General features: G+C 42.9%; 1 protein-coding gene across 2 annotated transcripts; it reads right to left on the reverse strand.

Annotated features, from left to right (window-relative positions):
* Window positions 1–61,174: 61,174 nt before the first annotated feature.
* Window positions 61,175–121,316, reverse strand: ELAVL1 (ELAV like RNA binding protein 1). Of its 2 annotated transcripts, XM_040417794.1 has the most exons (7): window positions 121,166–121,316; window positions 100,737–100,918; window positions 97,733–97,780; window positions 95,766–95,869; window positions 73,678–73,831; window positions 71,977–72,202; window positions 61,175–62,032 (listed from the first exon to the last, which is right to left on the reverse strand). In XM_040417794.1, exons 2-7 carry the CDS (start codon window positions 100,906–100,908, stop codon window positions 61,708–61,710), a joined length of 1,029 nt encoding a protein of 342 aa, XP_040273728.1. In that variant the 5' UTR covers window positions 100,909–100,918; window positions 121,166–121,316; the 3' UTR covers window positions 61,175–61,707. The 2 variants fall into 2 exon arrangements, with proteins under 2 accessions (XP_040273728.1, XP_040273729.1); XM_040417795.1 differs by lacking the exon at window positions 97,733–97,780.
* Between the last annotated feature and the right edge of the window lie 6,462 nt (window positions 121,317–127,778).

The raw sequence follows: 127,778 nt of genomic DNA on the forward strand, positions 1-127,778 counted from the left end.
GAAGGCTCTGCCTTTTAGTAGAGGATGTGGTTTCTTGCGCAGGGGGCATTGTTTGGTAAGCTCTTTGGGTTTGTTCTCTACTTGAGAAGACTTAAACGGCCTGTAAGGAGAACCTGTGGAGGAAACATTCATTTTGTGGACTGCCACTGGTGTTTTATGACGTTTGACACCAGGGATAGTGGGATATGACAGAGTAAAGTCAAAACTGGGATCATTTCTGATCCTTGCCTGTTACATAGTTGATACGGTTGAAAAAAGACATAAGTCCATCAAGTTCAACTGGACGCGAATTCCAGAAGGAAGTGAGACTCAGATTTCTATACGTTTTGTAAGAAGGTACCTGGAATCATCGTGGATGGAAAGCATGTGTCAACAAGGTTCCTAGCCTCGGTGAAGTATGAGCCTGTATTTTATGTGTCAGCAGCAGCTATGGCTAATTGACACCTTGAGAGTTAGCCTGGCTGTCATAGCTGATCCGGGACAGCTCTTACTGGGAGTAGTCAAGGTGCTGGGTGGGTGACTACTCTCCATGTTCCAGGCCGGGTTTTGCCAGGCATAAAAACCAGCCAGCACTGCCAGGTGTGTGGATTTACCTCAGGAGTCTGTGTGCTATGAACTGAGGGCTGTGCTGGGATTTGAGCCAGGCTGGAGGACTCAGGCCCCTCTGAAGGTGAATAGGCCGCCTATGTACTTGATGAGGCTGAACTGCTAGCATGGTGTGAATTAACACCCAGGAGAAAAGGTGACTTTTATTGTTTATGGACTTTGCTTGTGTGTGAACAAACACCAAGCCACCTGCGTTTTGTGATACAGCTTATCTGCATTTGGTTATACACCAATGTGTGAATAAACACCGCTGTTTGATTCAAGAACTGTGCACTTCACCTCTATACTGCATCCGCTAGTCCTAACTACCAGAGCGAATCCGCACAGTTTTCATAAGCATTAATGTTGTTTACTTTCAAGAAATCATCTAAAACCTTTTAAAACTGTCCACTGTTCCTGCTGTGACCACGTCCTGAGGAAGTCTATTACACAGATTCACAGTTCTTATACTAAAGAAGCTTTGACGCTTCTGGAGACTGTTGAGCAACAAAGTCTAAAAACACCACAAAGGGGGGGAATGGTACATTATGAACCTGTTTGTAACGGGAACCATGCCTGATCCACTTCTCCTGCAGGTTATAAGGGAGTTTTTGGATGATCGGATTGACACCTCTGGAATAGAGTTGAGCGAACACCTGGATGTTCGGGTTCGAGAAGTTCGGCCGAACTTCCCGGAAATGTTCGGGTTCGGGATCCGAACCCGACCCGAACTTCGTCCCGAACCCGAACCCCATTGAAGTCAATGGGGACCCGAACTTTTCGGCACTAAAAAGGCTGTAAAACAGCCCAGGAAACAGCTAGAGGGCTGCAAAAGGCAGCAACATGTAGGTAAATCCCCTGCAAACAAATGTGGATAGGGAAATGAATTAAAATAAAAATAAAATATATAAAAATAAACCAATATCAATTGGAGAGAGGTCCCATAGCAGAGAATCTGGCTTCACGTCAGCAGAGAATCAGTCTTCATGCCATAGCAGAGAATCTGGCTTCACGTCACCCACCACTGGAACAGTCCATTGTCATATATTTAGGCCCCGGCACCGAGGCAGAGGAGAGAGGTCCCGTAACAGAGAATCTGGCTTCATGTCAGCAGAGAATCAGTCTGCATGTCATAGCAGAGAATCAGGCTTTACGTCACCCAACACTGGAACAGTCCATTGTCAGATATTTAGGCCCAGGCACCCAGGCAGAGGAGAGAGGTCCTGTAACAGAGAATCTGGCTTCATGTCAGCAGAGAATCAGTCTGCATGTCATAGCAGAGAATCAGGCTTCACGTCACCCACCACTGGAACAGGCCACTGTCACATATTTAGGCCCAGGCACCCAGACAGAGGAGAGAGGTCCCGTAACAGAGAATCTGGCTTCATGTCAGCACAGAATCAGTCTTCATGTCATAGCAGAGAATCAGGCTTCACGTCACCCACCACTGGAACAGGCCACTGTCACACATTTAGGCCCTGGCACCCAGACAGAGGAGAGAGGTCCCGTAACAGAGAATCTGGCTGCATGTCAGCACAGAATCAGTCTTCATGTCATAGCAGAGAATCAGGCTTCACGTCACCCACCACTGGAACAGGCCACTGTCACATATTTAGGCCCCGGCACCCAGACAGAGGAGAGAGGTCCCGTAACAGAGAATCTGGCTTCATGTCAGCACAGAATCAGTCTTCATGTCATAGCAGAGAATCAGGCTTCACGTCACCCACCACTGGAACAGGCCACTGTCACATATTTAGGCCCAGGCACCCAGGCAGAGGAGAGAGGTCCCATAACAGAGATTCAGGCTTCATGTCAGCAGAGAATCAGTCTTCATGTCATAGCAGAGAATCAGGCTTCACGTCACCCACCACTGGAACAGGCCACTGTCACATATTTAGGCCCAGGCACCCAGGCAGAGGAGAGAGGTCCCATAACAGAGATTCAGGCTTCATGTCAGCAGAGAATCAGTCTTCATGTCATAGCAGAGAATCAGGCTTCACGTCACCCACCACTTGAACAGGCCACTGTCACATATTTAGGCCCAGGCAGAGGAGAGAGGTCCCATAACAGAGATTCAGGCGGCTTCATGTCAGCAGAGAATCAGTCTTCATGTCATAGCAGAGAATCAGGCTTCACGTCACCCACCACTGGAACAGGCCACTGTCACACATTTAGGCCCTGGCACCCAGACAGAGGAGAGAGGTCCCGTAACAGAGAATCAGTCTTCATGTCATAGCAGAGAATCAGGCTTCACGTCACCCACCACTGGAACAGGCCACTGTCACATATTTAGGCCCCGGCACCCAGACAGAGGAGAGAGGTCCCGTAACAGAGAATCTGGCTTCATGTCAGCACAGAATCAGTCTTCATGTCATAGCAGAGAATCAGGCTTCACGTCACCCACCACTGGAACAGGCCACTGTCACATATTTAGGCCCAGGCAGAGGAGAGAGGTCCCATAACAGAGATTCTGGCCACGTGGACAATTTGGAGACCCAGAAGTTGAATGGGGCCGAACCATCAGTCAGTACGTGGAGGGGTATGCACAGGTACTGTTCCACCATGTTAGTGAAATGTTGCCTCCTGCTAACACGTTCCGTATCAGGTGGTGGTGCAGTTAGCAGTGGCGTGGTGACAAAACTTTTCCACATCTCTGCCATGCTAACCCTGCCCTCAGAGGAGCTGGCCGTGACACAGCTGCGTTGGCGACCTCTTGCTCCTCCTCTGCCTTCACCTTGGGCTTCCACTGGTTCCCCTGTGACATTTGGGAATGCTCTCAGTAGCGCGTCTACCAACATGCGCTTGTACTCGCGCATCTTCCTATCACGCTCCAGTGTAGGAAGTAAGGTGGGCACATTGTCTTTGTACCGGGGATCCAGCAGGGTAGCAACCCGGTAGTCCGCACACGTTAAAATGTGGGCAACTCTGCTGTCGTTGCGCAGGCACTGCAGCATGTAGTCGCTCATGTGTGCCAGGCTGCCCAGAGGTAAGGACAAGCTGTCCTCTGTGGGAGGCGTATCGTCATCGTCCTGTGTTTCCCCCCAGCCACGCACCAGTGATGGGCCCGAGCTGCTTTGGGTGCCACCCCGCTGTGAACATGCTTCATCCTCATCCTCCTCCACCTCCTCCAGTAGTGGGCCCTGTCTGGCCACATTTGTACCTGGCCTCTGGTGTTGCAAAAAACCTCCCTCTGAGTCACTTCGAAGAGACTCGCCTGAAAGTGCTAAAAATGACCCCTCTTCCTCCTGGGCCACCTCCTCTTCCATCATCGCCCTAAGTGTTTTCTCAAGGAGACATAGAAGTGGTATTGTAACGCTGATAACGGCGTCATCGCCACTGGCCATGTTGGTGGAGTACTCGAAACAGCGCAACAGGGCACACAGGTCTCGCATGGAGGCCCAGTCATTGGTGGTGAAGTAGTGCTGTTCCGCAGTGCGACTGACCCGTGCGTGCTGCAGCTGAAACTCCACTATGGCCTGCTGCTGCTTGCACAGTCTGTCCAGCATGTGCAAGGTGGAGTTCCACCTGGTGGGCACATCGCATATGAGGCGGTGAGCGGGAAGGCCGAAGTTACGCTGTAGCGCAGACAGGCGTGCAGCAGCAGGGTGTGAACGCCGGAAGCGCGAACAGACGGCCCGCACTTTATGCAGCAGCTCTGACATGTCGGGGTAGTTGCGAATGAACTTCTGCACCACCAAATTCAGCACATGCGCCAGGCAAGGGATGTGCGTCAAACCGGCTAGTCCCAGAGCTGCAACGAGATTTCGCCCATTATCGCACACCACCAGGCCGGGCTTGAGGCTCACTGGCAGCAACCACTCGTCGGTCTGTTGTTCTATACCCCGCCACAACTATTGATGGTTAAATGCACTTGGTGGTAGCTTGTGCTGGCGCACCACAAGCCACAAAATGGCCGCCGATCACCCCAGAAAAAAAGTGATATAAAAACGCTCTGGGCAGCCTAAAAAAAGTGAGCAATTCAATATCAGCACTTCAATGATCCACAGCTGGAGATCGATCACTGAATTAAGTCTTTTGGAGGAGTTAATCTGCCTAATCTCGCCCTAACGTCGCAGCAGCAACCTCTCCCTATGCTTGAATCAGCAGAGTGACGTGCAGCGCTACGTGACCCAAGCTTATATAGAGGCTGGGTCACATGCTGCACTGGCCAATCACAGCCATGCCAATAGTAGGCAAGGCTGTGATGGCCTCTTGGGGCAAGTAGTATGATGCTTGTTGATTGGCTGCTTTGCAGCCTTTCAAAAAGCTCCAAGAAAGCGACGAACACCGAACCCGAACTTTTACGAAAATGTTCGGGTTCGGGTCCGTGTCACGGACACCCCAAAATTCGGTACGAACCTGAACTATACAGTTCGGGTTCGCTCATCCCTACTCTGGAAGTGTCCAGGGATGCTAGCCCTGGCAAGTTGCTGAGTTCCCTGAGCTTCTGGTAACCCCTATCCACTATTCTGGAAACATTTTCAATTCCCTTATATAAAGTATTTTCTATAGCTTTTTATTGACCCATAACACTCATCAAGTCTTTCCCACACCATGTTTAGGCCTTTACCTGGATAGTTTATGTTAATGTCTCTGATCCTTTTGGCGTGTTCAGCAGACTCACTTCCAAGCCACCTTACCAAGAGATCTAACTCCTCACTACAGGAAAGATCTTAGTCCTTTATGGCATTCTGGAAGGAGGCTCGCCATGCCCTGTAGTTTTTCGGCCCGATCAGTGTACTTTGTAAGTCCTTTGTTAACCAGCCCTTTAGCAAAGAACTAAGCGAAGTCCATGGCAGCTCGGTTGGTGCTGAAACTAGTATCTGGTGTATCACCCTACCTTTTATGGGTTTCTGGCTTAGGGCAGTCTGTATAGTACCATTCAGACATGAAGAATGTCCCTTTAACTCCTTAAGGACACAGCCATATTTCACCTTAAGGACCAGGCCATTTTTTGCAAATCTGACCAGTGTCACTTTATGTGGTGATAACTTTAAAATGCTTCGACTTATCCAGGCCATTCTGAGATTGTTTTTTCCGTCACATATTGTACTTCATGACACTGGTAAAATGGAGTTAAAAAAAATCATTTTTATTTATAAAAAAAAATACAAAATTTTCCCAAAATTTAGAAAAATGTGCAAATTTCCAAGTTTCAATTTCTCTACTTCTATAATACATAGTAATACCTACAAAAATAGTTATTACTTTACATTCCCCGTATGTCTTCTTCATGTTTGGATCATTTTGGGAATGACATTTTATTTTTTGGGGATGTTACAAGGCTTAGAAGTTTAGAAGCAAATCTTGAAATTTTTCAGAAATTTTCAAAAACCCACTTTTCAAGGACCAGTTCAGATCTGAAGTCACTTTTTGAGGCTTGCATAATAGAAACAACACAAAAATGACCCGATTCTAGAAACTACACCACTCAAGGTATTCAAAACTGATTTTGCAAACTTTGTTAACCCTTTAGGTGTTCCACAAGAATTAATGGAAAATAGAGATACAATTTCAAAATTTCACTTTTTTGGCAGATTTTCCATTTTAATAATTTTTTTCCAGTTACAAAGCAAGGGTTAACAGCCAAACAAAACTCTATATTTATTGCTCTGATTCTGTAGTTTACAGAAACACCCCATATGTGGTCGTAAACCACTGTACGGGAACACGGCAGGGCGCAGAAGGAAAGGAATGCCATACGGATTTTGGAAGGCAGATTTTGCTGGACTGTTTTTTTGACACCATGTCCCCCTGATGCACCCCTAGAAAAGAAACTCCAAAAAAGTGACCCCATTTTAGAAACTACGGGATAGGGTGGCAGTTTTGTTGGTACTATTTTAGGGTACATATGATTTTTGGTTGCTCTATATTACACTTTTTGTGAGGCAAGGTAACAAGAAATAGCTGTTTTGGCACCGTTTTTATTTTTTGTTATTTACAACATTCATCTGACAGGTTAGATCATGTGGTATTTTTATAGACCATGTTGTCACGGATGCGGCGATACCTAATATGTATACTTTTTTTTATTTATGCAAGTTTTACACAATAATATCATTTTTGAAACAAAAAAAAAAATCGTGTTTTAGTGTCTTCATATTCTGAGAGCCATAGTTTTTTCAGTTTTTGGGCGATTATCTTATGTAGGGTCTCATTTTTTGCGGGATGAGATGACGGTTTTATTGGCACTATTTTGGGGTGCATATGATTCTTTGATCACTTGCTATTACACTTTTTTTGATGTAAGGTGACAAAAAATTGTTTATTTAGCAGTTTTTATTTTTGTGGTGTTCATCTGAGCGGTTAGGTCATGTGATATTTTTATAGAGCCGGTCGATACGGACGCGGCGATACCTAATATGTATACTTTTTTTTATTTATGTAAGTTTTACATAATAACAGCTTTTTTAAAACAAAAAAGTCATAGTTTTTTAATTTTTTGGGCGATTGTCTCAGGTAGGGGATCATTTTTTGTGGGATGAGGTGACGGTTAGACTGGTACTATTTTGGTGGGCATGCGCCTTTTTGATCGCTTGCTGTTGTACTTTTTGTGATGTAAGGTGACAAATGTTTTTTTTATTTAGCACAGTTTTTATTTTTTACGGTGTTCATCTGAGGGGTTAGGTCATGTGATATGTTTATAGAGCCGGTCGATACGGACGTGGCGATACCTAATATGTCTACTCCCCCCCCCCCCCTATTTTTTTAACTTTATTTGGGGAAAATGACGTTTTTGTTTATTTTTACTTGAAATTTTTTTGGGGGGGAAACTTTATTTTTTCAACTTTTTTTTTACTTTATTTTTTGTCCCACTTTGGGACTTCAACTTTTGGGTCTCTAATCCTTTACAATGCATTCCAATACTTCTGTATTGGAATGCATTGGCTGTATGAGTAATACAGTTAGTATTACTCACACAGCTTCCGGCCTGTGAGATCCAGGGGGCTGGATCTCACAGGCTCGTCACAGGAAGGCAGCGCTGATGCCTCAGGAAGGCATTGCGCTGCCTTCCATGCTATCGGGTCCACCCTACAGCCCCACGGGGACCCGATGGCACCGCCGCCGCAACATTGAAAAGCCGCAAACCGCAGGTCTGAATTGACCTGCGGTTTCGGGGGGGTTCACGGGACCCCCCACGCATTTAGCCAGTGTGCCTGCTCAATGATTTGAGCAGGCACCGGGTTCCGATCACCGCCCCCCGCGCGGTGGTGATCGTAAATACACAGGACGTACCGGTACGCCCTGTGTCCTTAAGTACCGGGACATCAGGGCGTACCGGTACGCCTTGTGTCCGGAACAGGTTAAGTCAAAGTAAAGGTTGTAGCTTTTGTTCTGTAGGGCGGTAGTTGTGGCTGGCAACGATTTGTCGCATACCGTCCTGCTCGAGGTACTGCGGTTCAAGGTAGGATCTTTGGCACTCTGTATAAGCTGGCTGATATACTGGATCATAGTCGTCATCTGTCTTGGGATGCTGATAGACATATTCTGAGATGCGCTGTGCTAGATTTTGTTCATCTAGGTCTGGCCCAAGTACTTCGCTGTTCCAGTGATGCTTGCAGGCATGCTCTCTCTTTTTACAATGATGCTTGCAGACATGCTCTCTCTTTTTCCATTGACGCTTGCAGGCATGCTGTCTTTTCTTTAGTTGCATCTTTTGTAGCCTTAGCTCCTGCGCGGGCGAGAGCAGTCTTTTCTTTTATTGAGGACTTGCTAGAGCGGCTTGTTTGTGACCTGGTCCTGAATGATGATGCCTAGTGGACATTGTGTGCCCATTTGCTGGCTGCTTAATGTCTCTGTGCAGACAGTCTAGGTAGAAACGAACTTCAGCGTGGTCTGAATTGTGCTGCACTTGCTGGGGGCTGCACTCTCAGTTCTTGTGGCTGTATGGCAGCCACTGCAATCTTGTACGCAGGACCGCGTGTGTGATGGCGGCTCCGTATAGTTAGATCCACTATCGCTGGTGACTAACATGTGTTTTACTGTTCTGTCTTCTTACACGTTCACGCAGTGTGCTGTCTGACATTCAGCATAAACCATTCCTGTCTTCCAAATAAGAGGACTGTTCTTTGTAGTCTAACTTGTTTATTGGCGAACAGGTTGTATATATGTGATTGTATACGGTTGATTGATTGGTAAAATAGATATGCCTTTGCAAGGTTAGTGGAGTTTGAGAAGGAGACATGCATAGGGCAGCTCTGTACTGTGTCCTGGAGGCTTCTCTTTCCCAGGATGCTTTTGCAATAACCCACAATGCAATGCACTACCCACAATGCAGTAGTCTTGTAACAAGAAAACAAAGTGTAATACAATTTAACTCCACTAACCACACTAAACACTCTGAAATACCCTGACTCTGGCAGAAGTGATCTATAATCATTTTCTAACCCTGCTGGCAGGAACACAGGGTCTCTTCAAATGCACCATTCCAGCAAAATCTGCCCTCCAAAAATCATATGGAGCTCCTTGCCTTCTCAGCCCTGCCGTGTGCCCATACAGCTGTATACGACCACATATGGGGTGTTGCTGCAAACTGCATAATCATGGTAATAAATATTGAGGTTTGTTTTGTTGTTAACCCTTGATGTGTTACAGGAAAAAATTTATTAAAATATAAAATCTGCAAAAAAAAAGTGAAATTTTAAAATTTCATCCCTATTTTGCTTTAATTTCTGTGGAATACTTAACCCCTCAGTGACCACCCATATGCCTTTTTACGGCAGTCACTAAGGTGCCTTAGGCTGGTACTCCGCTTTTTTTTACGGCAGCCCAGTCTAAGCGCTGCATGGGTCCCCTGATAGCCAGGGCCCTGCTCTAACAGCCCGGACCGGTAGGAGTGTCGATCTGGTCTGTTTAACATTTTACATGCGGCAGGCAATGGCACCTGCCGCATGTAAAGTGCTGACAGAGGGAGCAGACTTCCTTTGTCTCCCATCGGCACCCCGCAAATGCGATCTCGGGGGGGGGGGGGGGGGGGAGCTGATGTAGGGTAGGTGTGTGAAGACTGCCTGGGGTCTGATGTAGGCCCCAGACCAGCCTTCAGTGGGGGGGGCTGATGTAGGGTGTGTGTGTGAAGACTGCGTGGGGTCTGATGTAGGCCCCAGACCAGCCTTCAGTGGGGGGGGGCTGATGTAGGGTGTGTGTGTGAAGACTGCGTGGGGTCTGATGTAGGCCCCAGACCAGCCTTCAGTAATTTCCAGCAGGCTGGTCAGAATAGCATTGCCATTAAAATGCAATGCACTATTGGGAAAGTGCAGTGCATTCTAAAAGCAATCAAAAAGCTGTCTTTTATAGCCCCCTTGTGGGACTATTAAGTGGTTAAAAAAAGTAAAAAAAAAATCATTTATTTGTTAATTTTATTGAAAATACGCTTTGCAATGAAAAAATTAAATAAAAAAATCTTCCCCATATGTTTGGTATTGCCGCATCCGTAAAGACCTGGACTACATAAATATCATGTAAATTATCTCCTACGGTGAACGCCGTAAAAAAAAAAATATATATTTTAAAAAGACAGAATTGCTAATTTATTCTTAGTTGCCACCAAAAAAACATAATAAGCGATCAAAAAGCGCCATTTACTCCAAAATGATACCAATGAAAAATATAACTCCATATAAAGAAAAAAAAAGTTATGGGTATTGGGAAGTGGCAATGGAAAAAATTTTTTTTAAAAAAAAAGGTGTTTTATTCCAAAAAAAGTTGTAAAACGTAAAAAAAACTATATGTATTTGGTATCACTTAACCACTTGCCATCTGGGCCATTTGCCCCCTTCCTGACCAGGCCTAATTTTGCAAAACTGACATATCTTACTTTATGTGGTAATAACTTTGGAACGCCTTTATTTATCCAAGTCATTCAGAGATTGTTTTCTCGTGACACATTGTACTTCATGATAGTCATAAATTTGAGTCAAAATATTTCACCTTTATTTATGAAAAAATGCCAAATTTACCCAAAAATTTGAAAAATTCGCAATTTTCTACATTTCAATTTCTCTGCTTTTAAAACAGAAAGTGATACCTCATAAAATATTTATTACTTAACATTCCCCATATGTCTACTTTATGTTGTCATTTTTTTAGGACGTTAGAAGGCTTAGAAGTTTAGAAGCAATTCTTCAAATTTTTAAGAAAATTGCCAAAACCCACTTTTTAAGGACCAGTTCAGGTATGAAGTCACTTTGTGGGGCCTACATAGTGGATACCCCCATAAATGACCCCATTGTAGAAACTACACCCCTCAAGGTATTCAAAACCGATTTTACAAACTTTGTTAACCCTTTAGGCGTTCCACAAGAATTAAAGGAAAATGGAGATCAAATTTTAAAATTTCACTTTTTTGCCAGATTTTCCATTTTGATCCAATTTTTTCTTTAACACATCGATGGTTAACAGCCAAACAAAACTCAATATTTATTACCCAGATTCTGCGGTTTACAGAAACACCCCACATGTGGTCATAAACTGCTGTATGGGCACACGGCAGGGCGCAGAAGAAAAGGAACTCCACATGGTTTTTAGATGCCATGTCCCATTTGAAGCCCCCTGATGCACCCTTACAGTAGAGACTCCCAAGAAGTGACCCCATTTTGGAAACTAGGGGATAAGGTGCCAGTTTTATTAGTACTATTTTTGGGTACATATGATTTTTTGATCATTCATTATAACACTTTATGGGGCAAGGTGACCAAAAAATTGGTTGTTTTAGCACAGTTTCTATTTATTTATTTTTACAGCGTTCACCTGAGGGGTTCAGTCAAGTGACTTTTTATAGAGCAGATTGTTACGGACGTGGCGATACCTAATATGTATACTTTTTCTCATTTATTAAAGTTTTACACAATAATAGCATTTTTGAAACAAAAAAATTATGTTTTAATGTGTCCATGTTCTGAGAGCTATAGTTTTTTTTATTTTTTGAGAGATTTTCTTATGTAGGGGCTCATTTTTTGCGGGATGAGATGACGGTTTTATTGGTACCATTTTTTGGGACATATGCGTTTTTGATCACTTGGTGTTGCACCTTTTGTGATGCAAGGTGACAAAAATTGCTTGTTTTGACAGGTTTTATTTATTTATTTTTTTACGGTGTTCACCTGAGGGGTTAGCTCATGTGATATTTTTATAGAGCTGGTTTTTACGGACGCGGCAATACCTAATATGTATACTTGTTTTTATTTGTTTCACTTTAACACAATAATAGCATTTTTGAAACCAAAAAAATGATGTTTTAGTGTCTCCATGTTCTAAGAGCTATAGTTTTTTTTATTTTTTCAGAGATTTTCTTATGTAGGGGCTCATTTTTTGCGGGATGAGGTGACGGTTTTATTGGTACCATTTTGTGGGACATACGCGTTTTTGATCACTTGGTGTTGCACCTTTTGTGATGCAAGGTGACAAAAATTGCTTGTTTTGACACATTTTTTTTTTTTACGATGTTCACCTGAGGGGTTAGCTCATGTGATATTTTTATAGAGCTGGTTTTTACGGACGCGGCAATACCAAATATGTCTATTTTATTTAATTTTTTCTATTTTAAAAAAAAAATTTTATTCCTTACTTGGGGACTTTTTTTTTTTTACATGTGAAACTTTTTTTTATTTTATTTTTTCAACCCTTTATTTATTTATTTTTTTTTTTTTTACACTTTTCGTCCCCCATACGGTCATACAAGACCTCTGGGGGACATTTGCTTCACTTTTTCTTTTTTTTTTCACTGTTGATTTCTCCTGTAACTGGGGCTGACATAGTAGCCCCAGTTACAGAAGAAATGCACCCCCCAGAGAGGCTGTACAGCATAATTCTGTGCTGTACAGCCTCAGAGCAGGGCTGATCGAGGTCTGTGAAAGACCTCACACAGCCCCTGCATTCTCCGGTCCCAGCGGTCACATGACCGCCGGGCCGGAACAGGAAGCGCATAGCGCTTCCTGCTCTGCATACATGGGCACTGTCCCTGCCTTCTCTCTGGGTTGCCCTGCTGTCACTGACAGCGGGCAACCCGATCAGCAGCTGCACGATTAGCGTGCAGCTGCAGTTTCTGAACGGACGTTTGAAAACGTGCGTTCAGAAATAGAGATCCACCTATAGGACGTTTATATCCTATGGGCGGACGGGAGGTGGTTAAACTTAAAAACGCAGAAAGAGTTAATAAAAGTTAATAAGAAAGTTATGTGTACCCCAAAATGGCGCCATTAAAAACTACAACTTGTCCCTCAAAAAACAAGCCCTCATAAAGCTATGTAGGCAGAAAAATAAAAAAGTTATAGCTCTTGGAACACGACGATGAAAAAAGGAAGAAAAACGCTTGGTCAGTAAGGGCCAAAACAGGCTGGTCACCAGTTTTGAATAGTTTAAGGGGTGTAGTTTCTAAAATGGGGTATTTATAGGTGGTTTCTATTATGTGAGCTCCTTAAAATGACTTCAGAACTGAACTGGTCATTAAAAAATGTATTTTGGATATTTTGTAAAAATTTTCAAAAATTGCTTCAAAAATTCTAAACCTTCTGATATCCTAAAAAAATAAAATGACATAATTACCAAAATGATGCCAACATAAAGTAGATATATGGTGAATGTTAATTAATGAGTATTTTATGAGGTATCATATGTCTTAAAAGCAGGGAGATTCAAATTTAGAAAAACTGTGAATTTTTTCAAATTTTTGTTAACTTTTGGATTTTTTTTTATAAATAAAGGTGAACTATATTAACTAAAATTTGCCACAATGTGTCACGAGAAAACAATCTCTGAATGGCTTGGATAAGTAAAAGCATTCCAAAGTTGTTACCACATAAAGTGAGATAAGTCAGATTTGCAAAATTAGACCTGGTCAGGAAGGGGGCAAATGGCCCGACCTGGAAGTGGTTAAGAAAGTAGTATAATTAAGCCAAGACATGAAGATGTAAATGCTGTGGATGGTGATAGGCATGCTAACAATACTTAAGTTCCATAGTACGCGTATTAACCCCTTAATGACCGTGCAATATAAAAAAAAAACATTTTCGCTTTTACTCCCAGCCTTCCCGAAGCCATAACTTTTTTATTTTTCAATTCACATAGCCATACGAGAGCTTGTTTTTTGTGGGGCAAGTTATACTTTCTAATGGCACCATTTATGGCTGCATACAATGTACTGGGAATTGGGCAGTGTTTCCTATGCGGTAAAACTCACCTGTTACTTTTATTCTCCAGGTCAGTACGATTACAACAATAAGGCCTCTGTCACACTTGCGTTGTCCGGATCCGTCGTGCACTCCATTTGCCGGAGGTGCCCGCCGGATCTGTAACACCGCAAGTGAACTGAAAGCATTTGAAGACGGATCCGTCTTCAAAATGCGTACAGTGTTACTATGGCACCCAGGACGCTATTAAAGTCCTGGCTGCCATAGTAGTAGTGGGGAGCGGGGGAGCAGTATACTTACCGTCCGTGCGGCTCCCGGGGCGCTCCAGAATGACGTCAGAGCGCCCCATGCGCATGGATGACGTGATCCATGCGATCACGTCATCCATGCGCGTGGGGCGCCCTGACGGTAAGTATACTGCTTCCCCGCTCCCCACTACACTTTACCATGGCAAACAGGACTTTAGCGTCCTTGCAGCCATGGTAACCATTCAGAAAAAGCTAAACGTCGGATCCGGTAATGCGCCGAAACGACGTTTAGCTTAAGGCCGGATCCGGATTAATGCCTTTCAATGGGCATTAATTCCGGATCCGGCCTTGCGGCAAGTGTTCAGGATTTTTGACCGGAGCAAAAAGCGCAGCATGCTGCAGTATTTTCTCCGCCAAAAAACGTTCCGGTCCTGAACTGAAGACATCCTGATGCATCCTGAACGGATTTCTCTCCATTCAGAATGCATTGGGATAATCCTGATCAGGATTCTTCCGGCATAGAGCCCAGACGACGGAACTCTATGCCGGAACACAACAACGCAAGTGTGAAAGAGCCTAACACAAGTTTTTTGCATTTTAATACAGAATTTTTTTTTACAAATTAAAAAAAAAATTTTTTTTCTTTGCATCACCATATTCTGACCCCCAAAGCCTTTTTACTTTTAAGTGTTGAAATGTATGAGGGCTTATTTTCTGCAGGACAATCGGTACTTTTCATTGATACCATTGTGGGGTGTGGAAGACTTTTTGAACACTTTTTATTCAATTTTTGTGGAAGGTGAAGCGAACAAAAAATTTGACCGTTTGCCTTATGGGATAAATACTTTTATATTTTAATAGTATGGGCGTTTTCGCACGTGGTGATGCCCATGATGTTTATTTTTTCAATTGTTTATGTATTTTTATTTTGGGGAAAGAGGGTGATTTAAATTTTTAAGCTTGCGCACCAGTAGATTGCTGGACATGAGTTTTTTCTTAGGGTACTTTCACAGATGCGGCAGAGGATTCCGGCAGGCAGTTCCGTCGCCAGAACTGCCTGCCAGATCTGGCAATCCGGACGCAAACGGATGCATTTGTGACACTAATCTGGATGCGATCAGTTTTTGTCTGGCATGGAGCCCCTGTGACGGAACTCAATACCGAAAAAGAAAAACCATAGTGTGAAAGTACCCTTAGCCACCTACTCTGTTATCGATGGCTAATGATGGAGTGGAAAGGAGTAGTCTGAGCAGGAGAAGCAGTAAGTGATAATGACGATGACAGGGGCACTGTACTGCAGGTGAGTGCAACCTGGCTGGTGCAAAGGAGACCTAAAAAAGAAGGACACTATTGTTGCACTATCTGGCGACCACTTCTGTATTCCCACTGTAACTGTTGATGCCGCTTCATGTGGTTCAATGGAGCTGTGGTGCCTATGTTTGTGATTAAATGCTCATGCCCTATTTTACTACTGCAGATCTTGCACTTGGCAATGCTTTTGCCTTCTGGCACTGTGGGGAAAAATGTCAGACACAAGATACACACACAGCAGCATAGCTTGGCTTAGGTCTAGCACATTTTGAGCCTGAGCCCTCAGTATCAGTGACATCACCAGTTCCCGGGCTGACCATAATAGAAGCAGATCTGACCCTTTCACTTTTTTAGGAGGTTTTTGACATACATTGCCTCGGCTCTATATTGCTGCCACTGTGACCACCCTCCTCAGCACCCTGATCTAGCTCCCAGGTCCTGTCCAACACACAATCATCGTCATAGTCCTCAGCCTCCCCAACACTTTTTATCAGACTGTGATATGACATTGTGGGTTCCTTGGCCCCTCTTGATTCCCTACTCTGCATTGGCCCTAAGTGCCAGTGTCACTACCACCCCAAACCTCCTGAAACTCCTCCTCATGGCAGTCCAAACACTGACTGTTCTCACACAACTCATCAATAGGGAGACTCTCTTCTTTAGAGTGTGGTGGGGTTTTGTTTCCTTTGTTTACCTCTCTAGAAAGGTTTCAGTATACCATTAGGGAACATAAGCATCTACAGTTTATTAGAGACTCTGCTGAATTAGGAGAAAACAGGACCTATATGTTTCTGACTAAACCCCAACAAAAAGAAACCCACACTGATATTTCATCCTCAGACGCAGAAGGCTCTGACACAGACTCAGTGCAAGAGAGGGGTAGGGATGGGGAGGGGAGGCAGAGGTCGTGGCAGGTATAATAAAGCGACAACATATAAATCAAATTCCCAACTGAATAAACACCCAGACGGGAATATTACTAAACCACCATGCCCAGGTACATCTACGGTTTCCTCCTCTCCTTTTTTATGACAATCATCAATACAAATCCCCTATCACCTAAGAAACAAGTCATAGAGAGCACAGGACTCCTAACTAGACCTCACTCAAACAACCCCCAGATTGTGAATTAATCATGCATATTAACTTATGTAGACATTCAGCTATTGGGGAAAGGTCTCACTTTTGTACCCACAGTGAGATATGATGCGTTTGAATGGTGCAAGGATATAGCAGTTTTTACACGCAAACTCCAGTGGTATAAACACTTTTGCCAGCAAGACATTGAAGCATGCAGGTAATATAATATTGAATTACAGGATCTAGAGGCGACAAGGGCCCTGTCAGACCTGCTAACTGAAGCAGAGAAAGACAAATCAACAGGTCCTTTCACTGATCTTAGACCAAAGAGCACCCGCATGCCCCCACCATTGGCGGAGTCTTATATCTCTATTTTTTTAGAAACTGATTACGAATGAACTTGAGTCTTTGGCACCCACGGTCAGAGGTCATATCTCTCCCTGAGGAAGCTAGAACAGAATAAAAATGTGGTTGTCAAGCCCTCTGATAAAGGGGGCAATGTGCTAATCCTGTCTATCCTCAATGACACAGATTTTTATCAAATACTAGCAGAAGGACCGAGCTTCGCACGGGTATACTTAATCTATCTGTCGTAAAAAGATATCAACAGTTTCCCCCCATAACAGTGAACTCTACAGTACTCGCCCCTTTAACAATGACCTCCACAGTGCCCACCCCTTTAATAGTGACCTCCATAGTGGCCGCCCCTTTAACATTGACCTCCACAATGTCTGCCCCTTTAACAGTGACCTCCACAGTGCCTGCCCCTTTAACAGTGACCTCCACAGGGCCGGCCCCTTTAACATTGACCACCCCTTTAACAGTGACTTTCACAGTGCCCGCCCCTTTAACAGTGACCTCCAAAGTGCCCGCTCCTTTAACATTGACCATGCCTTTAACAGTGACCCTCATAGTGGCTGCCTGTTTAACAGTGACCTCCACAGTACCTGCCCATTTAACAGTGACCGCCCCTTTAACAGTGACCTCCACAGTGTCCGCCCCTTTAACCACCTCAGCTCCCCTACCTTAAACACCCTTAATGACCAGGCCACTTTTTACACTTCTGACCTACACTACTTTCACCGTTTTTTGCTCGGTCATGCAACTTACCACCCAAATGAATTCTACCTCCTTTTCTTCTCACTAATAGACCTTTCATTTGGTGGTATTTCATTGCTGCTGACATTTTTACTTTTTTTGTTATTAATCGAAATTTAACGATTTTTTTTTTGCAAAAAAATGTCATTTTTCACTTTCAGTTGTAAAATTTTGCAAAAAAAAAACATCCATATATAAATTTTTCTCTAAATTTATTGTTCTACATGTCTTTGTTAAAAAAAAAATGGTTTGGGTAAAAGTTATAGCGTTTACAAACTATGGTACAAAAATGTGAATTTCCGCTTTTTGAAGCAGCTCTGACTTGAGCACCTGTCATGTTTCCTGAGGTTCTACAATGCCCAGACAGTACAAACACCCCACAAATGACCCCATTTCGGAAAGTAGACACCCTAAGGTATTTGCTGATGGGCATAGTGAGTTCATAGAACTTTTTATTTTTTGTCACAAGTTAGCGGAAAATGATGATTTTTTTTTTTTTCCTTACAAAGTCTCATATTCCACTAACTTCTGACAAAAAATAAAAGCTTCCATGAACTCACTATGCCCATCAGCGAATACCTTGGGATGTCTTCTTTCCAAAATGGGGTCACTTGTGGGGTAGTTATACTGCCCTGGCATTCTAGGGGCCCAAATGTGTGGTAAGGAGTTTGAAATCAAATTCTGTAAAAAATGGCTGGTGAAATCCGAAAGGTGCTCTTTGGAATGTGGGCCCCTTTGCCCACCTAGGCTGCAAAAAAGTGTCACACATGTGGTATCTCCGTATTCAGGAGAAGTTGGGGAATGTGTTTTGGGGTGTCATTTTACATATACCCATGCTGGGTGAGAGAAATATCTTGGCAAAAGACAACTTTGTATAAAAAAATGGTAAAAGTTGTCTTTTGCCAAGATATTTCTCTCACCCAGCATGGGTATATGTAAAATGACACCCCAAAACACATTCCCCAACTTCTCCTGAGTACGGCGATACCAGATGTGTGACACTTTTTTTGCAGCCTAGATGCGCAAAGGTGCCCAAATTCCTTTTAGGAGGGCATTTTTAGACATTTGGATACCAGACTTCTTCTCACGCTTTGGGGCCCCTAGAATGCCAGGGCAGTATAAATACCCCACATGTGACCCCATTTTGGAAAGAAGACACCCCAAGGTATTCAATGAGGGGCATGGCGAGTTCATAGAATTTTTTATTTTTTTGGCACAAGTTAGCGGAAATTGATATTTTTTATTTTTTTCTCACAAAGTCTCCCGTTCCGCTAACTTGGGACAAAAATTTCAATCTTTCATGGACTCAATATGCCCCTCACGGAATACCTGGGGGTGTCTTCTTTCCGAAATGGGGTCACATGTGGGGTATTTATACTGCCCTGGCATTCTAGGGGCCCTAAAGCGTGAGAAGAAGTCTGGAATATAAATGTCTAAAAAATTTTACGCATTTGGATTCCGTGAGGGGTATGGTGAGTTCATGTGAGATTAAATTTTTTGACACAAGTTAGTGGAATATGAGACTTTGTAAGAAAAAAAAAATAATTTCCGCTAACTTGGGCCAAAAAAATGTCTGAATGGAGCCTGACAGGGGGGTGATCAATGACAGGGGGGTGATCAGGGAGTCTATATGGGGTGATCACCCCCCTGTCATTGATCACCCCCCTATAAGGCTCCATTCAGATGTCCGTATGTGTTTTGCGGATCCGATCCATCTATCAGTGGATCCGTAAAAATCATGCGGACGTCTGAATGGAGCTTTACAGGGGTGTGATCAATGACAGGGGGGTAATCAATGACAGGGGGGTGATCAGGGAGTCTATATGGGGTGATCACCACAGTCATTGATCACGCCCCTGTAAGGCTCCATTCAGACGTCCGTGTGCGTTTTGCGGATCCGATCCATCTATCAGTGGATCCGTAAAAATCATGCGGACGTCTGAATGGAGCTTTACAGGGGTGTGATCAATGACAGCGGGGTGATGAGGGAGTCTATATGGGGTGATCACCACAGTCATTGATCACGCCCCTGTAAGGCTCCATTCAGACGTCCGTGTGCGTTTTGCGGATCCGATCCATCTATCAGTGGATCCGTAAAAATCATGCGGACGTCTGAATGGAGCTTTACAGGGGTGTGATAAATGACAGGGGGGTAATCAATGACAGGGGGGGTGATCAGGGGCTAATAAGTGACGGGGGGGGGGGGGGGTGTAGTGTAGTGGTGCTTGGTGCTACTTTACTGAGCTACCTGTGTCCTCTGGTGGTCGATCCAAACAAAGAGGACCACCAGAGGACCAGGTAGCAGGTATATTAGACGCTGTTATCAAAACAGCGTCTAATATACCTGTTAGGGGTTTAAAAAAACACATCTCCAGCCTGCCAGCGAACGATCGCCGCTGGCAGGCTGGAGATCAACTCTCTTACCTTCCGTTCCTGTGAGAGCGCGCGCCTGTGTGCGCGCGTTCACAGGAAATCTCGGCTCACGCGAGATGACGCCAATTGGCGTTAGCGTAGCCTGGGGGAGCCGCCGCGATGACGCCTTTCGGCGTTAGCGTGGCGGCAAGCGGTTAAGGACCAGGCCATTTTTTGCAAATATGACCAGTGTCACTTTGTGTGAATAACCTTAAAACGTTTTTACTTATCCAGTCCATTCTGAGATTTTTTTTTTTGTCACATATTGTACTTCATGACACTGGTAAAATGGAGTCAGAAAAATTCATTTTTATTAATAAAAAAATACCAAATTTACAAAAATTTTGAAAAATTAGCAAATTTCTCTACTTCTAGAATTACAAAAAACTAAATGGCTGAACACTATTATACATACAAACAACAGAGCTAAGTAATGGGGGTCATTCTAAATAAAAATGGTACAATACCGACTATAAATGAGTGAATGGAAGCTCTTAGCGCACATATTTGCTCAAACATGTGTCGGGCCCATCTACCAAGCGTCAATGACCCCCATTTCTTAGCTCTATTGTTTGTATGTATAATGGTGTGCAGCCATTTTGTTTTTTGTAATTATATTTGCTTCATGGATATTCACCTGTGATTCTGAAGGTTCTAGTCTAAATTCTCTTGTAGTATATATTGAGGGTAGCGCCTCTTTTAGACTGAACACGCCCATCTACCTGGGACTTCTGAGCAGAGTACGTATATAGCTGGTCTCTACACTGCCCTGAATATTGTAGGCTTAAGTAAGTCCAAAGAGAGGCAGTATATTTAGTGTTAGGGACCCATCTGCGGAAGCCACCTTGACGCCAGGTAGATGGGCCCGACACATGTTTGAGCAAATATGTGCGCTAAGAGCTTCCATTAACTCATTTATAGTCAGTATTGTACCATTTTTATTTGGCAATACGAGTACCAGCTGAAGATGGTGGGTGAAAGAAGGAGCATTTGGCATCAGATGTGTGGTATCAGGCAGGTGGCAGCATCAGAATAGTAGCTGAGGCAGGTAGCCAGAAGTAACCGGTCTCTTTTGTCAAAGTGTTAGTGTGGAACCATGGATGATCTAGTCTGATGCATCAGGCATTGGTGGGTGGAAATCCTGTCTGATCCAAGTATGCCACCACCTGCTGGTTCAGGTCCTGCTCCAGATCTAGCTGCTGCTGGTGAGTACTTTTTTCACTAGGCAGATATAGAAAGCTGCTCCTCAGCGACTCTAGACTTAAGTTGCTGCTGATGGAGATCGAACTGCTCCTACCCGCCACCGCAGAGGAACGTAATCGTAGAGGGACACCCCCCCCCCCGTCATACCGGCGAGAGGATGGACGATGTTGCAGATAGGCAGCGGCCACCTCACTACATAGGATATCTCTATAGTAGTTCAGTTTGTCCTCCATCTCAGCGGCTGTAAAAAAGGCCCCCATTTTGGACAAGCAGCGAAGGTCCAACAAGGTGGAGAGCCAGAAGTCATCCCTCTGCCGAATGATGACAATTTGGTTGTCACTACGCAAGCGAGCATGCATCGGGCCATTTGTGCAAGTGACTTGGAGGGACTCCCTGCCACGGTGTGTCTAGGTCCTCTGCCTTGTTTTCCTCATAGCCCTGTAGCTCCTCTGACTGCTCCTGCTCCTCCTCTCCGGTCACCTGTGTGTAAAAACCACAAATTTTGCTGCACATTGCTTGTGCTCCAATGTCCTCCTCCTCCTCCGATTCAGAGCTCCCACAGAGCTCATGTGGATGTGAGGTGCCACGTCTCCAGTCCCCTGACCAGCCATATTTACCAGCATCTGTTCAAGGACATGAAACAGTGGAATGACATTATTCATCCCGTAGTCCAGGCAACTGACAAATAATGTGGCCTCCTCGAAGGGCCTGAGCAAACGGCTGGTGTGACGCATGAGTTGCCACTGGCTGACATCGAAGTTACACAGAGCAGTACTCTTGTCTGCTTGGATCATCAAGAAATCTTTTATGGCCTTTCTCTGTTCGTATAGTCGGTCCAACATTTGGAGGGTGGATTTCCAACAGGTGGAAACGTTGCATATCAGATTATGTTTGGGGATGTCGTTCTGCCGCTGCAGCTCAAGTAGGGTGTGCTTTGCGGTGTACGTGTGGCTGAAGTGCATGCAAAGTTTCCTGACCTTTTTTAGGATGTCTTGCAGATGGGTGGAAGACTTCAGAAACCGCTTGACAACCAAATTGAACACGCGTGCCATGCAGAGCGCATGGCTCAGCCCTCCTTGACGCAGCACCGACACCATGTTCTTCCCGCTGTCAGTCACCATGGTTCCGATTTTCATTTGTTGCGGAGAAAGCCAGGATTCGATTTCTTGATGAAGGACGTGGAGCAGTTCCTTCCCTGTGTGACTCCGTTCGCCCAGGCAAACGAGGTGCAGAACAGCGTGACACCGCCGTGCCCTGCACATGTGGTATGCTGGAGGGGCACTGTGAATTGTCCTTGCAGTAGAGGCAGAGGAGGTAGAGGCGGACATTGTCACAGGACCAAAGGAGTGACAACCTGGAGGCGGAAGCAGCGTCACCTGGCCAAGTTGCTGGTGTGGCTCTGCAGGAACCACATTCATGCAGTGGGCCATAAAGGACACATATTGTCCCTGACCGTAGTTACAGCTCCACATGTTGGTGAGGCCATGCACATTGGTAGACACTGACAGGCTCACGGACTGGCCCACCTTCTGTTCTACATGTGTGTGCAGGGCTGGTACTGCCTTTGTGGCAAAGAAATGACGGCTTGGGACTCTCCACCTCAGCTCGGCACAAACCATCAGTTCTCTGAAAGGTGCAGAGTCTACCACTTGGAAAGGGAGGGACTGCAGCACCAGCAACTTGGACAGAAGCATGTTCAGCTTCTGTGACGTTGGATGAGTGCACGCATACTGTTGTCTCTTGGCAATCGCTTCGGTGATCGATTGCTGACGGAATGACTGACGAGGAGGAGCATCAGGACTAGCAGATGATGGAAAGGACAGACAGCTCACTTCGGCTGAGGTGGAGCCTTGACAGCCTGAAACCAGGTGCCTACCACTGGGTGATGCAGCGGTTGCTGCGGCAGGCTGGATTACCACATCGGAGCCATGGTTCTCCCAGGCCATTTTATGGTGACGCTGCATATATTGACGCAGGGCCGTGGTGTCAACATTGGCAGCCTGGCCACAGATTCTACATATGGCCATGTTCAACTCCTCCGGCGGCTTAACAAATAACTGCCACACTGTCGAGTAGGTGATTTTACTACCCCAACACTATGCACTGACTGCTACCGCCGCTGTTTCTGTGAACCTGTGCACCACTACTTTCCGTGCAGTTATGCTCCTGCGAAGCAGATGGTCTACCCCAGGCACGACCTCCCACTGCTGCCACCCTGCTGACTCTTGACCGCGCTTACATAAATAAAAAAAATAGTGTACATATTAGGTATCGTTGCGTCCGTGACAACCTGCTCTATAAAAATACCACATGATCTAACCTGTCAGATGAATATTGTAAATAACAAAAAAAAAAAAAAAAAACTGTGCCAAAACAGCTACCTTGCCTCACAAAAAGTGTAATATAGAGCAACCAAAAATCATATGTACCCTAAACTAGTACCAACAAAACTGCCACCCTATCCTGTAGTTTCTAAAATGGGGTCAGTTTTTTGGAGTTTCTACTCTAGGGGGTGCATCAGGGGGGCTTCAAATGGGACATGGTGTCAAAAAAACAGTCCAGCAAAATCTGTCTGCCAAAAAACCATATGGCATTCCTTTCCTTCTGTGCCCTGCGCCCGTACAGCAGTTTACGATCACATATGGGGTGTTTCTGTAAACTACAGAATCAGGGCCATAAATATTGAGTTTTGTTTGGCTGTTAACCCTTGCTTTGTAACTGGAAAAAAAATTATTAATATGGAAAATCTGCCAAAAAAGTGAAATTTTGAAATTGTATCTCTATTTTCCATTAATTCTTGTGGAACATCTAAAGGGTTAACAAAGTTTGTAAAAAGTTTTGAATACCTTGAGGGGTGTAGTTTCTAGAATGGGGTCATTTTTGGGTGGTTTCTATTATGTAAGCCTCATAAAGTGACTTCAGACCTGAACTGGTCCTTAAAAAGTGGGTTTTTGAAAATTTCTGAAAAATTTCAAATTTGCTTCTAAATTTCTAAGCCTTGTAACATCCCCAAAAAATAAAATGTCATTCCCAAAATGATCCAAACATAAAGTAGACATATGGGGAATGTAATAACTATTAGGTATTACTATGTATTATAGAAGTAGAGAAAGTGAAACTTAAAAATTTGCAAATTTTTCAAAATTTGGGGTAAATTTTGTATTTTTTGATAAATAAAAATGAATTTTTAGGACTCCATTTTACCAGAGTCATGAAGTACCATATGTGGTGAAAAAACTATCTCAGAATGGCCTAGATAAGTCAAAAGCGTTTTAAAGTTATCACCACAAAGTGACACTGGTCAGATTTGCAAAAAATGGCCTGGTCCTTAAGGTGAACTATGGCCGTGTCCTTAAGGGGTTAAATGAAAGACAACTATATCTGGTTATTTCGTCCAAGAAAATTATTTATGGGGTAGTTGCAGAATCAAGACCACTATCACTGAAAACAACTACCTAAAACGTAACTTTTATTAAAGATCATTAAATACAGATCCCTTACAGGGGACCAATGAATACATGGACAAACACAAAAAAGAGCTGTTGTGAACCAGGCAGACGGCTACTGCTAGTGGATAGAGGCACGTATAGATTCCTGATGTCTGTCCCTAGGTATCCCTCAAACTATCCTCAGCCCAGAGATGCACCTGAATGGTAGGAGCACTCTGTCCACGTGCCTTGACTGCCTGTCCTTAAAAAGCCCTTGCTAATAGTAAAGTACCCAATACATAATCTACCAAATACCAGAGAAAAATTACATGGTTCTTAGTTTACACTAAATATGATACACACTTGTACATATCAAGAACAGTATAGATTTACGGTCCCGATCAAAACACGGTATTAAATTACTCGTCCCAACACGTTTCCCCTTATAATCTTAAAAGGTTCGTCAGGGGACACACAAGTATCAAATAATGCCAGTCAGATGTCACATGTGTCACAGATACACAACGGAAGCAAATCAAAAACCAAACAAAACCAAAAACTGGAGCCACTCAAGCCACGCACCACCGGTCTGTGAGTGGAAACTGAAGTGCATCACCAGATAAGTATCACACTGGTATTCAGTACGGTTTATCCAAATTTAGTAGCTACACGTATTGTGTGTCTAATTACTCTCATAGACCAGTGCTGGGTTGAGGGCGCTCCAGTTTTTGGTTCTGTTTGGTTTTTGTTTTGCTTTTGTTGTGTATCTGTGACACACGTGACATCTGACTGGCATTATTTGATACTTGTGTGTCCCCTGACGAACCTTTAAGATTATAAGGGGAAACGTGTCAGGAAGAGTAATTTAATACAGTGTTTTGATGTACAAGTGTGTATCATATTTAGTTTAAACTAAGAACCATGTAATTTTTCTCTGGTATTTGGTAGATTATGTATTGGGTACTTTACCATTAGCAAGGGCTTTTTAAGGACAGGCACTCAAGGCACGTGGACAGAGTGCTCCTACCATTCAGGTGCATCTCTGGGCTGAGGATAGTTTGAGGGATACCTAGGGACAGACATCAGGAATCTATACGTGTTGCCCAGTGCCTCTATCCACTAGCAGTAGCCGTCTGCTTGGTTCACAACAGCTCTTTTTTGTGTTTGTCCATGTATTCTTTGGTGACAACTATATCTGGCCCACAAAATCTCTTATCCACTCTTCCTTACGAAAGCTTTTTTGTCTGGACATAATTTTTTCCAGGCATCCTCTCACAGACTTCGCTATCTCCTCACCTCTTCCTAATTATTTTCTTTATCTCCTCCACCGTCACACCCAATAAAGTAGTGATTAGCTACAATTCCTCAGAGATCTTCCTCCATTTTCCCTATCTCCACCATCCTGTCCCTCCCCCATAGGTATCAGCAGTCTGTCTTGACTATAAGGGTCATCTCTGAAGTCCCTCTGAAACGGCACAGACCCATATATAAATAATAATAATAAAATAAAAGAGAAGATAGGGGACCCTCTTATGCAAATCGCTCCTAAAAGATAAAGGTTATTCAGTCCCAGTCTCTATTAGTGGTCTGTTCTTCACATCATCCTGTGTGCGATCTTGAGGATTTGGATGAGCCAGGATTATTTTGTTGCTGATGCCGTATGGTTGGTGATGAAAGTCCACGTGGAGAGAGATCCATATGGTTAGATATAAGACAGCATGGCTTCCTCAGTAGTCTTATAAATGTCCAGTTGACCCTAGTCCCTGAACACCTTCTAGACCGCAGGAAAGACAAATTTCTGTCTCCTCTTTACCAAAGCTGAGCAAATCATTGTAAAAGCTCTGTTTTATCGAAACTTCTGCTGAGAAGTCCCCAAATAAAAGCAATTTGTGGTCTCTTACCACTATGGGCCTTCCTTCTCTTTTAAACTTGCCCAAAATGGCAGCATTATACGCATACTTCAGATATTTAACGATGGTTGGGCGAGGCCTTGGGTCCCCATTGTTGTTTTTTAAGTCCCTTGGTGGTCCTATATGGTGTGCCCTTTCCACAGTACATGAAGCATTAATGCCCAAGGCTTGAGGGATCTCTATGGCGCAGATCCGAGAGCTACCAGGGGTAACCGATTCAGGAAGGCCTATAATTATCACATTACTCCTTCTGGATGTATTTTCTAAGTCTTCCACTTGTAGAGATTTGTTAGATTTCAGAATGTGCTGCATTTGGGTCTGGGACTTTCTAGTTCATCCTCTAGCAGGCTCAGGCGTTGTTATAGCTCCATTATCTGAGACGAGTGCAGGTCAATTTCTGCCTGGAGCTACGTCAGAGTTGCAGCCAAAGTCGCCTCTAGGGTTGTCTTTATATCTGGTGCTTACAGTGTCGCCACCTCAACTGCTAGTGTTTTACAAGATATAGCATGTGGCGCATTCAGCCACAATCTTGCCACTTTGGTGTCGTCCTTCTCTCCGAGGTAAAGGGCCACCTGCAGACGTGTCACCTCTGACCAAATACACAAACACTGAGTGTGGAATTCTCACCTGTGTATGGTTTGGTAACCAAGTCTTGGGCACTAAACGGCAGGAGCTCCTAAATCCTGCGGCCTTACATGCACGCCGGAAGCAGAAGTCCAACTACTTTTTTACACAAGTCAGTAAGGGGCCTAAAGCTAGGCCGATTATATATATTTTTTTTAAGTCCAGTCAAAGCATTACACGGATCCCTGCAGAAAGTAGAAGCTTGGCTGTCTTATGCTCTAAAAGCCTGGATTGCCAGAACCACAGATCAGAGCTGCTAAACCTTAGATGCTGCAGTCGCTATTGACCTTGGTATCTAAGTGGTTTCAGAGGGAGGGGGCTTCCTCTGTCACCCATTGGCTAATGGAATTGTGGGGTGCCAATGTCTTAACATGGCAGCCAGGGGTCTAATGGAGGGCCCAAGGTCTGACTATTAATATGTGCTACACCAGAGCTATAATTAAGGGCATAGGCCACTTTCTGGCTACCGTTGACAAATGTTGATATTATGTACCATTTGATATCTTTCACAAGCCATGTCCCCTTGTTGGGCAAATCTTCTGTGCTCTTTGTATAGAGGTCCTATGAATAGGATGGCCAACTGAACAGACACGCAACTTAGCCTACTCCACTCAAAACCTAAACCTGCACTAAACTCCCAACAGTGCAAGTGCAGATGGCAGATGCAGTGTATTGGAACGAAGGAGGCATTTTTAAGGACATGACCTATGTGTGGACAGCACAAAAGACTTGACCAACCAGAGGTCATACCTTATCAAATATAGAAAATAGTGCAGAAAATAAGCAAAGGCTATATTATTAAGTGCCAAACAGTCATTTTACAAACATATTGATCAACAGTAGTCAGAAAGTGGTTAACTCCTTTAAGGTGTTTGAATGAAGCTGTGGACATGCATGAGCACTGTCTCTATTCTACTCTAGGAGGCTGCCTAGATAGCTGAATTTAACAATCGGCAATCTATGGCAGTCCCATAAAGTTGATTAGACAGAACACAGTCCCTCATTCTAGTGATCGTCAGGGGCCCCAGAGGTCAGACCTCACTGATCAGAAACATCCCCTATCCGGTTATAAAAGGACAACCCCTGTAAATAAAAAGCTTTATTTAACTCCTTAAGGACCGGGCTCATTTTCACCTTAAGGACCAGGCCATTTTTTTGCAAATCTGACCAGTGTCACTTTATGTGGTGATAACTTTAAAACAGTTTGACTTATCCAGGCTATTCTGAGACAGTTTTTTCAACGAATATTGTACTTCATGACACTAGTAAAATAGAGTAAAAAAAATTCATTTTTAATTTAAAAAAAATAAAAAAATTGCCAAAAATTATCAAATTTCAATTTCTCTACTTCTATAATACATAGTAATACCTACAAAAAAAGTTATTACATTCCCCATATGTCTACTTTATGTTAGGATCATTTTTGGAATGAAATTTTATTTTTGGGGGACGTTACAAGGCTTAGAAGCAAAGAAGCAAATCTTGAAATTTTTCAGAAATTTTCAAAAACCCACTTTTTAAGGACCAGTTCAGGTCTGAAGTCACTTTATGAGGCTTACATAATAGAAACCACCCAGAAATGACTCCATTTTAGAAACTACACCCCTCAAGGTATTCAAAACTGATTTTACAAACTTTGTTAACCCTTTGTGTGTTCCACAAGAATTAATGGAAAATAGAGATACAATTTCACTTTTTTGGGCAGATTTTCCATTTTAATAATTTTTTTCCAGTTACAAAGCAAGGGTTAACAGCCAAACAAAACTCAATATTTATGGCTCTGATTCTGTAGTTTATAGAAACACCCATATGTGGTCGTAAACCACTGTACAGGGAACACGGCAGGGCGCAGAAGGAAAGGAATGCCATACGGTTTTTGGAAGGCAGATTTTGCTGGACTGGTTTTTTGTCATCATGTCCCATTTGAAGCCCCCTGATGCACCCCTAGAGTAGAAACTCCAAAAAAGTGACCCCATTTTAGAAACTACGGGATAGGGTGGCAGTTTTGTTGGTACTAGTTTAGGGTACATATGATTTTAGGTTGTTCTATATTACACTTTTTGTGAGGCAAGGTAACAAGAAATAGCTGTTTTGGCACCGTTTTTTTTTTTTGTTATTTACAACATTTATATGACAGGTTAGATCACGCATATATGATTTTATAGACCAGGTTGTCACGGACGCGGCGATACCAAATATGTATACTATTTTTTTCTTTATGTAAGTTTTACACAATGATTTCATTTTTGAAACAACAAAATAAATCATGTTTTAGTGTCTCCATAGTCTGAGAGCCATAGTTTTTTCCATTTGGGCGATTATCTTGGGTAGGGTCTCATTTTTTGCGGGATGAGATGACGGTTTGATTGGCACTATCTTGGGGTGCATATGACTTTTTGATCGCTTGCTATTACACTTTTTGTGATGTAAGGTGACAAAAAAAAAGAGGCTTTTTTTACACCGTTTTTATTTTTTACGGTGTTCATCTGAGGGGTTAGGTCATGTAATATTGCTATAGAACAGGTTATTACTGACGCGGCAATACCTGATATGTATACTTTTTTATTTATTTAAGTTTTACACAATAACAGCTTTTTTTAAACAAAAAAATTATGTTTTAGTGTCTCCATATTGAGCCATAGTTTTTTTTATTTTTGGGGCGATTGTCTTAGGTAGGGGCTTATTTTTTGCGGGATGAGGTGACTGTTAGATTGGTACTATTTTGTTTGCTTGCTGTTGTACTTTTTGTGAAGTAAGGTGACAAAAAATGGTTTATTTAGCACCGTTTTTATTTTTTTTATTGTGTTCATCTGAGGGGTTAGGTCATGTTATATGTTAATAGAGCCGGTCGATATGGATGAGGCGATATCTAATATGTCACACTAATTTTTACCAATTTTTTTAACTTTATTTGGGGAAAATGACGTTTTTGCTTATTTTTACTTGAAACTACATTTTTTTGGGGAGGGGGGGGGGGGGGGGGGAACTTTACAGGACCCCCCCGCGCATTGACCCAAGGTGCCTGCTCAATGATTTGAGCAGGCACCTTGCTCTGATCACCGCCCGCCGGTGATCGGAAATACACACAGTCCATAAGTACTAGGACATCACGGCGTACCTGTACGCCCTGTGTCCTTATGAGGTTAAAGAAAAAAATATATAATGGTTTTTTGAAAAGCACTGAAAAAAGTAAAAAACCTCTCCACATACTTGGTACTGCTGCATCAGTAACGACAGAGTGAACACCGTTACATAGTTAATACGGTTGAAAAAAGTCCATTGAATCCCGGTAGGAAGTGAGACTCAGATTTCTACACATTTTCATAAGTCATTTACTTTCAAGAACTCATCTAAACCATTTTTAAAACTGTCCACTGTTCCTCCTGTGACCACGTCCTGAGGAATTCTATTCCACAGTTCTTACAGTAAAGAAGCTTTGACACTTTTGGAGACTGAACTTTTTCTTCTCCAGTCAGAGGCAGTGCCTCCTTGTCTTTCGAGGGCATTTTACTTGGAACAGTTTTTAAACGTATTTTTTGTATGGCTTATTTATATATTTGTATAGGTTAATCATGTCCCCCCTTAGTTATGAAGAAAGATTAATATAAATTACATTTATTTAGTCTTGAGAAGAGATGTCTAAGACCCTCCAGGCCCCTTATCAGTTTAGTAGCCGTACAAAAAAAAAAAAAGCCTGAATAGTCTTTATTTTTTCTACTGACAAATATCAAGTTACCACATAACTAATATATAAAAAAATAAAAAAGGGAAAACGTTATTGGTCTTGAGCTGCAGTGAAACATAAAAACTAGTAAAAGTAGTAAAAGTCTTTAACCCCTTAAAGACAGAGACAATATTTGTTGTTTCCTTTCCACCTTCCAAAAGCCACGACAGTCACATAAGGGTTTATTTTTTGCAGGACAAAAAATTTTTTATCGCACCATTTAATTTATCATAGCTTGTATTGGAAAACATTTTTTGTTGGGTAAATCTGAAAAAAAAAAAAAAAAGTTTTTGGGGTTTTGATATGCTATTCACTATAACGGGGATCAGCAACCTTCGGCACTCCAGCTGTGTTGAAACTACAACTCCCAGCATGCACACCTCCATGGCTGTTCTCAGAACTCCCAGAGAAGTGAATGGAGCATGCTGGGAGTCGTAGTTTCACCACAGCTGGAGTGCCGGAGGTTGCTGATCCCTGCACTATAAGCTAAAAATGACATGATGTCTTTATTCTGCGAGTCACTGTGATTACAGTATAGTATAGTGGTATAGCTCTTATGTTTTACTTTAAAAAATAAAAATAAACACCTTTGAAAAAAATATAAATTTGCTTTGCATCACCATTTTTGGACACCGATAACTTTTTATATTTCTGTCTACAGAGCTGTATGAGGGCTTGTTTTTTTTTTACAAGGCGAACTGGAGTTTTTATTGGTACGTATAACTTTTTCATCACTTTTTCTAAAAAAAAATTTTTTAGGGTACAATGCGACCAAATTTTTTAATTTTTTTTTGTCCATTACGCATTCACCGTGAAGGAAAAAGAATTTTTTTATTTTAATAATTCAGACATTTTTTAAAGTGGCTATACCTTTTAGAGGAAATTTATCAAACTCATTGCGCCACTTATCTGGCGGTAAAATTTGGCAAATATTGGCATACATTTCTTTTTTTTGCATGAAATCCTATGATATCTAAGCACCTATGCCACACTGTCACTTTTCAAAGTAGTCCATGTATGATGCATTCACTATATGCGACTTTTACAAAGGTCACATCTCCATGCTAGGTAGCCACCTGTTGTACTTGTAAACATAGGTGTAAAATACATTGCAATCACACCAAATATATTAAAGGTACAGCATTTCATAAATTTGGTGCCGGCAGAAAAAGTAAAAACAGATGTAAAATGACAAAAAAAAAAAAAAAAAAAAAAAGTGATAAATGTCTAAAAGTGATATATGTAAAATTTGGAAAGGGGGTGATTTGAATATATTTTTACCTTTTTTTCTGTCTCCTAAACCCTTTTGGGACATTTCGTAATTTAACTTTTTCATTTTTACTTCTTTGCAGGATTTAAGGATTTTTTCTGCAGAAGTGGCAAAAAAGTATTGAGGATATTTCGTAAAGATGGCACGGTCTCATCTTACAAATCAGCAGATAACTCAAGTGAGGGAAGAGCTTCTTCTAAGAGATCGGGTGGTAACAACAGAAAGGATGTAAGATCTAGTACCCCCAAGAAAATCCATTTAGCAGGATTCCTTTTGGAACCTTTTCCCCTAAAGAAGGTGGTGAGGCAGGGAAGTCCACTCCCCCCCACCTTATTTAGCCCTAGAACACATGGTGAGATATTTAGAAGATTCAACTATCTACATATTCGAATTCCAATAGGAGGCAGGGAGGTGAAAATTGTGTTGTTCGCAGAGTACGTCACTTTATTTTTTAATAACCCGCAACACCACCTAGAAATTTTTTTTCTTTTATTGTTCAATTTGGGAGCTTTTCTGGGTACCAAGTGAACACACAAAAGAGAATTGTTAACTTTAGGCTCAGGAGTCTCCCGATCTACATCTACCCCTATCAATTATCCAGGATACAAGATCGGAAAATTTCCAGAATCAATTTATAACCTAAATCTTTATTGAAAAACACTATATGAATGCAGAAATACGATAATTGATGACTACTTTTAAATACATGGAATGGTATTGCCAGGCTGATATTAAGGGGTCTTTAGGTAAATTGAAACTTTGAAATAAACCATATGTAAGTAGAGGAAGGGGGAGTAATTTTGGCTACTTTAGCAGGGAATCTCAGGTTTTTGAAGTTCTCTTCCCTATATCCATATTACCTCCTGAAGAGATAACAGGGATTGTCAGGGAATATGTCCTTTTGGTGTAGCGATGATGGCGTAGGTGGTTGACTGATATATCCCGATTGTAATTCTGTTATAATTTTATAATTTATATTATGTTATATATAAAATTACATATTTGTATTTTTCTAAATGCTGTTTTATACCTTTTTAACCCCTTAAGGACTCAGCCCTATTTCACCTTAAGGACTTGGCCATTTTTTGCAAATCTGACCAGTGTCACTTTAAGTGCTGATAACTTTAAAACGCTTTGACTTATCAAGGCCATTCTGAGATTGTTTTTTTCGTCACATATTGTACTTCATGACACTGGTAAAATGAAGTTAAAAAAAATCATTTTTATTTATAAAAAATTACCAAATTTACAAAAAATTGCAAATTTTTAAGTTTCAATTTCTCTACTTTTATAATACATAGTAATACCTCCAAAAATAGTTATTACAAACCGGATTCCAAAAAAGTTGGGACACTATACAAATCGTGAATAAAAACTGAATGCAATGATGTGGAGGTGCCAACTTCCAATATTTTATTTAGAATAGAAAATAAATCACGGAACAAAAGTTTAAACTGAGAAAATGTACCATTTTAAAGGGAAAAATATGTTGAATCAGAATTTCATGGTGTCAACAAATCCCAAAAAAGTTGGGACAAGGCCATTTTTACCACTGTGTGGCATCTCCCCTTCTTCTTACAACACTCAACAGACGTCTGGGGACCGAGGAGACCAGTTTCTCAAGTTTAGAAATAGGAATGCTCTCCCATTCTTGTCTAATACAGGCCTCTAATTGTTCAATCGTCTTGGGCCTTCTTTGTTGCACCTTCCTCTTTATGATGCGTCAAATGTTCTCTATAGGTGAAAGATCTGGACTGCAGACTGGCCATTTCAGTACCCGGATCCTTCTCCTACGCAGCCATGATGTTGTGATTGATGCAGAATGTGGTCTGGCATTATCTTGTTGAAAAATGCAGGGTCTTCCCTGAAAGAGATGACGTCTGGATGGGAGCATATGTTGTTCTAGAACCTGAATATATTTTTCTGCATTGATAATGCCTTTCCAGACATGCAAGCTGCCCATGCCACCCCATACCATCAGAGATGCAGGCTTCTGAACTGAGCGTTGATAACAACTTGGGTTGTCCTTGTCCTCTTTGGTCCGGATGACATGGCGTCCCATATTTCCAAAAAGAACTTCGAATCGTGACTGGTCTGACCACAGAACAGTCTTCCATTTTGCAACACTCCATTTTAAATAATCCCTGGCCCAGTGAAAACGCCTGAGCTTGTGGATCTTGCTTAGAAATGGCTTCTTCTTTGCACTGTAGAGTTTCAGCTGGCAACGGCGGATGGCACGGTGGATTGTGTTCACTGACAATGGTTTCTGGAAGTATTCCTGACCCCATTCTGTGATTTCCTTTACAGTAGCATTCCTGTTTGTGGTGCAGTGTCGTTTAAGGGCCCGGAGATCACGGGCATCCAGTATGGTTTTACGGCCTTGACCCTTACGCACAGAGATTGTTCCAGATTCTCTGAATCTTCGGATGATGTTATGCACAGTTGATGATAGATGCAAAGTCTTTGCAATTTTTCGCTGGGTAACACCTTTCTGATATTGCTCCACTATCTTTCTGCGCAACATTGTGGGAATTGGTGATCCTCTACCCATCTTGGCTTCTGAGAGACACTGCCACTCTGAGAAGCTCTTTTTATACCCAATCATGTTGCCAATTGACCTAATTAGTGTTAACTGGTCTTCCAGCTCTTAGTTATGCTCAAATTTACTTTTTCCAGCCTCTTATTGCTACTTGTCCCAACTTTTTGGGGATTTGTTGACACCGTGAAATTTTGAATCAACGTATTTTTCCTTTAAAATGATACATTTACTCGGATTAAACATTTGATCTGTCATCTACGTTCTATTACAAATAAAATATTGACAGTTGCCATCTCCACATCATTGCATTCAGTTTTTATTCACAATTTGTTTAGTGTCCCAACTTTTTTGGAATCCGGTTTGTACTTTACATTCCCCATATGTCTACTTCATGTTTGGATCATTTTGGGAATGATATTTTATTTTTTGGGGACGTTACAAGGCTTAGAAGTTTAGAAGCAAATCTTGAAATTTCAGAAATTTTCAAAAACCCAATTTTTAGGGACCAGTTCAGGTCTGAAGTCGCTTTGCGAGGATTACATAATAGAAACCACCCAAAAATGACCCAATTCTAGAAACTAAACCCCTCAAGGTATTCAAAACTGATTTTACAAACGTCGTTAACCCTTTAGGTGTTCCACAAGAATTAATGGAAAATAGAGTTGAAATTTCAGAATTTCAATTTTTGGGCAAATTTTCAATTTTAATCAATTTTTCCCAGTAACAAAGGAAGAGTTAACAGCCAAACAAAACTCAATATTTATGGCCCTGATTCTGTAGTTTACAGAAACACCCCATATGTGGTCGTAAACCGCTGTACGGGCACACGGCAGGGCGCAGAAGGAAAAGAATGCCATACGGTTTTTGGAAGGCAGATTTTGCTGGACTGGTTTTTTTGACACCATGTCCCATTTGAAGCCCCCCTGATGCACCCCTAGAGTAGAAACTCCAAAAAAGTGACCCCATTTTAGAAACTACGGGATAGGGTGGCAGTTTTGTTGCTACTAGTTTAGGGTACATATGATTTTTGGTTTCTCTATATTACACTTTTTATGAGGCAAGGTAACAAGAAATAGCTGTTTTGGCACCGTTTTTATGCGGCGATACCCAATATGTATACTTTTTTTTATTTATGTAAGTTTTACACAATGATTTCTTTTTTTAAACAAAAAAAATAATCATGTTTTAGTGTTTCCATAGTCTGAGAGCCATAACTTTTTCAGTTTTTGGGCGATTACCTTGGGTAGGGTATGATTTTTGCGGGATGAGATGACAGTTTTATTGCCACTATTTTGGGGTGCGTGTAACTTTTTGATCGCTTGCTATTACACTTTTTGTGATGTAAGGTGACAAAAAATAGCTTTTTTTACACCGTTTTTATTTTTATACGGTATTCACCTGAAGGGTTAGGTCATGTGATATTTTTATGGAATAAAAACAAAACCTTCATGTGGAAAGGATATTCCACTAGCCTATGTTTGCAGGATAAGGCAGTCAATTATTGATTGAGTAGGCTATTGGGACAGTAGCCCTAATGCTGGCCCTAATGATGTTGCCCTGCCTGCAAACGGAATAGCCACCCCGATAGGGGCGATCCAGTGTCTCGTACCTCCTAGTAATCCCTAGAAGGCCCTGATACAGGTGTCGGATGTCAGCACAATGGTGCTGTCCCTATAGTGAGACCTAGGCTATTATAAACATCAAAAAAAATAAACATACATAAAAAAAACTCCCCCAGTGAGGTGGCGATGGACCACCTTAATACATATAGTGCAAGAACATAAATCAAAGTGATATAGTGCATGTACACATCAAGTGTCGAATAAAACAATCCTGACCACCATGTCCCAACGCGTTTCGCCTTGTTGGTTTTAGGCTCTTCAGGGGAAAAAACATTAATAGACGTAACAAAGTGTTGAACACCACAAATTTACACTGGAGTTTATAGAGCCTGCGATAATTGATCTCTCCTCATAAAGTGGTTACCGATATCAAAATCCACTAACATTTAATTTCAAGCTGTATAGCTATAAAGACTAGGTATAGACTAGTTAATGGTCGAATCATCAACAAACAATAACAGCTATAAAATACTTGTTAGAATAGCCCACTCATTGTAGCACTATCTAAATTGCACTATAGTGCACCAGGGTGCGCTATCATGTAATTAACATGTTTGGTATGCATATATATTATATTATGGGCAACTATGAATCAGAAGTTTGGAATACAGGTATGTAACCATATCCTATGTTCTCAGTGCACTTATGTGCAGATATATCACAAGACTTATGACATGGATTTTTCAACATTTAAGCCAGTAAGAAATAGTATGTTGATTTCTATAGTAAGAGGACAAGCTGGTATTGCCAGCTGTACTTGCGTCACCAACAGGTGTATTATAGCAGCATCCCATGTAGTTCAATTCAGCGCGTTGTCCCCTGGTCAAGATGGAGATAGAGCGGCCTCCCGATATAGGCCCTTGTGGTAAGTCCTCATGCACACAACAGTGAAAAAGAAACGTCCGTTAAAGGGTCTATTCACACATCCTTTTTATCCTATCCAGATATATGTTACTTCTTTTGCGGATCCGTGTTTCCACAAAAACCTTCTGTTTTTACCAAAGTGGTTCCGAATCCGTTCCATTTTTCCAGTGTACTACTCCACTGGCTGATTTCTCGCCAACTCTGACAGCAATCAGCAATGCTGGACGAAGAAACGGGGAGGAAGAGGAGACGGCAGCGAGTCCATCCAATAGTTGCTCAGCGCCTACAGAAAGGACAATACCACACCTTGTTGAACCGCCTAAGGCAGGATCGCGTTCCGGAGGCGGCAGCTCTGCACAGAGTCACGCATATATGCGTCATCTCACGAGACGCAAGATTTCCTGTGAAAGCGAGCGCGTTCACAGGATCGGAAGGTAAGCGAGTGGATCTCCAGCCTGCCAGCAGCGATCGTTCGCTGGCAGGCTGGAGATGCGATTTTTTTAACCCCTAACAGGTATATTAGACACTGTTTTGATAACAGCGTCTAATATACCTGGTACCTGGTCCTCTGGTGGGCCCTTTTGTTTGGATCGACCACCAGAGGACACAGGCAGCTCAGTAATAAGTAGCACCAAACACCACTACACCCCCCCCCCCCCCCCCGTCACCCCATATAGACTCATTGATCACCCCCTTGTAAGGCTCCATTCAGACGTCCATATGTTTTTTACGGATCCACGGATCGGATCCGCAAAACACATACAGAGGTCTGAATGGAGCCTGACAGGGGGGGTGATCAATGACAGGGGGGTGATCACCCCATATAGACTCCCTGATCACCCCCCTGTAAGGCTCCATTCAGACATTTTTTTGGCCCAAGTTAGCGGAAATTTTATATTTTTTTCTTACAAAGTCTCATATTCCACTAACTTGTGTCCAAAAAATAAAATCTCACATGAACTCACCATACCCCTCACGGAATCCAAATGCGTAAAATTTTTTAGACATTTATATTCCAGACTTCTCACGCTTTAGGGCCCCTAAAATGCCAGGGCAGTATAAATACCCCACATGTGACCCCATTTCGGAAAGAAGACACCCCAAGGTATTCCGTGAGGGGCATATTGAGTCCATGAAAGATTTAAATTTTTGTCCCAAGTTAGCGGAAAGGGAGACTGAGAAAAAAACAAAAAATCAATTTCCGCTAACTTGTGGCAAAAAAATAATTCTATGAACTCGCCATGCCCCTCATTGAATACCTTGGGGTGTCTTCTTTCCAAAATAGGGTCACATGTGGGGCATTTATACTGCCCTGGCATTTTAGGGGCCCTAAAGCGTGAGAAGAAGTCTGGGATCCAAATGTCTAAAAATGCCCTCATAAAAGGAATGTGGGCATCTAGGCTGCAAAAAAGTGTCACACATCTGGTATCGCCGTACTCAGAAGAAGTTGGGCAATGTGTTTTGGGGTGTCATTTTACATATACCCATGCTGGGCGAGAAATATCTTGGTCAAATGCCAACTTTGTATAAAAAAATAAAAATGGGAAAAGTTGTCTTTTGCCGAGATATACTCATGCTGGGTGAGAGAAATATGTAAAAAAATACCACATGTGTGACACTTTTTTGCAGCCTAGGTGGGCAAACAGGCCCACATTCCAAAGAGCACCTTTAGGATTTCACAGGTTATTTTTTTTTACACATTTTGATTTCAAACTACTTATCACACATTAGGGCCCCTAGAATGCCAGGGCAGTATAACTACCCCACAAGTGACCCCATTTTGGAAAGAAGACACCCCAAAGGTATTCCGTGAGGGGCATGGAGAGTTCCTAGAATTTTTTATTTTGTCACAAATTAGCGGAAAATGATTTTTTTTTTTTCTTACAAAGTCTCATATTCCACTAACTTGTGACAAAAAATAAAAACTTCCATGAACTCACTATGCCCATCACGAAATACCTTGGGGTGTCTTCTTTCCAAAATGGGATCACTTGGGTAGTTATACTGCCCTGGCATTTTAGGGGCCCGAATGCGTGAGAAGTGGTTTGAAATCAAAATCTGTAAAAAATGGCCGATGAAATCCGAAAGGTGCTCTTTGGCATGTGGGCTCCTTTGCCCACCTAGGCTGCAAAAAAGTCACACATCTGGTATCACCGTACTCAGGAGAAGTTGGGCAATGTGTTTTGGGGTGTCTTTACATATACCCATGCTGGGTGAGAGAAATATCTTGGCAAAAGACAACTTTTCCCATTTTTTTATACAAAGTTGGCATTTGATCGAGATATTTATCTCACCCAGCATGGGTATATGTAAAATTACACCCCAAAACACATTGCCCAACTTCTCCTGATTACGGCAATACCAGATGTGTGACACTTTTTTGCAGCCTAGGTGGGCAAAGGGGCCCACATTCCAAAGAGCACCTTTCGGATTTCACCGGCCATTTTTTACAGATTTTGATTTCAAACTTCTTCTCACGCATTCGGGCCCCTAAAATGCCAGGGCAGTATAACTACCCCACAAGTGACCCCATTTTGGATGGGCATAGTGAGTTCATGGAAGTTTTTATTTTTTGTCACAAGCTAGTGGAATATGAGACTTTGAAGGAAAAAATAGTGGAAAATGATTTATTTATTTTTTCTTACAAAGTCTCATATTCCACTAACTTGTGACAAAAAATAAAAAGTTCTATGAACTCACTATGCCCATCAGCGAATACCTTAGGGTGTCTACTTTCCGAAATGGGGTCATTTGTGGGGTGTTTGTACTGTCTAGCCATTGTAGAACCTCAGGAAACATGACAGGTGCTCAGAAAGTCAGAGCTGCTTCAAAAAGCAGAAATTCCCATTTTTGTACCATAGTTTGTAAATGCTATAACTTTTACCCAAACCATTTTTTTTTTTATCAAAGACCTGTAGAACAATAAATTTAGAGAAAAATTTATATATGGATGTCGTTTTTTTTGCAAAATTTTACAACTGAAAGTGAAAAATATTTTTTTGCAAAAAAATCTTTAAATTTCGATTAATAACAAAAAAAAAGTTAAAATGTCAGCAGCAATGAAATACCACCAAATGAAAGCTATTAGTGAGTGAGAAGAAAAGGAGTAAAATTCATTTGGGTGGTAAGTTGCATGACCGAGCAATAAACGGTGAAAGTAGTGTAGTGCAGAAGTGTAAAAAGTGGCCTGGTCATTAAGGGTGTTTAAGCTAGGGGGGCTGAAGTGGTTAATGATCTGCGACAGGACCCCAATAAGTTCAAAACTTACTGCCAGATGTCCATGGAAACATTCGACCATCTCCTGGTCTCTCTTCATTCTGACCTCAGTTTCCGGGATACTAGTATGCGGCGCTGCATCTCTCTTGAGCAAAGGCTGATAGTCACTTTGAGGTAAGTGAATTTTTTCCATGTGAAACACTATATATTGCTTAATAATATATGAAAATGGTTAGAAAAGTAAATACTCTTTTTTTTTTTTCCAGATTCCTTGCTACTGGGAATTCATTTGCTTCCTTGCATTTTGAGTTTCTCTTTGGAATCTCTACAATCTCTGGGATTGTCTGCCATACCTGCAAAGTTATATGGCAGCGTCTCAAAGAAGCCGTGATGCCCACCCCCAAGGCGGAAGATTGGTAAAATCCCTCGGCGATACGTAGCCAATCTGAGCAATTTCCTAACTGCATTGGGGCACTGGACGGTAAGCATATCCGTATAAAGAAGCCGCCTCGCTCAGGGTCCCGGTACTTAAATTACAAACAATATTTTTCTGTAGTGCTGATGGCCCTTGCTGACCGTAACTACAGGTTTGTAATTGTGGATATCGGGCCTATGGGAGCTCTTCAGATGCCCGCAACTTTAGTGCTTCCAGAATGGGTGAACGGCTTCAGACAAACCAGCTTGCCCTGCCAGAGCCCAGTAGACTACCCGGATCTGCAGGTTCGCCGGCTCCATTTGGGATTGTGGCAGACGAAGGATTCGCATTGTCACTCCACATGATGCGGCCCTTCCCTCAACGTGATCTGGATGACAGGAAGCGCATCTTCAACTATCAATTGACTCATGCCCATCGGTATGTGGAGTGCGCTTTCGGAATACTGTCCACTAAGTGTCGAGTATTCTTGTCATCTCTACAGATGAATCCGGAGAATGCCACCCTGGTGATACAGGCTTGTGTACTACTACACAACTTCACCAGGATCCACGATGCCTCCACAGATGCAGAATTGGGCCTAAATATGACCTCTCATGTCAGTTTAGACCTGAGCCGGCCTGGACGACTTTGAACAGCTGGACTAGCTGTTCGGGAACTCTATGCCGACTTCAGCAGTCCTGAGGGGGCATTGTCGTGGCAGTTGGATGCCATCCATGGAGGACGTTGATTTCAGCTGGAATCTGGTTTAAATTTAATTTTTTTTATTTTTTTCTTAGTTTAGTTAGATCCCCTGTTAGTTTAGATTAGGGACTCTCAAGAGAATGAGGACCCTTGATGTGGGCTTGCGGGCTGAGGTATTTTGTAAAATCCAAATTTTTGGTGAAAATACCTTCTAATACCTCATTTCTAATTAAGTCTTTAAAGGGTGTCTGTCACCCCACAAAACACATTTTTTTTTTTTTTGGATAGTTAGATTCCTCATAGCGCGATATAGGAGAATATAATACTTACTTTCATGCGGCCGATTCTTTATAAAACAAAGTTTTATAATATGTAAATGAGGGCTCTACCAGCATCTCTTTCGGTGATGTCATCGGCACAGGCGCACTGAGGGAGTGCTGAGGAGACGAGCCTCCTCATCTCAGAGCGCCTGCGCCGAATGACCAGAGGCGCGCGATTTTTGAATTACTGACAGGGCCGGCCGGAGGAAGAGATCACGGCTGGCCCTGTCAATCAACACGGCGAGGGGGCGGTTTTCTGCTGCGGCTACCAGCAAGTAGACGCCCTACTTGCTGGTAGAGCCCTCATTTACATATTATAAAACTTCGTTTTATAAAGAATCGGCCGCATGAAAGTAAGTAAGACTATTATATTCTGCTATATCGCGCTATGAGGAATCTAACTATCCCAAAAAAAAATAATGAGTTTTGTGGGGTGACAGAAACCCTTTAACATAAAAATCATAATTTTTTTTTTATTAAATTACTTGTTGTCCAGGTTCAGAGCTGAACTCAAATAGGTCCCATATCTAATAATTTTTTAATGGGATATGGCCTCCTGCACACGACCGTTTTCTGGATGTTTTTTGCGTTCTGTATACGGAACCATTCATTTCAATGGTTCCGCAAAAAAAACGGAATGTACTCCGTATGCATTCCGTTTCCGTACAAAGATAGAACATGTCCTATTATTGCCCACAAATCACGTTCCGTGGTACCATTCAAGTCAATGGGTCCGCAAAAAAACGGAACACATACGGAAATGCATCCGTATGTCTTCCGTTCCCGTTCCGTTTTTTGCGGAACCATCTATTGAAAATGTTATGCCCAGCCCAATTTTATCTATGTAATTACTGTATATGCCATACGGAAACACAAGGGAAACAAAAAAGCGTCACAACGGATCCGTGAAAAACAGACCGCAAAACACTGAAAAAGCCATACGGTCGTGTGCAGGAGGCCTATGTCTGGGTTCATCTCTGAATTTGAACACCACATGACGTAATCAGACCCGCAATCCACAAAGAATTTACTTACCTAGTCTGCATAGAAGTATAGATCAGCATTTAAAGGGAACAGCACATGTTTTTTTACTGTTTGTACTAAGCTAAATTCTGTACATGCATTTTAGTGATTTAAACAAACAATGTACTGTCTAATTTAAAGCAGAAATTTCATCTAGAATTAAAAATTTTATATTTCATTTTATGTTATTGACCTACACAAATAGTAGTTCATTAATATAAAATGTATTCCTAAATAAAATAAAATATCTGCATGTTCCGTTGTTGGAACAGCCAGCCAAATCTGTGCTGAATCTATACAACTGCTCTGCTAGTTTTCTGCTCCAGCCCCATTCACTGTATAATGGAATTGTGCAGGAGTGAATGGGGCCAGTGCAGAAATAAACCACCACATTGATCTACCTTAATGGATCGTGAAGGCTGATCCCCAGCAGGAACACGGATCCTGCTCACGCCATTGTGAAAGAGATATATATATATATATTTTTTTTTTTTAAAAGACGTTCAATATCAGAATTTTTTTTTAATTAACAATATATTATTTTAATATAAAAATATTAACTGGAAATATAAAGGATTTAAAAAATAAATACATTTTTATATACCAAATAATTCCCTGGTAAAAAGGGCCCGGTGTATGGATCACAAGGGTTTCTGGCCTATTCAACCTGTATACAGGCGTTTCGATATTGAGATGCTGATCTCTTAAAAGCTCCATTCGATGTACTATGTCAAAAGGTTCACTGTGTCTATAAAGATCCATTAGTAATCAAAGTGATGAGAGACCACGTGTCTTCAGGCACACAAGCGAGACTTGATGCCAGACTTCTTATTCTCTCTTCTATACTGTCCGACCGATTCCAATTTAGAAGTTTTAGAACCCGAGCATCAATCAAGTTCCTAACCTCTAAATCAGAATCGGCCGCGTGTCTGCGCCGTCGTATGCCTGAAGGGCGAACAGGTTGCTCTTGAACCGGAGTAGTAAGCCCATTTGCCGAAATTTCAGGAGATGTTCTCATCGGTTCACTAGTATTTTCTGGAATTTAGTCTCTGGTTTCTTTTAGTGGTGCTCGAGAGGCCTCTTGTGAAAGATTCCCTGTGGCCTCCGGATTTTGAGTGGAATCAGAGATTATCAACAGTTCTATAAAGAAATTTTTTTTTATATATATATATATATATATATATATATATATATATATATATATATATATATATATATATCTATATCATTTCAAATAACGTGCTAAAATTGAACAGTAGTAGAACCGCTACTTGACAAAAAATAAATAAATGCCAAACTTAATTTTTAAATTATGTAAATAACAGTGAAGCTCTATTCTTAAAAATGTTCAGCCTCTCTGCAGCAGTGATCTTCCTATAGGGCAGTCATGTCCAACCTGCAGCCCTCCTGCTACAGTAAAACTACAACTCCCAGCTTTCATAGATAGCTTACAGCTACTAGGGCATGCTTGGAGTTGTAGTTTTGCTGCAGTTGGAGTGGCGCAGGTTGGACTTGACTGCTATAGGGGCTTTTTTATATATACGGGTAGTCAGGCTGCTAACACTAGGGATCGACCGATATTGATTTTTTAGGGCCGATACAGATAATTTGTGAACTTTCAGGCCGATAGCCGATAATTTATACCGATATTCTGGGAATTTTCATTTTTGAGAAAAAAAATAATTCCTACACAAATCTGCTGAAAATTAATGTTTATTGTTAATGTGTATTTTTTTTGTTTATTGTTAATGTGTATTTTTTTTTTTATAAATCTTTTTCATTTATACTTAATATTTTTGTGTTTTTTTTTACTAACTTTTAACCCCCTTAGGGACTAGAACCTTTGTCCTATTCACCCTGATAGATCTCTATCAGGGTGAATAGGATCTCACACTGTCCCTGCTGCTCTGTGCATAGTGCACACAGCAGCATGGAGCTGAACATGGCAGCCAGGGCTTCAATAGCGTCCTGGCTGCCATGGTAACCGATCGGAGCCCCAGGCTTACACAGCTGGGGCTCCGATCGGAGGAGCAGGGGAGAGGGGATCCTGTGGCCACTGCCACCAATGATTAATACTGGGTGGGGCGCACTGCGCCACCAATGTTTTTACTATTGGCCGGGATTGGGATGGGGGGCGCACTGCGCCACCAATGATTAATACTGGGGGGCTTGGGGGGGGCGCACTGCGCCACCAATGAAGATAAGTCTCTCGATCATTCATATACAGGAGGCGGGAGCTGGCTGCAGAATCACATAGCCGGCTCCCGACCTCTATCAGCGGTAGCTGCAATCCGCGGCACCTGAGGAGTTAACTACCGCGGACCGCAGCTATTGCTCATAGAGGTCGGGAGCCGGCTATGTGATTCTGCAGCCAGCTCCCGCCTCCTGTATATGAATGAATGAGAGGCTTATCTTCATTGGTGGCGCAGCGGCCACAGCCCCTCCCCTCCTCTTATGTTCTATCCCCTCATTGGCGGCAGCGGCAGCAGCACAGGGGGAGGAGACACTGCTTCCTTCTCCCCTGTGCTGCGGAGGGAACACAGAACGCGCTGAGAGCAGCGCGATCTGTGTTCCCCATACGTTATCGGTATATCGGCAAAATAGATGCCGATAACGTTCAAAATCCTCAATATCGGCCAAACCGATAATCGGTCGATCCCTAGCTAACACCCTGCTATTGTGTGGCCCTGTTCACATCAGTTTTTTGATCACTTATTTCTATATTGAGCCAAAACCAGTTGTGGGTCAAAAACTTAGAACAGGTGCAGTTATTTTTATTATTCCTAATCTCTGAGTAGCCTCCACTCCAGGTTTTGGCTCACAAAAAAAGTGGAAAATAAATGATCAATTTAATGACGTCTGAACAAGGCTTGTCTGAAGCGCTATGTCTGTATAGGTCGTCGGACATGCATGACCAGTGCAAAACTGGGTACACACACGGACACAGCGCTATCACACTGAAATTTTATTACATTGGATATATAATAAAAACGCTTACCCCTCCTTAAATCCATAATTGGTTTCAAAAAATCCAGCTGACGGGTATATAAATGTTTTTTTTCTTTAAGGACCCATCGCCACTACGAAGCTTGAGATTTTGTTCACGACGATATTGGTCCCGGCACGAGTACCACAGTTTTTTTTAACGTTAAGTCTTACTGTAAAAATAAAAAAAATTAAAAAATTATTAATTTTATAAGAGACCGCCACAATCAATTAAAAACCAATTTTGCTATAATGCATCCATGAGCCATCTGAATAAAGAACAAAATCCTTATGACCCTATCAGCACCTACACCACATATGTGCAACCTGTGGCTATCCTGATGGTAAGAAACTACTACTCCCATAATTGCCTGATACCCTACAGCTATCAGTCTACATAAGGCCATGCTGGGAGTCGTAGTTTTCCAACTGCTGGATAGCTGCATGTTGGCCAGCAATAACCAATACTATCACACACATCATTCTATATAAATCCAGAAAAGTGCCTATATTTACATAAAATTTTATACCAAAAATTTAGATGTATGCTATATGAAGGAGTTAATGGATTTGCAAATAATTTAAACCACGGTTGCTATGCAACCTCAGGTTTTAATGCATTGCACAAAAGGAAAAAACAATGTATGCAAAGCAATAAAGACTAGGCCTTGTACAATAAAATCTAAACCAGGGATGCTCAACCTGTGTTCCTCCAGCTTTTGCAAAACTACTACTCCCATCATTGTCGGATACCCTACAGCTATCAGCCTACAGAAGGCCATGCTGGGAGTAGTAGTTTTACAACAACTAGAGGTCCAGAGGTTGAACATCTCTGATCTAAAAATCGCTGTGATTGTCCATGTCCAGAAGCAGCATAGAAAATGTTCTAATTAGCACCCAAATATCACTGACACTCAAATGTAGACTTTCTATGCTGTTCCAGGACAGAGAGGACACAAAAAAAACGGACCCAATATAGAATATGTACACAAAAATTACACATTACATATTCTAATATATAATACTCACTAATTTTATCACGTTTGGCAATATTAGCCGACTCCCAGGCCAAGGTCATTAATTCTGTTGCGATCTCCTCCCAACAGCGGTCCTTCAAAGCACGGTCTTGATATTGTTCCTTCCTTGTTGATCATCATGATGGCCATCCTTGTGGGATACCTTTCCACTTCATATGCCTTTTTGACCAACTTTTCACTAGGAGACACTCAGCAGAGCAGACAGGATACAGCTTTCCTTGGTACTGAAAGCACATGGCACAGGGGGCTGGCCTTTTTTATTTCCTGTCAACGGATCCGAAAATCTGCATGACATGCGGATGCTTTTAGCATGTCTTCCGCATTTTTTGCGGATCCATTGACTACAATGGGATGACGGAACGGAAATTTGGACAAATAGTAGGACAAGGTATATTTTTTTTTTCCAGGATCCGCATGCACAGAACGGAATCATGGATGCGGAGAGCACCATGAGTGCTGTCCGCATATTTGCAGAAGCCATTGAAAATGAATGGATCCGCATAACGTTCCGCTTTTTTGCGGAACGGATGCGGAATACAAAAACGGACCCAAAAACACAGTCAGTTTTTCATGGCCATTTTGCATCAGTGTGTGCACCCATTTTGTGGCTGTTTTTAATGTCTGTTTTGCATCAGTTTTTCATGTCCATTAAAAAATTGATACATTTTGCAGTCCTTTCTACACCCACCTTTCTGAGAACACCCACAGGATGGTAGGCCACCAGCTAAAATAATGTTCCCCATAGTGTAGGATTTTTTTTTTTTATATGCTGCCCCAGCTTTAATAATGCCCCCAGCTAAATAAATGTGGGGACAGTGTATATAATATTTTTTTGCTGCCCCCAGCTTTAATAATGCCCCCAATGTAGGGCCCCATCTTAAATAATGTCCCCATAGTGTTTTTTTTTTTTTAGGGCCCCAGCTTTATAATGCCCCCTAGTGTCCCACAAAAAAAACACCTTATCCACTTGCTCGCACTGCAGCAGTCTCTTCTCAGAACGGGACCTGCCGAAGGTGCGCGATTACATCACTGCACGCTCACACGTGGTTACGTGACCACGCAGGTCCTTCTAAATGGAGAGAAGAGACTGCTGCACCGCGTGTTTTTTTTTTAACCCCTAAATGGCCTGTGTACCCATTTTTAACGGCCGCTAGACGAGTGCACTCCTGTCAAGCGGCCGTTAAAACCGGTCCCATTGATTTCAATGGGGTCCATCCGGCCGTGAAAACGGCCAAAGTTAGGACACGTCCTATTTTTGGACGGACGCTATTCACTGGCTGTTAAAAGAACGGCCATGTGAATAGCCCCATAGACTTTCACTGGTGCTAAAAATGGCTGTCTGACGGACGTTACTTACACGGCCGTCACACCGTTATTTTTCACTGTCATGTGCATGTAGCCTTAAGCCTCATGCACACGTCCGTGGAACACGGACCGTGTGATACCGGCCTGGATTTCTTCTGAGTGCAGGAGCGCACGGCGTCATTGGTTGCTATGACGCTGTGCGCTTCCTACTGCTGCCGCAGTACAATACTACACTGGTATAGATCATACCAGTGTGACAGTACTGCAGCGGCAGCAGGAAGTGCACGGCGTCATAGCAACCAATGACGCCGTGCACTCGAAAGAAATCCAGGCCGGTATCACACGATCCGTGTTCCACAGACGTGTGCATGAGGCTTTAATCAGTAAAACTTGTTACATATCCTCAGCATAGGTCATCAATATCAGATTGGTAAAGGTGCCAGGAGTAGGATCCCTGCCAATCAGCTGTTTGAAGAGAATGTACCGCTCCTGCAAGCACACTGCATTCTCTTCATTGATGACCTGCTCACTGTCAACATCACAGTGACTAGCAGGTGTAATTACAGCTCCTTTGTCCCATTCACTTAAATGTTACGGAGTGTAGCTACAACTGCTCCTTCCCATAGAAGAAAATTGGCTACTGCAATGTCAACAGCGAGCAGGTAAACAGTGAAGAGAATGCATCCCTCATACAAGCATTGTGATCTCTTCAAACAGCTGATTGGTGAAGATACCCGGAGTCAGACCTCCACCATCTGACACTAATAATCTATCCTCAGGATAGGTAATCAATATCGGAAACTCCTTTAAAAGGAAGTCGGGTGGGTCCTGCACTGCTGGAGCACCCCGATTGTGGGCTATAAAGATACAGGTACTTTTAAGAAAGATTTTTTTTCCTGCTAAAAAGGGAGTCTAGTAGAGGGGGGAGGGTTCAGGGGGAAAGCACATATATAATCAACCAACTCAGCTACTTCTGCTCTATAACATGCTTCCTACCAACTCAAGTAGTCATTGGTGCGCCATCTGGTTTAAACCCTTATTGGCAACTTTAGAAATGCAGCAAATTTACATTACTCCTATACTAGAATCTGTTGATAATTCCATTTTACTAGACCTGCTAATAAGGCGAATGTCAACTTCGAAACATCCCCAAACTAGCATAAGTGGTGTATAGTGTAACTAATGCCAAGTCCGATTTTTATCTTTATACTCACTAGCGTTCCAATGCTGTGCTTCCGCAAACAATAAGTGAAATGCATAGAGAACTCTTTGAGCCCTCTCCATTATCTGCTCAGGAGGCAGAGCATTGTACTGCTGGTTTGTTGAAGCAGAGCATCTGAACTGACAGATTCCATTTAAATCAAAATTAAAGGGAAGACTCACTTCCTCTGAAATGTCATTAGTAGAGGTTGTTGCACCTTCCCAATAGTTAAGGCCACTTTCACACTAGTGGCACGGACCTCCGGCAGGCTTTTCCGTCGGGTGAACAGCCTGTCTGAATCGTCCCCATTGACTAATGGGGGTGGAGGCGGAGTTCCGGCGAGAGGCTGCCGGAATAAATGTCGGACATGTCATAGTTTTATTACAGCAGCCTCTCGCCGTGCCTCGCCGGAACTCCGCCCCCATTAGTCAATGGGGATGGAGCGGCAGTCCGGAGGCACACGGTCACTAGCGGCAGGACAGATCCGACAGGCTGTTCACCCGACTGAACAGCCTGCCGGAGGTCCGTACCGCTAGTGTGAAAGTAGCCTAAAGCAAATAGGATGCGACACACAGAAAGAGGCTTAAGGGGGTTTTCCAAGAATTTTATACTTATGACCCATCCTCTGGATAGATCAGGATCTGATTGGTGAGGGTCCAACATCTGTGAGCCCACTGACCAGCTGTTTAAGGCACCAACGCATGCAGTAGCACTGAGGCTCAGTCTCTGCTCACCAAGCACAGTGGTGTACATTGTACAGCGGCTGTGTACTGCATCGCAGCCCAGCTTCGTTCACTTTGAGAAGCTGTGAGAAACCCACGCTACTGCGAGCGCTGGTGCCTTTTGTAGCAGCTGATCATTGGGGGTCTTGTGTCAGACCCCGGCCGATCAGATACTCATCATAGGTCAAGTATAAATGGACAGGGCATAAGCATAAATGTCTCAAAACATACCTTTAATGGCCACAGCTTTTTTTATTTAATTTCTAGTGATTGATGAGCGGCACAGGAGCACACAGATCCTTACCTCTATCATTTGAAATATTTCAGTCACATTGGAGTCTTCTGAAAGCAGCTTCGGGATCTGTTGAGAATGCGTTACATGCTTCAGAATGGGGGGGGGGGGGGGGGGGGGAGAATGGCACTGAGGTGCTTGCATTACATAAATATAACAAGATTATGGTTATGCAACCAAGTTCAAAATGATGTCTGATCCATTTGGAAAGCAGTGTTATACTTTATTTTAAATAAAACAATGTAAAAACAATGTTTGAAAAAAAAAAAAATGCCTGAAAAATAATTTCATATATAAAAAATAACTTAAACACTGAATATACAAAATATTTAAACATACAATATGGAAAACAAAGCCTTTAACAGACTCCAACAGTGTACATCAGATAACAATCAATCAAGATATGATTTAAGTTAACAAGGTGAGATGTCTTTCAAACGAAAAGATTTCTGATCTTAAGGTTTTGATGGTGTTAAATACAAGTTGAATAAAATATATATGTTAATCAATCTTCACAGGAACACAAGTATTACGTCTGTAATACTAGACATGAAATGCACAAGGTTGAACTTTAAAAGATTTAGTAACTGGTTAGTAGTGAAATAACACCTGCCACAATGCCTTCTGTATTAGTCACCATAATTCTGTCACCACCATTCAAAACAAAATCACAACTCAAAAAGTAGACCTAAAATAAATGGAGCCAAGTTAGTTTACCAATACATGGCGTTCAAAACACATTCTGTTCAATTAAACATTTAAAAAGTGTTTACCTGTATTAACTGCATCAGAGGACGCTCAACAACATTGCCTAGCTGGCAAATACGATTTGTGCCAATAATTTCAATAATTTTTGAATTTCTTTAAAATAAGTTATGTAGCCAAAATATAACCACAGCCGTAGATCGGAGCTTATACAGTGAACATAAAAATAAAACACAAAGCATTTTGATTGAACCAACTGATATATGGGAAACAATAATATATATAGCTTATTTTTGGAAACCTGGAGGAGCACCTCTATAGTCTATACAGTTCATAAGCATTATACTTTAAATGATGAACCAACATGCACATCTTTGTTAAAACTGCAACGTCTCTGTAAATGTGTCATTAATTTACAAAACACAATCAGGAACTTAATATTTCACTTTCTGGATCAGCCTTTAGCTAGTGCCTGAAGGATTTAATGTATAGGCCTGCAGGGAGTTTTTAAAATTTCCTTAAAAAAGCTGATTCGAGACATTATGGGATAAAGCCAAAACGGCAAAGAATGTAGAATTTATATAGACCGATTTTAAAAGAATGATTCCAGATCGTTTGTTGAAAGGAAAAAAAAGAAATAGCTTTACCAAAGGCTGTAGGTAGTATATGAAAATAGAGAGGAATCTTATTGTAGAGTTCTTCATGTCAAAAGTTTTATTGTTAAATACTTGCATGCTAACAAACAGTCATGTACTGTGTGCATTACATCAAATAAATGAAATGATGCAGCAGCAATAAATTCCATAAATAAAACGGAATGGAGAAGTTTGCATGCAGAATTTGTGTTTTACTGGACATATGTTAAATAAGTACAGATTACAAAATAAGTTTACTAATCCCTTAAAAATTAAGCAATGCATCCTTCTCTAAACTGTTGTAAACCAATTTTCATTTCCTGGGATTCTTCTTTTTCAGGTAGCTGCCAGGGTTGATAGTTGATCTCCACACTTCTCAGTGCTTATTATAGAGCAGAATGGTTGCAAAAAATAAAAAATATAAAAGCGCTACAAGACCACAAACACTAGTTCATGAACTAAAACTTTGTACAGCAATTAACTAAACTAAAATGAAACATTACACTTAAGTATATTACACTTCGTATATTAAAATATTTCAACTTAATATGTATGTGTACATAAGTATACATACACACAAAACTTAGTTTAACATAGATGGCTTCCAATATATACATAATGCCAAAATTATGACTTGCAGAAATGTCATTCTGCACTACACAGAAGCCAGACATACAAGCAAAAAGAGCCTTCTATAGATGAATGTGTCCAAGAGCACACATGTTCAAGATATTTGAAGCCTTTAAATGTTTCTACAGTCTAACACCGCTATTATAAGCATATGTGCTTTTAAAGTACAGTGTGTGCTCCCTATTCAAAGGATTGATGGTAAGAGTACACATACACAAACTTCACATTACATGTTTTAATCAAAACAATTGGTGCCATGGCACAGAGAAAAATCTTGAACATTAAGGGGAGAATGCTATAAAACATGAAATCCCGATTATTTCAATTCATACTTTGTGCTTGCAAAACTATTTTAGAATGCAAATCTTCCCTTTGCTAATGGGTGGAAATGAGATGCAAAACATGCATGGTAATTGTGATGGTGGGCAGTCATCTAGTTTGAGAGAGGCTTAAGGCACACACCATCACACAACAGATGCTAGCAGTTTAACACACGATATTTAAAATTTTATATATATATATATATATATATATATATATATATATATATATATATATATATTATATATATATATATATATATATATTATATTTTTTTTAACACACACATACCCAGCCTCATGAATACGCATTGCAGACAAAATGGCACTCTACTGCTTTGAGCAAATGCAATTACCATGGACCAGTAGTGTTTGTCACATTTGGCATATTGGATGAATTTTTTTTTAAACCAATTCACCTGAACATCCAATATAAAAGCACAATACATATTTTCTTATCCTCTGTAAAAGGGAACCTGTCACATCACACATGCAGTCTCAGGTGTGGATGTTATAGAGCAGGAGGAGCCTAGAAGATTGATATACAGGGTAACCTGTGAAGGTACAGGGTAACCTGTAAGGAGTACTTTTAAATCTCTAAACGGTCATCAAACTTTGAATAAATCAATAGTAGTGGTAAATAGAAGTGAAACTTTGTCATGTATTTCATCAGAGAAAAATGCTCTTTTCTAGTTTAGGAGGGATGAGGGGTAGAGTAAAGGTGTTAAGTTTATTATATTTAACTGTGCTGAGATCATTTAAACTCCTGGTAATGTAGGGTGGCTTAACAAGTGGCAGATTTTGATGTAGAAAATTTTCTGCAACCAATAATCAGCAAAATCTTCTGCAACAAATCCTGCCATAAGAGTCCAGTGGACAATGCTATTCAATGACTGATACAAGGCTGTCAACTAATGGCTGAGACTGCCTAGTGAGCTCTTCAGCCCATAATCACCAGGAATTTAAAAATCTTGAATCTTCTTGCACAAAACTATCAGCTCAGAACTTCTTGCTGTATTACGTGCCGTCTGTAGATAGGATAGCATGGTCAACATAACAGGTTTCCTTTAAATGTTATCCAAACAAACATTGCTGATGCAACGTGAACAAAAACAGTGAAATCACCGTCCGAACCACACACAACCAGCAATATTCATCCTGACAGCACAGAGACTGTAGGCTTTCTACTCCAGGGACAGGATACCAGAGGCAGATGGAGAGTCTGCTCCTTTTAATTCTGTAGGTTTCCTATCCTTGGGGGCATATCCTCTCTCTCTCTCTCTGGTGCTATTGTGGGTGCAGTCTTTTACAAAGATGCTCCTCTTGATAATAGTCAGTATCCACAGTATATGAAACAGGGAAATAAATAAATAAATCGATAAAGGGGGTTGCCTTTTGGAAGAGTAAGGCAACTTTCACACTGGTGTTTTGGTTTCAGTTTGTAAGATCCGTTTCAGGGCTCTCACAAGCGGTCCAAAACGGATCAGTTTTGCCCTAATGCATTCTGAATGGATAAGGATCCGCTCAGAATGAATCAGTTTGCCTCCGTTCTGCCTCCTTTGCGCTCTGGAGGCGGACACCAAAACGCTGCTTGCAGCGTTTTGGTGTCCGCCTGATGATGGAGGCAAACGGATCCGTCCTGACACACAATGTAAGTCAATAGGGACGGATCCGTTTTGACTAACACAATGCAAAACGGATCCGCCCCCATTGACTTTCAATGGTGTTCAAGATGGATCCGTTTGGCCAATGTTAAAGAGAATACAAACTGATCCGTTCTGAATGGATGCATGCGGTTGTATTATCGGTGCAGATCCGTATGTGCAGATTAGGCCTGCACAATATATCGCCACAGCAATCGCAATTAATTGCCATATCGCAATCGCAAATTGGCCGACCCAAAAATGCTGCAATTGTATTACCATATTTTTCGCTTTATAAGACGAACTCCCCCCCCCCCCCCCCCAAAAGTGGGGGGGAAATGGCGGTGCGTCATATAAAGCGATGGTTGACTTTTTACATGGCTGACACCGATGTATCGCCGGCAACTATGTTGCACAGCGCGGCTGGCAATACATCAGTTACAGTGCGGGGAGGGAGGAGGGGCTGGAGGCAAGTCGTTATTTAAATGAACAAATGTTCTTCTATTTATTCTGTTTATCTGTTCTGTGCAGTGCTATTAAGAAAATGGCAAGTTTTGTATTTTGTACTTTTGCAGTAATGCAAATGTTATTTAATTTAGTAAAAGAGGTTTTATTTTGAAAAACACTGTGCATTTCAGTTCTTGAGTTAAGCATAACTACATTTCATCATTATCAGTAAATTTGTGTGCTTTTGCCTTGAAAATCCAAGCAAATAGACCTCTAGCACAATTCCCTTAAAATATTGCATCGCATATCGTTATCGCAATTTTTAGGGCCCTAATCGCAATCGCACAAAATTCCCATATCGTGCAGCCCTAGTGCAGATACATGACGGTTCCGCACCAAACGCGAGTGTAAAAGTAACCTAACGCGATGATATAACAATGTAAAGTTCGTTTTTTTAAAGGGGTTGGTACAATTTTGATGACCTATCCTCAGTATACATCAATATCAGATCAGCAGGTGTCAGACTCCTGGCACCCCACCGTTCAGCTGGTTGAAGGGGGTCGCTGCACTTGTGTGAGCATCCTATTAAAATATTGACCTGCATGCTGCCTCTCTTGTAGTGGCAGTGCTATTACAAGTGCTCATCCCATTCAAGTGAGGATAGGTCTTTATTTTAGCACTGCACAATCCTTTAACTTGGACCTTGATATTTTCCGTTTGTGTTTTAGCTTCTTACTCTCTGCCTTCCTGAATCCATAAGTTTATTTTTCCATTCACATAGCTGTATGATTGTTTTTTTGTGTGACAAGTTTTACTTTTTAAAAGGGAGTCTGTCACCTCCATATGGCCATATACAGACCTTGTCCTAGAGCTCACCTATACATGAATGTAGTAGTAACCTTTGTTTTTCTTATGCTTGCAGAAGCTGGAAAAACAAAGTTTAATTCATATGCAAATTAGTCTCGCAAGTGCCCAGGGGCGGCGTTCACTGTGTTGAAGCTCAGGCTGCTCTGGCTTTTTTCAGCGTTTCCTCACCCCAGCCTGCCCTCCTATTCCCTTGCCTCATCCTTCGGTCCGGCCGAGATCCCGCGCACTGCCTTGCCGGGCAGAGGCATGTGCACTGCGATGCCAATTGTGGGCACAGAATCGCTTTAACTACTGTGCATGCGCTGGCGAACGACACGAAACCAGCAGCAAGGGGGGCGTTCGCCGGCACATGCGCAGTAGTTAAAGTGATGCAGTGCCTACAATGGGCATCGCAGTGCGCACGCCCCGGCGAGGCAGTGAGCAGGATCTCGGCCAGACCGAAGGAGGACGCAAGGGAATAGGAGGGCAGGCATAAGTAGAGAAGGGAAAACAATGAAAAGAAGGCAGAGCAGCCTGGGCTCCAACACCGTGAACACCGCCCCTGGGCACTTGCAAGTGCTCATTTGCATATGAATTAAACTTAGTTTTGCCAGCTTCTGCAAGTGTAAAGAAAAAGAAAGGTACTACTACATTCATGTGTAGGTGTGCTATATGACAATGTAAGCACCGTATATGGCCATATGGAGGTGACAGACTCCCTTTAAAGCCCCCATTTGTTGAATACAATGCAGTGAGAAGCTGGGAAAAATTTTCAAAATTTTGTCCAGTTCCAAAAATTGAGGTGGAACGGGACAAAAAAATAAAAAAATAAAATAAAAATAAATTATAATAAATTTCCACCACAGTTTTAGGGCGTTTTGCTTTTACGGTGTTCCCTATACAGTAGAACTGGCCTTCATTTTCTGAGTCAGTATGATCACTACGATACTTTGGGGGGGAAAAAATATTTTTTCTCTTATCTCCATATTCTGACCACCATAAATTCTACAGAGCTGTGTGGGGGCCAATTTTTTTTTGCAGAACAATTACTACATTTTTGGGGAGGTGAAGCGAATACACCGTATGAGAAATATTTTTATCAGTGGGTTGCATTTTGGGATTCGGTGATTCCTATGATTTTTATTTCTTTTTTATTCTGGGGAAATAGGGGGCAATTTGCATTTTAAAAACTGCTCAAGGTCCTAAGATGCAATTGTCAGATTAACGCTTATTGCAGATATTAGCCCCAGGTGCCTGCAGTTTAAAACAGCAGAAACCCAGTAGCTATAGCGACTGCTGCACTTGCAAGCAGGTGCCATAAAGAGACAGCTGGCGTACATGTATGGTTGAGGTCTGAAAAGGGTTATGTCATTTTCACATTTAGTTTGGAATAACCTTTGGTCCAAGAAGGAGTGAAGGCACCCATCCTCTAGTCTTTTACTAAAATGATATCACAAGGTTTGTGAACAATATACACAAGGAAGGATTTATCAAGTCCTGAACACCAGAATACTGGCTTCAAAAAGTCCTAAAAGGCAGATTTTTTGGGGGCTTAGCTGCGCAAAAATGTGTGACCGCTATTTTAGACATTTAAAAAGAACCTGTCTACACAATCTCTACTATGCTGCCTTCATTGAGCCCTTTTGAGCTGAGAGTCAGTACTTTTATAGTAGTGACATGCCAAACCTTGCAGCGCATGTCAGTGATGAGAGGGAGACAAATACGAGGAGAAAAGTTGGACGAACCCTCCTCCTGATGATGACTGGCAGGTTTCTTTCCTAGGCTTAACATGAAAGAAAACAGACATGGCCAGGAAGTGGATGCCGCAAGTCTTAGACTAGTCTCCCTTGCTGTGCTGGAGAGCACTGCGAGGTTCAGCAGGTTAGGACAATAAAAGTACTGACTGCTAGAAAAAAAAGTGACAGACCACTGAAATCAACAAATCAGTTGAGGGCAGCCTAGTACAGTTTATTTTAAAAGATGCCCCAAACTTAACTTGTGACATGATAAATTTGGTGCAAATATTTGCAATGCGCACAAATATTTCCCTCATGATTTCCCCCCATAATGTTTTGAATATCGTATCAGTGCCAGTAAGCTGCTGCTAATATAAATGGGGTTTAAGAAGCACCAAGGGGCTTCTAGAAGCACCTCTAAATTACTAAAAAAATAATAATTTAAAAACATACAATATAAATATTACACAGCGATTAAGAAAAAGCTGGACAACATTCCAAAGTTGGCAACCAAATTGATGTTATAGATAGTTCTCAAATAGGAAAATGCATAATTTTATCACCATGGTGTTTACTATTAGTTGCCAGTTCTGCACATGAAAATTTAAGAAAATAAAGGCACTAATTAAATCAAACATTTACCAGACTAGCCATTTTACACTAATTGTTTTAATTTTAAGTGGAAATGTTCCTCAATTTAAATTGAGTCTGCATGCCTACATTGAAAAACCATTACAAGCTATGTTTGTCTGAGCAAAAAAAATGGCAATTCATCCAAAGGATTTATTCTGATTTTCATATCTGTAGTCAGAAATGACTTATTTCCCTCTTAGGATCTACTACACAGGGATTTCCTTTGTGCCCTCAGCTGGATGAGTGAAGCACAAACAGCTGTTACATAAAAAGACATGTCTATTAAGTTCAACCAGGGAACTGTTCAATCTAGGAAGTAACCCATACGACACGAGTCAATCTGCCTTACAGGGAACTATGTTTTTCCTGGTCTGATTTTTAATGGACCGTATTAATCAAAATGTATGAGAACTTCTATTACTCATTGACTTGCACATAGATAGCAAATGTTAGAATGGGGAGATGGAGATAACTTGGAATTTTCTGAAATTAGGTAGACATTGTAAACAAATATTTTAACTTGGAACACAAAAAAAAAAAAAATCTCCAAAAAGCCCCAGCAATAGAGTTTTAAATAGGCATACCAGAGTGAAGAAAATACGCTTAATTACGCAGGTTATACTTGGCACAAAATGTGACTTTTTTTTTAGCTAGACTGAGCTAGAGGAACCTTTAGGCCTTCTGACTTTAAGGATGGTGTAGAGGCCCAAATAACAGTTTCGTAATAAGACTAAACCTATGTTTCTAAAATAAGATACAATGAGTTTTAAGACCAAAACTACTCAGATATTTTCTTGTTGGATGTTGTACTATTGTATTATGCGCAGAAGTCCCAGAGGAGCTATTGCAAAAAAGCATTGCTAGAAATGTAGGCGTGGTGTTCTTGCAAGTGCTGAACCCTAAGTAAAACATAAGGCTAATGTGCCATATTCTGTATATAACATTTTGATAAACTGCTTAGTCTTAAACACAATTTTTCATTGACCCGGTATATCTACAATAAATTAAAATGAAGCAACATTGCAAAAGCTAGTCTAAAGACACAACATAAAACAAATTTGTTGACTATGTACAATATATTTGCTGTAGGCAAATATGTATTTCAAGAATATGGAGAAGGCACAGCTAACCCCCTGCATATAATGTAAACTCTCACAATTTTCTATGCCAATAAACTCCCAAAATGGCAAAAGTGAAAAGAAAGACATAGCCAAGGTAAAATAGCTTGAAATGTGACATTTGCTTTGAATTTACCAGCAAACGCTACATCATCGATTTTGTTAGAAGACTAGTTGCCAGTCTTCTACCTTAACTAGTTGCCAGTAAATTTTTTTTTTTTACGTTTCTAGATGTAAAGCCTACAAACACTGAAAGAAAAGAAAAAGAAAAAAAAATAAACAAAACAAAATTTGAGCAAAACAAAATCAAATTTAATGGTCGTAAATTCAAAAGTAAAACAAACAAAAACACCAAAAAAGCAAAAGAAAATCAAGAGAAACAAAATTGAAATTTCAAGGCAGTCTGTAGAAAACTTAGGAAGGGGATTAATTTTAACTTTAAGAATCGAATACTCTTAATATTTTTACGAAATGAAACTTTTACATACTACTACAAAAGAAATTCAAGAAAAAGGGATGCGAAAAAGCACAATGCTCAAATGTTTATAAGTATTATTAAAACAGTAATCTTATTTCAAAGTCATATTTTACTTCTACTTGAACAGTATACACATTAACTGAACTATACTGTACCAATACAAATTGCACTACGCACTATATGTGACGCAACGAAAAATAGTAAAAGCGAAAAAAAAAATAATCTTTATATGAACAAAAACATGTTTTATAGAGTTCACTTATTGAACTCTTTGGTCCTTCCCTGCCTCTCTTATGGACTAATAATGAGAAAAAAGAAAGTGTGGGAGAGCTTGGGAATTAGAAAAAAATAATTTCTAGTTGAGGCCTGACTTAACTGTTTACAACAATTGTTTAAAGGGAACCTGTCATAACAAAATAAAGTGCAATGTGCATACAGCATTTTATAGAGCAGGAGTGGTACAGATATATAGTTTTATGGGAAAAGAGCCAGAGCCAAGTATGCTAAATCTCTGTCCTTTCAGAGCTCAGATGTGAGCTGTCTTACCAGTGATCGACAGCTATCTACTTAGGGTGCATTCACATGACCGTATAAATGGATCCGCATCAGTTCCGCAAATTCGCGGAAATGGTACGACCCATTCATTTCAATGGGGTCACAAAAGATGCGGACAGCACAGCGTGTGCTGTCCGCATCAGTTGTTCCGTTCAGTGGCCCCGCAAAAAAGATAAAAGCATGTCCTATTCTTGTCCGCAACTGCAGACAAGCTTAGTCATTCTCTATATAGCGCTGGCCATGTGCGGTCCGCAAATTGCGGAACGCACACGACCGGTATCAGTGTTTTGCACATCCGCAATTCGCGGACCGCAAAACACCTACGGTCGTGTGAATGCACCCTTATACTCACAGGAGGGGAAGTCAATCACTGATAAGATGGCCTACTTGGGCAAATGAGCACAAAAAGATTTAACAGGACAGATCACAGATTTTGCCGAATCTTTTCCAACAAAATGATTTATCAACCAGCTCCGCTTATTACGCTCTATAACACACTGCCTGCAGACTGCACTGCAATTTGTGGCGACTGGTCCTCTTTAAACCAAGCTGAGTAAATAAATGTAAAGCCTGAGTAAATGACAGATGTTACGTTTTTCAATGGCTCTAAAGCACAAGCATAACTCATTTGACTTTGGAAGGAACTCAGGGGCATACTTTACTTTCAAAGATGACAGTAACATACGATAAAAAGGGCACAGAATACTGTAGCCCCCTGGAAACATGGTGCAAATATGGGCATATTAGTTGAACACTAAAGGGATTCTCCAGGAATTATTTAAATTGGCTACCAGCAACGTGTCCTAGAATGTCAGAAGGATTGGTTTCCACCATTTGCAGACATGCCTAGGGGTTAAGGGTGCAGGCCTCACTACACTGCTGTACAATAGATGGTAACAATGTGATTCTACCTAGAGTATGCTTTCATGGCTGAGCAGCCCGACAGGAAAACTCACCAACGTGTAGTATATGCAATTGCCAGAGGCCTTGCCCCCTCACCCCCTTGGCAGCTCCGCAGGTGGAGGCAATCAGTCTTCCTCACATTCTAGAACAGGTTGCTGGCAGCCATTTTAAATCATTTCCGGAGAACCCCCTTTTACGTAGGCAGCTACACACAGTAACAGAACTGTTGTTAATGCATCTCCATTTTGAGTAAACTGAAATTATAAGCTTTTAGAAAACAAATGATCAGGCTGTATAAATCAGTGAGAAGAGGGATGGTGAAAAACCGAAAAAAAAAAAAAAAAAAAAAAATGTATATATATTTATACACACATACAAGTACTTAAGCTGGCATCCTGACAGCTTGATTAAAAAAAACGCAATTTCCAGAGTCTGGAAAATAGAAACCCACAGAGCAAACCTTCTTAAAGTCTTTAAGGTTAGTGCATGCTTAACGTTATCTTCATCCATAGGGTATACTTAATGTTATTTAGTCATATTTTATTTGTATATTTAAAGTAAATAACTTAAGGAACTTAAAATTGGCCTAACATGTTGGGATCTCAAACATTTGAACATGTAAGTTGCATCCCTAGAGTATAAAAAATCTTTTATCCACATTTCATTTAGACTAAGACAAAAACACACTTGTGAAAATTGGCGCAAATGAGTTTTACACTAACAAAGAAAAGAAAAAAGTCTTCCCCCCAACTTTGTCAAATCTTATTTCCTCTATTCCATACAAAAGACAAGAGCAAGTTATTTGTGGGACTTGCTGGTTTTGAACGAAACTTGTAATGTCTTGTCCCCTAAACGATAGCCATTCAAACTTGCAATGGCCATGGCTGCTTCTTCATAGTTTGTCATGGTCACAAAGCCAAACCCTTTGCACTTGTTGGTGTTGAAATCACGGATAACCTTCACATTAGTGACAGCGCCAAATGGACCAAACATCTGCCAAAGTATTCCTTCATCTGCGTCTTGGCCAAGATTGTAGATGAAGATGCACCATCCAGACGAAGCACTGCTGGCAACATTCACACCAGATATACTACTCATGTGATCTACCCCCATAGGTGAAAACCTATTTAAAAGAGAAGAGGAAAACAAAATTATAATGGAGCTACTCCATCAGACCATTGCAAATTGTGGAATTTAGTTAAAGTGTAACAGTCATTTTATTTTTTTATCTAATTGGATTGGTCTGAGTAAGTTTACCTTAGTTCCCTAGTTAATACTTTCGTATAGATATTGAATTACCTAGCAATTGCAGCATGTTTTTTCCTCCCCCAGGCATTTCAGTGGTGCGGCTAAAACAGCATTGCTAGGTGTCTTCCATCTCCTATATTCTATATACAGAAGACGGAGGACGTAGTGGGCAGCCCCCGAACGGTGCGTGCGCGCTCCGGTCGGACCGGGATAGTGCAGATATGCGATAAAAATTTGCGATCAACTACTCAGGAGGAAGAGGGCGTGTTTAAGTCTGGAGAAAGCCGATTGGTTGGGGTGAGGCTGCGCGTTCCCGAGATGAGCCGAATTAATTCTGGGTAGTTAGGGAGGGAGGTCTTAGCCTCAAGGTAAGGGCATCGGCGGCCATCTTGAGAAGATAGTCAGAAAAGTCTTGTGACCAGTGGTTGCTATAGACAGAATCTTAAGGTATGTGACCACAATAATTAGTGATTATGGATTATCACCACAGCAGCAACATTTGAAAATTGAATTTTGAGTGAAAATATGACCATTATCCCTTAAAAGGAGTATTCTGCTATTATATATACATATGAAAGCTCTTCCTAGCATATACATTTTTGCAATTCACATTCAAACATTTAAGTTTTCCCTCACTTCTCATACGCTGTACCAGAGACTGGAAGTTTGGGTCTGTTGAACACATTTGTTTGTCCTTCCCCCTCAGTCATTGGAGAATTATTGTAATAAGCCAACGACTAGCTGTGCTACATATCATCTGACTGCAGCTATATCGCAATCTAAATGCCACCAAAATAATTCAAAACTGAATTACCGGTAGATCCCTTTTAACACGTCCTCTGCGATGGCACTGTGCAACCAACTGGGTTAGCTTACAGTTTTTGTAACGCCAGTCACTCAGGTGTTTTCACACCAAGTTAAAGTCCAGGGGCTATTCCACAGGAGGGCACCCATCTAAAGGCTGTTAAAATGGCTGCTAGGTATCTTCAGGAGTAAAAATGGTTAAAAGTACAACAGATTTGGTTCCCACCACGTGGAACTGTAATAGACTGCAGAACACAAACTACCAAATAATCCCCATCCTTGCTCAACAAGTGTTGAGACTTGACCAGGTAGCACCCTTGCAAATTTGCCCTAATTAAACACCAGTTCTTTCTGCCTAAGAAGAGGCTGTAGCCCTGGTAGAATGGGCTTTTAACCTCCGGACAAGGTTTTTTCTGAATAGAGTAGCAACATTCTATAGTGGATCTGATCCACCTAGCTATCGAAGTTTTGGAAAGCTTTTTTTTCCCTTATTTCGGCCAAACTAAATTAGGAGGTTGTTGTCTTTCCTGAAATTTTTTGTTGCATCTAGATCCTCAAAAACCCTAAGATATGGTTCTCTATAGGAGAGGGCCTGGATCATACTTAGTCGTCTGGCGGAAGTGATGGCCATCAGAAAAGCAGTCTTGAAGGACAGATGTTTAATAGAGATCTCAGATAGAGAAAAAAGGGATCTAGTTAGCCGCTCTAATACTGTATTAAGATCCTACTTAGGAATCCTAGATCTTAAGGTTGGTCTTAACCTAGAAGGCCGCCCTAATAAATCTCCTTATCCCTCTGTGTCTGCAAGACTAGTATCGTAAAAGGGCTTAAGGCCGAAATTTTGGACCTTAAGGGTACTAGACCTCAGGCCCCAATTCTAGTCCATTTTGCAGGAAGTCTAGTATTTTATTAACTGGCGGAGAAGTGTTCGGATGATCTTCTCCCAGCCAACTGCAAAATCTTTTCCAGACCAAGATAAATGGCTGATGTGATTCTCTTCCTGCTTGCCTTAAGAGTAGAGATTATTCAGTCTGAAATACCTTGTCTTTTGTGTGATTCACTCTCAGGATGCAGACTGCAAATTGTAGATCTGGGTGTTTGGGTGGATTATTGGGCCCTGAGAGAGTACGTAGTGCCAACTGTCTCAGGATTGAGAACCAGCTTCTCTTTGGCCAGAGGGAGCTACTAAGATTACTGTTTCCTTCTGTAATTTCTGTAGTAAGCGAGGAATCAACAGAAAGGGTGGAAAAGCATAGACTAGGTCCACTACCATCTTATTGATAGGCATCTATTGCCCATGGTCTGTCTCTTGGATTTATTGAACAGAACTGTCGGACGTGGGCATTTTCCCTGGAGGCAAACAGGTCTATCTCTGATAGTCCCCACCTGGAGGTGATCTCGTGAAAAATGTCACGGTTTAATGTCCATTCTCCTGGATCTATTTTTCTTTGACTTAGGAAGTCAGCCTCTAGGTTCTCCGACCCCTTTAGGTGGACCGCTATTAAGGAGAGAACATTTTCTTCTGCCCAGAAAATTATTATTTTTGCTACTTCCACCAACGGATTGGATTTTGTGCCCCCCCCCCCTGGTGTTTCAGGTACACCACTGTCACAATGTTGTCCGAGAGGACCTTCAGATGCCCTTTTTTTTTTTTATCGGTCTACTGCCTACTGAGCGTCATAAGGACTGCATACAGCTCTCTGAAATTTGAGGATCTTTCTTTTATGCTGTTTGGCCAGTCTCCCTGGAAACACTGGTTGCCTACCTTTGCACCCCAACCTGAAGTGCTGGCATCGGTTGTGACGAGCTTTTGGGATTCTGAGCCATTCTATACAATAGAGCAGATTTTCCTCTTCCTTCCACCAGTCTAGGACTATTTGACTGTTGAAAGCACCTGTATCTTCATGTCTAAGGATGACTGTTTCCTCTCCCATTTCTTCAAGATCTATGACTGCATGATTCTTGTGTGGGCCTGACTCCATGGAACCGAGTTTATGCATGCGGTTAAGTTCCCCAACAGGCTCATTGCCCTCCGAATGGAACACTTGTGGGATTGTTTTTTAAAGAGACATATCTAGTCTCTTGAGAGTTCTTACTTTGTCCTGGGTAAATAGGTCTCTGGGATACAGAATGTAACTACGCCCAGGAACCTTATTTTTGTACATGGAATGAGTAGTTTTTATTTTTATTTAATTACCCATCCTAAACTTGAAAGGGTACTTATAACCTTCTGTAGTCCTGTAGGTTTTTTCTTTTGAATTGCCAATTATTAGGAAATAGTCTAGGTAAGGGATGATATTGGTTCCCTTCCTGCGTAGAAAGGCAATAATTTCCACCACCAGCTTGGTGAATGTTCTTGGGGCCGATGAGATACCAAAGGTGAGAGCTACGTACTGAAAAAGATGAGTCCCCAGGATCTCTTATTGCAAACCTTAGATATTTTCTAGAAGGCCTGATGAATTGGTATGTGATAGTAGGCATCCTTTAGATCCACTGATGTCATAAAGGCATCTTTTGGCATCAGCGGAATCGTAGATGCAATTGACTCCATTTGAACCTTCTGTATACTATAGATCTGTTCAAAGGTTTTAGATTTATTATTGTGCGGAATATGTTGTCGGGTTTTTGTACTAGAAAAAAGGCCTGAGGAGAACCCCTTTCCCTTTTAGGATTCTGGTACTTCTGACTACCCCTGAATTCCCTGCCAAAATTTTTCCCATGTACCTCTTTTGTGGGTGGCAACAGAAATTTCTAGAGGTTTTGAAGAAATTTCTATTCTGTATCCTGGGCTATGATGTTTAGTGCCTATGGATTTGACCGTAACCAGATTCCATTGGTTTGGAAAATTCTTCAACCTGCCTCCCCACTCTGGCATCAGTTTGTTGCTCTGTTGATTTAGAATAAATCCTCTACCCCTTCCACCTTCTGAGTAGCTCCTGCAGCCTGTTTTACCCTTACCTCTGTAGAGCTTAGATTGTGAAGGGAACTGACGAAAGGGCCTCTATTTTATTTCCTTCTCCTCCCGAAACCCTTTCTTTTTGTCAGCCGCTTTCTCCAGTATCTTATCTAACACTGGGGCAAAAACAAACTCCCCTGAGAAGGCAATAAAGCATAGTTTAGACTTGGAGGTTTTATCCCCAGACCATGCTTTCATTCATAAAAGGTCTTCTGGCTGCATTGGAAAGGGCTGCATCTTTTGCTGAAAAACGTACAGACTCCGCCGAGGCATGTGCCAAAAAAGCAGTTGCTGATTTTAATAGCGGTATGGAATTTATGACATCCTCCCTGGGAGTTTTGTTCTGTAGGTGATCCTCTAACTGACAACCAGAAGTACATAGCTCTTGCCACGGATGTAGCCGCAATGTTGGTTTTTACACCAAACAGATGCCTTCCATGCTTTCCTTAAAGAATCTGCTTTGCGTTCCATCAGATCGCTTAGTTGTGATGAATTCTCAAATGTTAAGGCAGTCTTTTTCACTACCTTTGCCACCTGAATAAAAAATTTTGGTATCTCAAAAATTTACATTCAGGCTGATCAAATAGTAATCTGTTCCTGAACTCTTTGGACACCCCTAGTCTTTTTTTCAGGTTTAATCCACTCATCCAATATCCTCTCTGACATTCTCATTAATGGGGAATACTTTATCTCATCCTGGATAAAAGACTTCATTTCGGACAGGATAGATGGTTGCTCCTCTTTTAAGTCATCAGAAATGCATTGCTTGCACAACTTTATAGTTATCAGGTAGTCTCTTGGCACAGGTAGCGCACTTTAGAGATCTAGAATTAGACTTAGTATCCCTTGATCCCTAAGGAACAGAGAAGAACAAACAAATATCAGCTTTTAGGCGGTTATATCTAAACTAAAAGATAAACATACTCCCCTTAGAGGGATTCACAATAGGTGCAGCCGGAGAGGGGTCAAAACCCTCCTGACGGGATGCAGGAGCCTCAGGAGTAGACATAGTGGTGGTGATGCACAGCTCCATGCTGCACGACCACCACTTTTAAACACTTCCTGGCGTCTGAGTTCATCCAGGAGTGCCTCCCAGTACTGTGTGCCCTGGTTCCGCCTGCCGGCCGTAGAACCAAAGGGAGGCCGCGCTCCTAGCTCGAGAGTCCCACGTGGATCCGGCTTCAGCAGTCAGCTTCCGACCCGCAGTGGAGGTACCAGCATGAGCCTGGGCGAGCGTCCACGTTGCCCACTGCTGCCCAGCCTTAGGCACCTGCCAGGGGATGAAGGTAACTTCTATGCTGATCTTCACCTCCCACAGGGAGGACTCTCCCTGCGTGCTAACCCCGTAGAGGCAGGAAAAACAGAGGGGGAGGAAGGGTGGTGGCAATTTAATCAGAGGTCAAGGGTCATCTCTCATGGTGGCCGTCATGGTGGATGGAATGGCAATATTTATTCTTCTAATGCCCCCTTGATCATTGGTGGTATCAGTGGGAATAAAGCGCTGGACAATCAGGCAAATACCATAAAGGAGGATCCAGAAACGCCACAGCTCTCCTCCCTCTTCTCTGCGAGGCCTGCTGTATTCAGCGCAGGGGCAGTGACTAAGTCCTTTACTCACTGCGCTGAATACTGAATGGGACGGCGCAGGCGCGAGATTTCGCCAGCCTGGCCCTGTCAATCAAGTGAACCAGGGGTGTTAAAAGGTGGGCAAACGGAGCAGGTGCAAATTAGCATATAATAAAAGTTAAAATTTTGCAGTAAGGGTGGCATCTATAAGAATGGGCTAGTTAGGGTCTGCTGACATTAGCACATCGATGTCAGCCAGTTTAATGGGGTTAATTCTGGTGACAGAAACTCTAAGTGGAGGAGCGATGGCTACTGCTCCTGGGCAGTAAAGTGCTGTTAAGACATCACGATCTGCTGCCTGTGAACGATGATTGAGGTTCTGCACCTCCGACCATTTCACCCAATGAATGAGTGTTTAGCTTCAGGTCTGAAGTCACTTTGTGAGGCTTACATAATAGAAACCACCCAAAAATGACCCCATTCAAGAAACTACACCCCTCAAGATATTCAAAACTGATTTTACTAACTTTGTTAACCCTTTAGCTGTTTACAAGAGTTAATATCAAATGGAGAAAAAAAATTCAGAATTTCAATTTTGGCAAATATTATTTTATTTTATCCAGTAACAAAGGGTTAACAGCCAAACAAAACTCAATATTTATTGCCCTGATTCTGTAGTTTGCAGAAACACCCCATACATGGTCATAAACTGCTGTATGGGCACACGGCAAGGCACAGAAAGAAGGGAACGCCATATGGTTTTTGGAAGGCAGATTTTGCTGGACTGGTTTATTTACACCATGTCCCATTTGAAGCCCCCCTGATGCACCCCTACAGTAGAAACTCCCCAAAAAAAGTGACCCCATTTTGGAAACTACAGGATAAGGTTTCATCTTCATTTGCCAATAACTTGTGGAACACCTAAAGGGTTAATAAAGTTTGTAAAATCAGTTTTTAATACCTTAAGGGGTGTAGTTTCTTAGATGGAGTCACTTTTTTGGAGTTTTTACTCTAGGGGTACATCAGAGGGGCTTCAAATGGGACATGGAGTCAAAAAAAACAGTCAGCAAAATCTGCCTTCCGAAAACAATATGGCGTTCCCTTCCTTCTATGCCCTGCCGTTTGGCCATACAGCAGTTTACGACCACATATAGGGTGTTTCTGCAAACTACAGAATCGGGGCAATAAATATTGAGTTTTGCTTGGCCGTTAACCCTTGCTTTCTTACTGGAAAAATGGATTAAATAGAAAATTTGTAAAAATAAATAGCTGCTTCGGGAGAGTTTTTATTTTGTATTTACATAGTTGATCTGACAGGTTAGATCATGTGCCATTTCTATAGAGCAGGTTGTTACGGACGTGACAATACCAAATATGACTACTTTGGGGGGGGTTTCAGTTTTACATAAAGCATTTTTGAAAAAAATATGATTTTTTTTAGTGTCTCCACATTCTGAAAGCCATATTTTTATTTTTTTGGGCGACTCTTATGTAGGGGCTAATTTTTTGCGGGATGAGATGTCGGTTTGATTGGCACCATCTTGGCGTGCATATGACATTTTGGTCGCTTGCTATTACACTTTTTGCAATGTAAAGGTGACAAAAATGGCTTGACAGTATTTTTATTTTTTGCTGTGTTCACCTGAGGGGTTAGGTCATGGGGTATTTTTATAGAGCAGGTTTTTACAGACGCGGCGATACCTAAAATGTATACTTTTTTAAATTAAAGTTTTACACAATATTTAAAAAAAATATATAATAATCATGTTTTAATGTCTCCATAGTCTGAGCAATTTTTTTTTATTTTTTTGGGCGATTATCCTATGTAGGGGCTAATTTTTTGTGGGATGAGATGGCGGTTTGATTGGTACCATTTTGGCATACATACGACTTTTGATTTTGGGAGGCATATAACTTTTTGATCGCTTGCCATTACACTTTGTGATGTGAGGTGACAAATGGCTTTTTTGCCACTGTTAATTTAAAAAAAAATAACGGTATTTACCTGAGGGGTTAGGTCATGTGATTTTTTATAGAGCGGGTTCTTACGGACACTGCGATACCTAATATGTAGTTTTTTTTTTAAATATTTTACTTTAAACACAACAGCATTTTAGAAAAAAAATAATATATAAAATCATGTTTTAGGGTACTTTCACACAAGCGTTTTTCTTTTCCGGCACTGAAAAAAAATGCCAGATTCGTTTTGCCGGATGACACCGGAAAGACTGATCCGGCATTCTAAATGAATTTTTTTTGACTGATCAGGCATTTTTATACGGTTTTCCGGCGACGAAACTGCTTGCCGGATCACTCTGCCGCAGGTGTAAAAGTAGCCTTAGTGTCTCCATAGTCTGAGAACCATATTTTTTTTTTACTTTTTGGGCGATTGTCTCATGTAGGGGCTCATTTTTTGCGGGATGAGATGCCGATTTGATTGGTACCATTTTGGCATACATACGACTTTTGATCACTTTTACTACCTTTTTTGGGAGGGTGGGCAAAATTTAAATTTCATCATAGTTTTTATTTTTTATGGCGTTCACCGTGCAGGGAAAGTAACATGACCGTTTCATAGATCAGGTCATTACTGACACGGTGATATCAAACCTGTGAAGTGTCTTATTTTTTAAATTTTTAATCAGTGATATGTTTTTTTTAATTTTTCACTTTCTTTGACCCAGACCCACTTGGTTCTTGAAGATCCAGCGGGTCTGATGTCTGTATAATACAATACACTATAAAGTATACTGTATTTTCACTTTACACTTAGTCTGATCAGACTTAGCCTTACCATGGCAAGCCGGAAGCCTGTGAAGGTGTCCGGTTGCCATGGTAACCATCACCCGCTGCCACAAGAGAGCAGCGGGTGATGGGGAGGGAGAGACCCCCTCCCTCTGATCCCATCAAGAATCGGGGGCTGAAACGGCACAGCAGCCCCCGATGGGAGAGGGAGCTCCCTCCTTGTTAACCCCTTCCATACAGCGGTCCTACGGACCGCGGCATGGTAGGGGTTAAACGGCTGACATCACAGCACAGACGTCAGCCATTTCAAGCAGAGTGTCAGCAATGTGCTGACACTCAGCTAAAACCACTCGGCCATCCTGGAAATGAGGGGGCTGCAGGTATTCAAAAATAAAAGGATATGTCATTTTGAATTTTCTGATCCCCACGGTCATGGACCCCCCCCCCCTCGGCATTGTCACAGAGTGCCTGCACACAGCGATGATCGGAAATACACAGGGCGTTAAAGGGAATGAGATATGTTAAACTTTGTTTTTTGTTTTATTTGTTCACGTCAATATCTGTATTTTAAAACAATTTATATAAACCTGCAATTTTTACACTGACCTTAAGACCGAAAATATGTTAAGATTTCCTGTCTGGAGAGCAGCTAGATGGGCTATAGACAAAATCCGTTATGCCAAAGAGGACTCAAGCATAACGAAAACCAGACGGATCCGTTATGTAGCCCATAGACTTCTATAATGACTGAATGAATAACTGAATGCCTTTAAAAGGCATTTTGTCATGAAATTGCGTTATGGTCCGTGGTAACGGAATCCATAAGGCAATTCAGTAAATACCACAACAATAGCTGTGATATCAGCTCTTGTGAAAGATGCATCCTGTGTTTTCTATACAGATGTGTTACTTATTCTGCCTGTGGTGATAATAGCTACTGAGACATTATCTGTACAGAACAGGAAATCATGAGCTACTCCTAAGGTGGCCAAACACATTAGAAAGAAGTTAGTTGACGGTTGAACACCAGTGGAATAATCAATCATCTATTGAATGTCTGTTTCACAGACACATTTTAGTCCAGATTGGCCGTTAGTTATTCAAACTGGTTATACATGTTCGATGAAACCAGACATACAAAGGATCCATCGGACAAAAAGTTTTAAGCACGGCTGACTCCTTTTCAGACTATAATGGTCTGCCACTGGTCGGCTAAAATGATTGTTAAATTTCACCCAGCAAATGATCGATGAAAGATAGGTTTCGTTGAAATCATTCACTAATGTACATGGTCACTTATTTAATTATTTTTTTATATAGTTACATGGAAAATTTAAGACTGCTTGTCATTGTCAAATATTTTGACTCGTTACATCAATGGCTAGTTTTACAAATATAAAGCTTGTTGCTACAGTAAGGGGAGGGGGTGTCATTTGTTACATGGGGGGGGGGGGGGGGCACTATGAGTTAGGATTTATAATAAAAATAAAAAAAGCCAATTAAATGCATCCTTTTTAATGGCCTTTAAACGGCCATGAAAAACTGGTGTGTTAATGGCCCTTTTTTTAAACTGTTAAACGTACAGTCGTATGAGTTTAATCTATTATAATTTAATAATAATAAATAATAATAATAATAATAATGTGAACCAAGGGGTTTACTAGGAGGTGGAAAATCTACATTTTTAACTACTGCCCTGCAAATCAGCCTACAGAAAAACAAAATAAATTTCTAAATTTCTACATTACCTGAATCTTTGAGCCTGATGGTGAACAGGGCCACCAAACCGCCGCGCTGGAGAATGGCACAGCTGAGATAGAAGCGCCATGTTTTTATTCTGGTTTGGATTAGCAGCAAACTTTACTGTTATAGGTTCAGATGAGCCTGGCGGTTTATGGCCATTGAAGCTGGCAATTGCCTCCTCCGCTTCTGATCGTTTGTCGAACCGTATAAAAGCAACTCCACGGGATAATCCAAAAAAAAAAAAAAAAAAAAAATTTATAAAAATAACAGCAACAACAAGTATGAAGTAACAGCTTAGACATTTACATTGAAACATTTCATCTGTTCATTTAAAAAGAACTGAATGAAGTTTATTACTTAACCCTGCAAAGGAAGTTAGTTTTCACATCTTTCTGCTTTGATATCTTCAAGCTGCTAAAAGCAGTTTTAAGACATTTGAAAGATAAGTCCTCATTGCTCCCACCCCCTCTATGTTCAGCTAGGTAGAGGCTGTTATCCATTTACAAAAACTCTGACTTCACAATTCAGGAAAGGAGTAGGACTTAAAGGGGCTTTGTCACCAGCAAGTGGCATTTATAATGTAGAGAAAGTTACTACAAGGCACTTACCAACGTATTGCGATAGCTGAAATGGATTTTAAGAACCATAAACTTTATTTTTTTGTTGACTTTGCAGTATGAGGGCTTATATTTTGCTGGACAGGCTGTAGTTTTTGTTGGCACCATTTCAGTGTACATTGACGGACGTGGCAATACCAAATACGTCCAATTTTCGAGTTTCACAATAACAGCATTTTTAGAAAAAAATAGAAATAATGTGTTGCCATTTTCTTAGCCATATTTAAAAAAAAAAATTAAATGACATTTTTATAGGCACCATATTTTTATAGAACGGTCGTTAGACGCGGCGATACCAAATATGTCCAGTTTAGGCTACTTTCACACCTGCGTTCAGGTGTCCGCTCGTGAGCTCCGTTTGAAGGGGCTCACGAGCAGGGAGAGAATGCATCCGCCTGCCAGCGCTCAGCCTCCGCTCCGTGAGCGGACACCTGAACGCTGCTTGCAGCGTTCGGGTGTCCGCCTGGCCGTGCGGATCCGTCCAGACTTATAATGGAAGTCAATGGGGACGGATCCGCTTGAAGATGACACCATATGGCTCAATCTTCAAGCAGATCCGTTCCCCATTGACTTTCAATATAAAGTCTGGACGGATCCGCTCAGGCTACTTTCAGACTTAGAAAATTTTCTAAGTAATAATGCAGACGGATCCGTTCTGAACGGATGCAAACGTCTGCATTATAGGAGCGGATCCGTCTGATGAAACATCAGGCGGATCCGCTCCGAACGCTAGTGTGAAAGTAGCCTTATTTTTTTCTATTTTTAAAATTACTTAATTGGGGGAAACTATACTTTTTTTTAATTCAGAACAGGCACTTTATTTTACACTTTGTGTCCCCCATAAGGTCATGCAACACATTTGGAGGCCATGCAGGAGATTTAATGGCCTAATTTTTAAACCATTGATTTTTTTTTCTTTTTTTTTTTTTCTAACTGGTCTTAGGGAAACCCATTTTGAAAAAGAATGTAAAGAAGCAACACCCCCCCCCTTACCAATGTGAAAACCATATGATATTGAACAAAGATTACAAAAATGCAGATGTCAGTTTCAAGACTTTGTTTGCACAGAGTGACCCACACACTACTTACCAGTAGCCTGATCAACAAGAACACGAGAATTGATGATGCGGCCAAAACCTGAAAACATATCTTCAACGTCTTTCTGTGTCATTGTCCTTGGTAGTCCACTGATGTACAAGTTTGCATCCTTGATATTTTCTGAACTTGGACGGGCAAACGATACCTCAAAATTAAAGGGAGAGTTAGAGAGTGAGTTATTTTAGCATTGAAAACAAAATCAATAGAGGGAGCTTCTGTATCCATAATGTAAAAGCAGAATTTCACCAATCATATTACTGCTACAGAAATCCTGCGTGCTATCCTACAGCTATACAGGTAAATATTTTATTGGTAAAATCCACAGCACTCAGCAATCTGATACAATATCAAGTATTTAGCAACGTTACACGATTTATTGCATGACACTTCCTTACATCCTGAGCAGCTTATTTTCCAGCATCCGATTTAAGCCTCGTACACACGCCTGTTTGTATTTTGCGGTCCACAAAATTTGGATACCCAAAATACAGATGTCAGCGACGTCCATGCTGCATCTGTTCTTATTGCGGACCCACTGACATCAATGGGTGTGTGGTTCGCATTCTGTAATGAAAGGCTCTATAAAACTATGTACCCCGTCAGGCGAATGTGATAAAAATAAAAATCTGTGGCAGAAAAGCCATTTTGGGGTCACCTCTCCTCACAAAACGCTTAAAAGCAATCAAAAAGTACTGGGGGGGGGGGCGGGAGAATTTATCAAACTAGTGTAAAGTAGAACTTTCATTTTCCAAAGAAGCTGTGAAAAATGTAAGATGGAAGGTGTAAAGAAACTAGTTGTACTTTACATCAGTTTGATAAATTACCCCATATGTATATTTTGTCATCGATTCACAAAAGCCAGCCCTCACGCAAGACCATCCCCCAAAAAATAAAAATACGGCTAATAAAAAATGGTGACAAAAACATGATTTATAAAAATCTCTGTAAAAGTGGTAAACCAGTAATAAAAAAATTTGGTTTCTGTGTAATAGTCCTGACCAGCAGAAAAAAAAAGAACATTTCGCCAGCACGTGTACGCTGCAATAACAAAACCCAAGGGGCAAATTGTGGAATTGCTGAATGAACCCTCTGCCCAGTATAACAATGCCTTGCGGCCACCATACAGTAACGTCTTCTTGTTAGTCATGTATGCAGGGACTCATGATGACACATTCCCTAATGCCTGCCATTTCAATGTGCAGTAGTGCAGTGCAGCTTGCAGGCAGAAAGGAGCAGGACAGAGTTAGATAAGGCCGCAGTAACTTGCAGAAGACATACATTGTCACCCCGTTATCATAGACAGACAACCTTTTTTCACTTTGGCTGCCCGGTTGTAATACATATTAGGGTCTGTCTCACATTTCTCTTCCTCCTCCTTGTACAGTGATACAGTCACTCGAAGGAGAATTCTGTGGGGGTCAGAGTAACTTGAGAGATTCTTCCCGCCAGACTCACTCCTATCCTGTGCTGCTCGGCAGCCTCGCCAGTTATCGGATTTAGACGTCGGTGGGCGGAGACTTCATATTGGGAGCGAGGTGGAGCAGCCACTGCGGGCAGTAATCATACTGGTTGTATGCAATCATGCAGGGGTGGGCGGCCGCAGATTTTGAAGAGGTCAGCGCACATGACCACTTCTATAAAGTCACAAAATACCACGGTTATTAGGAAACTGCGATATCTCCATATCGCTGTTTCTTAATACCATGGTATATGGCTAAAACCAGTATATCGCTCAACCATAATCCTGCCTCCCAAAGAGAGAAATAGTGATCAAAATGTTGTAGGTATCGCAAAATAGAACCAAAAGCTAGTGACAAATGAGCCTTCACACAGCTCCATCGACAGAAAAATAAAAACACACGGGGGGAGATTTATCAAACTGGTGTAAAGTAGATTTCATTTTTCACAGCTCCTTTGGAAAATGAAAGGTGGAATCTGATTGGTCGCTATGGGTAACTAAGGCAGTTCTACTTGACACCAGTTTGATGAATCTACCCCATGGTTCTCAAAAAGTGGCTGTACTATAACTACCCCAGAGGTTGTTCAATAGCAACATTGTGCCCGTAAGACCATTCAAATATACACTGAAAAAGCCAAAAGGTGTCCTTTCCCCTCTGAACCCTGCAGCGTACCCAGACAACAGTTTATGTCCACATTTATGGCATTTCAGCACCCAGTAAAACCAACTTAAATTTATAGTGTAGTGCATCTTAGATGTCTCCAGCTGGGCACAGCATAGTGAACACTGATATGGCATATGTGGAAACTTGAAATTTTCATTTCACACAGTCCCCTGCTAGCTAATTTGTGAACATATGTGGTGTAAAAATGCTCAATCCACCTTTTAATAACTTGGAGTAATTTCCAAAATGGGGTAATTTCTAGGGGGTTTCAACTGTACAGGAACCTCAGGTGCTCGGCAAGTGTGATATATAGCGCATGAAAATCATGCCAACAAAATCTGTGCTCCAAAACCGCTTCCATTCTGAGGCCTGCCATGTGCACATACAGCAGTTTGCATCCACATTTATGGCTTTTCCGTACACAGTAGAACCCACTTATTAATTCAAGCTGTGTCGTGTGAGTCATTGCACCAGCTGGGCACAACATATTGGGCACCGAAATGCCACATCTGCTGTGCATTCATTTTTGCAAAACACCTGTGGGGTCAAAATGCTCACTAAACCCCTTGGTAATATCTGTGAGGGATGTGGGTTCTAAAATGAGGTCAATTCTTGAAAGTTTTTTTTTACCTCGGAGCCTCTACAGTTGTTGGCCAGTGCTGTATAAATGACTAAACTAAGCCTCAAGTGCACATGACGCTTTCCCTTCTGAGCCCTGTGGTGTACCCAAACTACAATTTATGACCACATATGGGGAAACAAGTTGGGTAAAAGTTGTTAGTCCTTTTTCATAGCCAAGTGTTTCTAAATTCAGTGGGGTCAAAGCACTTACTACACCCCTTGAAAAATTCCTTGGGGTTGTCGCTTCCAAAATTGGAGTCACTTTTGGGGGGTTTCCATTAGGGTTGTTTTGATACCAAAATGTTGCAGCACCTGAGGGGTTAACTGTGGCTGATCGCAATGCCCTGTCATAGAGGCAGGGTGCCGGCTATGTGATTCTGCCACCTCCTGTATTTTTATTAGAAGTTAACTTTCATTGGTGGCGCAGTGAGAGACTGCTTCCTTCTCCCCTGTGCTGCTGAGGGAACATGGAGCGTGCCGATAGCAGCAAGCGCCAAGTTCTGTGATACTACACTGCGCAGCCCAGTATCGAAAAAATGGAAATCCCTGTATCGTATCGAAACCGGTAAAAAAGTATTGATTGGGTAACAAAATGTCGATACCCGAAACAACCCTAGTGTCCATTGTAGGGGGTTTCGCTTCAAATGTGAAACTGTGCGAAAAAACATTCCAGCAAACTGCCATCCAAAAGCCATATGGTGCTTCTTCCCTTCTGAGTCCTACAGGAGAAAAATTATTATTTTTTTTCTCCTATTACCTCCTGTGAAAATTAAAGGGAATCTGTCACCTATTTTGAGCATATAAAAAACTGTTAACATAGCAATGTTCAATAAAGTACCTTTATTCCAGCATGTGTCTTTTTATTCAAGTTTTCATTTAGATCAAAAAGCGATTTTTCTGATATGCTAATTAAGCTTCAAGGTGCCCAGAGGGGTGTTATTACTCTCCTCTAGTGCCCAGTAACGCCCTCCTGCAGTGCCCAGCCCGCCTTTCTTCCAAGCCCAGCACGACGACTCAAATAAATTTACTCCCACACCCTTGCCGAACCACGCCGCCCCCTCAGCTACGTCATGTAATTTATTCACCCCACGATCCTTGCGTCCTCCTTTCTTGCCCTCCGAAATCTCGCTGACCGCCTGCGCCTGTATGATACTCTGGCTCCTGAGGCAACAGCGCTCTTATTACGTCACTGGGCTCGGCGCATGCCCAGTGACTCTATTGAGGCTGTTGCCGCGCAGGTCCAATGTGTGAGGTGGTTGCATTATCAGTAACGGAAGGGTTTTTGCTGGTCCCTGCCGGATCCAGCAAAAACGCTAGTGTGAAAGTAGCCCAACATGAAGTACAATGAGTCACGAAGAAAAAAGAACTCTGAATAATTCAGATAAGGAAAAGCATTACAAAAGTTACCACGAAGTGTCGGTTTTGGGGGAAAAAAAATACTGTCAACATGAAAAAATAGACTGTCAACATGAAACTACAAATTAAACACTTTCCTAAAAGAGTAAAATAATAATAAAATAAAAATCAGAAGTGTGGTACCCAATAAAATGCCTGTTACTTTTTACATACTGCTATACAGCAAGGATTATCTTGCAGGACCCTAAAGTAATTTATTTTCTGGGTGTCCATTGCCATTTAGAATGTAAAACTTTAGAAATGTGAACATGCCCAAGTGGACAACTGACATATGAACCCTACACTCAGTTCGCAATAACGCCTGTACAAGAGTCAAACGCCTATTCAGGCTGTTTTACCAATACGTCTTAGGGCTCTTTCACACGAGCGGAACCTGTGCATCTCTGATCTTTTTACTACAAAAAACACAGTCACCGTGATTTTGTAGTAAAAAGATCAGAGAGGCACGGATCATTATGTTAATGCTCTGTGTCTCTGCTGTCCGGAACGGGTCTTGGCTCTCTTTCACGCAGCGGATTACCCACACCGGATCCGTTCGTGTGAAAGAGCCCTTAGGCCCCTTTCACACGGGCGAGTATTCCGCGCGGATGCGATGCGTGCGTTGAACGCATTGCACCCGCACTGAATACCGACCCATTCATTTCTATGGGGCTGTTCACATGAGCGGTGATTTTCACGCATCACTTCTGCGTTGAGTGAAAATCGCAGCATGCTCTATATTCTGTGTTTTTCACACAACGCAGGCCCCATAGAAGTGAATAGGGTTGCGTGAAAATCGCAAGCATCCGCAAGCAAGTGCGGATGTGGTGCGATTTTCACGCACAGTTGCTAGGAGACGATCGGGATGGAGACCCGATCATTTTTATTTCCCCTTATAACATGGTTATAAGGGAAAATAATATCATTCTGAATACAGAATGCATGGTAAAATAGCGCTGGAGGGGTTAAAAAATAAAAATAATTTAACTCACCTTAGTCCACTTGATCGCGATGACCGGCATCTCCTTTACCGAACAGGGCCTGTGGTGAGCATTCATTACAGGTCAAGGACCTGTGGTGACGTCACTCGGGTCATCATGGTAAAAGATCATGTGATGACCGGAGTGACGTCACCACAGGTCCTTGACCTGTAATGAATGCTCACCACAGGTCCTTGACCTGTAATGAATGCTCACCACAGGTCCTGTTCAGTAAAGGAGAAAGAAGGAGATGCCGGGCATCGCGATCAAGTGGACAAAGGTGAGATATAGAGATAGATAAGATAGATAGATAGATATATCTCTCAAAGGACGAGGCAGCACTCCAAATAAAGTGAAAAGATGGTGGTATATATATAGCAAAAAAGGGCCATGCTTGAGAAAGACCGCATTGAGCGGTTGAAACGTTGCAAGGGGAATAAAGATCCACCAATTTTTTCACTTTATTTGGAGTGCTGCCTCGTCCTTTGAGAGATAGATATATATCTAATATTTTTTTTTAACCCCCTCCAGCGCTATTTTACTATGCATTCTGTATTCAGAATGCTATTTTCCCTTATAACTGTTATAAGGGGAAATAATACAATCTACAGAACACCTAACCCAAGCCCGAACATCTGTGAAGAAGTTCAGGTTTGGGTACCAAACATGTGCGATTTTTCTCACGCGAGTGCAAAACGCATTACAATGTTTTTACACTCGCGCGGAAAAATGGCGGGTGTTCCGTAACGCACCGCAAATTTTCCCGCAACGCCCGTGTGAAAGAGGCCTTAGACTTTTCCCCCTACATTCAGCAGCACAGGGAAAGGCACAGCCAGCACAGTGATGCTGCCTGTGATTGAAATAACCAATAGCAAAGCTCTATAGCCCTGCAGCAAGGGAAGCCGGCAGGAGCTGAAAGGAGGAGGGGTCGGCTCTCGATGTATGAGAGCAGGAGCAGCGCTGCGCCAGCAAACATGGCGTGGAAATAAAGAGGAATGGAGTGCTGGACAACTGCAGGGGAGCCCAGACATCCAGTCTGACCTGCACCACAAGGTGCAGCAATGTATTGATATGTGTAGTGTATGTAGTGCAGTGTGTGATTACACACTACATCACACACATCTCACACTGATGTATGTAGTGCAGGGTATGTGATGATTGTGCTGCAGTGTGTAGTAAATGCACAGCAGGCCATTATAGCCAAGTGATAAAGTACAGGGAAGATCCGCCATATTGGACTGGACTTTATCACTTCGCCATAATTGCTTCATGTTATTTAGACCAGTAATGGTTTCCTGCATACCCACCTCTTAGGCCCCGTTCACACCACCACTATTTAGTTCTGTTGTTCTGCTCTGTTAGATGAGCAGAACAATGAAAATAATGGAAGTGTTTTAAGTCATGTTTAACGTATATATTTTTAAAAAACTATGTTAAACAGACACCTCAGACAGATGCCATACTGTGGCATCCATCACCATAGAGTTCCATTGTTTAAAGTTCCAAATGACAAAAAAAAAAAAACGCAATTCCACCACAGTTTTACGGGTTTTGTTTTTACAGCACTCCCTCTGCAGTAAAACTGACTTGTGCTCTTTATTCTCCAGGTCTGTTTGATTACAGACGATACCATATATGTCGTTTTTCTTGTGTTTTAATACTGAAAAAAAAAAAAACTTTAGAAAACATATTTTTGCTTTACATTGTCATATTCTGACCCCCTTAACTTTTTCATGGTTATGTCTACAGTGATGAGCGAGGGCTGATTTTTTGCAAGAATTACTGTATTAGGCTACTTTCACACTGCCGTTTCTGGGTCCGCCTGCGAGATCCGTTTCAGGGCTCTCACAAGCGGCCCAAAACGGATCAGTTTAGCCCCAATGCATTCTGAATGGATAAGGATCCGTTCAGAATGCATCAGTTTGCCTCCGTTCAGCGTTGCAGCGTTTTGATGTCCGTCTGACGAAACTGAGCCAAACGGATCCGTCCTGACTTACAATGCAAGTCAATGGGGACGGATCCGTTTTTAATGACAATATGGTGCAATTGAAAACGGATCCGCCTCCCATTGACTTTCAATGCAAGTCAGAACGGAACCGTTTGCATCATCATGAACATGTTCATGGTAATGCAAACGGATCTGTTCTGAACGGATACAAGCGTTTGCATTATAGGTGCGGATTAGTCTGTGCAGAAACCAGACGGATCCGCACCTAAACGCAGGTGTGAAAGTAGCCCTATTTATTTTTTTGGGAGTGTGTATGACTTGGATCACTTAAATTTTTTTGGGGAGGTAAATCACAAATTTGTTTTCCCCATTACGCCACTGTATGGGAGAAGTTTATTCATATCTTAAATAGTATGGGTGTTTTCACACATGGCGATGCCCTTGCTTTTTTTTAATATTGAAGTATTTTATTTTGGGTAAAGTGGGCGATTTGAATTTTTATATATTTTTTTTAAACTTTTTTTTTTTAGGTTCCCAAGTGGACCACAATCAGAATGCAATTTGTATAGGGTAAGGGAATTTTCTCCATTATACTATACCAATGATGGCGACCCTTTTATAGACCGAGTGCCCAACTGCAACCTAAAACCCACTTATTTTTATCGCGAAGTGCCAACATGGGCATTTACCCTGAATACTACAGTCCAATATAGTACATCTTCCATGTACTTCATCATTTAGCTATGATATCCTGCCTACATTCAATGCTCTGCCTGTGGTGTTCATAGTGCACCCTGCGCTGACGAATGGCAGCAGGAGTCTAAGGCATATTGGTATACCTTAGACGTTTTCCAGGGTGCGGGTGCCCACAGAGAGGGATCTGAGTGCCACCTCTGGCACCCGTGCCATAGGTTCGCCACCAATGTCCTATACAGAAGCTATATTACAATTCAGTGCTGCCACTTGCTGGCCTGAATTGTAATATACAAGTAATGAGCCTGGAAGCCTAATGCAGAGGCACATAGCCTTCAAGCAACGCCTTCCCCGATCAACGGGAGGAGAGCATTCCTGCATGTGAAGAGTACGCTTGCGGGTTTCCAGCTTCTCAGATGCTGTGGTCACATTTGACTGTGGCATCTAAGGGTATAAATGTCCGCGATCTACATTACCGCTGATCACAGACATTAGACAAGGGTATCTGCTGTATGAAACAGCAGGAACCCGCTATCTATGGCACTCGCTCCGCTCCAGAGAAGGAGTCCTCTTTAAAGATCCAACATCTGCCGCACATGTACGGATGATGTAGCGAAAAGGTTAAACCAGGCATGCCACCTAATAGGCTTCATTGTTTTTATTCATATGCAAACAAGCAGGTTTGAGTTCCAGGGGCCAGTGAAAACACATCTCTGCAGCTGTTTAGCATACAGACAAAAGAAAGGTATTGTTTTAATCAGCATGATAAGCTCTACCAGCCAGTATGCCTGGTTTAATAGGGTTGATCATGACAGCGCCTCCAAGGTGCATGTATAAACATGGCAACTCACCACATAGGAATGGTTTGTTCCACAGAAAGAAAAAAAAAGGATTCGTTAAGATGAGGCTTCAGTAGTTGGACTATGGTTTCCCATTCATGAGTAAGGAAACAGATTGACAATCCATAGAGATGCTGCTATACTGTATGCTATCAGGGTTTAGAAAAAAAATAAAAATACAAGAAATAAACTGAATTTAAGCAGGTTAACAGGGAGACATTAACGAGTAAACGTCTACCCTCAAATAATATTTCATCTAAATAGGCCCAAAGTTTTGTGCACATCAGATTGTTAAAAATAACTGATTGCGGAGAATAGATCCTCAATAAGAATAAGGCGGACAAAGGGAAATCGGTCACCGTTCACCTGAATAAAACGCTGGTATTCTTTGGTTAATCTGAGGTTCCAGAGATATACTTCTTCCTAATACGGAAATTTGGTATTTGGTGCAAACAGGGTGTCTCTTGTTGCACCCAAGCTTCTCTTTTTGTGGCCATATACTCCCTTGCTGCTTTGACTGACCAGGCCAGGCAGTCACAAAGCAGCAAAGGGCTGGTCGCAGAAATGAGTGGACCTTGGGTGCAACAAGAATGGTGACACTCATTGCACAAAGGCCTAGTTTGCATATTAAGATAAGGTGGATGTTATGGAAATGGAGCCTCAGATCAAAAAAAAAAAAAAAAAAAAAAAAAAAAGTGTTTAACCCCTGCGCTACTAATGCCGTACATATACGGCACTGGTGTGGCCTTTTTACATGGTGCAGCGGGCGCCATAACCAGCGGGTCTCTGCTGTTTTAAATAGAGGCACAAGGCTACTGTCCTAGCCCAGCAATAATGTTGACTGCGGACATTACAGCATTTAGATGCTGTGATCATGGCCTCTAAAGGGTAATTAATTCTAATAGGCTGGGTCTTCTCTGAAGAAACCCAGCATATTAGAGCTGAAATTCCTATTGCTTTTTGCAGTATGGTAATAGTAAAATATAAAAATTTAAAATCACCCCTTTCCTTAGACTAAAAAATAAAAAATAAACATGGGCATCACCGCATCCAAAAACACCCGTACTATTAAAATATATTAAAAAAATTCCAATGCGGCAAATGGCGTAACAGAAAATTATCCGTTTTCATTTATAATTTTTTTCAGTATTTAGACATAAGACCTATACATATGTGGTATTGTTGGAATAATACTGACCCAGAGAATGAAGGCCACAGGTCAGTTTTGCCACCAAGGGATATACCATAGTGACAAAACCCATAAAACTGTGGCGGAATTGCATGTTTTTTCCCCCCCCCCCCACTTCTAACCCATTTGGTGGCATTAAAAAAGACAACTAGTCCCACAAAAAAAAAAAAAAAAAAAAAAGCCCTCATATGGATAGGTCAACGGAAAAATAAAAAAAGTTAAGGCTCCAGGAAGACTGTGGAAGAAAAATGAAACACAAAAACGAAGAAAAAAATAAAAATAAATCCAGTATCCCAAGGTTTATTAATGTGAACAACAGCTACATGTCTATGAAACTGTTTGATAGGGAGGACGCTGGTGACAGATTCCATTTAAATAATGCATGCTGGCTGACAGCAACCACAACAAGAGGGCACTTAAAAGGGTTGTCCGGGTTCAGAGCTGAACGCGGACATGCCTCCATTTTCACCCAGGCAGCCCCCGAATTGACCATCCGAGCAGTTCATGCTCCGATGCTCTCCTTTGCCTTGTGCTAAATCGAGCAGGGCAAAGGCATTTTCAGGAGTTCCGGTGACTAACCGGGCTCTCAATGGGGCTGCCAGGAAGCCCGGTGACGTCACCGGCACTGATGAGCGGGCTTTAACACTGCCTTAGCCAGAAAAAAACGGCTAGGGCAGCGCTAAAGCACGCCCATCAGAGCCGGTGACGTCACCGAACACACTGCTGGGAGGAAGCCTCCGCCCGCCAGTGTGTTATTGTAAACAAAAGAGCCCTTGCCCTGCGCGATCTAGAGCAGGGCAAGGGAGCGCATCGGAGCAGGAGATGCTCCGATGCAATCATCAGGGGTGCTGCCTGGGTGAAAATATGGGTATGGCTGGGTTCAGCTCTGAACCCGGACAACCCCTCTAAGCAATTTCTACACTGAATTCAATAACAGCAAAAAAGATAGTTAGTGCCTGATTTTTTGCTTGTGATGAGCAGTTTCATCACAATGTGGTTGCCTGCCCCTTATTTTGTGCCAAAAGAAAGTGCTTGTGGCACACTTGACACTTCAGTATCTAAACTTAGCAAATGGGCATTGCAATGATCGCCGATGTACGAGTATGAACAGCTATTACTACGATCATTCATCCCCCATAATTTTGTTGTTTGCCAGCATTTCATTTTTTTTTTTAAACAAAGGGCAATGTGCTACCGACAAACTTCAAACTTTGGTACTGCATTAACAAAGTGATAACCCTACAAACATGCATCGGCCAGTTTGTTGGATGATCGGCAACTCATTAAGGCTACTTTCACACTAGCGTTCGGGGCTCCGCTTGTGAGTTCCGTTTGAAGGCTCTCACAAGCGGCCCCGAACTGATCCGTCCAGCCCTAATGCATTCTGAGTGGATGCGGATCCGCTCAGAATGCATCAGTCTGGCAACGTTTGTCCTCCGCTCCGCAGGCGGACACCTGAACGCAGCTTGCAGCGTTCGGGTGTCTGCCTGGCCGTGCGGAGGCAAACGGATCCGTCCAGACTTACAATGTAAGTCAATGGGGACGGATCCGTTTTAAGTTGACACTATATGGCTCAAAGTTCAAACGGATCCGTCCCCCATTGACTTTCAATGTAAAGTCAAAACGGATCCGTTTGCATTATCATGAACAAAAAAAAAAAAAATTTTTTTTTTTTTTGTTCATGCTAATGCAAACGGATCCGTTCTGAACGGATCTAAGCGTTTGCATTATAGGTGCGGATCCGTCTGTGCAGATACCAGACGTATACGCACCTAACGCAGGTGTGAAAGTAGCCTAACATGGCTCAAATCAAGAATGATTGTTCATATCCTTAATTGGCTTGATACTCAGCCTGTGTGAAAGGGCCTTTTTGACACATTTCTTAAAAGCTCAAAGTTTCTGATATTTACTGGTATAGTTTTGTATCTCGTCACAGAAAAACTGACTTCTTTTAAATGGCAACTGCAGGAAGCCAGCATACAGTAGGGAAAAATTAAGTATTTGATACACTGGCGATTTTAAAAGTTTTCCCACAAAGAATGGAGGGGTCTAATTTTCTATCATAGGTACACTTCAACTACAATAGAAAAACAGGACTTAAAAGGAGTTGTCTCACTTCAGCAAGTGGCATTTATCATGTAGAGAACGTTAATACAAGGCACTTACTAATGTATAGAGATTGTTCTTATTGCTTACTTTGCTGGCTAGATTCATTTTTCTATCACATTACATACTGCTCGTTTCCATGGTGACAGACCACCCGGCAATCAGTGGTGGTCGTGCTTGCACACTATAGGAAAAAGCACTAGACTATGAGCTCCCACTGTCCCGGCCACCAGAGGTTGACGCTTTTTCCTAGTGTGCAAGCACGACCACCACTGATGGATTGCAGGGTGGTCTGTAGCCATGGAATAGAGCAGCGTATAATGGGATAGAAAAATCAATTTAGCCAGCAAAGGAAGTAATATGGACAATCACAATACATTAGTAAGTGGTTTGTATTAACGTCCTCTACATAATGAATGCCACTTGCTGAAGTGAGACAACCCCTTTAATATTTGGTTAAGAAAACTTTGTTTGCAATTACAGAGATTGGACGTTTCCTGTAGTTCTTGACCAAGTTTGCGCACACACTGCAGCAGAAATTTTGGCCCACCATACAGATCTCCCCCAGATCTTTCAGGTTTCGGGGCGGTCGCTGGTCTACATTGAGTTTCAGCTCCCGCCAAAGATTTTCAATTGGGTTCAGGTCTGGAGACTGGGTAGGCCACTCGAGGACCTTGAAATGCTTCTTACGGAGCCACTCCTTAGTTGCCCTAGCTGTGTTTTGGGTTATCGTCATGCTGGAAGACCTAGCCATGACCCATCTTCAATGCTCTAAGGGAAGAAGGTTGTTGGCCAAAATCTCGCCATACATGGACCCATCCATCTTCCCTTCAATACGGTGCAGTCATGTCCCCTTTACAGAAAAGAACCCCCAAGCTTTATGATTGGCACGGTGTACTTGAAGTTATACTCATCCTTCCTCCAAACACGGCAAGTGGAGTCGATACCAATAAGTTCTATTTTAGTCTCATCTAATGACATGACCTTCTCCCATGCCTCCTCTGGATCATCCAGATGGTCACTGGCGATCAAACGGGCCTGGACATGTGCTGGCATGAGCAGGGGGACCTTGTGTGCACTGCAGGAATTTAATTGATGATGGCGTAGTGTGTTACTAACGGTAATCTTTGAGACTGTGGTCCCAGTTCTCTTCAGGTCATTGACCAGGTCCTCCTGTGTAGTTTGAAGCAGATTCCTTCCTGATATTGCATGGAGCCCCAGACTGAGGATGGTTGACAGTAATCTTGTGTTTTTCATTTTCTAATAATTGCACCAACAGTTGTTGCCTTCTCACCAAGCTGCTTACTCATAGTCCTGTAGCCGATCCGAGCCTTGCGCAAGTCTACAATTTTGTCGCTGGTGTCCGACAGTTTTTTGGTTTTGGCCATAGTGGAGAGGTTGGAGTGTGACTAATTAAATGTGTGGGGACAGGTGTCTTTTATACAGGTAACGAGTTCAAACAGGTGCAATTAAAGGGATTATCCAATATTATGAACAGCCCTCCCATGAGCCAGGCCCCTCAGTGGGAATATACTTACCCCGCTCCCGACACCACCGCTGACGTTTCTCCCTATACACGGATGAAAACATCCGGTGTCGGGGGGAGCAGCCAATGGCAGGCAGGGACGAACCTCCCTAGCATCACAGGTGACGCTAGGGAGGCTCCCCCCCACAGACACCGGATGTTTTCATTTGTGTACAGGGAGAAACAGCAGCGGTGGTGGTGCGGGGACCAGGAGCGGCAACCCGGGTAAGTATAGTCACTCTGAAGGGCCTGGCACATGAGGGGCGTTTATGATATTGGAAAACTCCTTTAATACAGGTAATGAGTGCAGAGTAGGAGGGCTTCTTAAATAAAATAACAGGTTTGTGAGACAGAATTCTTGCTGGTTGGTAGGTTATCAAATACTTATTTCATGCAATAAAATGAAAATTATTTAAGAGTCATACAATGTGATTTTCTTTTTTTTAGATTCTGTCTCACAGTTGAAGTGTACCTATGATAAAAAAAATTACAGATCTCTCCATTCTTTGCAGGTATCAAATACTTATTTTCCCCACTGTACGCTCATTTTAATGCATGCTTTTACCACAGAAGATTTTTGTTACATATAGTGCCTTGAAAAGTATTCATACCCCTAGAACTTTCACATTTTTTGCTATCTGGGGTGGACAACTTAAAAAAGGAGTCCGTCACCTCCATATACAGTGCTTACATGGCTCTGTAGCACACCTATGCAGGATTGTAAAGGTACCTTTGTTCTTTTCTTTAGACTTGCACAAGCAGGAAAAACGAAGTTTAATTCAAATGAGCACTCGCAAGTGCCCAGGGGCGGCGTTCAGTGTGTAGGTGCCAGGCTGCTCTGCCTTCTTTTCACTTTACTCCTCCCCAGTCTCTGCCTTTGCCCTATTGATGAGGCAAGAGACTTGGAGGACGGGCAAAGGAAGAAGCTGGGGAGGAGTAAAGTGAAAAGGCAGAGCAGCCTGGGCAACTACACACTGAACGCCGCCCCTGGGCACTTGCGAGTGCTCATTTGCATATGAATTAAACTTCGTTTTTCCTGCTTGTGCAAGTCTAAAGAAAAGAACAAAGGTACCCTTACAATCCTGTATAGGTGTGCTACAGAGCCATGTAAGCACTGTATATGGCCATATGGAGGTGACAGACTCCCTTTAACACTGCACAATCGCCCTGAACACACCATACCCACTGTAAACCATGGTGGTGGTAGCATCATGCTGTGGGGGTGCTTTTCTTGAGCAAGGACAGGGGAACTTGGTCAGAGTTGATTGAAAGATAGCTGGAGCTAAATACAGGGCAATCCTGGAGGAAAACCTGGTAGAGGCTGCAAAGACTTGAGACTGGGGCAGAGGTTGACCTTCCAGCAGGACAATGACTCAACATACAGCCAGAGCTACAATGGAATAGTTTAGATCAAAGCATATTCATGTGCTAGAATGGTCCAGTCAAAGTCCAGACCTAAATCCCATAAAGAATGTGTGGCTAGACTTGACCATTGCTGTTCAAAGACGCTCTCCATCCAATTTGACCGAGCTTGACCTATTTTACAAAGAACTGGCAAAAATGTCCGCCTCTAGATGTGCAAAGCTGGCACAGACATACCCCAATAGACTTGCAACTGAAATTTGCAGTGAAAAGTGGTCCTACAAAGTATTGACTTGGGGAAAGGGGGTGAATGCAAATGCATGCCACACTTTACAGAAACTTGAAAACCATGCTTTTTATTTTCACTTCACACATGCTTGCTATTCTGAGTGGGTCTGTCACATAAAATCTCAATAAAATACATTTAAGTTAGAAGGTGTATCTTGGGGGAAAAATAAAATAAAAAATGTTCCAGAGGTATGAATACTTTTTCAAGGCACTGTATTGTCAACCAATGTGAATATTCTATTTTTTTTTTGCACACTTCAAAAGTAAACTGATAGTGGGGTTCCCTATCTACACTCCTCCACTCTGAAATTGCAACATCAAGAAGTAAAAGTTGCGGAAATATGTACTGATGCACGTTAATGATATGCAAAAAAGAAAAGGGGAACAAAATACTTAAAACATAATGACCTATTTAGTATGGAGTATGATTGCCACTAGCAGACAAACACTTACATACCCTTTGCATGCTATAAGTGAGGGTCTTATTGGTTGTATGGGAATGTTCTGCAACGCTGAATGCACTTGGGCATAAAAACCATCAAGATCCGCTGCTGGCAGCTCCCTTTGTAATTGCCAACCAATGACATTACAGATGTGCTCAAGAGAACTAAGACACTGCAGACCATGGTAGCACAATAGCCACGGTAGCACAATAGCCACAGTAGCACAAGAAACATTCAGCCTGTCGTCCTGTAGAAAACCAGCTCCTGGGACACTATTGTGAAAGTTCCACAACCAAAATCAATGTAATGTTGAGCTTCTAGTGTACCTGAAATGAAGGTGTCTGGCTACTGCACACTATGCTGCCCAAACCATAATCCAGGAGTAGGACCGGTGTGACGTCCTCTCGTGAAGGCCTCTTTACAGCATTGCCCATGTGGTCTCCAGATCTGTCGATGGCTATCATTCAGTCCAAGACAAAGTGTGACTCAATGCTGAAAAGGATAGTCTTCATTGCAGTCTTGCTGAGCACAGTGATGGCCTTTGAGAGCAGTGGCACAAGACCAATGTTGCTGGACAACCAGGCTGCAGCCCAATGTCGTGCAAAATGCCTTCTGATTGTTTGTTTAAATACGGTTTACCGCCCTGGGCTTGGGATACGATGTCCAATTTCACTTGCAGCACAGAATGAACCAATCTAGTCTCTCAGTTTGCATCAAGTGGAGATAACTGGCACGTCGAAGAACATACCACACGATTTTGCTTTCAATCTGGCTTTATCCCCTCCCACAGGCCACAGTTTAGAACTAGTTGCTTGAAAAATTTGATCTCCAGATTGTAGCAACACCTGCTACTTACGCAATTTGCATAATCGTAGGCCTGTCCTTCTTGGTGTTGCAGTTTCAGATTTTAGTAGTGTACGTGGATGTCTTATCTGTGTTGACTGCTACAGAATGACAATACTTTACATTTCATTTTCATTGGCATAAGCACTGCCAAAATGAGGGGGGGTGAAATCTACAAAATTGTTTTGTATGAATGCTGAATAATAAAAATACCCCCTTCTGATGAAAGCGTCCATTGAAAATTAAACCTGCAAATCACTATAAAAATATATTCTGAAATTAGACCTGCATAGAATTCTGGACACAAACTACAAGTTTAGTAAAAGGTGGAGATTCATTCAAAGGGGATGTTCTACCTTAAAAGGCTTATCCGACTCTTTGTAACTGATGACCTATCCTCCGATTGGTGGGGGAGGCATCAGAATTGCCGTGGCTTTCCCAAACAGTTGATCGGCAGGGGTCCTGGGTGGTCTCCACTGATCAAATTTTGATAACTTATCCAGAGGATAGGTCAGTTACAAAGAGTTAGTCTACTTTCACACTGGCGTTTTGGCTTTCGGTTTGTGAGATCCGTTCAGGGCTCTCATAAGCGATCCAAAACTGATCAGTTTGCATTCTAATGCATTCTGAATGGATAAGGATCCGCTCAGAATGCATCAGTTTGCCTCCGTTCCGTCTCCATTCCGCTTTGGAGGCGGACACGCTTGCAGAGTTTTGGTGTCCGTGTGATGAAACTGAGCCAAACTGATCTGTCCTGACACACAATGTAAGTCAATGGGGACGGATCAGTTTTCACTGACAATCTGTCACAATAGAAAACGGATCCGTCCTCCATTGACTTTCAATAATGTTCAAGAAGACGGATCCGTCTTGGCTATGTAATAGATAAAACAAACGGATACGCTCTGAACGGATGCAGATGGTTGTATTATCTGAACGGAACAGTCCATGACGGATCTGCACAAAGCGCAAAGTAGCCTTAGACAACCCTTTTAAAAACTTGTCTACAGGATAGGTGATAAGCATTAGGGTTGTTGCGGGTATCGAAATTTCGATACCCAATCGATACTTTTGTCCCGGTATCGATACGATACCGGGATTTCCGTTTTTTCGATACTGGGCTGCGCTTCTGCGCAGTCTAGTATCTCTGAACATGAGCGCGCTGCTATCGGCGCGCTCATGTTCTCTCTCAGCAGCACGGGGAGAAGGAAGCTGTCCTCCCTCCCCCTGTGCTGCTGCCGCTGCCGCTGCCACCAATGAGAAGAGAGGGGCGGAGGAGGGGCGGCAATGAGAAGAGAGGGGCGGAGGAGGGGCGGCAATGAGAAGAGAGGGGGTGGAGGAGGGGCGGCAATGAGAAGAGAGGGGCGGAGGAGGGGCGGGCGCACTGCGCCACCAATGATAGGATTACTATCGGAGCGATGGGAGGAGACATCAGCTTCACTAGTGGGCGTTCCTTCTTCCTGCGCTGCGATTGGACAGCGCTACAGCCAGGGAGAAGGAACGCCCACTAGTGAAGCTGATGTCTCCTCCCATCGCTCCGATAGTAATCAGCAGCATGTGGAGCAGGAGAGGAGACAGTAATGGGGCACTGCAGGCGAACGGAGCGGCGCCCAGGACTAAATGGTGAGTGCTGAGACATCGCTGGGCGCCGCTCTGTGTGGCCTGATAGTGAAAGTCAGTCTTTAACACAATACAGGAGGCGGGTGCCGGCAGCAGAATCGCATTGCCGGCACCCTGCCCCTGACAGGGAGCTGCGATCAGCGGCAGTTAACTGCCGCTGATCTGCTAGTACCCGCCTCCTGTATAAAGGGGTAAAATCATTGGTGGTGCAGTGTGCCCCCCCCCCCCCAATCCCCCCATCCCATTAAAATCATTGGTGGCACAGTGCGCCGGCCCCTCTCAGCCCTCCAGTATTAAAATCATTGGTGGCAGTGGCCACAGGGACCTCTCCACTCCCCCTCATTGGTGGTGCAGTGGCAGCTTCTGATCGGAGCCCCAGCTGTGTAAGCCTGGGGCTCCGATCGGTTACCATGGCAGCCAGGAAGCCCTGGTTGCCATGGTAACATCCCTGATGCTGTGTGCACAAAGCACAGAGCAGCAGGGACAGTGTGGAGTCCTATTCACCCTGATAGAGATCTATCAGGGTGAATAGGAAAAGGGATGAAAGATCCCAGGTTCTAGCCCCTAAGGGGGGAAATAGTTATTAAATAAAAAGTGAAAAAAAAAAAAAACACTAAAATATGAAGTATAAATCACCCCCCTTTTCCCAATTTCACATATAAAATATATAAATAAACATATTACATCGCCACGTCAGAAAAGTCCAAACTATTAAAATATAAAAAAAAAATCTAGGTGGTGAATGCCGGAACAGAAAAAATAAAATAAAAACTGCGCGATTCGCCATTTTTAAAAATGAGGAATGCACGTGGCTTTTTTTGTTTATTTTTTTCGCGTGGTATCGAATGGTATCGAGTATCGCAATACTTTTTCATGGTATCGAAACCGAATCAAAAATTTGGTATCGCAACAACTCTAATAAGCATATCTGATTAGTGCAGTTACATGCTTTGGAACCACCACCGATAAAATAACTATACTCCTCTTTAGCAGTCCCATAAGGTTGAAAGTAACAGATCACAAATTGACTTAAGGACCCTATTCTCATGATCAGTGGGGGTTCTCAGTAGTTGGAGCCCCACTGATCAGATAACCATTCTGATGATAGGCAATAAGTTAAAGCCTATATACACCTTTGGTGGCAATTTTTTTTTTTATTATTGCATTGTACTTTTTAACTAAGCATACTTTTTTTCAATTGGTCTTTATTAAAAATATCGAGCTCCTTATCTCTGACCTTATAAACCCTGGTTATAGCTCAATTCTCATCTTACTGATAAGAATGTGGCTTAAATAAGTACTTATGACCTGTTAGTAGTTTAGAGATTAGGTTTATTAGATGACCTACACAAAGTGAAACTGAAAGTACCAATAACACAGCTAGAAAAACAGTTAAACCTTTGTGACTGAACAGCTCAATATTTACAATAGAGAAACCGAAAAAAAGATTATCCCAAAATAGTAAAATGCAATCATAAAAAAAAATGCCCCCTAAGGCTGGGTTCACACGGGCGAGATTTCCGCGTGGGTGCAACACATGAGGTGAACGCATTGCACTGGCACTGAATCCAGACACATTCACTTCTATGGGGCTGTGCACATGAGCGGTGATTTTCACGCATCACTTGTGTGTTGCGTGAAAATCGCAAGCATCTGCAAGTGCGGATGCAGTGCGATTTTCACGCATGGTTGCTAAGATGACAGTTATTCACTGTATTATTTTCCCTTATAACATGGTTATAAGGGAAAATACCATTCTTTAATACAGAATGCTTAGGTCAATTGAGGGTTAAAAAAAAATAATATTAACTCACCTCCTCCTCTTGATCGCGTAGTTGCCGATCTCTTACTTCTTTAATCATGAGCTGCTGGCTAAAGGACCTGTGGTGAAGTCACATCACATGGTCCATCACTGTGGTGATGGACCATGTGATGAGCTCAGTGATGTCACCACAGATCCTTTGACAGGTCCTGAAGAAAGAACAGGAGACCGGCAGCTACGCGCTCAATTGGAGGAGGAGAGTTAAATTTATTTTATTTTTTTTAACCCTCAATTGACCGTGTACTAAGCATTCTGTATTAAAGAATGCCATTTATTTTCCGTTATAACCATGTTATAAAAGAGAAAATAATTACATCTCACAACCCGAACCCAAACCCGAACTTCAGTGAAGAAGTTCGGGTCTGGGTACCACATTCAGTTTTTTTTATCACGGGAGTGCCAAACGCATTCCCCCCGCGCGATAAAAACTGAACGGAACGCAATTGCAGTCAAAACTGACTGCAATTGGGTACATGCCCGCATTACGGACTAGAATAGTACTGTTCTATTAGTGGCCAGATGTTCCGTTCCGCAAAGTACGGAATGCACATGGACGTCATCCGTATTTTTTGCGGATGGCAAAATACATAGTCGTGTGCATGAGGCCTTATAGACAATAACAATGCAAAGGGTAAAAACAAATGACAAATTTGCTGCCAAATCCACACGTGGATCTGAATTTCTGAATGTTTAAAATAAAGTATATGGTAGAGTGGATAGAGCTGTGCCAAAAGGCATTCAAATGTATCATACACTAAAATGGGGCAGATTTATTAAAACTGTCAAACTTCGTCTAAGAACACAAATCCCAGACTTAATATTAGACAAATTTATGATTCAGGCACACAAAATAAATTTGGCAAAATCATAAACCCCATGCTAAATTTACACCAGAATTGTAACAAAAATTTGTCAATGTGCCAACATTTTTTCCAAGTTTCAGAACTGGTATTTTTGCCAATAACTAAAGAGGCAGTGAAAAGGTCATCCATTAGCAAGGCTACTTTCACAATGGCCTTTTGGCTTTCCGTTTGTGAGATCCTTTCAGGGCTCTCACAAGCGGTCCAAAACAGATCAGTTTTGCCCTAATGCACTCTGAATGGAAAAGGATCCGCTCAGAATGCATCAGTTTGCCTCCGTTCCGTCTCCATTCAGCTTTGGAGGCGGACACCAAAACTCTGCTTGCAGCATTTTGGTGTCTGACGAAACTGAGACAAACGGATCCGTTCTGACACACAATGTAAGTCAGGACGGATCCGTCTAAAAGTAACAGTGTAAACTTAAATGTAGTGCAAACTGCTTCAGACTTACCACAGTCGATGATGCTGGGTGATAAATCTGTCGCATCCTTAGGATGTTTAGTCTAAAGGGCCCCTTACATGGGCAGAGAATCCCAAAGAATCACTAATGAGCGTTCACAGGACGCTCATTAGCCATTATCTGACGGTGTAAATGTATCACCGATTACCAGATGAACAAGCAAAACACTTATTTATTGGGTAATTCCATCATTTGTGGGCACACAGAAATTATTGTTTACTGGCAGCAGATGTGCAGCGTAAACACAATCTGCTGTCGGCAAACGAGTCAGTATTGGGAAGAGCGATGGCATTAGTGATTGTTCCTACCCACACTCTGGAGGAGATCGATGCATGTAAACGCAGCTATCCCCTCCCCTAGAGAGCAGACGATTGTCTTCCTTCTAGACAATCTGCTGCTCTGTTGTCAGATGTAAAGAAACACCAAGTTTACACCCACCTACAAAATTTTCACATGAAGCCACATCCAATTTCTGGTAAGCCATGCCCCCTGAAGGGCAAGGCATAAAAAGGTTAGAAAAACATCTAAATCACTTGATAAATGTGGTGCAAAGCATGTATGCCAGGCTTTAGGTGCAAATTGTGCCAAAAAACTGCCATATTTTTTATAGTAAATCTGCTCCAATGCTTTTTCATTCAATCTGGTTTTGAAGACCACGATCCGAAGGCAATGTTTTCAGCAAAAGGAGCATAAAAGAATTACGGTACTAAGAAAAGAATTACCATCGACAAAATTAACAAATTGAACCTTAGACCAATCTCACGGTTGTAAAATTAAATAGCGTGTAACATCTTGTTTTAGGGTGTTAACAGCATAGTTCAGGAGAAGGTAATATACCTGTTTGATCAAGAAGGGAGAACAGAAGCAGAGCCCTAAAACCATGGGAGGCGTTGTGTCAAAACCAAAAATATCCCATCAAATGGCTCTGCTCTTTGCTGAAGTTTTATAAGATATATATTCACCTTTATAGTTTTTGATTGCAGTCTCAATCCATTAAGTGTGTTTATTGCTCTTTCAGCATCTTTAGCATTTAAGTAATTCACAAAGCCATATCCTAAGCTGTGCCCTGCAAAAGGGAAAAAAAATAAAACAAAAACAAAATAAAAAACACAATTAAGAAAAAAAAAATAGCCCTAGCAGAAAAATCTGGAAAGGTGAATCCAGTCACCACCCTTTCTAGCCAACATAAGAACTTGTTGCCAAGATGATCCAAGTATTTCTCACACATTCATGTGGTAATGTTTCTCCAGCAACCTGACACTTATCAGTAAGAGTAGCAAGGTGAATTTGGTAAGAAAGGCAAGCTATTTTTCTCAGTTACATTACTGGTGATAGGATAGTTTTCCCCCAGTAGACATGATCAGTTCTGCAACAAAACTACATAGCAGTGCACACTGACAGGTTTAGATATGCAAAATTACATCTACAGGATACCCACATAAATTTTGACTGGTATAAAAGCTGCACAAAATGAAACAGAACATTTTTTATTTTTTTTTTAAAGAAAAGCAACACAAAAAAAAGGTCATACTGACCTGACAGCGCACACCTCATAGCTGGAAACTGCTGGACACCTTCCCTTGTGAAACGCTTAAAGTGGAATACCACTTTTAGCAAATATACATTTTTGTATAATGAAGTTATACAGTTTGCCAATATGGAATCCTTGTGGTTAAAGGTCTAGGCCTGCTGTTATTACCATCCAGTGGATGAAATTCTGTTCTGGTCATGCAATGAACAGATGCTTGGCCTTTTCAAAGACAGACATACCCATAGGAGGTCCAAGCCAGTTTCTTCTGCAATAACCACAGAATGGTGACCCAAAAAAACCAGAAGATGACAGTACTGTGTGAAGGGGCCCTAGTACACATTCTGAAACTACTCTGCACCTATCACGAGAGAGGGGAGGGGGACCACTACCATTAAGAGTGCATTCACACGACCTTAAGCGTTTTGCGGTCCGCAAATTGCGTATCCGCAAAACACTGATACCGGCCGTGTGCGTTCCGCATTTTGCGGATCGCACATGGCCGGCACTATATAGAGAATGCCTATTCTTGCCCGCAACCGTGGACAAGAATAGGACATGCTCTATCTTTTTTGCGGGGCACGGAACGGAACAACGGATGCGGACAGCAGCACTGTGTGCTGTCCGCATCTTTTGCAGCCCCATTGAAATTAATGGGTCTGCACCCATTATGCAAAATTGCAGAACGGATGCGGATTCATTTATATGGTCGTGTGAATGCACCCTTACAGTGCTGGTGTCCGCTCCTTCACAGAAAAAAAAAAAACCTTTGTAAAAGTTAGGCGCAGACAAATGAGCCAAGTGTGCACCATTATCGGTAGGTGTTATCTGACACCTCAATTTAACAGTTGGGATTGGAGCTAGCTCCGATTCAGGACTCTTCAGCTCCTTGGATGCCACAGTCAACAGTGACCATGTCATTTAATCAATAACTGGCTATTCACAGGACAGTTGTAAAAATACAGCTAGCTTCTGTGTGCACTGCCTTTTTCCCCCCTCACTTTTATTTGCTCAGACCCGCCAGAATAGGACATGCTGTAAGTTTCTCAGATTGGGCACACAGATCCATTGACTTCTATGGGTCAGTGCAGTGCACTGTATATATATTTTTTTAAGTGGAAAGAACATGGAAGGAATATAGAAAAAAAAATATATAATAATTGCATGAATAACCACAGGGAAACCTTTTCATTTATTGGCACAGCAGCCATGCTTGTGTGAAAAAAATATAATATAAAAAAACACACAGCTTCAACAGAAAAATAAAAAACGCTACGAATTCAGAATCTGGCGACATATAGCAATTTGTTGCTTAACCTGTTCAAGACCAGGCCAATCCACCCCGCCCCCGTTTTGTATATACAGTATCTATGCATCACAGAGAATTAGCATTTGTCTCACCTGCAACACTAGCTTGTCTCTGTACATCACTTTCATTTTCCAAGGGAGCTGTGGAAAATGATAGGTAGAATCTGATCGGTTGCTATGGGCAACTAAGCCAGTTTTCTTTCATCTCCTCCCATACAACACCCATTGCTAAAGCACCTGAATTCAGACATGCATGCTTCAAGCTGTGTTCACACTTTGTGATCTTTTTGACCAATTTTGTTTCTAAATGTGTTTTTCTGCACATGCTTTTAGCTTTAAAAAAAAAAAAAAAAACTCCAGCTCCAAGTGTTAAAGTAAGTCTACTGGAATTATGAAATGTGAGACTCGAGCGCTTTTTTTTTTTTTTTTTTTTTTAACAGGTGTTATGCAAAAATAAACAGCATTCGGATTTATGGGCTTAAAAAAACAAAAAATAAATAAATGCAATGAGATGAATGTTGTGTATAAATGGGACAGTGCACCACAGGCTTACAATAACAGACAACACCTCTGAAAAGATAACAATCACACCATATAAAATGGGCGATGGTCACAGTTTATATACTCTTCTACCCTCAATGACCACTGCACAGGTCACAGAGCATGTCCAAGTAATGTCTTCTAGCTGTATAGAAGTTAGAGACCTCTATATGCATGTTTTTACTGTCCATGTGGCTGCGGTAAGGGTATGTTAATGGTCAAAACCTACTGGCAGATCAGTACAATGTGCTTTAACCAGTTCTGTCAATGGGAAGCTGTCTGTGGTGTATCGATACCAGATTCCAAGGAAAATAGGCATATTGTCTGTGTGAACATAGCCTAATGCATCTTTACAGTACTGGACCAAGACAGATGCACCCATAAGCATGGACAAAACAATAAAGTCATAAAAAGAAAAATTGGAGAAATAAAGTGGCTCAGTACCTGGTTATAAGTAGTACAAAAAAAAAAAAAAAAAAAAAAAAAAAAAAAAAAAAGAAGAAGTGATATATTCCCTTTAAAAGACTTTTCTGGTTTTCATCAACATCCTTTATAAAAAGGCATTTTTTTTTTTTTTTTTAACCTTTCCTACCCCCCTTCTGCTCTGGGTAGCGGTCAAAAGACAATACTCATGAAGTATGAAATATTTCCTGTGATGTCAATGGATGCATCAAAGCAGTGATAGGGGAGTTTCTATGTAACTAGCTGGTGGGAGGAGCAGTGATAGGGGAGTGTCTATGTAAATAGCTGGTGGGAGGAGCTATAAACTAGCTGGGTGTAAAGGATGGTGCTGGAGCTGTACCAGAAAAAGAAGTGCATCATGGGTACTGGAGGTGTTATGTACATGATCAGAGGGATTTGCATGGTGAAAGCAGGTGAAGAGAGTTTATTAGGTAGGAAAAAAAAAGAAAAAAAAAAAAAAAAAAAGCATGGGGAATATATCTGCTAAAAAACACATTCCTGGGAAACCCCTTTAAAGGTTTTAGGGCGTGGCTTAGTGAACAATTCTAGCCAATTAAGCCAACTGATAGATTGTATACAATATCAATTGATCAGATGACTGTCAGCAAGAAAGCACCTTCACGACAATCGGCTGTTTGTCAGCAAAGGAGTTGATGTATTTACATGCAGCGATCTCCTCCACAGTATGGGGAGGGAGGATTGCTGGCAGCAGAGTGCTGTGTAACGGACACGATTTGCTGCCAGCAAATGGTGATTTAGGTGACCACATGAAAGATGCGCTTACTAGATGCGTTTCGCTCAATCAGGCAATGTGTGCTGTCCGCATCTTTTGCGACCCCATTGAAATGAATGGATCCGCACCCGTTGTGCAAAATTGCAAAATGGGTGCAGACCCGTTCATACTGCCTTCTGAATAGGCCCTTAATGTGACTGTTAAGGAGTTAACAGCTTCTGAAGGCACACAGAGTGGTATGGAAGGCCAAAAGTTCATATGTCAGTCAATTAATTTGTCAGGTTACCCTCCAGCTGTTTTACATGTACCCTCAAATAGCAGCAGAAAATAATTTCCACCACATAAATTGAGACAGGTCAATGAAAAGAATAAAAAAAAAAAAATTAAACAGCCAAAACAAAAACTAAGCTGGTCATTACAGCCCTTTCAGGCAGTCATTAAAGTATTAAAACTTACACACTGGTGTGACTGCCAGAAAATATCTGCATGTTCGAGCATTATGCGGTTTTTGGGTAACTACTTTTTACGTGGGCCAATTATTAAAAGGGTTTGTGTCACCACAATTATCCCTATTAAACAGACTGACATTATACATGTGCAAATGTCCGCTGAATCTAACTCTGCATTTTTATTTTTTACGCATGCCCCCGTTTTTGCGTAATTACAAGTTTTAATATATGCAAATTAGCATTGCTCCTGCTCCTAGAGGCTCTGTTCTCCCACCTCATTCCACTCCCTTCTACTGTTAATTGACATAGCCCCAGCCAGCGTTTGGCTCCTACTGCCGGACGGCCATGTGTGCAGGGGAAATCTCGCCCCGTTCAGTATTCGGCACAGTGATAGAAGGATGCTCGCCGGCTTACTTACTGTGCTTGTGCCGAATACCTCACAGCGCTCCCAGAAGAGACGACAGCCGCCATCGCAGAGAAGGAAAGCTGTAACGTCGCTGGATCCTCCTGTGTGGTAAGTATTTTCCAAATTGGCCAGCTCTTTATTCCCACTAATACCACCAATGATCAAAGGGGGCAAATTTGATTCTTTGGTGATAGTGGTCATAAATCTAATAATTATTAGTATAGCAGTTAGATTCAGCTGACATTTGCACATGTATAATGTCAGCCTGTTTAATAGGGATAATTGTGGCGACAAAGAAAAATTATTTTTATTAACTTGAAGTCAGCCACCAAGCAGAGATGAATGAGATTATAGTTTTGACAGATTTGTGAACCTCTCAGGCCCCCATGGCTGCCACATTTTTATATCGGTTGCACTACAAATCAAGTTACACCTTTGTAGCAAAGGTGAATAGGAAAGGTGACTTGTTCTGAAAAAAATACTGTGTTCAATAAATGTAGAACTTACCTGCAACCTTGTCACGTATTAGCTTGGCAGATTCCACCTCTCCAATGCTGCTGAAAAGGCTGCGCAGCTCATCCTGCGTCATATTTTGAGGCAAGTAGTTGACAATTAAGTTAGTTCTGCCCATGTCATCCCTGCAGACATCATCCATGTGATCTTCATAACCGTTAGACATCTTAAATTACCTGTTAATTGTAAAATAAGGTTACACCAATCTATTTCTTTACAGTATAGAATATCATAGCAGGCTGCCAGCACATGATCACTGCACTATAGGAGCAGAACAAAGAAAATAACCGAAGCGCCAAGTGTCAACCCCACGGACTAAGTCCTCAGCATGCCACGCTATTAAGTCCCTATCTTTGACAAAATTTGCAAGAGGACCGTGGAGCTTGTGTGTATATAAAAATAATATACACCTTAGGGACCCACACCTACAACGAAACGGAGCGGCGAAGAAATGAATGGAGGGCGCACTGCGCATGCGTAGCAGTCCTCCATTCATTTCAATAGGGCCGCTAAAAATAGCTGAGCGCTGGCTTGGTCATTTCCATCTGCCACATAGAAATGAATGGGAGCAGGGGCTGCGTGTGCGCTCCCATTAACTTGTATGGGAGCAGAGCTTTGTGGTGGATGGACCGTGGGAAACCTGGGGTCCTCCAGCCACAGCTCTACCCCGCTCCCTTCACCTATCAGACAATGGGGGCACATCCTAGCGATATGCCCCCACTGTATGTGATGGGAATACCCTTTTAAGGGGTTTTCTGAGATAGGTCATCAGTATCTGTGGTGGTCCTGTCGATTAGCTGTTCAAGATGGCAGCAGCACTCCTGTGAGCTCCATGACCACCTCCTTGTTTTAACCTAGGCTGAGTGACGACACGTTCATGTGTCACGTGGCCTAGGAGCAGCCCAGCCCCATTTATCTGAAGGGCAAATACCAAGCACAGCCTCTATACAAAGTACGGTGCTGTGCTTGGTGAGCTGCAAGGAGTGCCTGTGCCTTCTCAAACAGCTGTCCCTTGTATCAGACCTCCACTGTTCATGGATAGGTCATCATTATAAAAAAAAAAATCTCAGCAAAACCTTTTACTGAAATGTCTAAACCTCATACAACACATTAAGTAAGGCCGCTTTTGGACACGGATAATATGGGGGGCTTTATTACTCCTGTGTCATGGACCAAACTGAATCCCCTATAATTCATCAGAAAATCCAGTAGGGTTCATTTACACACTTTCAAAATCTGCTGCATATGCTGTGGCAGAAACCGCCAAGGTGTCTGCAGCAGTTCAGTTTGGATGCCAGGGACCACTCACAGCTTAGCTCCATTGACAGCTAAACCTTCATAGAACCCCAGCAGCAGACTCCAAGAGTGGCTGTCTGCACACAGAGCCAAAATGCACATGGTTCCCTCTATGTCCGGTCACAACTTTAAGGCTACTTTCACACTTGGGTTTTGTGCGGATCCGTCATGGTTGGATCCGTTTGTATTATCTGTAGCATAGCCAATACTGATCCGTCTAGAACACCACTGAAAGTCAATGGAGGACGGATCAGTTTTCTATTGTGCCAGATTGTGTCAGTGAAAACATATCTGTCCCCATTGACTTTACATTGTGTGCCAGGACGGATCCGTTTGGCTCCACTTCGTCAGGCGGACAGCAAAACACTGTAGGCAAGCGTTTTGTGTCACCTCCAGAGCGGAATGGAGACGGAACTGAGCCAAACTGATGCATTCTGAGCGGATCCTTATCCATTCAGAATGCATTAGGGCAAAACTGATCCGTTTTGGACCGCTTGTGAGAGCGCTGAACGGATCTCAGAAACGGAAACCAAAACGCCAGTGTGAAAGTAGCCTAACCCTCTGGACTGGGAACTGCTGTGCTGCCGTCACTGAAAACTATGGGAGGCAGACAACACTCAGATGCCGGGTGTCTTCACCAAAATGCCACCATTAGAGCACCATAAAGTTCTGATGAGCTGTGGGAGGTCTGGGATCTGCATTCATATTATGGGCAGAAAAAAGCTGCTGTATTACCGCTGTCTGAATACTGTCATTTTTAGACACCATCTATGGACCAGGCATGGAGAGGATAGGGGCAGTGTAAAATGTAAGCTTTACGGGCGTTTGCGTTTAGGTTGGGGCAACTTATTTGTCGCCATGATCTGTCCCCTGGTGCACGACCAGGACATTGCATCAATAGACAGCACAGAGGGGAAATTAAATGAGCAACAGCTTAACTTCTCACTTCTTTTTTGGATGAAAAAATGAAAAATCAGAAAGCAAGTATGCTCTCAGACAGAAGGGGGTTGATAGCATGGAAGACAATATTATCCTTCCCCCGGTAAATTATTAAAGGGGTTACTTGGGAAAATATACTAACAACCTATTCTCAGGATGGGTCATCAATATCAGATCTGCAGGGTCCCGACACCTGGCAGCCCTGCCTATCAGCTGGGAGCTCCATGAGTGCCACAAACTCTTTCTAGATTAGTGACATCACTGTACATCGGTTATATGCGTGCAGTTCAGTTCCGTCCCATTTAAGTGAATGGGGTTGAGCTGCAATACCAAGCACTGCCACTATACAACATACGGCACTGTGTTTGGTAAACTGCCGGAAGCCACAATGCTCATCAGATGTCAGGTGAGGGCTGCAGCTTCCTGAAACAGCTGATCGGCAGGGGTGTTGGGACTGAAACTTACTGATGTCATCCTATCCTGACTAAGTCCTTATCGTTTTCCTGATAACCCATTAACTATTTTGTGAGATATTACTTTCTTAAAACCAGAGAAATGAAAATTTCGAGAATTTTAAACTTTGTTAAATTTTCATGGATCAAAATATATATATATATATATATATATATATATATATATATATATATATATATATATATATATACACATACATACATACACACACCCCAACATTTTCCACTAGCAAAGTACAATGAGGCAGATTTATTAAAGATACACCACTTTTGTTGGGTGAAAGTCACAAGTCTCACGACAGTGGCACTTCCAAAGTTTTTCCCAAGTGCGGTTTTCTCTGCCACCCTCTCCACTTTCCAGAAAAGTAGCCAGTGGCCCGCCACAATCATCATGCTCTACGCCTGGCATAGAAGAACACTGAAATCTACACCAGCCAGGGGTGTAAAATAATGCCCTGAGAGTGCTGCTAAGAGAACCTGCGCTGAAGACCCCTGGGTGTGACATCCGTTTTTTTTGTCTGGCTGACAGTGTCGATCACCTTGACGGAGATGTGAACGAGGCCTTAGAGCTGTTCTATGAAGACTACTTACACTCCGTTCTCTGGGACAAGGAAACATCCTTCCCACATAAATTATATTACAAATATGTTTACCATGCATGTCCCTACACTATATTAAAGATAGAGCCCTCTCCAGAGCAGGCACCACAGCCGCCAGGTACCTGCTCTTTCCACAGCAGACACCCAGGGCTAATGCTGGCCCCCTCAAATGCTGTGGTCAAATGTGACTGGCATCTGAACACCGAAAAACCAGGAGCGCTGCGCTTCCAAGGCTGGAAGGGCTCACTTGGTGACCGAGGGTGGTGATGCCAATCTTAAGTATATTCCAATGTAGGCCTGCAAGTGGCAGCATTACATTAGAATACACAGAATTTTCTATTCAGTAATGCATTAAAAACGTTTTTCTGAGATTCTAATACTGATAATCTATAACCTGGATAGGTCATCAGTATCTAATTGGTGGGGGTCCGACACTCGGCGATCAGCTGTTAGAGAAGACACCAGCGCTCCTGTGAGCACCACTTCCTTCTTGCAGCTCACCAAGCACAGTACATTGTATAGCACAGGGATCAGCAACCTCCGGCACTCCAGCTGTTCTGAAACTACAACTCCCAGAATCCTCCTTTGACTTCTATGGGAATTACAAGAACAGCCAAGTACACGTGCATGCTGGGAGTTGTAGTTTCACAGCAGCTGGAATGCCGGGAGGTTGCCGATCCCTGGTATAGCGACTCTGCTTGGTATCGCAATTCAGCCCCAATCACTCCTGAGGCCGAGCTGCATCTAGGCCATGTAACTGATGAAGGTGACGTTACTCCGCCTAGGGAAAAGCCAGTGACGCAACTGTACTTTGTGGATCCACAATACAGATATCATCATGTGAAAGTAGCCTTAAAGAGATATTCAGGTTATAACAAGCAGTTACCTATCCACAAGACCTTTTGGACCACCAATGATCTTGAGAACGGCCCCGTAAGCTGTGGAGGCCCCTGAAATTATGGAAGATGTGTTTGGAAAAGTGAGCTTCGGCTCCATTCTTTTCTATGGAAGTACTGGAGATAGCCGAGTATGCCTATAGTGATCCCCTATTCTTGTCATAACCAAAATATCCCTTTAAGGCTACATTCACAGATACTGCGGATCCAAATATTATGGGTGCAGGTCATGTGCACCCCCATACTTTTCTCTGAACCATTGTAATAATCTATTCTTGGCTGCAAAATGGGACATGTACCATCATTTGTGGCATGGGTGCCCAGATGCAGACAGCACATGGATGACATCCATAAAATGGGTCCACGTGTGATCTGCATAAAATACAGTAGTGTGTATGAGGCCTAATATTGATATCCTATTCTCAGGAACCATTTATCAATATCTGATCATTGGGGGTCCTAATCTGGGAATCTTGCTAATCCTCTGCAAACACTTGATCAGTAGCAGTGCTGGGTATTGGAGCCCCCACTAAAAAAATTTCAATATTTTCCTCTGGAAAAACCCTTTTGATGAGGAGGACCAACTGATTCACTAACTTAAACCGGTAGTGAACCAACTAAAAAAAAAAAAAAAAAAAAAAAAGCTATACTTACCTAGAAACTGCTTCCGTTCCAGTGATGTGCCCGTACACCGCTGAGGCCATGTGTGACCCATCATGGCATAGTTCAGGGTGGGACGAGTATAAGCTTTTTTCCCCCCTAATTATCTTTCTAATTGGCTCCTTGCCTTTAAAACAAAACCAGACACCAAAGCTCTATGGCCAAGCTCATTTAAAGGGAGTGCGTCATCAGAAAATGGCCTGCTGTTTAAGGCTACTTTCACACTTGCGTTGTTAATTCCGGTATAGAGATCCGGCAGAAGATCTCTTTACCGGAATTAAACTGATCCGTTTTTATTTTGCACATCAGGATGCATCCGTTCCGTTAGGAAGCGGTTGTGTAAAATAAAAACTGATCAGTCTCTAAATACATTGAAAGTCGATGGGTGATGGATCCGGTTTTTTAAGGCTCCTAAAAAAAATTAAAAATAAAATCCGTCACCATTGACTTAGGCTTCATTCACACATCCGTGTAACACAGTCCCCGTGTGATACCGGACTGGCATCCTGCTTAGTGCAGGAGCGCACAGAGTCATTGGTTGCTATGACGCCATGCGCTTCGCGCTGCAGTACAGTAATACACTCGTATGATGTATACGAGTATTACTGTACAGCAGCAGCGGGACGAAGCGCACGGCTTCATAGCAACCAATGACGCTGTGTGCTCCTGCACTAAGCAGGATGCCAGTCCAGTGTTCCACGGACGTGTGAATGAAGCCTTACATTGTTTTCAGTTACAGATCCGTTTTTATGATCGACACAAAACCACAGCTTGCAGTGGATTTGTGTCCGGTCACAAAACGGAATACTGACGTAACGGAAGTCATCCTGAACGGACCTCTTTCTATTCAGAATAAATAAGGCCTGGTTCCCACCTGAGCGTTTTACAGCGTGTTCCTACACGCTATAAAACGCTCAAAAGGTGAAAACCCATGTTTCCCTATGGGCATGGTTCTCAGCTGCGCGTATGAACGCGCTGTAAAAACGCCCTATGCCCAAAGAAGTACAGGAGCTTCTTTGGGGCGTATTGTCGCGCGTTCGCGCCCATTGACTTCAACGGGAACGCGGCAAAATGGACATTTGCGTTCCGCACATGGCAACAGGCACACAGACTGATGGTGCTCCGCAGGAAGTCTCTTTCATTGGTCACCTCAGTGTAGACATGGCTGTTTTTCATTTGACGCCTCTGTGGTCAATCGCGCGTTTCCTATTTCCAAAAACGCGCTGTAATACGCCCCGAAAACGTTGTGCGTATCAAATACGCTCAAGTGTGAACCAGGCCTAAGGACTAAAAACGGAAACGTTTTTTTTTCTAGTATTGAAATCCTCTGCTGGATGTCAATACCGGAAATAAACGCAAGCGTGAAAATAGCCTAAATCGCTTTATGTTTAACCCATTTGCTACAAGCGCCATACATGTACAGTGCTGGAGCAATAGGTGCCCGCTCGTAAGTGCAGCGGGGGTCATTGCTGGCAGGTCTCTGCAGTTTCAAACAACAGAGACCTGCTGCTAATTACCATGACCGGCAATAATGCCAATCGCAGTAATTAAAGGCTTTAGATGTCGTCATCAAGTGAGCGCTTTCGGGCTTCCTATCGACATCCCCTGTGGCCAATGGGCATGCCAGTAGTTGCTTTCAATGCTTTGAGTCTCGCTGACGAGACATACAGCATTTATGCTGCAATTCTTATTTTGGCCATCAGGCAGGCCGACATAAGAAATGAGCAATTGACAGTAAAACTCATTTTAAAAATACATGATGGTTCAAAATTAAAGAGGACCTTTCATCAGTTGAGCCCTAGTCTAATTATGGTCTTACATTATAGGGCAGCCCCCACTGATGACATGGCACTTTCCCCCCTCCCCCAAAGACTACCCGCAGCCCCATTCGTCTGCTGTTGGCCGCGTTGATTTTGGCGCCTTATATTTCGCTGGGGGCACTTCTCTTCTCCCTGGCTGTGAGCGCATTCCAATCAGAGTGCACCGCTCTTAGCCGGGGAGAAGCTCCGCCTAGGATAACAGAGTCGGCTCATTATAACATAAGGCGCTGAAATCAACGCGGCCAACAGCCACAGGGGGGGGGGGGAGCTTTAAAATCATTACAAGAAAATAAAAAATGTTAAAATTAGGGGTGGGCGATAGACTATATGCAATATAAATTTGGCCAACGATTAGGGGTGCACCGAAATGAAAATTCTGGTCCGAAACCGAAACCGAAAATTCAGGATGCCCTTGACCGAAAACCGAAACCGAAACCGAAACTGCCTTTTTGCCCAAATACTTTTAAAATACTTTTTTTTTAATGATTTTATTAATAATTCTTTTTCATGAATGAAATTCATCTGTGGGTGGCGCTGTTATGGAGAGGGGGATCTGTGGGTGGCGCTGTTATGGAGAGGGGGATCTGTGGGTGGCTCTGTTATGGAGAGGGGGATCTGTGGGTGGCGCCGTTATGGAGAGGGGGATCTGTGGGTGGCGCCGTTATGGAGAGGGGGATCTGTGGGTGGCGCCGTTATGGAGAGGGGGATCTGTGGGTGGCGCCGTTATGGAGAGGGGGATCTGTGGGTGGCGCCGTTATGGAGAGGGGGATCTGTGGGTGGCGCCGTTATGGAGAGGGGGATCTGTGGGTGGCGCCGTTATGGAGAGGGGGATCTGTGGGTGGCGCTGTTATGGAGAGGGGGATCTGTGGGTGGCGCTGTTATGGAGAGGGGGATCTGTGGGTGGCGCTGTTATGGAGAGGGGGATCTGTGGGTGGCGCTGTTTATGGAGAGGGGGATCTGTGGGTGGCGCTGTTATGGAGAGGGGGATCTGTGGGTGGCGCTGTTATGGAGAGGGGGATCTGTGGGTGGCGCTGTTATGGAGAGGGGGATCTGTGGGTGGCGCTGTTATGGAGAGGGGGATCTGTGGGTGGCGCTGTTATGGAGAGGGGATCTGTGCACTGTTATGCCCATAACAGTGCACAGATCCCTTTCCCCATAACAGTGCACAGATCCCCTTTCCCCATAACAGTGCACAGATCCCCCCTCCCCATAGCAGTGCACAGATCCCCCCCTCCCCATAGCAGTGCACAGATCCCCCCCCTCCCCATAGCAGTGCACAGATCCCCCCTCCCCATAGCAGTTCCATAGACCGATCCCCCCTACCCATAACAGCCCCGGCCCTGCTGCTCACAGCATCTTTATTTTACCTTACAATCGTGAGGCTCCAGTAACTAACAACTCTGCAGGCAGAGCGGAGGGCGGCGTAACGTCACTTACTCACGTGACGCACCTGCTCCGCCCACTTTATGAATGAAGGAGGCGGAGCAGGCGCGTCACGTGAGTAAGTGACGTTACGCCGGCCTCCGCTCTGCCTGCAGAGTTGTTAGTTACTGGAGCCTCACGATTGTAGGTAAAATAAAGATGCAGTGACAAAGTTAAACCGCCCGCCGGCGCCCGCCCGCAGATGGTGGGTGACAAATCCCACACCCCATATTTTCGGTCCCGATATGTAACAATATCGGCCGAAGTGGATTAGGTGCATTTTCGGCCGATATTTTCGGCTGCCGAAATTTCGGTGCACCCCTACCAACGATAGATTTCGTTTATATCGCCATATCGCGGTTAGAACATGGCATGCACCACTCTCAGCACGCAGTGTTCTCCCTTTCCCTGTTCAGTCGCTCTCTCCCCACTGTGCGTGGCTGCCGCTGACCACCAATGAGAACACAGTAGGAGGAGGAGGGAACGTGGCCACTGCGCCAATGAATAGTTAATATGCCTGAATACAAATGTAGCCTGCATGTGCCGACCATATCCTATACCTGGCCTCTATCACTGGGCGCCTTCTCGGAACGCCCAAGAGAAGCTGATGACTCCTCCCCATCGCTCCGATAGTAATTAGCATACGGAGCAGGAGACTATAACTGGGGCACAGCGGGCGAACGGAGCTGCGTCCGGGAATAGTAAGTGCAAGGAGATCCCTGGGCGCCGCTCTATGTAGCCTGGTAACTTAACTAAGTCCGAACCCATAAAAAAGGTAGTCCTATCATTGGTGGCGCAGTGCGCCCTCCCCTCCACCGCCCCTCTCTCCCCATTGGTGGCAGCAGCACAGGGGGAGGGAGAGACTGATTCCTTCTCCCCTGTGCTGCTGAGGGAACATGAGCACGCTCACAGCAGCGCGCTCATGTTCAGAGATAGTAGACTGCGCAGCCCAGTATCGAAAAAAATGGAAATCCCGGTATCGATACAAAAGTATCAATTGGGTATCGAAATTTTGATACCTGCAACAACCCTATTGGGGATCTGATTGGGGCTGTGAGCTGAGGTCTGATTGCTGATCTGAGGTCTAATGAAAAATATTTTAGTCTTATAGGGTGAAAAATACGGTAATTAAAAAATATCTAACAAAAATATCTAAACATCATGGGTATCACCGCGACCGAAAATGCCTGTACTATTCAAGTAAAAAAATATTTTTCCAATACGGCAAATGGCGTAACGAAAAAATGGGTCAAAATGGCTCATTTGCCTTTTTTTCATTGCTTCTCTTACCCAACAGCTTAGTAGAAATAACTATAAAAAAAGTTATGGGGTTCAGAATATGGTGTGCATTTTTACACTATTTAGACAAAAAAAAACTATATACATGGGGTATCGTTGTAATCGTACTGAGAATGAAGGGCATCGTTCAGTTTAGCCGCAAAACAAAACGCTTGTGGCAACAAAACCCATAAACGGTGGAGAAATTTTTTCCAATTCCACCCCATTTGGATTTTTTTTTTACTGCTTCCCACTACATTGTATGCCATAATTAATGGTGGCATTAGAAAGTACAACTTGTCCTGCAAAAAATAAGCCCTCATACAGGTATGTGAACGGAAATATAAAAGTTATGGCTCAAGGTAGATAGGGACGAAAAATGAAAACACAAACTAAAAAACCTCTGGTAGTAAAAGGGTTTAAAGGGGTTAGGGTCCATTCACACGTCCGCAATTTCATTCCGCATTTTGTGGAACGAAAACCGGAATTAGACTTACCGGTAATTCAGTTTTCATGAAATCACCATGACTGCCACAAGGAGATTGACCCATGACCTCTGTGGGGGCCGGAAACAGAAGAGGTTAAATTGCCCCCTTCCACCACCACACCTCAGTGTTCCAAAGATATCAAAGTGCCAGAAGTGTATTAGTATTTCCCAGTATTACTTCATACCAGGAAAAATAAAAGGTGAAAACTTCATAAAAAGGGAGGGAATATATGGGCCGTCATGGTGATTTCATGGAAAATTACCGGTAAGTCTAATTCCGGTTTTCCCATATCACCACCATGACGGCCAGAAGGAGAGTTATAAATTACTTCTTATGGGGGGGGGGGTACAACCGCCTGAAGAACCTTCCGACCAAATGAGAGGCCAGAGGTTCCAGTCGATAAATCTAAGTGGTAATGTTTCACAAATGTGTGAATGCTAGACCAGGAGGCAGCCCTGCATATATCGTCCAGGGAAGCCCCTGCTCTTTCAGCAAAGTAGTGGATACAGCTCTGGTAGAATGTGCCCGAATATTGGAAGGAGGATCCAGATTTTGATTCCTATAGCATAGGGTAATGGTGTCCTTTATCCATCTTGCAATGGAGGATTTTGAGACTCTGGATCCCTTATTTTTCCAGCAAACTGGACAAGCAGGCTGTCCGACTTCCTGAAATCTTTAGTGGCCTCTAAGTATCTAAGGACTGTACGCCTAACATCAAGGGAATGAAATTTATTTTCCTCCTGATCCTTAGGATTGTTGAAGAAAGATGGAAGAAAGATCTCTTGGCCTCTGTTGCGGTCTGAGGCTACCTTTGGCAGGAAAGCTGGATCTAATTTTAGCACAATCTTATCATCAGTGATGGAAAGGTATGGTTCACGAATAAAGAGCCTGAATCTCTCTTAATCTTTTAGCAGAGGTAATTGCTATAAGGAAAGCGGTCTTGAATGAAAGTAATTTAATTGAACAGTTCTCCAACGGATCAAACGGAGAACACAAGGTTATTGAGTACTAGATTTAAGTCCCAGGTCAGGGTGCGAGATCTTAAGGTGGGTCTAAGTCTACGGGCAGCTCTTATAAACAGTTTAATTCATCTATGGTCTGCCAGGTCGGTATCAAAGAGGGCACTTAATGCTGAAATCGGAACATTTAAAAAAGGTAGATGGAGAGAGACCTAGTTCAAGCCCATTTTGTAGAAACTCCTCTTGGGCCAGAACAGGGTGATCAATATCACTGTGGTTCTCCCTTCCAGAATATTCTGAATGACCCTCGGGATGAGAGGCAATGGAGAGAATGCATACGCTAGATCCCAACACCATTTCAGAGAGAAGGCATCTATTCTCCAGGGATGGTCTCCCGCATTTAGGGAGCAGAAGTTTGTAATTTCGTAATGGATCTCAGCTCTTTCTCTGCAAAGGAGAAAATTTCCTCTGTGATATTCCTCTGTATATTGGACAGATATGAGATGCTTCCAAGTTCCCTGGAAGTAAGCTTTGTCGACTTTCGCTCCCCATCCAGATTTGCTGGCATCCGTGAAGATCGTTATTGATGGCTATTTGATCCATGGAACCCCCTGGGAAAGATTCTTCTCCTTCGTCCACCATGAGAGAGAGACCTTTACTGACCCTGGAATCCAAAGCTTGGAATCTAGAGAGCCCTTCTTGTTCCATTGGGACAATAGCCAGTTCTATATCACCCGACAGTGAGCCTGCGCCCACTCGACTGAAGGTATACAGGAGGTTAGGAGGCCAAGAAGGCTCATCACTTCTCTCACTGAGCATTTTTTCCGGTGTTGAAAGTGCCTCACCTTGCTTACCAGAGACTGGATCTTGATCTGTGGTAGGAAGGTCGACTGTGTTAGGGAGTCTAGTGTAACCCCTAGGAACTTTACCTTCGTGGATGGCACTAACATAGACTTGGGTTGGTTCACAATCCATCCTAGCTGTGACAGACGGGATAAAAATATTTCCAAGTCTGACAGTAGGAGCTCCTTTGAGTCTGCTATAATTAAGAAATCGTCCAGGTACGGCACTATATTTAACCCTTCTTGTCTGAGTGGATCTATCATTTCTATCACCAGTTTGGTGAACAGCCTTGGTGCTGCTGAAATCCTGAAGGGTAGCGCTATGAATTGAAAATGGAGAATCTGATTGAAAGGGTCTAGGATCGCAAACCTTAGGTATCTCTGGTGATCTGGGTGAATGGGAACATGCAAGTAAGCATCTTTCAGGTCGACCGAGCACATAAATGCTCCTAGCTTTATCAGAGGTACTATGGATTTCAGAGACTCCATTTTGAACTTCCTGTAAAGAATAAACTTGTTCAGTTGTTTCAGGTTTATAATAGTTCGAAAGTCTCCTTCCTTCTTTTTTACTAAAAATAGGGTTGAATAGTACCCCCGACCTCTGAGACGCGGGAACTGGGATTACTGCTCCCTTTTTCACCAGGTCTTGGACTCCCTGGAAAATATTCAGGTTGGAGGATCTGGCAGGCATCTTTGTTACGACAAATCTTGGAGGGGGGGAGGGAGGTGAATTCGATCTTGTATCCTTGCTGAATGATATCCAAGGCCCAAGGATTTTTTGATATTAGCGCCCATGGACCTAGGAAATCCTTCAGTCTCCCCCCTACAATGGCGTCATTGTTTGTCTTCAAATTTAGATTGGGGCTTAAGAAGGAAACCTCTTCCTTTACCCCCCTTGGGATAAGCCCAGCGGCCTGACTTGCCTTTCCCCCTACCAGCCTTATTTTGTCCACCGTATGACCGAAAGGACTGGTTCCTTCTATAAGATCTTTCTTCAGGGAATCCTTTTTTTCTATCAGCCGCTTTCTCAAGTATCTTGTCTAGAACCGGCCCAAATACATATTCTCCTGAAAAGGGAATAGATACTAACTTCTGTTTAGAAATCCTATCACCCGACCAGGACTTCATCCATAAAGCCAGACGGGCCGCATTGGAAAGTCCAGCCTCTTTAGCACAGAATCTAATAGATTCAGCCGAGGCGTCCGCAAGGAATCCTGTAGCTGACTTAAGTAGCGGGATGGACTGCAGGATTTCTTCCCTAGAAGTCTTGTTACTTAGGTGATTTTTTGAAGCTCTCCTAGCCATAAATACATGGACCTAGCTACTGACGTTGCTGCAATGTTGGTCTTAATGTTATACATCGAGGCCTCCCAAGACTTTCTCAAAAGGGCATCTGCCTTCCGTTCCATAGCATCCCTTAACTGAGCAGCATCCTCAAATGGCAGGGCAGTTTTTTTGTTTACTTTCGCCACCTGCACGTCGATCTTAGGGGTCTCATCAAATAGTTTGGACTGAGAAGGGTCAAACAATAACCTATTTTTGAATTCCTTGGATATTCCAAGTCTTTTCGCTGGTTCTGACCACTCTTCCAGAATCATCTTTTTTATATTTTCGTTTATGGGGAAGACCTTGGATTTCTTCACTCTAAGGCCCCCAAACATTTCGTCCTGAATAGATAGAGACCTAGAGGCTTCTTCAATCCCCATTGTCGCTCTGACCGCCTTTAATAAGTCACCCATTTCCTCCGAGGAAAAATAAAATTTTCTGTTGCTTTCATAGATCTCTCCCTCAGAGAGAAAGAAATCATCTTCCCATTGCATGGAAGTAGAAGCCTTATCAGCGTCATCAGATCCCGAGGAGGAAATGATCTTAGAACGCAGACGTTTGCGAGAGGGCTGGCCTTGGGAATCAGATGGAGCGGCTCTAGCGGCCCTAAGTTCTTCCTGAACCACAGATCTAATACTATCCATAAGGGAGGGTTGCTCCTGCTGGATCACATCAGAAATACATTCTTTACATAGCTTCTTTCCATATCCATCAGGTAATCTTTTAGCGCAAGAAATGCAGCGAGGAGATTTTTTAACCTTTTTTGAGCCTCTTTAGCCTGAAATTAAATAAATATGGAATAGAGGCATCAGTAAATAAGCCCAGGTAGAAACTTCAATAGAATCAATAAGCGGACCCCCAAAGGGATACTTACAGGAGGCAGAGAGGGAGCATCAGGCTCCATAGCAGTTTGCAAATCGGGACCTGACATACTCTGGAAGTAGGAACAGTACTTACAGACCTCAGATCAGCGTTCCATGGCCGTCCCACCTTTTATTCAAACAGCTCTGCCTTCTGCGCTTTGCTTCCGGGTTGCGTCACATGACCGAACCCAGAAGTGACGCCACAGACGTCGGCGTGCGCACACGCCGGCCGCTACACAGCCCGACCCACTGGGAAGGAGGAGGAAGTTGCGGCCCGGGAGCAGACTCCAGACCAGCCAGAGCGAGCCCCCCCGATACCCCCCCAGCCCAGCATAAGCACGCGGCCGCCGGCGGTCTGGGGGAGCTCCGATGAGCTTCAGGTAAACCAGGAGACCGTCCTCGGACCCTCCTGGAGAAGAATATAAAAAAAAAAAAAAAGGGTGTAGGAAACTATTCAATTTCCCATCTTCATCTCCCTGCCAGTCCGCAGGGAGACTCTTCTCTGACCCTGGCCACAGTAGGGACAGGAACACTGAGGTGTGGTGGTGGGAGGGGGTAATTTAACCTCTTCTCTGTTTCCTGCCACCCACAGAGGTCATGGGTCAATCTCCTTGTGGCCGTCATGGTGATGATATGGGAAATTGCGGACCCATTCATTACCCGCACTTCCGATCCCGAAAAAAAAATAGAACATGTCCTATTCTTGTCCGCAATTGCGGACAAGAATAGGCATTTTCTACTAAGTGCCGGCGATGTGCGGTCCGCAAAATGCGGAACGCACATCGCCGATGTCAGTGTTTTGCGAATCCACAAAACACACACGCACGTGTGAATGGACCCTTATCTGGGCTTTTACAATTGATGACCTATCCTTGGGATAAGTCATCAATATCAGATTGGCGGGGATCCAACATCCCCTCCAATCAGCTGTATGAGGAGACAGCACGCACAGTGTGCACGTGCAGTCTCCCATCTCTTCCTGTTCACTGCTGTTGTCTATGGCAAAGCAGGAGCAAACAGGAAGAGACGTGAGAAGGCACGTGCAGAGTCTTTTCATACAGCTGATCAGCAGGGGTGTCGGACCCCTACCGATCTGATATTGATGACCTATCCTGAGGATAGGCCATTAATAGTAAAAGCCCGGACAATCCCTTTAACATTTTTAAGGGGTACTCTCCCTCTCCTTGGGAAGAGAGCGTCTTAATTGAAGTTAGGAGACTTATAAGCCATTCATGCTCCTCTGGAATTCTGGGAGGTAAAGGATGGAAATGAGCTCTTACCAAGCTCTGCCTCTAATCCCACCAGATGTAAGACAGCTATCCTATAAGTTAATGTTCAGCTCTTTAGCTAAGCCTTACTCATATTAAATAAGCCAGCACCTTCAGGGCTCCAGATGGCTCCAAAATGGTCGCCAATGCGACTTAGAATTTACAAATGGTGACAAGACTTTTTAGTCTTGTCGCCATTTGCAACTAGACCCGCCGCAGCTCTGCAGTTGAATACAGTGGCGGGGCACAGGAGCTGCTAGTTCTCTGCCCCGCCGTCGATGTTCTATTCAGCAGCGTAGTGGAGAAAGAGTCTCTGCCTCCCCCCTGTGCTGCTGCTGCCGCCAATAAGAAGAGAGACCGGAGGAGGGGAGGGGCTGTGGCCACTGCGCCACCAATGAAGATAACTGACCTGTTAATACAAATAGAGGAGGGTGCTGGAATCAAATAGCCGGAACCTGACCTCTATGACAGGGAGCTGCGATCCACTGCAGTTAACCCTTCAGGTGCGGGTACCTGAGGGGTTAAAGGGAATCTGTCACCTGCTTTAACCATTTTTAAGCTGGCACCATCGCTATGTGGACTAAAGTACCTTTTTTCCAGCAGTCTTCTTTTGCTTGATTTCGTTTTGTAGTTTTGATATAAAAGCGCTTTTTCTGATATGCTAATTAGGGTCCAAGGAGCCCAGAGGGGCGTTTTTTTCCCTCTCCGGGGCATTTCTATAAGGTAGAATATGACGTGGGGAGGGGGCGGAACCATTTGCCGGGCTGTGGGAGGTTATTTGATGATCAGGAGGCATTCTTGGAATTCAAATTAAGACGGGCTGTGCACTGCAGGGGGCGTCACTGGGCTCCGGAGAGGGAAAAAAAACACCCCTCTGGGCTCCTTGGACCCTAATTAGCATATCAGAAAAAGCGCTTTTATATCAAAACTACAAAACGAAATCAAGTAAAAAGAAGACTGCTGGAAAAAAGGTACTTTAGTCCACATAGCGATGGTGCCAGCTTAAAAATGGTTAAAGCAGGTGACAGATTCCCTTTAACTGCAGCCGATCGCAGCTCCGTCATAGAGGTCAGGTTCCAGCACCCGCCTCCTCTATTTGTATTAACAGGTCAGTTATCTTCATTGTTGGCGCAGTGCACCCCCAACCCCCCAGTATAACATTGGTGGCGCAGTGCCAATGAGGGTTAAAAAAAATAAAAATATGAACTCACCTCCTCCAATTGATCGCGTAGCTGCCGATCTCCTGTTCTTTCTAGACCATGTGATGAGCACATTGACGTCACCACAGGTCCTTTGACAGGTCCTGAAGAAACAGGAGATGGGCAGCTACGCGATCAATTGGAGGCGAGTTCATATTTATTTTTTTAACCCTCAATTGACCTTCTACTAAGCATTCTGTATTAAAGAATGCTATTTTCCCTTATAACCATGTTACAAGGGAAAATAACAGTGAATAGACATGCGTGAAAATCGCACCGCATCCACACTTGCTTGCGGATGCTTGCGTTTTTCACGCAGTCCCATTAACTTCTATGGGGCCTGCGCTGCTATTAAAAACGCACAACAGAGCATGCTGCGATTTTCACACAACGCACAAGTGAAGCGTGAAAATCACTGCTTATGTGCACAGCCCCATAGAAGTGAATGGGTCCGGATTCAGTGCGGGTGCAATGCGTTCACCTCAAGCATTGCACCCACGCAGAAATCTCGCCCATGTGAAAGGGGTCTAAGGGTGAATAGGGAGTATAAAAAAATAAAAAATCCGCCGATCTGGATGTGACTGAAAGCATTTGAGACACGCATCCGGGTGCGGATCCATCTCACAAATGCATTGCAAGAACGAATCCATCTTTCTGCTTGTCATGTGGACAGACGGATCCGTCTTGTATCTTTTTTCACATTTTTACTGGTCTGCGCATGCTTAGACCGAAAGAACGGGTCTGGCATTCCGGTATTTTGAATGCCGGATCCGGCACTAATACATCCCTATGGGGAAAAAATGCCAGATACGGCATTCAAGCAAGTCTTCAGTTTTTTTTCGCCTGAGATAAAACCGTAGCATGCTACGGTTTTATATTTTGCCTGATCAGTCAAAATGACTGAACTGAAGACCTCCTGATGCATCCTGAACGGATTACTCTCCATTCAGAATGTGACGGAACTCTATGCCGGAAAAAGGAAACGCTAGTGTGAAAGAACCCTAAAATATTAAGTTTAAATCCCCCCTTTCCCAATTTTACATATAAAATATTAGGGCTGCAGCTAACGATTATTTGAATAATCGATTAGTTGCCGATTAATTTCTACGATTAATCGATTAATCGGGAAAAACGACAAAATTACAAAACAAAGCGGTTTATATGATTTTACTTGAAAAATTATGTTCAAAGGCCATATTAAAACAAATTGTGGATGGCACTGTTATGGAGAGGGGGATCTGTGGATGGCACTGTTATGGAGAGGGGGATCTGTGCACTGTTATGGAAAGGGGGATATGTGCACAGATCCCCCCTCCCCATAGAAGTGCCGTGCACAGATCCCCCCCCCCCATAGAAGTGCCGTGCACAGATCCCCCCTCCCCATAGAAGTGCCGTGCACAGATCCCCCCTCCCCATAGAAGTGCCGTGCACAGATCCCCCCTCCCCATAGAAGTGCCGTGCACAGATCCCCCCCTCCCCATAGAAGTGCCGTGCACAGATCCCCCCTCCCCATAGAAGAGTGCCGTGCACAGATCCCCCCTCCCCATAGAAGTGCCGTGCACAGATCCCCCCTCCCCATAGCAGTGCCATCCACAGATCCCCCTCCCCATAGAAGTGCCGTGCACAGATCCCCCCTCCCCATAGAAGTGCCGTGCACAGATCCCCCCTCCCCATAGAAGTGCCGTGCACAGATCCCCCCTCCCCATAAGAAGTGCCGTGCACAGATCCCCCCTCCCATTAGAAGTGCCGTGCACAGATCCCCCCTCCCCATAGAAGTGCCGTGCACAGATCCCCCTCCCCAATAGAAGTGCCGTGCACAGATCCCCCCTCCCCATAAGAAGTGCCGTGCACAGATCCCCCCTCCCCATAGAAGTGCCGTGCACAGATCCCCCCCCCCCCATAGAAGTGCCGTGCACAGATCCCCCCTCCCCATAGCAGTGCCGTGCACAGATCCCCCTCTCCATAACAGTGCCATCCACAGATCCCCCTCCCCATAGAAGTGCCGTGCACAGATCCCCCCTCCCCATAGAAGTGCCGTGCACAGATCCCCCCTCCCATAGAAGAAGTGCCGTGCACAGATCCCCCCCTCCCCATAGAAGTGCCATAGACAGATCCCCCCTTCAGTAATGTGAAGTTTTATAACCTGCTGGAATCGGGTTCAATCTGCCCAAGGGGCGGTGTTTCACCTCAGCTTGCGCCCCAGCCAGCCTCGCCACAACTGCCGTTTGAAGCGCCGCCCAGCTCATCAATATTCACTTCGCCGGGCGGCTACTAGTGTCCCGGGCTATCTTCAGCGCATGTGCCCGGCACCCTCACTGGCCGGGATCGCATCGCTCCTGCGCACAGTCTCATTCTCAGAGGCTGCCTCTGAGAATGAGACTGTGCGCAGGAGCGATGCGATCCCGGCCAGTGAGGGTGCCGGGCACATGCGCTGAAGATAGCCCGGGACACTAGTAGCCGCCCGGCGAAGTGAATATTGATGAGCTGGGCGGCGCTTCAAACGGCAGTTGTGGCGAGGCTGGCTGGGCGCAAGCTGAGGTGAAACACCGCCCCTTGGGCAGATTGAACACGATTCCAGCAGGTTATAAAACTTCACATTACTGTAGTTATAAGGTGGACAGGGGGGATACTTACATGATTCTAATACACTTTATAAGACCTGTACGGTCATATATATACCTAAATATGCTTTTTGGCCCTGTCAGTGTCCCTTTAAACTAAAACCAAAAATCCTGCAGTTTTTGCACCGGCCAACAATTGGCGCCACTTCTTGGTCTGTACAGATCACTTTACTGCAGTTAGACCCAGTTCACAGATAAGTTATTTCCATCAGCGAATGTGAGGCAAAACCAGGAACGGAGGCTACTCAGATAGAAGATAGGATGGAAAGATCTGCACCTGTTCTGCGTTTTTGACCTGAACCTGGTTTGGGCTCACAATAACTGTTTACATTACTGACGTGTGCACTAGGCCTTAATTAATCCTGCCTGTAATGATATCACCTCTGTGTATAGATAAGACAGGATCCACCATTCACAATAGGTGATTGTCAAATCTTATCTATGCTTTCCCTGTACAATGACCTCTGCACAGGTCACAGAGCATGTCTAGAAAACTCTCCCATACAAGTCAGTGAGGTCCCCTCCTGTCTCTTGTGTCTATCGCCCATTGTGCTGCCGTAAAGCAATTTTCTTTATGCTTTGTGAATGCTGTAAAGAACAGCTTAGACAAGATGGCTGCCCACACAATTGTTCTCAGGAAATAGAATAAAATAAAAAATCTCAACAATCAGAAAAAAAAAGGACAGCTTAGTTACCCATAGCAACCAGATTCCACATCCTATTTCAAAAAAAAAAAAAAGTGTTCTGAAGAAATGAAAGGTGAGCTCTGATTGGTTGCTATGGCCAACTAGGCCAGTTTTGATAGATGAGGCCCATAACTCCTATAGGAGAGGTTTCTAGGCATGCTCTGTGACCTGTACAGAGGTCAGGAGGAGCTGATAAGCTGTGATATCACCTACTGGGAGAGGTGGATCCCATGTTATCCATACAGGAGCTGTTACCTGTTATTCTAACCCTGCATGTAATAAGCAGATAACTGCAGTGATCTGTACACTATCTGACCAAGACTGGGTGCTCATTATTAGGCTTAGAGGCCAGTGGAAAAACGGAAGGATCTTGCTATATAGCTAGTGGCATGGAAAACTTAAAACCACCAATACGGTATTTGCAACATAATTATTTCTGATGAGGACAGCGGTCCAGGCAATCACTATGGATCCTCCACCGGCAGGGCCTGCAGTAATGGACCACTGACTCCCATACATTTGTGAACTGCTGAGTGGACGCTTTAACGGATCCACATGAGGCGCATAGCTCCCCCCGCCCATTCTCTGGAGCCGGCATCAACCTTCCACAAACACAGTCCCGCCAAGCCGCAGCCACACTGCGAGTGTGAGGGCCCCGCCACAATGCACCAGGACAGGAGCGGCCCGCGCCGCGGCCTATGCGTAGGGGCCGCCTCTGAAGCCTCCGCGCCAACGCTTTCCAGAGCTGCCATCTACTACACATCTTTCCACAAAACAGGCATTTTTACCCTTTTAAGCGTTCCGCCCCAGGCAGACGAATGAGCGGCGCGATCCTTCTCTTGTCCTGCACGTTCCCAGCGCGGAAAAAGCAGCAGCTTCTAGCGTCACAGAGCGAAAAAAAAAAAGAAAAACGAGGAACTCAACATGGCGGTCGACGGCTGCGCATGCGCGGTGGACAGACTAAGCCCCGCCCCGTCGCAGTTGATTGGCTGAGCGGAGAAGCGCTGGCTGAGGTATGGCTGCTCGCCCTGCTCGTCATCCGCCGCTCTCCTCACGAGGTCACTTCCGGCTGGCTAAATAGGAAAGAGCTTGTGAGGGACGGGTGCGCAGGAGAATGGCGCCTGTAGTGACTTGTGTGAAGGCGAGACATTGTGTCTGTCTGCGTGCACTCTATTCTGTGGTGTCCTGTAACACCGGTGTAGTAACTGGATGTGCTCTAGCCCAGGTTGCCCCATTTCCACACAAGAAATGCTGTAGTTTAAGCGGGTAAAAAGGGGGCGTGTCTGGACGAGTTCCTTGACAATGGTTTGGAGTGTTTAAAGGGACAGTCACCTGGATTTCATCATGTCAATCTCTACGAGTTACATTAAAATATACCATACTAGTATTACGGCCCTGTGTCTTATAATTTGTCTATAAAATCGCTTTTATTAATATGCTAATTACCTCAATAAAGAGCCCAATGGGCTGTCCCTCCGGCCTTTGGAGCCCCGCATATTAATGAAATAAATTTTATAGACAAATTACAAGACATAGGGTAGTAATACTAGTATATTTTAATGTAAATTTTGGAAACTGATGTGGTGATGCTAATAGCTCAGTAAGTGAAATCCAGGTGACAATGTCCCTTTAAGAGGAACTTAGCGTGAGGGCACTGCTCGGCAGGACACTAGTGGCACTGCAGTAGATACAGCGCCTGCCTATCTCTGAAATTCCCATAGAAATGAATGGACTGCAGAGAGAGCCGACAGGCTGTTCTCTGCCAGAACCCTAGCACTAATGTGAAACTAACATCTTAAAGGAATATTCCAATTGTTGCTGGGACCCCACTGATCATGAGAACGGGGGCCCCTTAACCCTGCAGCTCCTTGAAATGACTGGAGGAGCCGCTCCGGATACTGCCACCTGCCCGCTAGAACCCATGGCCACAGATGTGAAAGTAGCCCAAAATTACCTCAGGTTTATATCCCTTCTAAATGCCAATGTTACATTTTCACCTCTGTGGGAGGGGCTTAGCTGTGTGCTCCACCCACTGAAATGTGCACTGCTATCCCGCAGACTCACTGGCTCTGGAGTCATAGAGATAGTATAGTTACCAACATTTTAGCGAAGCCGATGAACATTGGCCCAGGAAGAAGCTCTGAGGCTGAGAGTTGGATCCCACCGGTCTGACATTGATGATATCCCGATTTTCCAAACGCCCCTACAGCGGCACGTAACAGGAGGATACCCCGCCTCCTCAGGGACAGGAAACAACATGGAGATCTTTAAATAGTCCCCTCCCCTTACCTGCTCCAGTAGTTTCCTGTCCCTCTGGGAGTACATGGAGATCCTCCTGTGGGAGAACGTCGTTTCTTTGTAAGCATCGCCCGGTCAGCAAGAGGAACTCCGGGCAGGGAGCAGGACCGCGGGGCGCAGTACGGCCCTAGGCATAAGTCCTCCGGTGGGGGCGGCGCAGGATTAATTAATAAGGAATGGGTCGACCTAGAAAAAAGAGTTCTAAAAAGAAAATACCCTTTTGCAGAGGAAGATACAGCCTTTTGGGATAAGTGTCCAAAGGTAGATGCCCCAGTTGCAAAAATTACAAAAAAATCCGCTACCTTTTGAGGATTTAGGTCTGCTGAAAGACCCTATGGACAAAAAAGTCCTCTATGTCCATCCTAAGGCCTAGTGTAGCTTCCACTTACATGGCCAGATCCATGTTAATCTGGATAATCAGTTAGAGGAACACCTAGTGGCAGGGACCCCAGAGAAGATATTGTGGCTGTTAGGAAAATTTACTCTCTTTTACCTAACTTGTCCCTGTCTTCAGATTTCGGCGATCAGCTTGAATTAAACCTTATCCGGTACCGGGAGAATGAATAAGATAACACTGAAACGTGTGTAGTTCTAACCATTATGGTTTATTCACAGCTGGCAAACAGTTATAATAGAGGGGGTTGAGCTTCCTTTACATCCAATCATATGTTAGCATTAGTATTTGACCTATGATATGGTCACACATAAGCTTCTGCATTAAACATAATAGATGACTCATAGTACAGCATTTGACCAATCAGGTATATACACATGGGCTAGCATACAGTTGAGCCAGATGACCTTATATGGCTAGAAGGCTGTTCAAACTTACAAACTAAGGAATGTATGGGTTTCTTGAAACAGCTTAGGAAGTGTCACACAATTCCTTAAGGGGGAAGAGACATTTTGTAAGTACACTAACCAAATGTAATACACGTTGCTGAATAAGACAAAAATGGACGTTACTTATACTCCATCAATCCCCTCTAAGAACCTTATATATATATACCTTATACTATATGGTTCTTTCTCTGCTCTTCCTTGGTTTGATTGTAAGCCTTTAGGTATTCCATATACCCTTCAGGAGTATAATCCTCAGGCTTTGTTGAGGTTGGGTTTACCTCTTCTACCTCTACCGGTGTATAGAGGAATGTTGAGTGTACCCCTCTTTCGGCCACATTTTTACATATGGTAAGAAGGGAGGGCACACACTGTAGACAACAGCAGAGGCACACTATTGCAGCGACCACGGCAAATGCCACTCCTACAACATATCTTATTTGACCAAAGTCAGGTATCCAGCCAAAAAGCCAGTCCCACCAACCTTGGTCAACATCTTGTTTTATATGTTTTATCATCTCTTCTATTTGGCCTATTTTATCTTTTATTCAACGGGAGTGGTCTGACTAAATTGAAACAACACATCCCTGCGAACGCTGAGCATCCTATACCATGTTGGAGCAATAAATAGTCAATAGTTGCCCTATTCTGCAAGATAGCCTTTTTATATGATTGTATATCCAGCAGCATATCTTGCAGAATTGCACTAGTGACATTTATCTGTTTTACCATAAAACAGGCAAGTTTTGATATTGTCCTGTGGTTTATATATGGCCAAACCTGGTACTCCTATCAAAGACATCCCTAAACTCATATATTCTGCTCTAGAGAGGAGATTCACATTATAATCACAATTTTCTGGTAACTGTAGGGAAGTGTCTCTCGTGTGTCGTGTCTGCATTGCTGGGAATAGTGGTATCATTGCTAATGTCAACCTAGCTATTGTACAGGGTCCCTCTGTAATATTGGCCGGTATGTATGTGTAACTAGTATTCCCACAGGCCAATACCCATCCTGTTGGTAGAGGTACATGTTTGTCTAGGGATGGTACTGTTTTAGTAATATTACATTGCATATTTTTTCCTGATATTATCTTTTTACAACTACCTAAATCTCTATCACAAATATTTGGTTTAGTCTTATTCTGCATTTTTGCTTGTATGCAGGGAGGCAATAGTGTCTCATCACAGGTGAAGTTATAACATATTTCTGCTGCTGTGACAAGACCTGTAATTATTTCTATCATATTTCTTTGCAGAATCTCATATGTAGGACAGTCATAACAAGCATGATAAGGATTTACATATCCATATTTAACATCATGATCCTCCAGTCTGTGTCATTCCATTGGAAGAACGTAGGAGCCCCCGTCCATAAGCTACTGGGGTGGGGACTGCTACCAGACATGTCTCCAAAGTCGTTTAGATGCGGATAAAGTGGTTCGGAGACAAAAGTCAGTTAAGTTCAGAGTTTTGGCCAGGTACAGCCATAAGTTCTCCTTTGTCTTCCATAAATTGTCATCCCCTCTGCATTCTGTTTTCAAGTATATCTGTCTGTCCCACAGCCATGGGACAGTAAGTAGGAGACACAAAATTGCAATTATTAAGGCACTGCATCTCAGCCATCTCGAGGAATTTACCGACTGCGTCATCCGTTGAGGGGTACAAGGCTGTCTCCTCTGTTAGTACCCCTTCTGTATCTTCTTCGAGGTCAAGGCTGTCTGCCTCCGTTAGTACCCTCTGGGCCTCGTTGGAGGTCAGGGCTGTCTGCCCCCGTTAGTACCTCTCTTTTCTTCACCAACTTTATCTTGTGGCGTGGTTCCACGTGGGTAACTGTTCAGTGAGGACTGCTGTTCTGGTGATCGCGACTACCTCGGTGGGTGGTCCGTAGGTGAAGCTTCCTGGTTCCTTTCCCTTCTTTAAGATCTTGATCATCACCTGGTCGCCTACCCGAATGGATGGGTTGGTTCCTGTGGAAGAGAAGGAGACTTACAAGCAACCTTTTCTTCAGTTTTACTGAGGACTTTGATCAGATTAGTAACATACTCTTCCCTGATCAGGTCCAAGTCCCCTTCCTGCACCACCAGGGGGCGTTTTGCCCATGGTGTGGGGAAAGGCCTACCCATGAGAATTTCAAATGGTGACATCCCTAACTTCTTTATTAGGCGGCCATTCTAATTTCTGCAAGCTATTATGGGTAGGATTTTGCTTCCAATTTTCAAATGTACCGTGGCCTTCCTGAGTTTGTCTTTACTGTCCTGTTCATTCTTTCCACAATGCCTGAGCTTTGTGGATGGTATGGAATATGAATTTCCATTCCACTTGTAACAGTCTAGCTACCTCCTTGTTAAGTTTTGAGGTGAAGGCCGGCCCCTGGTCTGATTCAATAACCAGAGGACAGCCCCACCTTGGGATTATTGCTGAGTCAGAATTATGGCTGTAGTTTTTAGCATCTTCTGCCTTTGTAGGGAAGACTTCTGGCCACCTTGAGAACATGTCCACTATCACTAATGCATACTCTTGTTTCCCTTTTGTTTTTAGGTATATGCGTGTAATCCACCTGCAAGTGGGTGAATGTGTGTAGTGGGGTAGTCAAGGTGTTGGTGAGGTATTTTCAGTGGGTTGTTAGGGTTGTTTTCTCAAGCACGTAATACATCTGTGTATGTAGTCTGTGACTAGCTGTTTGCTATCAGTGATGTAAAAACTTTGGCTCATCAACATATGGGTAGTTTGTATGCTGTTGTGTCCTACACCGTGAAAGTGTGCAATGAAGATGGATGCACTATGCTGAGGTATGCATGGCTTCCCCTCCTTGCAGACCAATCCAGACTTTGGATTTTTCTGCAAGATTGGATAGCACCAATCCTTCTCCTCTGTTTCAGTGGCATACCTTTGTAGGTCTGTTAGCATGTGTGTCAAATCAGGTGAGGGTGGGTGTAAGACTGCCATTTCCCAATTGTCATGATTCATTCTATTTGGATTACTCTTGGCTGTGTCTCTAGCTACACTATCTGCAAATGCATTTCCTCTTGAAATTCTGTCTTTTCCATTTGTGTGTGCCCTGCAATGTACTATAGCTAGATCTGAAGGCAATCTGATTGCAGCCAAGAGGTCCGTGACTAGCTGTGCATGTGAGATTCTCTTACCGTCTGCTGCAGTGAATCCTCTCCTCTGCCAAATCATCCCATGATCCCATACTACACCATGAGCATATCTGCTGTCTGTGTAAATAGTGACAGGTTTATTGGTGTGTAGTATGCAAGCCCTTGTGAGTGCAATGAGTTCAGCTGCCTGTGCAGACTGGATGGGAATTGGGCTTGCTTCCAAGACTATATCTGGCAGCATAACAATAGCATATGCTGCACAGAATATAGTATCAGTGGGGCGAGAGCATGAACCATCAACGAAAACTTCTGGTGCATCAGGTATGGGAACAGTTGATAAGTCAGCCCTAGGTGACGTCTCATGATTGAGCACCTGTAGGCAATCATGTGTGTCAGGAAGGGCATCTTCTGTTCCTTTCAGCCCTAGTAATGCATTCAAAATAGGTGCTGGTCCTGTAATGTTAGATGCATATTTAATCTGGAGTGAAGGATTACTGAGCAACAGGATCTCATATCCAGATAATCTTTGCGCTGACATGTGTTGTGTATGTACACCTCTGAGTAAGCCTACAACATCATGTGTAGTGTGCAAGAAGGTTAAATGTCCCAGGGTGAAAGTAGTTGCTAATTCTACCATCATTGCACAGGCTGCAAGGGAACGCAGACATGCCGGCATCCCCTGGACAGAGGTGGGCATAACCTTTGAGAAAAACGCACAAGGACGCAACTTGCCTCCGTGTTCTTGTGTCAGTACCCCCGCCATGGTTTTACAATTTTGGCGTGAAAACATGTGGAAGGGCATATTATAGTCAGGGAGGCCCAGCCCTGGACTCGACATGAGTGAACATTTCAGACAATCAAATGCATTGTACATTTCAGAAGACCATTTAATCAGATCTGGATTTCCATCCAGAGTGGCTTGCCTTAAAACATTGTCGTAATAAGAGCAATCAGGAATCCATTGTCTACAGTAATTTATCATACCAAGGAAAAATAACATTTCTTTCCTGGTGTGCGGGGCGACCAAACCCGCAATAGACTGGACTCTTTCTGCGCTGATTCTCCTTTCACCTTTTGTGAGGACAAAGCCCAAGTATTCAACCTGCATTTTACACCATTGCATTTTCTTAAGTGTCACTTTGTGACCACATCCTGACAAC

Source organism: Bufo bufo, chromosome 2, assembly GCF_905171765.1.
Source record: "Bufo bufo chromosome 2, aBufBuf1.1, whole genome shotgun sequence".
In the NCBI taxonomy this organism is placed as follows: domain Eukaryota; kingdom Metazoa; phylum Chordata; class Amphibia; order Anura; family Bufonidae; genus Bufo; species Bufo bufo.

Bases quoted from the DNA above. Each gene is read 5' to 3' on its own strand.
- ELAVL1 (XM_040417794.1), bottom strand. From the start codon at position 100,908: ATGTCTAACGGTTATGAAGATCACATGGATGATGTCTGCAGGGATGAC. The intron at 73,832-95,765 runs GTGAATATATAT...TTTAATTTTGAG, and splicing joins TGCAATCAAAAACTATAAAG to GTATCGTTTGCCCGTCCAAG. The intron at 72,203-73,677 runs GTAAGTAGTGTG...TTTTTTTTTTTG, and splicing joins TCTTGTTGATCAGGCTACTG to GATTATCCCGTGGAGTTGCT.